We start from the raw sequence: 143785 nt of genomic DNA, 5'->3' as shown, positions 1-143785 counted from the left end.
AGCGCTCTCTGTGGTTTCCTAGGAAATGAGCAGCAGGAAGCGAGGGGCTTATTCCACAAACACAAAGGCTGCACCGTCAGCCCCATTCATCCCCACTGTGACCTCAAGTCCTCAAGGAAACAACAACCTGCTCTCTTTCAAAGGGCACATCTCTTGATGCTGTTGCAGGAAAATGGGGTGCAAGAGGATGACCAGGTCCCAGGTGTTGGATGAGTCCTGGGATGGGCCATCAAGTGAGGGTCCTTGATGAATTTAAGAGGGAGCCAATGTAAAAGAAAAGCAAGTTGATTTAGACAGAAACACACTCCATAGGCAGAGTCTGGGCAGTCTGAGAAGCCCCAAGGTGTGGAGATGGTTAGTTTTTACGGGCTGGTTAATTTCATACTCTAATGGGAGGATTATTCCAACTTTTAACATTTTGGGGAAGGAGTGGGATTTCCAGGATTTGAGCCACTGTGCACTTTTTGGTCTTTTGTGGCTGGCCTAGGAACTGTCTTGGCACCGGTGTGTATGTATTTAGCTTATGCTAATGTATTACAATGAGTGTATAATGAAGCTCAAGGTTTACTGGAAGGTGAATCTTCCACCATCTCGGTCTTAACCAGTTCTAACCAGTTTATGTTGTATTCTGTTCTTAATGATTGTGTCATCCTTTTAATGGTTGTGCCCTGCTCCCTTCCTTCTGGTACCAATGCTGTCCACAGGTTTGTGGGACTAGAAGGATGATACAATCTTACCTTCCTCCAGCCAGAGGTCAAAGAGTTCATCCAAAGACCCAGACCAACCAACCAATTGTGTGTCAGAGTGGGTAGAGGGGGCCTGAGGGAAGGAGACCCAGACGGTGGAAGGAAATGACCTCAAAGGAGACTGCAAGTTTGAGGCTGAGGGAGCAAGGAGACTGGGGAGGTAGAGAAAGCTGAGGAGACAGAGGTGCATAGGTTGCTGGGAAAAGAGAAAGGCAGGGAGCAGTGTCGAGCTGGAAGGGAGGGGTCCTGAAGGTAGATCCAAAAACAAGAACCAAAAGTACTCTTTCAGCTGCCCACTGTTGCAAACCTGCAAGTCTCTTCAGCAAATGAATGTAAACCAGAAGCCTCACTAAGTCTCACATTAACAGCTCCTCAGTTCAGTTCAGTCGCTTAGTTGTGTCCTACTCTTTGCAACCCCATGGACTGCGGCTCGCCAGGCTTCCCTGTCCATCACCAACCCCAGAACTTGCTCAAGCTCCCGTCCATCAAGTCGGTGATGCCATCCAACCATTTCATTCTCTGTCATCCCCTTCTCCTCCTGCCTTCAATCTTCCCCAGCATCCGGGTCTTTTCCAGTGAGTCAGTTCTTTGCATCAGGTGGCCAAAGTATTGGAGTTTCAGCTTCAGCATCAGTCCTTCCAATGAACACCCAGGACTGATTTCCTTTAGGATTGACTGGTTTGATCTCCTTGCAGTCCAAGGGACTCTCAAGAGTCTTCTCCAACACCACAGTTCAAAAGCATCAGTTCAGCACTCAACTTTCTTTGTGGTCCAACTCTCACATCCATACATGACTACTGGAAAAAACATAGCTTTGACTAGATGGACCTTTGCTGGCAAAGTAATGTCTCTGCTTTTTAATATGCTGTCTAGGTTGCTCATAGCTTTTCTTCCAAGGAGCAAGTATCTTTTAATTTCATGGCTGCAGTCACCATCTGCAGTGATTTTGAGCTCAAGAAAAGAAAGTCTCTCACTGTTTCCATTGTTTCCCCATCTATTTGCCATGAAGTGATGGGACCAGATGCCATGATCTTAGTTTTCTGAATGTTGAGTTTTAAGCCAGCTTTTTCACTCTACTCTTTCACTTTCATCAAGAGGCACTTTAGTTCCTCTTCACTTTCTGGTATCATCTGCATATCTGAGGTTATTGATATTTCTCCCAGCAATCTTGATTCCAGCTTGTGCTTCATCCAGCCCAGCATTTTTCATGATGTACTCTGCATATAAAGTAAATAAGCAGGGTGACAATATACAGCCTTGATGTACTCCTTTCCCAATTTGGAACCAGTCTGTTGTTCCATGTCCGGTTCTAACTGTTGCTTCCTGACCTGCATACAGATTTCTCAGGAGGCAGGTCTAGTATTCCCATCTCTTTAAGAATTTTCCACAGTTTGTTGTGATCTACACTGTCAAAGGCTTTGGCATAATCAATAAGCAGAAGTAGATGGGTTTTTTTGGAATTTTCTTGCTTTTTTGATGATCCAGAGGATGTTGGCAATTTGATCTCTGGTTCCTCTGCCTTTTCTAAACCCAGCTTGGACATCTGGAAGTTCACGGTTCACATACTGTTAAAGCCTGGCTTGGAGAATTTTGAGCATTACTTTGCTAGAGTGTGAGATGAGTGCAATTGTGCAGTAGTTTGAACATTCTTTGGCATTGCCCTTCTTTGGGATTGGGATGAAAACTGACCTTTTCCAGTCCTATAGACACTGCTGAGTTTTCCAAATCTGCTGGCATATTGAGTATAGCACTTTCACAGCATCATCTTTGAGGATTTGAAATAGCTCAACTGGAATCCCATCACCTCCACTAGCTTTGTTCATAGTGACATTTTCTAAGCTCCTACTTTCTCTAATTCAATCTACTTTCCAAGTACAAATAGAATAATGATTTCACACTTAGTTTCCTTATATTGCAAATAAATAACTGTCATTGTCAGTGGTGTCATTCTATGTAGTCTTTATAACTTCCTATATAAATATATAAACACAATTTTAAAACCCTGCTGTGTATATATGCATGCATGCTAAGTTGCTTCAGTTGGGTCTGACTCTTTGTGACCCTATGGACTATAGCCCACCAGGTTCCTCTGTCTATGGGATTCTCCAGGCAAGAATATTAGAGTGGGTTGCCATGTCATCCTCCAGGGGATCTTCCTGACCCAGGGATCTCACCCTTGTCTCTTACATCTCCTGCACTGGCAGGTGGGTTCTTTACCACTAGTGCCACCTGGGAAGCCTGAGCGTGTGTGTGTGTGTGTGTGTGTGTGTGTTCTATCAAACTCCAATCCAAGGGGATCTGTCAAATCTCTTCCTGCTAGATGTGAGGTCACTTAATGATATCTTCGCCACATTCCAAGGTTTTCTTGTCATTTTTGTCTGTAGAAGAATCTAAAAGTGAGTTGTTTTGACAGGTGATCATCAATTTTAGGGCCTGAAATTTTCAAGTCTAAAATTCACAGGCAGGGACTTCCCTGCTGGTCCAGTGATTAAGACTGCATGCTTCCGATGCAGGAGGTGCAGGTTTGATCCCTGGTCAGAAAACTAAGAGCCCATATGCCACATGGCATGGCCAGAAAATAAAACTTTAAAAAATTGAAATTCACAGGCAAGAGATTTGGCTACTTAGGGAGATATTTAAACTGACCAGCAGTTCACCTGTGAGGCAGAATTCTACAAAATAATCATTTTGTAAATCCCCCTTATATGACTCTGAAAATTGTCAAATAAGTTTTGAACTGTGCTATTTATTCTAGACATAAATAAGTCAACTTAAAGTCCTCGAAAAACTTGTCCAAAGCTTAAGGTGGATGAGGTTTCCAACTCTTTGCTTAAATTGCACATCTGCTCATTAAAACTAATTAGTATTTTCTGTCATTAATGCTAGAACACCAAGCTTCCTACTGCTGAATTTCAATCCCATCTGGAACATATATCACCCAGGCCAGGGATTCAGAAGCAGTTGCCCTGTATCATTATGTCACATTACATGTTATCTCATGACAATTTTATAAATTATATGTATAATAAAAGCTGGACTGATGATCTGACATTGCCCTAACAAGTTCTAGGAATCGGTATCTCTAGTATTCTCCTAAAATAAATCTGCTAGCCAACTACTAATACTGAAATTCAAGCAATGTCAACACACTCTGAAGACCTGTCAGAGTTCTCTCAGAGTCTTCAGATAAGCAGAGTTAGACAAGAAAAAAAAATCTTTCGCCCAGTATTCAAAAATAAGAAAGGCTTCAGAGAGTCATAAGAAATTTATTTTAAAAAATTATAAAATTTGATTCAGGATACTGATTTAGAGCTATTGTATTTTTATGCAAGGGATGTGTTCCTAAAGATTTTATATAATTTAAAACATTAATTTAAGACAGAGTCTGACAAAGTGTAGCCTTTATTTCTGCTTATATGATAAAGAAGAAATGCCATGTAGCAATGCTTAAATTAAGTTTACAATTTACTAACTCCACTGAAACAGGGGAGAAGGGGGGCAGGCAAACCCTTAAAGAATGACATAGCTCTTGAGGATACAGCATATACTGGTTAGAAACAACTAAGCCCAGGGTGGTAGAAGATTCAGCTTCCAGTAGATCTTGAGCCTCATTATATGCTCATTGTAAAAATTAGCATATGCTAAATACACACCTACAGGTACCAAGACAGTTCTGAGGCCAACCATAAAAGGCCAAAAAGTGGGCAGTTGCTCAAATCCTACAGATCCAGCCGGTTCCCCAAAATAGTTGGAATAATCCTCCTACTTGTTAGCCTATGAAATTACCCATCCCATAAAACTAAGCAATCCATATTTTGGGGCATCTCTCGCCTTTTGAGTGGGACAGCATTCTGTCCTTCTCAAATTTAATGATTCCCTGTTCTTTCAAAACATAGTAACAGTTGCAGTTTGCGCCAGCAGTAGGGCTCTTCACTTGATTTTTTTCTCACATTTTGGGTAACATCTTCACTCTTATCAGTAAGTGTCCTCCCTAGCCCCTTTCCTTTCCCCACCATCACAACCTAATTCCAAGTCTTGCTCCCTGTCTACCTTGCCCCTCCAGGCCTTCCAGAGGCAACAATCCTGGCCCTGACCACCACCCTCACCTGGCTTTCATCTCACTTCTCCCTGGGGCCCACCTGTTGCTACTGCCGGGTGCCAAGCGGTCCAGCCCCCTGGCTGGGCCCCCACAGCCTCCTTCTGGTGGGCTCTGGCTCCCAGCCTTCCCAGGCAGATGTAATGTTCAGGACCACATTTCTCAATCCTCTATAATTCAACCAAATGGATGAATTCTGCTCAATCCAGGTGTGTGAATGACGGTGACTCGAAGGTGGGCAGGTGGGGCCTCCATTAAAAGAGTGCACGGTCTACTGGGGAAAACAGTCTGGAAGAGGCAGTGACTCTCCTGCCTGGGGTGTGAGGGTGTCAGGAAGGCAGAAGAGGTGACATTCCACCTGGGCCTCGAAGGATGTTTCTGGCTCCCCAGTTAGAAATGGGGAGAAGGGTGACACGTGGAGACATTCCAGGCAGAACTCTGCCTGGGTCGGCGGCACGGAGGACATGGAAGGCTTTGGTCTCTTCAGAATGCCAAGCACACCAGTGCTGCTGGAGACTGAGTTCTCACTAAATGTCTCCAATTATGAAATGGTTTCCCCATTCTAGGTAAGGGAAGAAAAGATTTTACAGGACAGAACTTGAGTGTGTGCTCATGTAGATCCTTACCAAAGGTAAACCTTATCCTTCAAAGTACTGAACATATCCTTTTTGTAAATATCTCAAAGTCAATTTCAATCAGAGGACAATCCACTCACTCATGTGGGTTATCAAACTGGCTCGTGCTCTAGGGAATAAGTAAAAATAGATGACCCAGTGAGTCTCTTTCATGCTCTATGGAGTAAAAGAGTAATGAAACTGATCTTCTTGGCCTCATAAAGAGACCCAGAAGGCAATTTTAAAAGCTAGTGACCAAACTGGAAATAAAGCAATTATCCTAGACCACTCCTTCAGCCCCTACCTTCACCTGAAATTACTAACCAAGATCTGTAATCATTTGCCTAACCACTGAATGTTTCCATTGTCCTGGCCACCTTCTCCCTTTCCTTCTCAGCCCCTACTACCTCAGGTTAATTCTTACCTGATGGACCAAAGGTGCACCATGACTAACAGGTTATTTGACTGGGCAGTGATGGGGAAACCAGGTTGTCATTTTCTATCTTGATGAGGAACGTTCAATTGTTATGTTCCCGTAGAGCATGTGGAACCGTGGGCTACATTTCAACATGTACACGTACAGTTCATGTACTGGACAGTTATCACATTGCTGAGAGTTATAAGTGTGTACAGGATACACACTACTATATATAAAGTAGATCAATAATGTGGTCCTACTGTATAGTACAGGGAACTATATTCAATACCTTGTAATAACTTATAATGGAAAAGAATCACATATATAATTACATATATATATATTTATGAACTGAATTACTATATTATACACCTGAAACTAACACAACATTGTAAATCAAGTGTACTTCAATTAAAAAAAGAAAAAAGTGCCTCTAGTACCTCTAGGAATTCAGGGAGGAGGGTGCATATTCCCTTGAGCACCTTCCCCTCACTATCCAGTTTGTGCAGAAAGTATATTAGCCTCACACCTCATCTTCCTATTTAGTCCCTGAAGCCAGTCCTTCCTCACTACTGCCAGAATCAACTTTCCAAGAACCTTTCCACAACTTTCTTCGCCTCAGCACGGTGGGCGAGGCTCCTCATGCTTCTGCCCTGCTGTCTCCTCCCCACCCCCTGGCCCACAGAGCTATCCCTGCTCTCTGTGGCACTCTCTTCTCACTCCCTCCCTCCATACAAGCATTTTTACTCCCTCTGCCAGGAAGCATCTGAGCACTCACTCCTGCTCCTGCTGGCAAACTCCAGCTCACGGTTCAGTGAGCAGCTCCACGGCTTCCTCCTGCGGCGCCCTCACTGCCTCCTGCGGACCCGCGGCAGCCCTCGCTCCCCACACAAGGCGCCAGCACCGCACTCGCCACCAGAGCACCTGCTGCCTGCGCGGTCCCCGCTGTCCCACCAATCATGAGCTCCTGGAGGACGGCCCTCGGTGTCTTCACCTTTATGTGCCCAGCAGTGTTTGGGACAAAACAGACTCTCAACCAACGTTGGAGAAGGAATAAACAGAAGGATGAAGAGCTCTGAAAATATTTTAGCAACAACAGCATCAGAAAAACAAGCATACACGTGCGCGCGCACACACACACACAGACAGAGAGTGAAATAAGCACACAATTTCCCAAACTCAGTGCTATTAAGAATAAAATTATTTTAAAAGATAACAGCATGGCATACTTATATTGGATACTGCAGGCAGAAAGTCATGCTTTGACTTTTTTTAATATAAAAGTTTCAGTGATATCATCTCCTAATTTTAAAGATATTTAAAATGTGTTATACTTAAATAACTAATGTGCTCAGTTGTGCATGCTCAGTAGCTCAGTCGTGTCCGACACTTTGCAACCCCATGGACTGTAGCCCACAAGGCTCCTCTGTCTATAGGATTTCCCAGCAAGAATACTGGAGTGGGTGGCCATTTCTTTCCCAGGGGATCTTCCCAACCCAGGGATCGAACCTGCATCTCTTGCATCTCCTGCATTGACAGGAAGATTCGTTACCTGGGAAGCCCCCAAATACCTAATAGTCATGACTGATTAAGCCAGAAATGATCACTTTCTTCTCCTTGTTCCAGCCTGAAGTAAAGATATGAATCAGAAGATACAAAAATTTGATGACTAGCAAATGCAAAAATCTGATGTACTGGTATCATTCTAAGTACAAAGCATTTTTTGCCTTCTCTGCCAGCTTTTTCGCCTCCTTCTCAGGTCAGCCCAGCTAACAGTTCATGCAGTGAACTTCATCAATGTGCTGTGCAGGCACTGAGCTAGGTGATCCCTACCCCCACCCCTCCCCAAGTCTGAGGAACACTAGGTCTAGTTTGAGAGACTTCCCTGAACATAACTACTGCCCAGATGAAGGGCCCTTCCCATCCCAACCAAGAGCATCTTGCCATTTTCCTGGGCATGATTTGCTCATTCCCAACTTAGAGCCTCCATAAATGCTGTCCTCTGGAAAGCTTCTCTCCCAAGAAAGCCAATATGTCCTCCTCCTGTTAGTCAGTGGCTCCCACTCAGGGGTGATCTTGCCCTCCAAGGAATATTTGGCAATATCTGGAGACATTTTTGGTTGTTAAAAGGGTTGCTCCTGGTATCTAGTGGGTAGAGGCCAGAGATGCTGCAAAATATCCTACAATGCACAGGACACCCACATATACAAAGAATTATCTGGCCCCAAAATGTCAATAGTACCCAGACTAAGAATCTCTGCTCTAAGTTGAGCTTTAAATTCATCTGTTTGAATTAGGAAATATTCCCAAATTAACCACACCCAACTCTGACCATGCGCTTGTTTTGCATAACCATCGAATGTACTTAGTGATCTACAGTAACTTGGATGTGAGGTTAAGAATCAGAGAGTCTCTGGATAGAATAGGACTTCAAAAGTCATACAGTCTAACCACTTCCTTGTCAACACTGCTTTGTAAACTCCATTTCAGTTGCTGTCTTTCTTCAAAAAATGATAAGCAACTGCATTAAAAATTTCACGCCCGTGCACTCTGCACGTCTTGAGCATCTACTATGAACCAAGCACTATCCTAGGCACTGAGGACACAGTGATAATTAGACATTACCTATGCTCTTGTGGATGTTAACTTTAGCAGGATAGATATATTTTTTAATTCTATAACTTCCATAGTGATAACTGCTCCAATGGGAAGAACATGGTTTACCTGATAACAGGAGCTCCTTAAACTGATCTGTGACACCTGACAAGGCTTCCCTGAGGATGACACATTTAAGCACCTGGTAGGCATTCAGTCAGTATTTGCTGGAAAAATAGAGGTGAAGCATGAAAGATGAATAGAAGTTATCCAGATAAAGTGTGCAGAGTTGGGAGGGAAGAGAAGGGGAGCTGAGCAGCCACAATGGGTTTAAGATGCCAACGAAACATCAAGATAGAGAAAGCAGAGCCCAGATGGGAGGGGAGTCTGGGGGAGAATGGATGCATGTACATGGACGGCTGAGTCCCTTTGTTGTTCAGCTGAAACTATCACAACCTTGTTAATCAGCTAAACCCCAACACAAAATAAAAAGTTCAAAAAGGAGAGAGAGAAAAACTGCTTGGTCTATTGAATGTAATTGTCTAGAGCCCAGAAAAAAAGGCTGGGACCACAGCCAGGGGACCTCCGATCCAACATGTAGGTCAGGAAGAGGAGGAAAAATCAATGAAAGACTAGTAATAAGAGGCCAGAGACACAGACAGAAAACCAGGAAAGGCCGTGTCATAGAAGGAAACTTCTCAAGAAGCCAGTCAGCTTCCAAGATGGACCAGGAGACCCATCCTCTTGCCATCCACATCATCTCAATGCTGGGTACTGAGCAGTCTGTCCTGACTATAACAAGCATCCTATAGGATGAACTAACAACCACTGTTTTTTATTTTGAATTAGCATAAAATCTTTCTTCCTAATGAATGTTCTACTTCAAGTTTAACCATGTTGATCTGAGTAGCAATCAGAGTTCAATTTTGTGGGTGTTTTCATTTATGACACTCAAATTTTAAAAGATAAACTCTACCTAATCTAAGATTCCTTTTAGACCTTAGGGTTACAATGCTCTCCCAGCTAGAGTATCAGAGGGAAATAGTTTGGAGCCAGGATTTCAGTGGCTTAATAAACAAAAGATGTATCTAGCAACACACAATTGGACCTTGATTATCTGTGTCAGTGAGAGGTAGGAATATGTGAATAAAATTAATGGAATCTAAAATCCCAAGTTCAACCTTTTTTGCAACTAAGTACTTATTCTTTAAGTTACTAAATAGCAGAAAATTTTAGAGTAATTACACTGTCAGTTTCCTTTTACCCTGATCTAGAAGAGATGAAACCATTGAAAAGCCATCTTGATGAGGGTAAATTAATAACATGCCAGATAAACCTAGAAATTGAAGAATCAACTCCTCAATAATGTTATCTCTCATTGTTTCAGGTTGGATCTCCAAAGAGTGCTTCTGTTTCTAATTTTTTAATAAGCTTTCATTGAATATTTACCTAATACAGTACACATGCTAGAATTATGAAATAAAAAAAGATATTGTCTTGCCCTGAGGGGTCTTAGATTCCACCAGTGAGACAACAAGCTGCAAGGCTGAACGTACTAAGTCTAACAGAAAATGGCAGAGCAGAGGGGTAGGGAATGACTTATAGTCCAACGTGAGTAGCGCCTGGGGAAGGATGTGGATCAGGGAGGCCTTCGTGGAACGTGATAAGTAAGGGTAGAACACTCAGCGTGAAAGAAGAGCAGGGACAGGACTCTGTGGGCCGGAGGTAAAACTCATGATCAAGTTGGCTGAAAGGTGCAGATGCATTAGGAAATGGTGGAAGAGTGGCTAGGAAGATCTGTTATGGCCAAAACAGGAGGATCTTGAGGATGGACTGTATTTTTTCTTGAAAAATAGGAAAGCTCTCTGAGAACTGAAATGCCAAGATGGGCTTTGTAAGTTAGAAAAGTGTGGCAACAATATAAATCACAGATTTAGGATAAAAGAGAATGGGGACAGGGGAAATCCCTTGGGCGGTTATTGAATGACCCAGTTCAGGGTTGCTCAACATGCTCCAAGGAACACTGGTATTCTTAAAAGAAAGGTGGGGGAGGACAGTCTTCCTGGGGAGGACAGTCTTCTTGGCGAGTTATAATGCACAGTAGCTGTTCTTAGAAGTCCTGCTGCTGCTGCTAAGTTGCTTCAGTCGTGTCCGACTCTGTGTGACCCCATAGATGGCAGCCCACCAGGCTCTGCCGTCCCTCGGATTCTACAGGCAAGAACACTGGAGTGGGTTGCCATTTCCTCCTCCAATGCATGAAAGTGAAAAGAGAAAGTGAAGTCACTCAGTCGTGTCCGACTCTTCACGACCCCATGGACTGCAGCCTACCAGGCTCCTCCATCCATGGGATTTTCCAGGCAAGAGTACTGGAGTGGGTTACCACTGCCTTCTCCTAGAAGTCCTGCAGTAAAAATCTAACTTTACACAACCCAATGTGTCTCTAACTCATTTGACCAAAGCATCTCTGTTGTGATAGATGTGTTGGTGGCTATAGAACATTTATTAATACTCGGCAAGATGCTAGGGTTAAATAGAATATAACTTGTGAAATGCAGTTCAGGTAGTAGGTGACATTCTGAACTAGGATATAGCAGTATAAGATATAGTAAATTACTACTATATTCCCAGGTAGCTCAGTAGCAAAGAATCCACCTAACAACACAGGAGACACGGCTTGATCCTTGGGTCGGGAAGATCCCTCCGGGGGAAATGGCAACCCACTCCAGCATTCTTGCCTGGAAAATCCATGGACAGAGGGGCCTGGTGGGTTACAATGCATGGGGTCACAAAGTCAGACACAGCTGAGTAACTAAGAATGCACGTACACACCTATATTCTCTGTTTAAAATCTTGAAGTAGTTTCAATATGATGATATATGCTGTACATAAAAATGAAAGAAACTGTAAGAAAGTGTTAGTTGCTCAGTCGTGTCTGACTCTTTGTGACCCCATGGATTGTACCTCACCAGGCTCCTCTGTCCATGGAATTTTCCAGGCAGGAATACTAGAGTGGGTAACCGTTCCCTTCTCCAGGGGATCTTCCCAACCCAGGGATCAAACCCAGGTCTCTCACATTGCCCCCAGATTCCTTACTGTTTAGCCACCAGGGAAGTCCCATATCCTGTATATAGGAAAAGCCAAAGTTGAGAATTTGGGGCCATGTCAGGATCCTGACTTCTGCTGGAGGGCAGAGGGAGTGAGATGAGAGGCTGGGGACAAGAGAATTGGTTAAAAGGCTGCTTAAGAAGCTGTTTGGGACCAGGTCTCATCACCACCCTGGAAAGCCAAGTGACTTTACCTTTCTCCCAACCCTGCAGGAAAGAGGAAGTAAAGGCAAAATTTAACTTCAGGAAAAACAAAATGTAGAAGAACTACAACCATCTTACACTGCTTACTTCAGCCATACTAATGTAATCATTTAATACTGACATTAAAAAGAAAGCCTGCATTACGTTCATACTGAGAGGTGGCAGGGTATGAGAGTTCTAGGTCCTTGCTGGCCAGAGAGAAAGTAAACAACATGATCTAAGGTTGATGAGTCAAGAATCCATGGCATAACCATATTATGTAGATAGAAGTGAATACCAGAAAAAAACAGTTATATTAGAAAGAGATGTCTTTGGGTAGCAGCAGCATGGCTGGGGGCAGGGAACACAGTTTTTGCTGCATTTTAACACCATTTTATTCTTAAAATTAAAAAATGCTAACATTTGCTGTGATAAAGAGCAAAAGCTTTATGCATTACCTAAAGATTAAGTTCATTCTTTTATTCAAGGCACATTGGCAAAATGCACTTCTATGCTAGGCCAGACCATCTGTGAAGAGCTCTCTTGAGATCCCCAGATAAAAGTTACTGAAGGTACAAGCTATATTTTGTCAGTGATTCTCCCTATGAATTATTTATCATATTTTTATATAGTGGAAAACTACCTTGGCAACTGGTATATCATGATTACACTGTGGATACAGACAGTTAATAAGCAGGGACTGCTATATTTGATTCAACAAAATAGTTCTCAACCAGAAGCAGAAGTTACTTTAGAAAGCAGCTTACCACAATAAAAAAGAGAAAGGAAATCACTACGGCCTGGGTACCTAGACCTTGTAAAAGCTGCCCATTCCATGTGTGCACAGGAATCCCAGGTCAAGAGCCAGGCAATTGAAAACCCAAGAGAAAGTGATTTAACTTGAAAGCCTTTAAAGAGACTCAAATTAGCTACTCCTATGACAGCACGGATGGATCACATACCAATGAAGTTAGTTTAGGAAGCTAAGAGTTCATTTAAACATGAGACTGCTCCCTTTAAACTCTGTGAGTTGAAGAATCCATGACTGTTGCGTACCTGTTAGCATTTTTTTTATATATAAGGATCTTCCGGAAAAACATCAACTCAACAGCCTGTGCCTGGAGGGAACTTTGGTACCACACCTAAAGAAGGTGTTTTTTACACACCTTGTTTGTAAAAGTGGGGCCAGAGATTCTGCAAGAAGTTCAGAACATGACTTAAGGCTTTGTGGAAGTCAGCTGATTTTTACATATATGCAAATGACTCCCCTGCCATTCTTCACTAATCACTTTTACAGTCCTAGGGACTCTAGGGACACACTGCTCAGGTGACAGGTAGTGCTTGCTACCTCCACCTTGGCTGTGGCAGAGTGGCAGAGCAGTAAAAACTTAGGGGTGAGCAACCCTGATGACTCATCTGTGAGTTCACTCAGCATTGTGAGCCAGAACTGGGAGGACAAAGGGAATCTTTGAAACCCAGCACTCAAGATGCTCACAGCCCAGATTCATAAAGATGATTATACACCATTCTATTATAGAGGTACGCAGCTGATGCCAGGAGCAAGGAGGCCCACCAACCACCGGCTTCACAGAGGAGCGCCCCTCTTCATCAGACCCCTTTCTGCCTTTTGTCTATAATAAAGACCCTGCTTTATTATAATGTAAGCACTGAAAAAGTCAAAATTTGGTAGGACTGAGAATACCTGAAACCTGTCTTGCCATTACCCAGGCTAGGATAACAGACACTGTCAGGGAATGTTTGACGGGAGGATTCCTACGTGCTGTCTCTCATGAGTCCTTTGTCCCTCTTCAAGCGGAACAGCACGCTGCTCCCAGGGACTGAGGTCATTGTGTGAGGCAGGCTTGGGTCTCCTTTAGTAAACATTCTCTTTAGGACAAAACTGCTTAGTCTTGTTCCCCTTTCTTGAGATATGGATTGTCTCCTGACCTTGTGACTAACATTACCACCTTGTTCCCTTGGTAACAGTTGCTGTACGTTTGGTTTTCTGATCTCTATCATTCCCGAAAGAAGTTTCTTGTACCACAGCCCATATATACTCAGAAAAATCATAAAAGCACCTTTGCTCCATCCGAGCTTAGGTCCCCGGGTCTTTTTTTTGTCTCTCTCTCTCTCTTTTACTTTCTTATCGTCGACTCCGTACCACCAGGTTCCGGTCCATTAAAGGACCCCAACAAGACACAGTCAAAGGCAGCTGCAAAATAACAAAAGCATCTCTCCCCATGATACATTACAGTTGTAGAGTATCAGATAACCCCCATCTTTGCATGACTCCTGCTTTCTTACTCACTGGAAGCTTTTGTTCTCTAAAATTATTAATCAGCAGAAATTTTGCTATTTGAAATTAACTCTGTAAAAATGAAACATTCCATTATTGATTGAGCATCCAAATCACTCTGACACAGAGAAGCAGCCTTTATTTACAACCCTGGTGTAAAGCTTCAGGAAAGGAGTTGTAGAGATAGTATTCCACACCTAAACTTTTCGTTTCCAAGGAAACATCACTCCTGAGCTCATTCTAACACTTTAACCTGACACTGACCATGGGAGCCCTCTTTTGCTATCAGCCTGTCAAAATACTGTTTCATTCACATTTTGTCTCCACGCTTCCCTCAAATCCTGTATTAACTCTATACTTTATCTGGTCCTCTAGTATATAGCCTCCCTTAGTGTAATGGGTTAATAAACCTGTTTGTCAGATTACCGGTCTGTGGATGGGCTAAGACGGCATCATAATCGACCAGAGACTTGTGGATTTCCAGAATCCTATCATAACAATCTAGATAGTATGAGGGATACGACTATACAACTGTGGCAAGGGGTTGTTCAGTCACTAAGTTGTGCCCAACTCTTTGCGACTCCATGGACTGCAGCATACCAGGCTTCCCTGTCCTTCACCAACTCCCAGAGTTTGCTTAAACTCATGGCCATTGAGTCACTGATATTATCTAACCATCTCATCCTCTGGGGGAAAGATTAACAAATTTATACTTGAAATTTGGGCTTTCTAGGTGACTCAGTGAGTAAAGAAACTGCCTGCAATGCAGGAGACACAGGTTTGAACCCTGGGTAGGAAGATCTCCTGGAGGAGGGCAGGGCAACCCATTTCAGTGTTCCTGCCTGGAGAATCCCATAGACAGAGGAGCCTGGCAGCCTACAGTCCATGGGGTCACAAGGAGTCAGATATGACTGAAGATGAGCACACATGCACAAACCTGAAGTTTAGTTTCTTACTAAATCTAGCCATTTGTTAGCTTGAAATTTGATTCCATGCTGAATTAAAATGACTGAAATGTGAAAATAGCCCTTAAAGAAACTTAAAGTCTCATACAAAAAAAATAAGATACATGGCAAGCATTTAGAGAGAAAAACTTCCCTAAATAAGTGTTTGATCTAACAGAGTTAGCAACCCCAGAGGGCTAAATCCCTGGCCAATTCATACAATTCTGTAAGACCCAGCTCGAGCCTTACCTCCTCTCCAGAGCTGTCCCGAGTCCTTCCTTTTCCATACTCTGGTGTTACATCTGTGCCATGGCACACACCACACAATACTGTGATTGCTTGGTTACCTGTTTTCCCTGTTCATCTCAACTCGTTGAGAGCAGGTCCTTGTTCGTAAATTCCTAGCACCTGACACAATCCCAGGCAGAGAGGAGCTCAGTTAATGTTGATGAGCCAACAAATGAAGAGGAGACTGGGAGCAAGAAAACCGGTTGGCAAGTGGTAGTAATGGTTCAAAAGGGATAGAAATGACCTGAAGCGTGACTAGAAGGAAATGATAGATAAATGTGGGACATTTGAAAGGAAGATTAAAAAAAAAAAAGATTTGTTAGTTAAGTGGAAGTGGAAAACAAAGAAAAATTTTAAATCTCAAAACTACACAGGAAGTGGATATCACAACCGGAATAAAGGAATCCTAGACTATTTTGCTGAGCTTTTTTGGTTTTGATTTTTTTTCTTTTTTTGTCCTGTGCAGTATGTGGGATCTTAGTCTCCTAAGGATGGAACCCGTGCCCCCTGCAGTGGAAGCTCAGAGTCTTACCAGCTGGACCTCCAGGGAAGTCCCTATTCAGCTTTAGAAAAGCACATTTCTCAAGGTCCTAGGACAGTCCAGGGTGCTTTCAGACATTCAGAATTAGAGTCAAGGCTCAGAATACACTGGGAACCATTAACATTGAGGCAAACTCTAAAAAGTGGATGAACTCTCCCCTGAGGAAGAGACTATGCACTGACTGGTTGAAGGACTGAAACTTGGAGAATGAAGTGTTCTAGAGGAAAAGAAGCAAAAAAGACAACAGAAGGAACACATTCACAGTATGCTGGACACCAGTGGAGACGGGCTGCCTGCGGGTAACAGGAAGACGACCCAAGAAAGTCACCTGAAAAACCGTAACAACTTGAAGTTCAGCACGATAGTGAGTTATAAAATACAACAGTTGCTTACATCACTGGCTTTCCTCCAGCTGTTACCTGTGAGAAAATATAATGGACAAAAGATCCAATTTTCAATGGCAAAAACCAAACAAAAATACCTGGCAGTAAACTTTGAAAATGTGTGGTAATTTTTACTAATTTACAAAGACCAAGAGATTTTAATAATGAAGAGATGCGGTAGATGGGAAACATGATAAAATGAAATGTTAGTGTCCTCCAAATGGACACATTAAATAACAATTTAAAGCCAGAATAAATTGCAAGTGGACCAATGAGGTATTTGAAAAATAAAGAAAAAACAGATAAAAGCAGCATAAATAGGGAGAAATGGAGAACATTTTCTAGGCATAATCCCAAAAAGGACTTAAAAAGAAAGGATTGACAGTTAAGACTATGAACAAACCTGATCCTAGAGTCCAAGCCACACAGCTCAGGCCTTTAAAATGTCCTTTTCAGTCCTTGGATCTGTGATCATTACAATCCCCCCTTCCCCACCCACCACAAACACGCACCACACCAACCCCACTGCCAACCCTGGCCTGAGCAGATGAATCATCTGTAAGGACTCACCAAGGATCTTCACAGTCCCATTCTAGATAGATCAACACTGCAGATTTTCAACTTCCAAAACCACTCTCAAAGCCTTGTGATACAGCTAGCCCTCAGCTCTGGCTGAGAAATAGGATCAAGAGAAAAAAACAACCAGGCCACAGCTGCTGCTGCTAAGCCAAAAGCCAAGATTTGACACCACTAGTGTTTGGGCTGAGGCTGTTTTGGCCCTAGAAGTAACAGCAACACACCCCACCTGACCAAAAGTAGAGACCAAAAGCAGGAGAAAGACAGTAGCAAGTACAAAACCTATTAGGGTTTATGTTCAAATGTTCTCTGGCTTGTTTTTTCCTTGGCCATTAAAAAAAAAAAAAAGTCTATCATAGTGGTTCTCAACTTTCAGAGTGCATCAGAATCACCTGGAAGGCTTTTGTAAAAAGATAGCTGGGTACCACCCCCACCCCCACCCCCACCCCCACACACCCCCGCCAAGTTTCTGACTTAGTTGGTTTGGAGTAGAACCTGAAGGTTTGCATGTCTACAGGTGAATTAAATCAAATTCTAAAACATGTCAAACCAGTGACTTCCTTAATGGTCTAGTAGCTAAGACTCCATGCTCTCATTGCAGGAGGCCAGGGTTCAATTCCTGGTCAGGGAACTAGAGCCCACATGCCAAAACTAAAAAAGATCCAGAATGCTAAAACTAAGAGCTGGCACAGCCAAACAAATAAATACTAAAAAAAGAAAAAAAAGACAGACATGGAGGAAAGCTATGTGCACATGTGTCTGTATGTTTAAATAATCACTTTATATTAAATCAATTATACCAGAAGTGTTTTTCAGGTACTTAGCCCTATGGTAGGTAATATCTTTTCCAGGTAGATCTAAATTTATTATGACTAAATAGAGGAATTCCTTGGTGGCCCAGTGGTTAGGACTCTGCTTTCACTGCCGAGGGCCTGGGTTCAATCCGTGGTTGGGAAACTAAGATCACAAAAGCCCCACAGGGTGGTCAAAATGAAGAAATAAATAGAGTTACAAATATTTCATATAAATGTGTGAATTTTAATTGTCTAGTTATGACTATCGGAGAAGGCAATGGCAGCCCACTCCAGTATTCTTGCCTGGAAAATCCCATGGATGGAGGAGCCTGGTAGACCGCATACAGTCCATGGGGTCGCAAAGAGTCAGACACAACTGAGCGACTTCACTTTCACTTTTCACTTTCATGCACTGGAGAAGGAAATGGCAACCCACTCCAGTGTTCTTGCCTGGAGAACCCCAGGGATGGGGGAACCTGGTGGGCTGCTGTCTATGGGGTCACACAGAGTCGGACACGACTGAAGTGACTTAGCAGCAGCAGCAGCAGCAGTTACAACTATAATGTGTATCATAGAGATATCACTTACATATGTCTCAAATCTTACTAACCAATAAAAATTAATAATACTGGGACTTCCCTGGCAGGCCAGTGGTTAAGACTCCACATTTCCACCACAGGGGGCATGAGTTCGATCCCTGGTCAGAGAACATGGCCACATGCCATGTGCCATGGCCAAAATCCAAAATAATAATACCTACCTTAGTTTACTATGCTTTATAAAACCATAGATGTTAACACAAAAAAAGCAATTCAGAATTATGATTAAAGGGGGCATTTGCCTTTTTATTAAAAAAGCAATTGCTCCTTCAATAGCTGAATGACTAAAACTGTAATACATCCAGAAAATGAAATGTAAAAGGAATGACCTACTGACACATGCAATGATTTGGATGGATCTCAGGGCATTTATATTGAGTGAAAAAAAAAATTCTCAAAAGACTATGTATTGTATGAGTCCATTTAGATAAATTCCTCAAAATGGTAAAATTACAGATATGGAGAATAGATTATTAACTACCAGGGTCTAAAAATAATACTCGAATGCCAGGTAGATAGATCCATAAGCAGGCAGCATGAGGGAGAGCTTTGTGGTAATGGAATAGGTCTGTTTCTTGATAGCACTGATGGTTACAGGAATCTATACACTTGATAAAATGACACAGAACTATACATGTATGTTGCACCAATGTCCATTTCTTGGCTTTGATACTGTACTATATCCATATAAGATAGAAGCATTGGGAAACTGGGTAAAGAATACATGGAACTCTCTATACTATTTTTGCAACTTCCTATGAATCTACAATTGTATAAAAATTAAAGTTAAGAAAAAAAAAGGGAAGTCGGGAATTCCCTGACAGTCCCATGGTTAGGACTTGGTGCTTTAACTGCCATGGTCCAGGGTTCAATCCTTGGTAGGGAACTAAGATCCTGCAAGCCACATGGTAGAGTGAAAAAACAAAAAAAAGAAAGAAAAAAGTTAAAAAGCAGCTGCATATCTATATAACAAATTTAGAAAGCAATTTTTTTTAAAGAGACAATTTAGGGGCTTCCCTGGTGGCTCAGTGGTGAAGAATCACCTGCCAATGCAGGAGACACGGGTTTGATCCCTGGTCCAGGAGAATCCCACATGCACTGAAGCAACTAAGTCTGTGCGCCACAACTATTGAGCCTATGCTCTAGAGCCCAGGAACTGCAACTACTGAACCCATGTACCCCAGAGCCCAGGCCCGCAAGAGAATCCACCACACTGCAACAGAGTAGCCCCTGCTCACTACAAGTAGACAAAAGCCAGCACAACAAGGAAGACCCAGCACAGCCAAAAATAGACCATTTAAATAATAAAAATCATTAGTTACCTAGGAATTGTTCAGTCACTAAACCATGTCTGACTCTTGCAACCCCATGGACTCCCTGTCCTCCCAGTTTGGTCAGATTCATGTCTATTGAATCAGTGACGCTATCTAACCATCTCATCCTCTGCTGCCCCCTTCTCCTTTACCTTCAATCTTTCCCAGCATCCGGGTCTTTTCCAAAGAGTACCTGGAGCTGACTGTGGCTCAGATCATGAGCTCCTTATAACCTACAAAATAAGTCTTTTTAAAAGGTATTCAAGAGTGGCATGTAAAAAATTATAAAACTTCATTGAAACATAAGTGGAGCAATATCATGTTCATTGATAGGAAGATTCAATATTGTAAAGATGTCAATTTCTTTAACATGACCTAAAGATTAAATGAATTTCCAATTAAGATCTCAAACAGGTTTACAGAACTTTTACTAGTTGCTTCTAAAATGTAATAGCATGACTTACCATAAAGCCACAGAAATGAACATGGTACACTGCATTGGTACAAAACCACCAACCAATAAAACCAAATGGAGAGCCCAGAAGTAGATCCATGCACACTTGGAAATTTGATAAGACAGAGATGCCATTTAGGTCACTGGAGAAAGAATGGACTTTTCCATAAAGAGTGCTAAGTATCCACAAGGAAAAAAGGAATCAGTGATAGATAAAATAATTAGATATGAGTAGATATTTTGGAAACATTTCAAAGAAAATAGAGAATATCTGTGACCTCAGGGTTAAGAGAAAGCTATTAAACAAGACATAAAAAGTGTTAACCATAAAATGACAAATTCGACCATCTTAAAAGACCCTTTTTTTCATTAAAAGAAACTATGAGGAAGGTGAAATGAGAGCCACAAAATGAGAGAAAGTATTTGCAATATATCACTCACAAAAGTCTGCTACCCACAATGTATTTTTAAATTTATTTTTAAAAGTAAAATAAAAAACAGATAATAATCAGGAAAATAAAATTAAAATTGCAATGGAGAATTGGTAAAAATAAATATTTAGATTGGTAAAAATTAAATTTGTGAAGTACTGACAAGAATGAAGATTCTTATGGGAAGTTTGGGAGATTCTCAAATGGAATTTCTCTCTTTTTTTTAACGAATCCTGGCTCTGAGTCTTTTTTTTTGTTTGTTTGTTTGTGTCGGGTCTTCATTGCTGCACAGGCTTTTGTCTGTTTGGTGAGCAGCGGAGCTACTCTTCAGTTGCAGGCTTCTCATTGCAGTGGCTTCTCTTGTTTTTGTTTTTTTTTTATTTAATTACAGTTTTATTTTTCAAAATGTACAGTTGGTGGGACCTGTTCATGCATCTTCACCAGCAGCTAGGGCATTTCCACCCTTGGTGTGTCTGCTGTAAATCACTTGAGCTCTGTGCTTTGAAACCAGTTTAATAAGTCCTTTACTAAGGAGTTCCCGAAGGGCTGCCCTGGCCAGGGAACCACGAATCTGCAGTCTCTCAGAGACGGCAGCTGGAGTTACAAGCTTAGAGTTGGCAACTTCTTTACAGAGTTTGTCACATGTTGCTTTGTAAAACAAGACTAGGTTATTGAGCTTGTCCCGAACTTTGCCTTTGGACCACTTCTTTTTGGCCTTGCCCCCAGATTTGTTCACTGGATCTTTGTCTTTCTTGGTCGACTTTCCGGCATCTCTCTTCTTCTTGTCCTTGGGCGGCATAGCGAAGCCCAGAGAGCAGCTGCGACAACTGCCGCCTCGCTAAGATGTCGGACAGAAAGGCTGCGGCAGCTTCTCTCGTTGCAGAGCACAGGCTCGGGGCACGCGGGCTCGGTAGTTGATGCTCCCAGTCTCTAGAGCACAGACAGGCTCAACAGTTGTGGCACATGGGCTTAGTCGCTCCTCGCCAGGTGGGATCTTTCCAGATCAGGGATTGAACCCATGTCTCCTGCACTGGCAGGCAGATTCTTCACCACTGAGCCACCAGGGAAGCCTATTAAATGGAATTTCTTTTGTTTCCCTCGTGGATGTAAATTGGTATAACTATTGTGGAAAATGATTTGGCACCAGCCTGAAAACTAAACATTCACATACAGTATAACATACAACTAACACTCCTAGATTTAACCTTAAAATTCTTGGAAATATCCATCAAGAAATGTGTATAAGAATGTTCAAAGCGTCAATGTTTTTAACAGCAAAATAGGAAGAAAAACAAACCAAATATCCATCTGCAGTAAAGTAACTCTTCTTCTCAATGGGGAGGTTTCAGCTCAAATACCACTTAATTAGGCCTTCTCCAAGCTCTATTTAAATTTAACACACACACTCTCTTATAGTAGCTACCCCCTTAGTTTCACATCAAATCACAACTCCCAGTTACCATCTAAAGTCAGTGCATTTTTTTTTAAAGGTCGTCTTCTCACGGTGGACAGTAAACTTCATGAAAAGAACATGTGTCCTTTCTTACTCTGTATGTCTAGGCCTTAGCACAGAGTAACACTGAAAATAAAAAGGAAGGTGAAAGAGAAATCAAAAAAAGAGGGGGGATAGTGAGGTGGAAAAAGAAGAGTTCATTGAAAACTCACCTACCAAAACAGAAACAGACTCACAGACATAGAGAACTGACTTGCAGTGTTAAGGAGAAGGGGAAAGGGGGAAGGATGGGTTGGGAGGCTGGAGTTAGCAAAGGCAACTATTATATATAGAATAAACAAGGTCCTACTGCACAACACAGGGAACTATATCCAAAATTCTATAAGAAACCATAATGGATTAGAATACCTATCTATGTATCTGAATCACATTTCTATAGAGCAGAGTACAATATTGTACATCAACTCTACTTCCATAAAATTAGGTGTTGTTTTTTTTAAAAACAGTTCATTGAGATCTCAGACAAAAAGGGAAAGGGAAGCCAAGTTATAGAATCTTCCACATGAAATGGAGCAACTCTGTATCTGGAAAGTATGCTCATCATTTGAAGAAGGACAGAAGAAAGACAAGACTTCGTAAAACAGGAAGAAAAAATCAAAATTGTGGGAGGAGGATCTGGAGGGTACAGAGTAATTCAAAATTGTTTCCGCTTTTGAGCTTAAGGTCTTACTCTTGCTATCTGAGGGGTGGGAGGGCAGCATATTCCCATTGGAAGACAGTAGGAAAAAAGATTTACCTTAATTGAAGTGTGATTTATCATCAAGTTTGCTATTGCATAAAATAAAGGATGACAATTGTTATGGGCTTAATTGTATCTTCTCAAAATGCGTATGTTGAAATCCGAACCCCTGGCGCATCATAACGTGACTGTGCTTGTAGACAGGATCTGTACTGAGGTAATTACCATAAAATGAGGTCACATAGGTAGGCCCTAATCCATTATAGCTGCTTTCCTTACTAAGAAGAGATGAGGACAGACCTGCATACACACAGAGAAAAGTCACGTGAAAACACAGTAAGAAGGTGGCCTTCTGCTAGTCAGGGAAAGAAGACTCAAAACAAAAACAAAAAACCAAACCTGCTGACCTTGATCTTGAGCTTTCCACCTCCTAAACTGTCAGAAAATACATTTGTTGTTTAAGCCACCCAGTTTGTGGTATTTTGTTGTGGCAGCCCTGGCAATACATCACTCTGAATAAATACTACTCTGCCTAGAACTGCTTTAATGCAAAAGAAATTTTCCTGTGCTTCCCTAGGTCCCATTAGCCAACACCTATTAAAAGATAATAAAAATCTGTCATGCTATTAAGAATTATTGAAATTGCTTAATTACCTGAGTATGGGATGTTGATAAACTACTGCCAACTTTCTGTTCCCTTACTGATCTATAGGAAGACTCAATCAAATCCAATTTATCCATTTCATACTGCAGGCAGGAAGCCCAGGGCCTGCAAGCTTTTCCAGAAATGAAAACATACAAGAAAATGCCTGAGATCTAGGCATGAAAAGGGCAGACACCAATTTAAGAAAATTAAACTACAAAATTAAAAAATGTTCCATTAAATTCATATATAAACTTAATTTTTCATTTTAAAACATATAAATTTCCTTATATTTGAAAATAATTAGTACGTCAGATTTTTACATTTCTCAAGAATTCTCACATATACATGACTGCTTAAACCGCGTATCAAATCATTAATGAGTCAACACAATCAATTAATTTCCAAAACAAGGGTAATCCATGCAGAAAGTTTTTTGAGAAAAGATATTCAACATTGGATATGCGTACATCTTAATATTTGATGACACGGGGTAGGGTCTCCCTTTTCTCCTTCCATTCCCTAACTGCCTGCCTCCTTCATTTCCAAATTACATAACAGTTCAGAGGAGGGTGGCAGTGACCCCTGCAAGGGAGGGCTAGGGGACTGTGAGGACGAGACATCTACGGGTAAGGAGGATACGGGGCTCAGAAAAGAAGCAATCACAGGAACTTCCCTGGTGATCCAGTGGTTAAGAAACTGCAATGCTTCCACTGCAGGGGACAAAGGGTTCATGAATGATACACGTGGAAACACAAAACAGAAGCATAGATACATCCTGGCAGGAGGCTTCTAGAGAGCAGCACCTGGCCTACATCCAGCAAGAAAACAGCAACCTCAGTCCCACAACCTCACAACTTGCAGTAGCTTGGAAGCGCAGCAGTTAGTGAAATCTTCCCTGGGCAAGTCTTCAGATGAGAATACAACCTGGCCAACAACTGAATTACAACCTTCTTGGACCCTCAGTAGAAGATACTACTAAGCATGCCCAGACTCCTGACACAATGATAGTAGGACAGAAAGAGATCTTACAAAGCTACAGTAAGACAAATACAAGGTTAAAATAAGTAGACTAGTAGTGTTATTCTCTAATGTATTATCTGGCAATATGTTGAAACATTTAAAAGTATATACACTGAAACACTTAAAAGCATATATATTGAAACATTTAAAAGTATACTTATTGCTTTCAACTGGATTTTTGTTGCTCAGTCATGTCCATTCCTTGCAACCTCACAGACTGCAATAGGCCAGGCTTCCCTGTCCTTCACTATCTCCTGGAGTTTGCTCAAACTCATGTCCACTGAGTCGATGATGCCATCCAACCATTTCATCCTCTGTCACCGCTTCTCCTCCTGCCCTCAATCTTTCCCAGCATCAGGGTCTTTTCAAATGAGTCAGCTCTTTGCATCAGGTGGTCAAAGTATTGGAGTTTCAGCTTCAACATCAGTCCTTCCAATGAATAGTGAGGGTTGATGTCCTTTAGGGTTGACTGATTTGATCTCTGTGCAGTCCAAGGGACTCTCAAGAGTCCTCCAGCACCACAATTCAACTGGATAGATATCAGCATATCACAAAAATGATCAACTATGATATTAAGACACCAGAAATTTCCTAGAAGCAAATTCTTTATCATTCTTCTGCCTCCATCCAATTCCTACAAACACCACACTATCACTGGTTCCAGTTCGCCTTATGTGTAGCCTTTTAGAAAGTGCAAAAGGCAGGGAGGTGGAAAGGATGTTTTCCCTCCTGGAGACATATCGTTCTCTGAGGAAGAAAGCAGAAGTCCCCCTCAAGCTCTGTTGAGCCCTGACCTCTGTGGAAAAATCACTGCTCTTCTCTAATCTTATCCTGATTTTTTTTCACTCTATCACATCTCTATTAAAATAACAAGAGGACCCTGAGCTTCCTAATGTTGTTTTTGGAAAGAGTCCAATCATATTTTTTTTAAAAAGCTAAAATGTACAGATGCCTACACTGCAATTTCCTCCAAGCTGCCACTAGTGGTTTTTCTATTATTAAAAGCAAAAACAAAACATATCATGGTTGCTTGCAACAGTAATTCTGAAATAAATGGTAGCACAAGAGACAGCAACAGAATTTTTAAGTCTAAAGCTAGAGGGTGAGTATGCTCTTCCTTACCACAAATTTCTATTTTACTATGTTAATTCATTAAGTTTAGAATACTCGTAAGTACCATCCTTCTAACGAAAGACCTATGTTAATTACCCAAGGCACCCCCATACTAACTCTACCTAATTTTAACAGTTACTAAATATTGTTCACTCTATCCTATGGGATAGAAGAGAAATAAACATACTTCTAAGCAAAAAAATATAGACAGAAGTGAGGAAACAGTTTCCAGTTTAAGTACACCAAGGGTATATCCAAAATAGAAAATAAAAGTAGCACTCTGAAACAAAAGTTACCTGTAACTCTAGAACATTTTAATTCTATAGAACTTTAATAAATAAAAGGTCCCAGTTTCCAAGTATCTATCAAAAAAAGGAATGAATAATGAATCCCATCGGAACTGGGGAAATTTTCTTTTTCTTTAAAGGAAGTGGAGGGATGAAAGCAGATAACCATTTTCTTTCAAAAAGATAGACAAAACACTGCTTCCTCAAATAACCACTCAGAATGTCACTTGAGATGAGTATGCAGGAAGAATACAACTGTATTTTGCTTTGTATACAGTATTGGGCAATTAAATGCCAACTTAGCTATTTAGGAATGGCTTGCTAAAACGTTGAAAAAATGGAAGACTTCATCCTTGTCATAGACTGCCACTTCAGTGGAACATTCGGTGCACATGACTGGGTGATAGATTTCTTCCACATCTGTCTCTGCCTCCTCCGCAGCACCTTCTTGGTTAGACTTCATCTTCTTATGGCCTCGCCTTTTCTTCCTGTTCTCTGGGGGTTTGTATCTCAGAATCTCTTCCTTGTTGACAGAACAATTCATTACAAACATTGCTCTATATTGAGTTTTATATGATTCATGCCTAAGAGGAAAATGAAACGGAGAATTTGGATTTATGTTCTATTTTAATAGTTACACATTTAGATAAAAATTTAAGACTATCAAAAACTTACTGAAATACCAACCAAAGTTAAAACATGAGAACAAAACAAGAAATTAAAAAACTATTAAGAGTTATTTTAAGAATAAGAAGGGACCTGTTACAAAAATAGATAATAAAGAATGAATATATTCTATTGCTCTAAAGCTAACTTTTACCTCAGTAAAAAAAGTTTTTGATTTGCTCTTCCAACACAGAAAGAGAAGAAAAGTTGTTGGAAACTTGAGAGGTAATGTTTAAAAAATCTTTGACTGCATCTTTTCCTGTTGTGGCCTGAGACTCTGCCCTCCTCTCATTACAGGTGGTGCCATTCTGGTCACTATTTTAGTAAAAGCTACAGTTTTAAAAGCTTAAAGAGCATCTGACTTTATAATGTCCATTCTTGGCTTCACTCCAATAGTCTAAAGAATAAATAATGCTTTCTTTGTTCTCCTCAAATAACTTAATGTTTTCCTACTTTCCTTGACTTAGCAAGTTACTTTCCTTTTCTCCCCCTTAAACCTCATACAACAGAAATATCTATTCGGCTAAAAACAGGAGTCAAGTTATGCCTCCACTGGTTCTAAACGCTGATCTTATCCTCTTCCACCAACCACCAGGCTGGTGCTTCTTTAGGTGAGACCATAAAAATTACATTTATACTCCACCATATTGGAATTCTGTATTCATAGGGAACACAATTTTTACCAAGACCAATTTCTACTGTTAGATCATGAAGCAACTTCTTTTGGGTATAGGAATCCTGTAACATAGCAGCATGGTTTAATTTAAAAGAGAAGCAACAAGTACAAAGGTACTTTACTTTTTCTTTACTTCCTATTCTAGGTGTCAATTTATATACAAAAAGCTTAAGAGTTCAAAGGGAGAGTACAAAAATTCATTGTTGCAGATGATCAGAAACCTCAAATTAGCTAGTCAGAGTAAAACTACATCTGGCTACTCAGTGACTAGAACAAATCTACCACCTGCATCATCATTTAGTTTGATGTTCTAAATCATTAACCTGATTTAGAACATGGACTAAGACATTTATAAGGCTACTGGAAAAAAAAGGAGAGGAAAAGGGCAAGAGTATATATGGATTAATAGAATGAAGGGGTTAAAAAAAATACATGATCTTCTCAATTGATGCATCAAAAGCATTTGAAAAATTCAACACTTTCATAATAAAAACACCCAAAAACTAATAGAAGGAAACCTCCTCAATATAATAAAGGCCATATATGAAAAATTCATAGCTAACATCATACTCAATGATGAAAGACAAAACTTTTCCTCTAAGACAAGGAACAAGACAAAAAATACCTGATTTCATCACTTCTATCCAACTTGAAAGTTACAATAAGTGCAATTAGGTAAGAAAAAGAAATAAAAGGCATCCAAACTGGAAAGGAAGAAGTAAAATCTTCTCTGTTCACAGATGACATGATATTATATGTTTAAAGTTCTATAAAGATTACACAAAAAACTATCAGAGCTAATAAATAAATGCAGCAAAGTTGCAGAGTGCAAAATGAAGACATAAAAATCTGCTGTTTCTATACACTAGCAAAGAACAATCCAAAAGGAAAGTAGAATAGAGATTACCAGAGGCTGGGATAGGTAGGGATGGAGAATGGTGACTTACTATCTAATGGGGAAACAGTTTCTGTCTGGAGTGATGAAAAAATTCAGGAAATGGAGAGTCATAATGGCTGTACAACTGTAACTGTAGTTCATGTCACTGAATTGCACACTGGAAGTCAGGTACACACTGCTATATTTAACACGGATAACCAACAAGGACCTATTGTATATAGCACAGGGAACTCTGCTCAACCTTATGTGCAAGCCTGGATGGGAAGGGGTTTGGGGAAGATTGGATGAATATATGTATATGGCTGAGTCCCTTCGCTATTCATCTGAAACTACCACAATATCGTCAATCAGCTTTACCCCAAAACAAAATAAAAAGTTTAAAGTTAAAAAAAAAAAAAGGTTAAAACAGGCAACAAGATAAGAGTGTCCATTCTCACCACTCCTATTCAATATATTTCTAGAAATCTTAGTCCAAGCAATCAGGTTTAAAAAAGAAAAGGTAACCAAACAGAAAAGAAAGAAGTAAAATTGTCCCCGTTTCCAGATGACATGATCTTATGTACACAAAACTCTAAAGATTCCAACAAGAAAATGTTAGAACTAATAAATTTAGTAAAGATTCAGGATACAAAAGCAAACAACAAAAATCTGTTGCATTTTCACTAACAACAAACTGAGAAATTAAGAAAACAATGTTATTCACAATAAAAATAATAAAATACTTAGGAATAAATTTAACCAAGGAGGTGAAGGATCTATACACTGAAAACTATGACAGTGATGAAAGAAAGTGAAGAAAACACAAATAAATGTAAAGATATCCCATGCTCATATTCTGGAAGAATTAATACTGCTACAATGTCTATGCTACCCAAAGCCATTTTATAGATTCAATGCAAACCCTATCAAAATTCCAATGGCATTTTTCATAAAGACATAAAAAAATCTAAAATTTGTACAGAACCATAAAAGACCTCAAATAGCCAAAACAATCTTGAGAAAGAAGAACAAAGCTAGAGGCATCACACTTCCTGATTTCTAACTATGCTACAAAGCTATAGCAATCAAAACAGTATGGGACTGGCATTAAAAAAAAACAGACTCATTGATCAACAGAACAGAACCAAGAGCCCAGAAATAAACCCATGGATATACCATAAACTAATATGTGGCAAGGGAGTGAAGAATATTCAATGGGGAAAAGACAATCTCTTCAATAAATGGTATTGGGAAAACTGGATATTCATAGGCAAAAAAATGAAATTGGATCCTTAACTTACACCACACACAAAAATTAATTTGAAATAAAGACTAAAATTTGAAATTGAAAAACTCCTAAAAGAAAACATAAAAAATAGCTCCTTAACACTGGTCTTGGCAATGTTTTGGAGCTGACACCTAAGGCACAAGCCACAAAAGCAAAAATAAGCAAACGGAACTACATCAACCTAAAAAACTTCTGCACAGCAAAGAAACAATCAACAAAATAAAAAGGCAACCTATGGAATGGGAAAAAATATTAGGAAATCATGTATCTGATAAGGGGTTAATTTCCAAAATATACAAGGAGCTCAATATGAAAAATCCAATTAATAAGTGGGCAAAGAACTTGAATAGACATTTTTCCAAAAAAGACATACAAATGGCTAATGGGTACACAAAAAGGTACTCACTATCACAAACCATCAGGGAACTACGTATCAAAACTACTGTAAGATTATCACCTCAAAACTACAGTAAGATATCACCTCATAGAATAGATATCATCAAAAAGACAAGAGAACAAAAGTGAACCCTTGTGTACTATTGGTAGGAATGTAAATTGATACAGCCACCATGAGAAACAGTACAGAGGCGCTTCAAAAAGTTAAAAGTAGAACTGTCATATGATCTAGCAATTCCACTGTTGGGAATGTACACAAAGGAATGAAAACACTGTCTCAAAGAGATACCTGAGCCCTCGCCTCAGCCAGGTGATCAAGGTCAGCATTAACAGCCACACATCATGTTGATAGCCTGTTGCCTATGATGTAGTGTGATGAAAATGGCACTTTACTTCAGTGCTCTTCCTCCCAAAAACCCATCACAGCATTATTTACAACAGCCAAGATGTGGAAACAACATACATGTCCATCAATCGATGAATGAATAAAGAAAAAAAGGTATATACACACAATAGAATATTAATCAGCCATGAAAAAGAAAAAAATCCTGCCATTTGTAACAACATGGATGAAGCCTGAAGGAATTATACCAAGTGAAATAAGGCAGAAAGAGAAAGACAAATAGTGTATGATCTCACTTACATGTGGAAACTGAAAAAAACAAACAAACAACTGAACTCATAAAGTTGGTGGGGGAGGATAGGTAGATGAAGGTGGTCAAAAGATACAAACTTCCAGTTAAAATGATTACACTCTGGAAATGCATGCACAGCATGATGACTATAGTTAACAACGTGCTGCGCTTAGTTGTGTGTGTGTGTGCGTGCATGTGTGTGTGTGTGCGTGTGTGCACGTGCGCGCTTAGTTGCTCAGTCATGTCTGACTCTTTGCAATCGCATGGACTGTAACCCACCAGGCTCCTTTGTCCATAGGGATTCTCCAGGTAAGAACAGAGTGGGTTACCATGACCTCCTCCTGGGGATCTTCCTAACCCAGGGATCGAACTCAAGTATTACATACTTAAAAAATGCTGAGAGTAGATCTTAAAAGTTTTCACCACCAAAAAAAGGGAACTATGTGAGGTGATGGCTGTTAACTAAGCTTATTGTGGTAATCACCCTGCAATATATTTGAATATCTAATCATTACACTGTATACTGTATATCTAAAGCTTATATAATGGTATATGTCAATTACATCTCAATAAAGCTGGGAAAACATTTTTTTTTAATTCTTAAATGGTCTAGCTGACAATAAATTGAATATTCAAATGAAATACTCTTACAGCAACATTTTTAAATGCTTAAAAATAGTAAATTTTATATTATCACAACAGAAAAAAAATGAGTCTATTTGAGAGATTTCATCATCCTACAACATATATGCAGTTTTACTGAATCCTTATCAGCACTGGCAAGTACTTTATTAAAAAAGCTAGTCAAAAAAAAAAAAAAAAAAAGCTAATCAGACTACATATAACCAAAATTATTTGTATAAAGATTAGTCAAGCAGCACAAGGGACATATGAGGACAGAACTTTATCAGAATTCCTAAGTACCTCAAAAGTCTGTTTCAGATTTAAACGAGGACCACCAAGGTTGTATCTCCACGTGTGTGTGTTTGTGTGTATGTGTGTGTATGTGTGTGTGTATGCATGTGTGTGTGTATGTGTGTGTGTGTGTGTGTGCGTGCGCGCATGTGTGTGTGTGTGTTTGTGCGCGCGCGCGCGTGTGTGTGTGTGTGTCGTCACCCTTTATCAGTTACCTCTGGCAATCAAGACACAGTGTAGTCATGCAGGCAGGGCAATTCAAGACAGCGTCGCTGTTCGGAACAGGCTGCTGCTGTTGACGTGGTCGGTGCATTCCAAAACCATGGTACCTAGAACAGAAAAAGAGAGACGAAGGGTGAAGCACATTAAACCCAGATCTTCCTTTCTAATGGCACTTTCCAATAAAAGAAACCAGAACCCTTTAGAGAAATGGTTAATTCTAGGAATGAGGCACGTAAGGTAGACCTGGAACATTCTGTAGTGCCAGAAAGTAAGGCAGTGCCCCAAAAGAAAAAACAAAACCAAAAATCCACGAGACAAGTATGTTAAAGGGGCACAGGAGCCAACTCAAAGAGCCCCTGATGACTGAAATCAAAACAATTAGAGCACTGAAATAAAATAGTGTTAAATTATAAGCAAAGTATAAATAAATACCCATGACTCCATGCTGACATAAATGACTTAATATGTAAATAAATGGGGGAGAACAGACACATCTCCCATATGTAAGAACTACAAATAATTTATGAAGATACTCTCCCCTCAAGGAGGTGGAACATAACTCCAGACTCCTTAAGTCTAGACTAAATATAATGACATCCTTCCAAACAGAAGGTACAGAAAGGTGTGGAAAGAGTAACTTTACAGCTAAGGAACTAAATCATGTTTGATAGTATGTACCCTCGATACGAAGTGATGAAAATGGCACTTTACCTCTGTGGTCTTTCTCCCGAAAATCTCTAGTTCCAGTCTGGTCATGAGAAAAGCATTAGATAAATTCCAATAGGGGAGCCTCCCACAATATTCCTGATCCATGCTCCTCAAAACTGTTAGTCATCAAAACCAAGGAAAGTCTGAGAAACTCATAGCCAAGAAAAGCCTCAGTAGACATAACAACTAAATGTAACATGGTATGCCAGATGGGCTCTTGGAAGAGAAAATGGATATTAGAATAAAAACTAAGGAAATCTGAGAATTCCCTGACAGTCCAGTGGTCAGGACTCCAGTAGTCAGGTCATCTTGCTATTGGTGGGGGGGAGTAATAAGGAAATTCTCTGTATTACCAGCTGCATTTTTCTGTAAATCTAGAATTATTCTAAAAAAGTTTACTAATTAAACACACACACATCAATAAAGCTACTTTTAAAAAGCGAGTACTGTAAGCTCTAAGTGCCTAAGAATCTTCCTCTGTTTTGTCCCCTTCTGTATTTCAAGAGTCTGAAACAGTGTCTGGGATATAGTAAGTGCTCAACAAATATGTGCTGATTGAAAAAATAAAGTATGAATCTACTCACGAAGACACTAAAGTATAAAAGGATATATTCTTAAAAGGGGCTTATGGAAAGAAAAAAAAGGGGGGGCTTATGGGAAACTTCAAAAAACTGAACTGCAAAACACAAAATCACTTGGCATTACTTTCTAAACTCTTTTATGTGGGGAAAAATACTGAGAACATGTGGTATATATTTCATAATTGTTGTTAAATACCTCCAAATGCTTGAAAATTTTCAAACCCCAAGAAAATAACTAAATTATTCATTCAACAGATAGTGAGTATCCATATGACAATGTGCAAGATGCTTGGGATACAGCACTGAACAAGACAGGTATGATCACTGTCCCTGTGGTGCTTAAAATGTACTGAATTCACTACCTGAAGAGGGTTTCTGTGGTCCTAAAAGGCAACTACTGCTTGACATAGGAATGTGAGTAAGATACTAAAATGTTACTTCTCAAGATTATGTAACAATGAAAATACATTCCATCTTAAGTCACTGACAACGTATGTTACCAGAATCAGGAGGTAGATCATAAGCCCCTTAATTATTTCAACAGCACTTGTAGCACTTAAAATGTTCATTTCACACTGTAGGTGTGAAAACTACTCTTCACATAAATGCAAGAGGCAGCTTTAAGTGGTGCATGGGTGAAACTGGGAGAGGAAAAAAAGACAAAGTAGGAGAGTGGAAGCTAAAAGGTGGTGCACAAAGACCCACACAGCATCACATTCCCTCTGGACTGGACAACATCCTGGGCCCCACCCTCGATGAATCAAAACCTCCTAGAGCAGGACTCAAGGGTTTGCATTTCACTCTCACCAGGAGATTCTGAAGCTCAGGCAGGCTAGGGTAACATTAGGTAATAGTGATAAGCTTTCAGCTTTCATTTTTATGATAAATCGATCTTTATGAAATCAAATTTGAAAGAGAGTATGGTTTTCTCTTGGAATGATGGAAATGGTTTGAAATAAACATAGGCAGTGGTTGCACACCTAATGTTCACACACTGTGAACACACTAAATGCCACTGAACTGTTAACTTCAAAATGGTTAACATTATGTCATGTGTTTTACCTCAACTTTAAAAAGTCAAATTTGTAAACATGATTCAAGTATTCAAATAGAAAACATAACATCCACTCTTAATCCACATAAACTCTTTTACTTTTGGCCATGCTGAGGCATGCAGGATCTCAGTTCTCCAACCAGGAATCGAACCTCAGCACCCTGCAGTGGAAACATGGAGTCCTGACCACCGGACCCCCAGGGAATTTCCTACATGAACTTTTAATCTCTAAGTAATTTTATATTGCTTATTTGAAAAAAGTCAGGTTTGTTTCTTGAAGGCAGAGACTTGATTAGCTACAGCAGTTTGAATTCAACAACAGTTTTTACAAAATAAATGGTCTAAAGAATGTATACATGTATATAACTGAGTCACTTTCCTGCAGCAGAGATTGGCATAACATTGTAAATCAACTATATTGTTGCTGTTCAGTCGCTGAGTCGTGTTCAGCTCTTTGTGACCCCATGGACTGCAGCACGCCAGGCTTCCCTGTCTTTCACTATCACCCAGAGTTTGCTCAGATTCAAGTCCATTGAGTCCATGATGCTATATTTCAAATAAAAATAAATAACCAATGGCCTGACTGAAATTTGCTTTTCATTTTCAAAATATTCAGTAGTTTTTCTCTCAAACTTTCTTTATGCAAGTCTGCATATCGAACCCGGGTCTCCTGCATTCCAGGCAGATCCTTTACCATCTTAGCCACCAGCAAAGCCTCTATGAACATACACACATACACTCAAAATGTGTACAGTGAAAATCATCTTTTAATCATTTTCCCTAAAGATTTGAAATATTAAATTTCTTACCCTCGTCTCTGTGCATCAACCCAGGCCTGATCTCTGTTATCTTTTTCAGGATCATATAGTAATTCATCATTTGTTGGAATTCTGTGTTGTTTCTTCTTTTTTTTCTTGGTCTCTTGTGCTAATTTTGAAAATGTTAAGAATATGGCTAAGTAGCATGTCTTAAAATTCACACCTCTTTTACACAAAATGAAGAATCCTTTTTCCTAAGGTATACATTTTTTCCATTTTCCTAAAAAAAATTTTTTTAAACTACTCCTCCAAATAAAGTTCAGAACCGAGTTCAAATAATGAGAAGTCAAGAGTCTCAAAAAAGCCACTCAAATCAAGTCAAGAATAGACACTAATTTTTTTTTTTTTGGCTGCACTGCTTGGCTTACAGAATCTTAGCTCCCAGACCAGGGATCAAACCCAGACTTCTAGAAGTGGAAGCATGGAATCTCAACCACTGGACCACCAGGGAATTCCTTAGAAACTATTTTTGATGTCTTAAATTTTCCATAAGTTCTCATATATAAAATGCTACTGAAATCACAACAAAAATGAGGTGGTGGGGGGGAACCACTAAGATCATCTACATACACTAGACCTACCTGAGCAGGTCAGTATTTATGCAACAATATATAAAAATATAAAATCATTTCTTTACCTTATAAATATGTATGTATTCCATCATAACTACTGATATAATTTAGTTTTATATTGTCATTATATTAAACTTTACTCAAAATTTACACAAAATCAGGGGCTTCCCTGGTGGTCCAGTGGTTAAGAATCTGCCTTGCAACGCAAGAGACACCACTTCCATCCCTCATCTGGGAAGATCCCACATGCCACAGAGCAACTAAAGCCTCAGCCCGCTGCCTAGAGCCTATGCTCCACAACAAGAGAAGCCACTGCAATAAGAAGCCCACTACCACAACCAAGAGTAGCCCCTGCTTGCCGCAACTAGAGAAAGCCTGCATGCAGCAACGAAGACACACTACAGCCCCCAAAAAATAAATTTTAATTTATATAAAATCAATTTCAAAGAACAGAGAGGTTTATTTTTTTTAAAAAGCAACAACTTAGGGAAAATTCTACAAGAGAGTAAAATCTAGAAACTATCTGCAGTTGTGAAAGCAAATGCTACTGTGCTAAAGGACCCTGAAGGAAAAGGAGGCCGAGAGCCTTCAGGAGAGAGATACTGAGTCAGGACTCTCTGCCTCTCCCCAGATGTGCCTCTGCACGCCGCCCTAGTCCCAGGTCCTCAAGTGTGTGTTTCCACCTGTTCTATGTACAATCCTGCTTTTGTTTTCACATCAACTGCCTGCAATTTCTTAAAAGATAAAACTCAAAGGGAAAACCTAATATCAAATTGCTAGGTAAAACGTCTTTCATAAAATATAACTGCTAAACCTGGTAAACGTGTTCCTTACCTGCTTTGTCTTCATCTTCAGAATCAGAATCAAAATATATATTGTCATAGTACTTCGTCGGAGCTGTTCCAACTATCCCATCTCCTGAAGACCCTAGTCAAACCATAAAAGAAATTTAAAGACTGAAACATGCAGAATTGACAAGATAGAAAACTCCATACATTCTTCCATCACTTCAAACTGCTATCGGCTCATTCCCAATTTCATTTCAGTGGAAAAATACTTTCATGTCAATGACTTACTGGAGTCAGTGACTTACTGGATTTCTGTGCCCTATGCAATTACAGAGAACTTCTCATCCTTGAATAAGTGTTCCAAATCATGAGAAAATTATTCTCCTTCCCTTGCCATAAAGAGACTGAAAGCACATGTGATAATGATAAAAGCACATCTAATTAAACAAAACAGCCATATTTTCAAGTTACCAGTATAGATATCTCTACCTTTCAGCCATGCAGTCTACTGTAGAGAACAGGAAATAAACATCTTGTTTGAAGGGACTTTAGAAAAAAGCAGATAAGCGCTCTACAAAGAGTCAGGAGGAATGAGCCAAGGACATGTCCCTCCTCTCCTCAGTCATGCCCAGTGCCATGACATTACCTACACTTACGTCATCATACGCCTGCACCCCTAATTCTTCCTCTTAATTAATATCTGCCTTTGCTTTTATCATTATCATATATGCTTTCAATTCTTAACAGTTAATATACAGAATAACAACATGGAAACCAATGCAGAGGAGTCCTACTTTCACAAACAGTTTTCAAGTCAGGTACATTTTACATAACAGACTATGCATCAAAATCAAGTGTATTTCATTACTTACTAAAATAAGACAGGAATTTGTGGTGACACATTACTCAATCTGCTCTATCAGTGCTATATAACCTAAAAAGTACTCCTATAAGTTAATGTGTCTTTCTTTCTTTATCCTAGGGTAAAAAGTACAACAGGAAATCATATAAGTAAACAACGCTTAACAGTCTCTTTCCAGCACCACAGGAAAATTCTGCACTAGCAATGAAAGAAAACTACACTCAGGTTGCCAAGTGCATGTATCCATTCACTCAAGATGTGTTTACTGGGCTCTGACTGAAAGTGCTGGGGACACAACAGAACGCAAAAAGGCTCTCAGCCATGATGGAGCTTAGAAAAACATCTATGTGAAAAGCTAACTCAAAGTTTACCTGCTTCTAGAGAAGATAACTTGTCCTCCATTGTTTTTATGGTAGAATTTAACTCAGCTTCCATTTCTTTTTCAAATTCATCTTCACTAGAGGATTCACTTTCCCCAGTAAGGCATTCTCTGATAAGTTTTCGTTTTTGGTCAGGAGTTCCATGTAAAAGCACATCCACCTCATCTTCAGAACTAGAACACATTTAAATCACAAAGAACATGAATATTAAAGTATTAAAATAACTTAAAACACCTATCATTCCACTGCCCAACAATTTTAAGTTTTATAAGGTTGCATTGGATTCAGCTGTCATTACATCCAGCTCTTCTCACTTCAACCATTTCTGCATATTTCCAAACATAGTTTTTAATATCTGCATACCGTTTCCTCTTACAGATGCGGTATAGTTATTTGTCCTTGCTATTAAACACATACAATGAATAGCTCTGTATATATAATTTTGCTTCTGTTGATTTCCTTAGGTTAAATGTCTAAAATTAGACACAAACATATTTCTGACTTCTGGAATTATCACATTACTTTCCAAGTGTATTGCACCAATTCATAATTCCATCAGCAATGAAAATTTTACTGGGCATTTGTTTTAAACTCTGGACACTTAAATAAAACTTAATATATATAACAGACAGCTAATATATCCACACAAAATGTTAACAGACAGTAAGCAAATATCACAGTTTAAAAGGCACAGTGCTACAGAGAACTATAAAAAGAGAGAGAGAGACCTAAATTATATTCCAAATTCTCCTGAGCAATTTATGCCAATTTGGCCTTTTGTGCCTGGGTCTCCCCATCAATAGCAGTATGGAATTAAACCAGGTATCAGAAGAAATGAAATGTTATCAAGATGAAATGCCTAAGACATTTCTAATACAGTCAATAGTACATATATAATGTTCAATTATTCATGGTGTGATGAACAGTTACAGACTATTCATGGGTTTTGCTTCACTATTTTTCTCATCTATTAACACACCAGAAGGAGGTAAGTAAGAATAATACAACTCATGCCAATCAATTTTGCTAATGACAGAGGCCTTATTCAGATTTAATCCCAAGAAAATTCCCCATACTGACTAGCATGCTCCCTTTCTCCATCACCTCTATATTCACTCATGTTCTCTGCCTGGACCACCATGGCCTAAGGATCTCCAGGTCTCAAAACTCTTCTGCTTCCTTCCACCCTGAACCCTGAGGCCAGCATGTTATTCCTAAAGAACTCTTATCACATCACTCAGTCAGTCAGTTCAGTCGCTCAGTCGTGTCCGACTCTTTGCGACCCCGTGAATCGCAGCACGCCAGGCCTCCCTGTCCATCACAAACTCCCGGAGTTTACTCAAGCTCATGTCCATCGAGTCGGTGATGCCATCCAGCCATCTCACCCTCTGTCGTCCCCTTCTCCTCCTGCCCCCAATCCCTCCCAGCATCAGGGTCTTTTCCAGTGAGTCAACTCTTTGCATGAGGTGGCCAAAGTATTGGAGTTTCAGCTTCAGCATCAGTCCTTCCAATGAACACCCAGGACTGATCTCCTTTAGGATGGACTGGATGGATCTCCTTGCAGTCCAAGGGACTCTCAAGAGTCTTCTCCAACACCACAGTTCAAAAGCATCAATTTTTTGGCGCTCAGCTTTCTTCACAGTCCAACTCTCACATCCATACATGACCACTGGAAAAAGCATAGCCTTGACTAAACGGACCTTTGTTGGCAAAGTAATGTCTCTGCTTTTTAATATGCTATCTAGGTTGGTCATAACTTTCCTTCCAAGGAGTATGCGTCTTTTAATTTCATGGCTGCAGTCACCATCTGCAATGATTTTGGAGCCCAAAGAAATAAAGTCTGACACTGTTTCCACTGTCTCCCCATCTAATTTCCCATGAGGTGATGGGACCAGATGCCATGATCTTAGTTTTCTGAATGTTGAGCTTTAAGCCAACTTTTTCACTCTCCTCTTTCACTTTCATCAAGAGGCTTTTTAGTTCTTCTTCACTTTCTGCCATAAGGGTAGTGTCATCTGCATATCTGAGGTTATTGATATTTCTCCCAGCAATCTTGATTCCAGCTTGTGCTTCTTCCAGCCCAGCGTTTCTCATGATGTACTACTCTGCATATAAGTTAAATAAGCAGGGTGACAATATGCAGCCTTGACGTACTCCTTTTCCTATTTGGAATCAGTCTGTTGTTCCATGTCCAGTTCTAACTGTTGCTTCCTGACCTGCATACAGGTTTCTCAAGAGGCAGGTCAGGTGGTCTGGTATTCCCATCTCTTTCAGAATTTTCCACAGTTTATCGTGATCCGCACAGTCGAAGGCTTTGACGTAGTCAATAAAGCAGAAATAGATGTTTTTCTGGAACTCTCTTGGTTTTTTGATGATCCAGCATATGTTGGCAATTTGATCTCTGGTTCCTCTGCCTTTTCTAAAACCAGCTTGAACATCTGGAAGTTCTCGGTTCACGTATTGCTAAAGCCTGGCTTGGATAATTTTGAGCATTACTTTACTAGCATGTGAGATGAGTGCAATTGTGCGGTAGTTTGAGTATTCTTTGGGATTGCCTTTCTTAGGGATTGGAATGAAAACTGACCTTTTCCAGTCCTGTGGCCACTGCTGAGTTTTCCAAATTTGCTGGCATATTGAGTGCAGCACTTTCACAGCATCATCTTTCAGGATTTGAAAGAGCTCAACTGTGCGGGGAGCGGCCTGAACCAAAAGGCTGACTCTGGGAGCTGCCTTGATCCTCAAGGGTCTGTTCGCAGACATAGCTCTCTGTCCCGCCACCCCTCTCTGGAATTTATTATCTAAGTTAAATCTTAACAGAACATTAGCAAGCCTTGAATGCACACATGATGCAGATGGATAAGCCTTTCTCGACCACCCTTAAGATAAACGGGATGCCCTTCTTAACCCTTGATGTTATCAGAGAGTTCTGGTGATTGTTATCTCAAAGTGATGTATATGGAAAAATATTTTCTCTTCTTAAGATTCTCTTCTTGGTTTAGTATAAATGTAACCCTGAGAAATAAAGAATCATCGCTGACTGCAGCGATCCTCTCGACCCCATCTGTTCTTTGTCTTTATTTCTCAGCCTAAAGGAATGCGTAGTGTTGCTCGCTGAAATCTTCCGGCTGGCCCGGCACAACTGGAATTCCATCACATCCACTAACTTTGTTCGTAGTGATGCTTTCTAAGGCCCACTTGACTTCACATTCCAGGATGTCTGGCTCTAGGTCAGTGATCACACCAAAAGTAGGAAGTCAAGAAACACCTGGAGTAACAGGCAAATTTGGCCTTGGAGTATGGAATGAAGCAGGACAAAGGCTAATAAGAGTTTTGCCAAAAGAACACACTGGTCATAGCAAACACTCTCTTCCAACGATACAAGAGATAACTCTACACATGGACATATAATCAGATTGATTATATTCTCTGCAGCCAAAGATGGAGAAGCTCTATACAGTCAGCAAAAACAAGACTGTGGCTCAGATCATGAACTCCTTATTGCCAAATTCAGACTGAACAAAGTAGGGAAAACCACTAGACCATTCATGTATGACCTAAATCAAATCCCTTATGACTATACAGTGGAAGTGAGAAATAGATTTAAGGGACTAGATCTGATAGACAGATCTGAGAGCCTGATGAACTAAGGACGGAGGTTCGTGACATTGTACAGGAGACAGGGATCAAGACAATCCCCATGGAAAAGAAATGCAAAAAGGCAAAATGGTTGTCTGAGGAGGCCTTACAAATAGCTGTGAAAAGAAGAGAAGCGAAAAGCAAAGGAGAAAAGGAAAGATATCCCCATTTGAATGCAGAGTTCCAAAGAATAGCCAGGAGAGATAAGAAAGCCTTCCTCAGTGATCACATCACTACCCAAATCCAAAAGAAAATCATCCATGACCAAAACTTTGAGTACAGCATTCAAAAGAATCTTCCACAATCTGGTTTCAACTTATCTTTTCAGCCTTATCTTTCACTATTACCCCTGAACTACCACAGTACTCTTCAACTGGGGGCAATTTTGCCTCCTGGGGAACATCTGACATAGCTAGAGATGTTTTTGATGGTCACAACCAGGACGTGGGAGGAGGGGTTACCGGCATCTAGTGACACATTTACTGCCTGCTGTAAAAGGTGCATTCTCCAGGCCCAAGTGGTCCTCGGCTATGACACCAACCCGCTGAACATGCAGCAGCCATCTGGGCCTCTCCAGGTAACTCCTATTGACAGGAGTTGCAAGCAAGAGCAACCAACACAAACATGCTGCTCAGACTGCTTGCTCTACTATGAGGTGCCTCTTACTCGGGAGACTCATGTGTCCTGCCAGCGTCCATGAAACAGTAACAGGCGATAAAGGATTCACTTTTAGATAGAGTAAAATCAAATCCTGACAGACATCTCTTAAACACCTAACACAATCTCCCTTTCGAAAACAAGCACTGTTTTCGCCTAATAACATTGTTTTGTTTTCAAAGTATTTATATTTACAGTTACCTTATCAGTTGCAACTATCACAGGAATATAAAGTCTCCTTATAAATATTTAACTGCATGGGAATTCCCTGGTGATCCAGTGGCTAGGACTCTGTGCTTCCACGGCTGGGGGCCCAGGTTCAATCCCCGGTTAGGGAACTAAGATCCCACAAACTGTGAGCCAAAGAAAAAGAAGGCATTTAACTACAAAAATGTAAATTGACTTAAAGAAAAATATTAAATAAGTAATAACAAGGGTGAATATGGGAATGATAATGGAAGAATAACTCAAGTTCAGGAAACACTGAAACCAATCAAACTGAATTACTAATTGAGGCCTACTTTCACAGACTGGGCCCATAAGTGAAACTCTTCATAAGGGAATCCTGGAATCCATCCTCACTTCCCACAACAGAAATCTTCACAGCAGTCTGATCTCCCATGCCTATAAACCCTCCCCAGGATAGTATGAGGAAGCACTGTGATTAAAAGAAAAACAGCTTCACAGAAAACTAGTCGGACAGAATATTTTAAAGTTTATGAACAGGATCTGCTGACAGCTTTAAAAATGGCTAAACTTGCCTGGAAATCTCTAGTCAACATAACTGCAAGTTTCCCTCAGGTAGGATTAATCGCTCCCTTCTGGAAATTCCCGTGGAACTTCATCTGTAACTATCCCAGATCATCTTTTTCTACAGCGCTCTTCTGCAATACACGTTTATTTCCCAGACATATGTCTCACAAGATACGTATCTATCTTATGTCACCTTACTTTACCATTAAACCTGTCGAAGACAATAATTTTATGTCTGATCTCTGTAGCCCACAGCAAGCATTCAATAGATGCTCAACAAAAAAAGAAAGAAAAAAAAAAGGTTAATTATCCCCTAATTTCTGTCTATGGCAGTTTAACCTTCATGATGTTCAATTCACAGTAAGTGAATTGAATCCCAAGTGCCTCACAACTAACTCGCGATATGCTTGTTATACTTCCTTTTTATAAACGAGAAACCGACGATAAGGGACTCGCCCTCAGTCACAGTGCTGGTAAGCTGCATAAGCAGGATTCGACTTCACGGCTTTTGAATCTTATGCGTAATTCCAGAATACAGACTATAGCCCTTCCCTGCGCCAATTTCGATCCTGCCCCCCTCCCCACCCCCGTGACTGCAAGACCTCACCAGAACCCCCGGCGGAGTCCCACAGACGACAGCGGGGTGCAACAGGGTCCCGAACAACTGGACGGAGTATCCGCACGGGCCCGACAAGCGCAGCGAGTCGGGAGGCTGAGGTCTGACCTTGGTCCGAAGCCTCGGGGGCCGGGGAGAGGCAGGGGGACGCGGCGGGACAGGGGCCCACCTGCTCAAAGCCGGCTCCTCGTCGCTAGGCTCCTCAACTGCGTACGGGTCATAGTCGTCTTGGAGGCGGTTCATGGTGGCGGGCCCCTCCGAAACCATCCACAAGCGTCTGCACAGTAACTGTTTACTCCGCAGGTCCCTTCCCTAAAGTGCTCCGACACAACTTCCGCCCCAACTTCCGCCGGCACTTCCGAGTCCTTTATGCGCGCCTGCGCGGATATTCCCAGCGAAGGGCTGGTACGGCTGGCGGGTTCCGAAGTCCTGCTGCTGCCTTCGCAACAGGAATATGTTCCTATTTGGAACATAGGAAACCGCTGCCTTATTACTGGAAGTTGCAGTTAGCACCCTCATAAGTGGCAGTATGTGAGATGAACACTCTACATGCCGTGTTTCACGTAGTGACGTGAAAAAGCTGAAATCTATATGCTGAGGGACTTGTATCCTTAGATCAGGACCAGTAGATCTCCAGACACTAGCATTCGGCGTCCCTCGAATCTCGTCGCCTGAAACCCTTCTGCCTTTTTTTTTTTTTCCTTCTGCCTTTTTTTCACATGCAACTGCCTTGCTTTCACTGTTCTCCCTTCTCAGTCTGAAATTCCGCCCTCGTCTGTCTTCCAAAAAGTTGCTAAGCTGTCATTACTTACTTCCTAATTTGCCTTTCTTGACCTCTTCTTAGTCCCGACCTTTTCTCAGCCCTTACCTTACACATCCGCTGGATGTGTGAGATCAGACAGATGACAGCGTCTTGACTGGGAGACCGTTTCTTCTGTTTCTCTACCAGCCTACACTCAAGTTTCTGCCCCCTTAAAGACAAGTGTCCCCTCTTAATGATCCAATTCAGATGACTACTCTGTCTTATTTAATCATTGCCCTTTCCTCTGATACTTCGTCGGATTTCCACTTGTTTGGCTAGATACCTCCGCTTGCTGCAATTCAATCAATGTAGCCCCAAACTGGCGCAGCATCATTCACCCCATTCCTATGCCTCAGCCAATAGCTACTTTTGACTCAATTGCTGCTTTTGCCACTTCCTGACGTCCTTAGAGTTGCCACAGACTGAAAGTCTTGGAATCGATTGGACTCCTTTGTCCCTCCTTTCCCGACAAAGGTCTGTCTAGTCAAAGCTGTGGTTTTTCCAGTGGTCATGTATGAATGTGAGAGTTGAACCCTAGAGAAAGCTGAGCGCCGAAGAAATGATGCTTCTGAACTGTGGTGTTGGAAAAAAACTCTTGAGAGAGTCCCTTAGACTGCGAGGAGATCAAACGAGTCCACCCTAAAGAAAATCAACCCCGAATGCTCATTGGAAAGACTGATGCTGAGGCTGAAGCTTCAATCCTTTGGCCACCTGATACAAAGAGCTGACCCGTTGGAAAAGACCCTGATGCTGGGAAAGATTGAAGGCAGGAGGAAAAGCGGTGACAGAGGATGGTGAGATAGTTGGATGGCATCACCGACTCAATGGACATGAGTTTGAGCAACACTGGGAGACGGTGAGGGACAGGTAAGCCTGGCGTGCTGCAGTCCATGCGGTCGCAGAGTCGAGCACGACTGAAACAGTAAGTGATTTTATAGATATTTGTCTTCCCCTGATCTGCTTTGTATAACCTCTAACACCTATTCAGTTCAGTTCAGTTCAGTCGTGTCTGACTCTTTGGGACCCCATGGACTGCAGCACCCCAGATATCCCCGTCCGACTCTGGAGGTTTACTCAAACTCCATGTCCATTGAGTCGGTGATGCCATCCAACCATCTCATCCTCTGTCGCCCCCTTCTCCTCCCGCCTTCAGTCTTTCCCAGCATCAGGGTCTTTTCCAATGAGTCAGTTTTTCCCATCAGGTGGCCAAAGTATTGCAGTTTCAGCTTCAGCAGCAGTCCTTCCGACGAAAGTTCAGGACTGATCTTCCTTAGGGTGAAGTCCAAGGGACTCTCAAGAGTCTCCTCCAACACCACAGTTCAATTCTTCGGCGCTCAGCTTTCTTTATGGTCCAACTCTCACATCCATACATGACTACCGGAAAAACCATGGCTTTGACTAGAGGGACCTTTGTTGGCAAAGTAATGTCTCTGCTTTTTAATGTGCTGTCTGGTTGGTCATAACTTTTCTTCCAAGGAGCAAGCATCATTCAATTTCTTGGCTGCAGTCACCATCTGCAGTGCCGGTCACTGTTCCCATTGTTTCCCCATCTATTTGCCATGAAGTGACAGGACCAGACGCCACGATCTTAGTTTTCTGAATGTTGAGTTTTAAGCCAACTTTTTCTGTCTTCTTTCACTTTCATCAAGAGGCTCTTTAGTTCTTCTTCGCTTTCTGCCATAAGGGTGGTGTCATCTGCATATCTGAGGTTATTGATATTTCTCTATTCCTTTCCCGATTTGGAACCAGTCTGTTGTTCCATGTCCAGTTCTAACTGTTGCTTCCTGACCTGCATACGGATTTCTCAAGAGGCAGGTCAGGTGGTCTGGTATTCCCCTCTCTCTCAGGATTTTCCAGAGTTCCTTGTGACCCACACAGTCAAAGGCTTTGGCATAGTCAATAAAGCAGAAGTAGATTGTTTTTCCTGGAACTCTTGCTTTTTCCGATGATCCAACCAACGGATGTTGGCAATCTGATCTCTGGCTCCTCTGCCTTTTCTAAGTCCAGCTTGCACAGCTGGAAGTTCAGGGTTCACTACTGCTGAAGCCTGGTTTGGAGAATTTTGAGCATTATTTTACTAGCCTGTGAGATGAGTGCCCTTGTGCGGTAGTTTGTGCATTCTTTGGCATTGCCTTTCTTTGGGATTGGAATGAAGACTGACCTTTATCCCGTCTTGCGGCCACTAGCTGAGTTTTCCGAATTTGCTATGCCAGCACGTTCACAGCATCATCTTTTAGGATTTGAAATAGCCCAACTGGAATTCCATCACCTCCACTAACTTTGTTCCTAGTGAAGGTTCCTGAGGCCCGCCGGACTTCCCATTCCCGGATGTCTGGGTCTAGATGAGTGATCACACCATCATGATTATTTGGGTCGGGAAGATCTTTTTTTTTTTACTGTAAACGCCTACTCAAACTGCTGCAAACTCCACAGAGACACTTTTCCCACTTGCCCGGGTAATGCTGACCAAAAAACCCACACTAGTCTGGAAAATGATAAAGTTTTCTAAGCAAATTGGTCTCCCCTGGTGGCTCAGAGGTTAAAGCGTCTACCTGCAACGCGGGTTGAAACCTGGGTTCCGTCCCGGGGCGGGGGGGGGGGGGGGGGGGGTCGGGACGACCTCCAGGAGAAAGAGATGCCACCCCACTACAGTATTCTTGCCTGGAGAATCCCATGGACGGAGATGACGGGTGGACTACAGTCCATGGGGTCGCAGAGTCAGACGCTGCCGAGGGACTTAACTTGCGAGGAAAACTAAGTACAACTGGAAACCCCGACCCAAAAGACCCCAACAAAGCCACAAAGAAGCGCAGCAGTCATAAAAGTCACTTAGACCGGCCATAGAGCTTGCTGATGATACAGCTGTTCTTGTTTGGTCTGCTCTTCCATAAACCACGTTAATCAGGGGAAAGCGCGAACGCAGTCCCCCACTACCACAAATTATGCAGTCGAGTTTCCCACATTTGGGGAAATCGCAGGGGTCAGCACATCCGGAGTGCAATGGATAAGCCTCGCCCTGGGAAAACCACCTTCGTGATCATGGTATCTCCCCTGCCAGGTAAGTATGAGTTGCCTTCCACCCACCGCCCAGCACCCTCGAGCTCGTCTCACTTTAAACGCACGGTCACTTCCCTCGCACCACCTCCGCACCCTCCGCCCCCGCGCGGCCCTCGGCCCGGCCTCGCCCACCCGGGGAACAACCTCAGGAACCTCCGCGTGGCCACACGCGGGACACCGAGGCCCGGGGGGAGCGGGCCCAGCAGGCTCTGCGCGCCGCTCATCTGCATACGCCACGCCCCCACGCCGGCTGTGTGACCAACCAATCCCCAAACTAGACAACTTCCCTTGAGGTTTCTGCGCCCCCGGGTCTGGGCGCGCCGCGAGAAGGCGCGACCTGCAGGCGCAGCCCGGGAAAACAGGAGTTCTGAGCGGCCGGAACCCCGCATTTGAGAGAGGGGCTGTGAGTCGCGGCTCCGTTCTAGTCTCACCTTCCGATTTTGTTTTCACAGCCAGACCGAACTCATCCCCACTGGGCATGGTTTTTATGAGGACCTTTCCCACCCCCGACCCCCATTAAATATTTAAGTAAGAAGATTTCCGCAGTCAATTTAAAAGCGATCGCTTTATTCGTAGTGTCTTCCTGAGGTGGCATCTCCATCAACTACTTCGACATATATCTGCTTCAAGATACACAACTAAACCAAGTGAAACTTAAAGGGAAAAAAAGTCAAGATTCTAACCTTGAAGAAAATAAACCACGGCAAGGTACAAACTTCTTCCACTTTGCAAGCAGTACAGTGCTTGAGTCAAGTATATAATACTGGCAAATACAAAGTTTTCCATTTTATTTTGCTGTTGCCCTGCGATTTGCAGGATCTAGGTTTCCCCACCAGCGACTGGGCCTCTGCTCCCTGAAGTGCATGCACAGAGTCCTAACAACTGGACTGTCTGGGAATTCCAAACAATTTTTTAGAGAGTAAATGAGACATTTTATATCCCAGCTACTTTGCCTCCTGAGAATCTATCCCTCCCCTGGAATCTTAGCAACTAGGTTGATCAATAGAATGAGGCCCAGGTGACTTTCAGGGATTCTGAGGTTAGGTCAGCAGAAGCCTTGCATCTTCCTTCTGTGTTGAGAACTTTGTGTGGCAGACTTGAGCTGTGAGTAAGAAGGCTGACAACTCTGGGGCTGCCATGTTGTGAGGAAGCTGCTGCTTTAGAACCTGACTCTTCTCCCTCCCTAAGGAGAGAGTAAAGATAGAGGTAGGCCACTCTAAATTGGTAGATGGCCGGTCTAAGAAGCAAGGGAACTTACTAAGATTGTCTTGGGTGGCTGAAAGAGGAGTAGATCTCTACCCCTGCCTGCCAAGTCTTAAAAGTGTATACAAAGGCCTTAACTGGGTTGTCAGGTATGCCGTTCAGATGGTCTCAACAACACCTTACTTCCTCAAGGTTTTTTTCCTTGGGAGAGCTCCCACTGTGGGAGTAGTAGGCAGAGGGTACATTCCAAGGACAGGGGAATGGTTGCCTGAATCTAGCTCAAAGACCAGTGGTCACAGCCTACCGATCCTCTCCTTCAACAGAAGACCAAAGTTTTGTCTCCAATCTGTTCCTGGTTGGAGAAGTAAGATCCCACAAGCCAAGAGCCATGCATGGAAAAGGGACACAGGTTTCAGTCCCAAACTGTGACCCCAGACATTGGGGAAGAGAGAAATCCCTTCCCAAAGCGCAGATTTGGATGAAAATAGATGAGTGTTTTTGTTTCAAAACTCTTAACTTTGGGGGTGATTTTTTTTGGGGGGGTGATATTTTTGTGCAGCAATATAGTAATGGAAGAGGGAGACGGAAGTAAGCAAACAAGTAACATGAAGTAGAAGGGGGAAAGTGGATTAAGGGATAGAGAAGACACGATGGAGAGAAGGGTTGGGGTTGAGGGCTTCCAGTGTTTGACAAGGGGGTCAGGGAAAGTCTCTTTGTTTCAGTTTGCTACATACTCCTGCTTCCCTTTGTTTATCATTAGCGCATTAGCGCATGTAACCACCAAAAACTGACAGGCTCAGCCCCTGAGTTTACTTGTTCTGTTACCAGGCCTAGACTCAAAACCAACTCTTTAGCATTTCTAATTCTTAGTTTTAAGTTTATGGGAGTAAATAAGTAATAACTTTGTGGATCAGAATGAATATGGATATAATTGTGGCCCTGAGGAGGGCCACAATTCTCAGAAAAAGAAAAATGGGTTTCCTAACAGGTGTCTCTTTCATGTCATTGTGACTCACGGGAGAGTATTGTACCTCCCAAGAGAGTTGGGTGGAACAATAGTTGAAAACCAGGGAAGGGAGTTCCCTGGCAGTCCAGTGGTTAGGACTCCTCCCTTTCAGGGCAGTGGGTCTGGGTTCAGTCCCTGGTCGGAAAACTAAGATCTCACAAGTCAAGAGGCACAGTCCAAAAACTAATAAAACCAGAGAAATATATAGCATGTGAGTAGTACCTTATCCTACAAGATTTCAAAGCACAGAGCGCGCAAGCAGAGGGAGAATCTGGAAGATATCACAGCAATCGCACAGTTGGAGTTACCATTAAGTGCAGCATCTCATGGCTGAAAGGAATCCTAAAGGATCTTTCTATCTAGTTACTGACCCACCCATTGCTTGCAAATGGATTTTGACAGACAGGTAGAGTTTCGATGGTGCTTGCACTTCAGGGAGCAGAGGCCCAGTCGCTGGTGGGGAAACCTAGATCCTGCAAATCGCAGGGCAACAGCAAAATAAAATGGAAAACTTTGTATTTGCCAGTATTATATACTTGACTCAAGCACTGTACTGCTTGCAAAGTGGAAGAAGTTTGTACCTTGCCGTGGTTTATTTTCTTCAAGGTTAGAATCTTGACTTTTTTTCCCTTTAAGTTTCACTTGGTTTAGTTGTGTATCTTGAAGCAGATATATGTCGAAGTAGTTGATGGAGATGCCACCTCAGGAAGACACTACGAATAAAGCGATCGCTTTTAAATTGACTGCGGAAATCTTCTTACTTAAATATTTAATGGGGGTCGGGGGTGGGAAAGGTCCTCATAAAAACCATGCCCAGTGGGGATGAGTTCGGTCTGGCTGTGAAAACAAAATCGGAAGGTGAGACTAGAACGGAGCCGCGACTCACAGCCCCTCTCTCAAATGCGGGGTTCCGGCCGCTCAGAACTCCTGTTTTCCCGGGCTGCGCCTGCAGGTCGCGCCTTCTCGCGGCGCGCCCAGACCCGGGGGCGCAGAAACCTCAAGGGAAGTTGTCTAGTTTGGGGATTGGTTGGTCACACAGCCGGCGTGGGGGCGTGGCGTATGCAGATGAGCGGCGCGCAGAGCCTGCTGGGCCCGCTCCCCCCGGGCCTCGGTGTCCCGCGTGTGGCCACGCGGAGGTTCCTGAGGTTGTTCCCCGGGTGGGCGAGGCCGGGCCGAGGGCCGCGCGGGGGCGGAGGGTGCGGAGGTGGTGCGAGGGAAGTGACCGTGCGTTTAAAGTGAGACGAGCTCGAGGGTGCTGGGCGGTGGGTGGAAGGCAACTCATACTTACCTGGCAGGGGAGATACCATGATCACGAAGGTGGTTTTCCCAGGGCGAGGCTTATCCATTGCACTCCGGATGTGCTGACCCCTGCGATTTCCCCAAATGTGGGAAACTCGACTGCATAATTTGTGGTAGTGGGGGACTGCGTTCGCGCTTTCCCCTGATTAACGTGGTTTATGGAAGAGCAGACCAAACAAGAACAGCTGTATCATCAGCAAGCTCTATGGCCGGTCTAAGTGACTTTTATGACTGCTGCGCTTCTTTGTGGCTTTGTTGGGGTCTTTTGGGTCGGGGTTTCCAGTTGTACTTAGTTTTCCTCGCAAGTTAAGTCCCTCGGCAGCGTCTGACTCTGCGACCCCATGGACTGTAGTCCACCCGTCATCTCCGTCCATGGGATTCTCCAGGCAAGAATACTGTAGTGGGGTGGCATCTCTTTCTCCTGGAGGTCGTCCCGGCCCCCCCCCCCCCGCCCCGGGACGGAACCCAGGTTTCAACCCGCGTTGCAGGTAGACGCTTTAACCTCTGAGCCACCAGGGGAGACCAATTTGCTTAGAAAACTTTATCATTTTCCAGACTAGTGTGGGTTTTTTGGTCAGCATTACCCGGGCAAGTGGGAAAAGTGTCTCTGTGGAGTTTGCAGCAGTTTGAGTAGGCGTTTACAGTAAAAAAAAAAAGATCTTCCCGACCCAAATAATCATGATGGTGTGATCACTCATCTAGACCCAGACATCCGGGAATGGGAAGTCCGGCGGGCCTCAGGAACCTTCACTAGGAACAAAGTTAGTGGAGGTGATGGAATTCCAGTTGGGCTATTTCAAATCCTAAAAGATGATGCTGTGAACGTGCTGGCATAGCAAATTCGGAAAACTCAGCTAGTGGCCGCAAGACGGGATAAAGGTCAGTCTTCATTCCAATCCCAAAGAAAGGCAATGCCAAAGAATGCACAAACTACCGCACAAGGGCACTCATCTCACAGGCTAGTAAAATAATGCTCAAAATTCTCCAAACCAGGCTTCAGCAGTAGTGAACCCTGAACTTCCAGCTGTGCAAGCTGGACTTAGAAAAGGCAGAGGAGCCAGAGATCAGATTGCCAACATCCGTTGGTTGGATCATCGGAAAAAGCAAGAGTTCCAGGAAAAACAATCTACTTCTGCTTTATTGACTATGCCAAAGCCTTTGACTGTGTGGGTCACAAGGAACTCTGGAAAATCCTGAGAGAGAGGGGAATACCAGACCACCTGACCTGCCTCTTGAGAAATCCGTATGCAGGTCAGGAAGCAACAGTTAGAACTGGACATGGAACAACAGACTGGTTCCAAATCGGGAAAGGAATAGAGAAATATCAATAACCTCAGATATGCAGATGACACCACCCTTATGGCAGAAAGCGAAGAAGAACTAAAGAGCCTCTTGATGAAAGTGAAAGAAGACAGAAAAAGTTGGCTTAAAACTCAACATTCAGAAAACTAAGATCGTGGCGTCTGGTCCTGTCACTTCATGGCAAATAGATGGGGAAACAATGGGAACAGTGACCGGCACTGCAGATGGTGACTGCAGCCAAGAAATTGAATGATGCTTGCTCCTTGGAAGAAAAGTTATGACCAACCAGACAGCACATTAAAAAGCAGAGACATTACTTTGCCAACAAAGGTCCCTCTAGTCAAAGCCATGGTTTTTCCGGTAGTCATGTATGGATGTGAGAGTTGGACCATAAAGAAAGCTGAGCGCCGAAGAATTGAACTGTGGTGTTGGAGGAGACTCTTGAGAGTCCCTTGGACTTCACCCTAAGGAAGATCAGTCCTGAACTTTCGTCGGAAGGACTGCTGCTGAAGCTGAAACTGCAATACTTTGGCCACCTGATGGGAAAAACTGACTCATTGGAAAAGACCCTGATGCTGGGAAAGACTGAAGGCGGGAGGAGAAGGGGGCGACAGAGGATGAGATGGTTGGATGGCATCACCGACTCAATGGACATGGAGTTTGAGTAAACCTCCAGAGTCGGACGGGGATATCTGGGGTGCTGCAGTCCATGGGGTCCCAAAGAGTCAGACACGACTGAACTGAACTGAACTGAATAGGTGTTAGAGGTTATACAAAGCAGATCAGGGGAAGACAAATATCTATAAAATCACTTACTGTTTCAGTCGTGCTCGACTCTGCGACCGCATGGACTGCAGCACGCCAGGCTTACCTGTCCCTCACCGTCTCCCAGTGTTGCTCAAACTCATGTCCATTGAGTCGGTGATGCCATCCAACTATCTCACCATCCTCTGTCACCGCTTTTCCTCCTGCCTTCAATCTTTCCCAGCATCAGGGTCTTTTCCAACGGGTCAGCTCTTTGTATCAGGTGGCCAAAGGATTGAAGCTTCAGCCTCAGCATCAGTCTTTCCAATGAGCATTCGGGGTTGATTTTCTTTAGGGTGGACTCGTTTGATCTCCTCGCAGTCTAAGGGACTCTCTCAAAAGAGTTTTTTTATGTCACTTATATGTGGAATCTAAAAAAAGGAAGTCAACTTATTCATAAAACAGAAACAATCACAAACAGAAAACAATGCTGGGCATCGAGGGGGAGTAGGGAGAAGAAGGGAAGGCAAAAGACAGGGGTAAGCTAGTAGTATGAGATTAATAGTTATAGAACACCAGAAAAAATAAATAAAAGCTTACTACATGGCACATTGAACTATATTCAATATCATGTAATAACTTATAATGGCAAGGAATCTCAACTGTAAACCTGAAATTAACACAAGGTTGTAAATCAACTAGTTTAATACATAAAAAATTTTTAAAAGAATGTGGAGGGAATTTCCTGGCAGTGCAGTGTTTAGGACTCCAGGCTTTCACTGATGGGGCAAGACATCAATCCCTGGTCAAAGAACTAAGGTACCGAAAGCTGTGCAGCCTGAAAACAAAAAGAGCAGATTTTTTACATGTACAAGAGAACCCCCAAAGGAAGATGAATACCCCTAAAGTGGCTAAGTGGTTCTTTTTATTGGTCCTGGTTCCTTTTGCTGAAGAATGATATTTAGAGACCAAAATCTGGTTCCTCTTGATGAATACTGGTGTGTCACTGCTATTAAGTCCTGTACCTATTTTACTCAAGGATTATATTCCATTATTATCATTACCTTGATTTGGCAGTGGGACTCCTTTGAAACTGGCTCCTGTGCAGATGATGTGCCCCGAAATCAGTCATCATGCATTTCTTCATTTTTCCAGGCTTGCATTTTCCCCTACTAAGAGCCTCACCTCCGGTGGAAGCTGATGTGCCTCTCCGCCCTCCTGCCCACCATGACTTCATGTGGTAGCAAGGCTTCCTGCAGAGTGATGGAGGAGGCTATCAGGCTAAGAGCAATGAGCACATCCAGGCTTAACCAGGCCTGTAGATATCCAGCCTTGGCTGCCCTCCTTCGCCCACCAACCCCGATTCCTGGGCATAAGTGGTTGCTTCCTTGGCAGAGGTCAAGCTTCTGTGGACTTCCTGGAGAGGGGGCTGGAATCCAGAGGGAGGGGCAGAGGGCACGGATGTCCAGGTTGGACTCTGCAAACATTTCAGATCCCACTGGGTGTGTGCCCACCACCCAAGACTGCTAGCCCACCCAGCAGAAGTCCTCCAGAGGCACAGCAAGCCACAGTGAAGTGGCCTTCCCTCAGCCCGGTGTTGCCACTCCCTGACCAGGCAGCGGGCACCTCTGCCCCTTTGAGGTTGGGGGGACAGTGCCTCAGAGTGCCCCTGCCAGTCTCTGTGCCACCCAGACCAGAAGGGTTGGCCATGCTGGTCACCAAAACCCACGCCCCTTCCCACTTCTCCAAACCCAGGTCACCAAGGGTTGCACACCTCCACATCATTCAGGAATAAATCCAACAAAGGCCTAAGGTTCTTTCTTTTGGCCCCATCTGCTGGTCTTTACATATGGTATCATTTGAGGCTGGGGTCTCCGCAGCCGCAGAGCAACGCCCCCTCCCCCACCCCCCCCTTTCTGGAAGGGCACCGTTCAGACTGCAGCGGCACAGCGCCCTAGGCCCAGGGAGACTCCAAAGACTCCAGGTCGGCACATGTCAGTTAGCAGTGGGACGATGAAAAGGGCTGAAACTAACAGGGGGGTGACCACAGGAGTTTGCCAGGAGAGGACAACAAAGCAGAAGCACAGTCTCCAGTCTGATAGGCAGTTCAGTTCTGTTCAGGCGCTCAGTCGTGACGGACTCTTTGCGACCCCACGGACTGCAGCACACCAGGCTTCCCTATCAGCAACTTCGGAGCTTACTCAAACTCATGTCCATTGAGCCCGTGATGCCATCCAATCATCTCATTCTCTGTCTTCCCCTTCTCCTCCCCCCTTCAATCAGAATCAGAACCAAAAAAGGGCTTGTGGCCTCAGGGGTCGGGGACAGCAGCCCCAGGCCCCTGAGGTTTCAGAGAGCCACACTGCCATCGGCGTTCTGCTGAGAGTCCTCTGAGATGGACTCGAAGTGTAAGCAGAGTCTCCTGCGTTTCCCTCCCACAGGAAGGGAGGGAGAAAGTACCACTCCCTGCTGTTCTCTGTACCCACACCCAAACCAGTCTGTCCCCAAAGTGAAGCTGCTCCTTCTTGATGACAGTCCAGCCCATTTCCTTCTGGGTGCTCTCTCCACTTTCTCTTCTTTCTCCCAGTTTAGCCTTAAGGACCCAGCACTAAAGTTAGCCACCCGCTCAGAACCAGGTGGTCCGTGCAAGGAGGTGGATTTATGTGCCCCTCATGCTGGTATCTCCCCACCTGCCCCCATCCCACCCTCCACCCTTCTCCCTGCCATCAGCCCCCCTTGCTCCCGACTCCGGGCTCTCTGAGCTCCTGTCTGTGCTTTTGCTGTCATCTCTCCTCCATCAGATGTAGCAGAATGGTGGAGGCGCTTTTCCCACCCTTCTACACAGTGGGAGCAATCCTTGTTATTTCCACAGGAACTTGAACCTTCCAGCGGCTACAGGGATAGGTGCAAAGGCCTATGAAAGCTGAGGCTTCCCCGGGGGCCACCCGTGTCCTCAGACGGACAGGACACCTGAAGCAGCCGCCAAATTTCTCATCAGCACAGTCAGGCCCACTGAGAGCCCTGCTGACTTTTGCTCCTGCGGGCGTCTACTTCTACGTAGGAGCAGGGTTGGCAGTGGTTCGAAAGATCTCGGGGTGGCAGCTCTGCCCCACAAATAGATTAAGATGGTTGGGAAGGTTTCCTGTCTCCCCAAGTCTGCACCTGCAGAGACCATATGAAAGACAGGCACGGAGAGACAGAGGCTGGGAGGCTGGAAGACTGTGAGCTTCCTTGGGGGGCAGAGCCGGGGACTGAGCCGGCATTGAGGGGGTTTCAGGAAGGGTGCCCTGCTGTCCCTGACCCTGTGACGGCCTGGGTGCTTGTCGGCCTCGCTCCAGGGCTTTTGGTGCGCAGCAGCTGTTTGGAGGGCCTGGGCGGGAGTGGGGCCGGGGCGGGAGTGGGAAAGCGAAGAAAAGTGCAGAGGGCGTGGCCCGCGGCGGAAGCCACCGCGCTGCGGGCTTGTGTGCGGCCTGCGGGCAGGAGTCCCCAGGCCACGGCCAACGCGGGGCTCTGAGGGTCCCCCAAAGGCTTTCCCGCCTCTGGCCATGGAGGAAGGACGCTGCGCTGCCGCAGGGTGTCGGGCGGGGTAGAGGCGCCGGGGGCGGGGTGCCTTTCACTGGGGAGCAAAAGTAACCAGCACCTCCTTCGAGCCGGAATCGAACCAGCGACCTAAGGATGACCACACGTGTCGGATCTACAGTCCTCCGCTCTACCAGCTGAGCTATCGAAGGGTGCGCGCCACCAAGCGGCCGAGGACCTTCCTTTTTCCGGAAATGCCGCAACACGACACTGGGATGCTGGTAGGAAGCCCCTTTGAAGAGAGCCATGCGCGCGCCGCCAGGGCGCCGGGTGCGGGTGCGAGGACCCGTCAATCCTGCGGGGTGGCTGCGGCCCGGCCGTGCTGGTGGCTGGCATCCGGGCGGCGAGTTTCAAGACGCCTCGTGTTCTCTTCGCCGTCCCTCTTTCTGCAAGTGGGGACCACGGCCTGAAAGCTGGGAAGAGGTCTAGGGGAGAGGCGGCGAAATGGATGCGCTCGCGGGGTGCGGAAGGCCGAGCCGAGGAGACGGGCACAGCGGAACCGGCTGCCAACCGCCTAGGCAGCCACCTGGGGCTCTTTAAGTGCCGTTAGTTAAAAATACTCCTTTGCTTAAAATTATATTTTTTTACTGTGGCACGTTGTGCCACCCTTCAAAGCCAGCATCATCTTGCCTGCATTCTACAGGTCTCCTATGAATCTCCCTGCTTTCGCTCTGCCACCTTTGCGGCCAGAGTGATTTTCTCTCCTTTCCTAGGAGTGTGGGGAAGAGGGGTGGGGGTGGGGTGTGGAGGATTTAGATGAAGCTGCTTCTCTTCTGGAAACTTCTGGTTCACTCAGACTTGAACCCTTACAAAGGTCTAGAAGACCCTCAGTTCTTGTCCCCATGCAGTCACCTCTCTCAGTTTCGGTACCACTCATAAATTTTGTTCTGTACTCACGACCTTCTTACTTTCTCCAGACACTGCTCTAACTGACCTTTTGCTAGGGATGCTCTTCCCAGACAGCCCCATGACCAGTCCCCTCCTCCCTCCAGGCTGCTCACATTGTTACCTTCTCCAGGGAGCCTCCCCTGACCATCGAAATCAACACAGCAACCTGCCTGCTTACAGCAATTCCCCATCTCCTTTCCTTCCTCGTTTTTTCCCCCCTTTTTCATAGCTCTTAACACCCAACATACTAATTAATTTGCCTACTGTGACTATTGTCAGTTTTCTCCCACCTCCACACCCCTTTCTCTAACTATGATATCTAAAACATTCTGCCTAAACAACTATGCTTCAATTAAAAAATAAATTATGAAAAAAAATCCTCTCTGAGAAAGTCCAACACCTGACGCAGGCCCCTGTCATCCTTTTTCTGTCTTCCCTTTTTTGTCCGAGCTATGCTGCATTTTAGTTCCCTGGCCAGGGTAACCCGTACCCCCCCCCCTCCCCCGCCTTGGGCGCTCAGTATTAACCACTGAACCGCCAGGAAGGTCGCTTGACGCCCTTTGTTACAGCATTCACTTAAAAGGGCTTGCGATTGTGAAGATGGTTCTCTTACAGCCCAGAGGGTCTCTCTCCAAGACTCGGAGCCATTCCTTTGAAATGTAAGCAAGAACGGTAGGGCCTGTGTCTCCCACTTTCTGTGCGAGGACCCATCCTAACTTCAGTAACTGCCCGCTGACAAACTCGGCCGGCCTGCCTCTCTGCTGACCAACTCTGTGGTTTTTCACTGCTGCCTCTTCTGAGTCCCCTCGCTCTCGTTCTCCCTTTAAAACGCTCCGATCCCCTCGCCCATTTCGGAATGGAGCTCGGTCAGCTCTTTCCCCTGCTGTCAGTATTCACTGAAGCAAGTCCGCTTTCACCACGTTCTCTGCGGTCTGCTGTGTTTCTCTTTGACCGAGTCAGATCGGAAAGGGCCAGAGGACACCTGGGGGGCCGCCCAGTGTGCACGCTGGGGCAGGGCACGGGGGTCGGGGGCGAGGCCCAAGGCTCCCGCGCTCCGGGAGCCCCCGCCTGATGCGGTGGAGTCGACCCCTCGCGCTATCACCTGGTTTTCTCTCTGCAACAGGACCCCGGGCTTTCCTTCCGGCATCACTAGGATAGGCTACATATCCCGAAGCACTTTCGTCCCTTTTACTTAAAAAGACACCGTGAAGAAACATTACCACGCTTTCCTATTAAGGCGGCTTTAGCGCTTAACGTCAACCGGCAAATAGGTCTTTCCTGAGCTTTCCATGACTAGAAGATGAGTTCAGACAGGCGAGGGCAAAAATGGGCTGACATTTTTTGCTGAAAGGAAGGTGAGACCAGACCCGAGCCCCGACCCACCCCCTCAACTGCGGCGCACCGCGAGCTCGCGTCTTCCCAGGTCCCCCCCGACTGGCCGCCACTCGCCCTCGCGCTCCCCTCACGAGCCACCGGCGAGTCTCGGGTGGGGTTAGTAGGTCCCGCGCCCCCACGTGGAAGAACAGGACATCCGGGACATCCCGGCAGGGGGCGTGGCGTATGCAGATGAGCGGCGCGCAGAGCCTGCTGGGCCCGCTCCCCCCGGGCCTCGGTGTCCCGCGTGTGGCCACGCGGAGGTTCCTGAGGTTGTTCCCCGGGTGGGCGAGGCCGGGCCGAGGGCCGCGCGGGGGCGGAGGGTGCGGAGGTGGTGCGAGGGAAGTGACCGTGCGTTTAGAGTGGGGCGAGCTCGAGGGTGCTGGGCGGTGGGTGGAAGGCAACTCATACTTACCTGGCAGGGGAGATACCATGATCACGAAGGTGGTTTTCCCAGGGCGAGGCTTATCCATTGCACTCCGGATGTGCTGACCCCTGCGATTTCCCCAAATGTGGGAAACTCGACTGCATAATTTGTGGTAGTGGGGGACTGCGTTCGCGCTTTCCCCTGATATTTACTGTTATAAAAGGTAGATGTAATTCTTTAGGTGTTGTTATGGCTTTCCTGTTTTGTTTTTTTTTTTTAGGTTCACATACATCTTTATTAATCAAAATGGGAACCATAACAATCAATACATTTTTGCCAGTGAAAAATAAGTTTTTTTATTGCTGTAGCATAAAAATTCGTGCTTTGGGATTTGACTGACTCCTGGAAAGCATTTTCTCTGCAAAAAAGGCTTTCCTGTTAAGTGTTTCTTCTTAAGTTCTGCTGAAAAAACATATTCTAATGCAATCTAACCTTGCAGTTTTTGAGCTACTTGAGATTTCATATAGTCGTGGTTTTTTTATTAGGGTTCTATGGACTACGTGTAGTAATGTTCCTTGGCAGGTTTTGCTCAAATTTCTTTTTGTTTATTGAATGGCTATCAGGTTATTTCCTGATGAGTCCGCTGTTTACATCAGGTGGACAAAGTATTGGAGCTTCAACATCAGCCTTTGCAATGAATATTTCGAATTGACATTTTTGGGGGTTGACTAGTCTGATCTCCTTGAGGTCCAAGAGATTCTCAAGAATTTTCTCTATCAACACAGTTAGAAAGCATCAGTTCTTTGGCGCTTGATCTTTCTTATGGTTTAATTCCCACATCTATAGATGACTAGGGGGAAAAAACATAGCTTTGACTATCCAGGCCTCTGTCAACAAAGTGATGTCTCAGCTTCTAAATACGCTGTCTAGGTTTGTCATTTGCTCTTTCCTTCCAAGGAGCAAACGTTTTAATTTTGTGGCTTCAGTCACCATCTCCAGCGATTTTGGAGCCCAAGAAAATAAAATCTGTCACTGTTTCCACTTTTCCCCCATCTATTTGCCCTGAAGTGATGGGACTGGGTGCCATGATCTTAGTTTTTTGAATGTTGGGTTTTATTTAAGTCAGCTTTTAGAGTTAACGTCTTATATTTAAGTCAAGTACTTATATTGACTGAAGCAAGTATATATTTTAAAATGTATATAGAACAGTCATTTTGCTGTACAGTAGACTGACACAACATTGTACTCCAATTAAAATTGTTTTGTGTCAAATTTAGCGCTTGAGTACATGGATTCAAGTTAGATTTACTTTGATATTATAAAAAGTAATGGAAGTGGTCTTGGTTTTGCCCTGCCAATCATCACCAATGACAGTTGTTCGACTTAAATACAAACCATGTCTGAGAGTGCAAAGTGGCATTGACTGGAAACATGTAACTGAAGGAAAGAATCATTACCTTTTCAGTACAGCTCAGTTCCAATGTCAGTTATTCCAGAAAATTTAAGTGTCAATTTTTTTCTCCCTTTCTTCTGACAACAGAGATGTAACTTCTCAGAAGATTGGCATTCTTCCCCATCTGTGTCAAAGGGTATGGTGGCTTGCTGCTTGATTTGTATATGCTTAACCTGAACTATCGGAGAAGGCAATGACACCCCACTCCAGTACTCTTGCCTGGAAAATCCCATGGACGGAGGAGCCTGGTGGGCTGCAGTCCACTGGGTCTCGAAGAGTCAGACACCACTGAAGTGACTTAGCAGTAGCAGCAGGAGCAACCTGAACTATGAATCTTTGGTGAACTTTATGTAAAATGTCAGTAAGTTATTTTGATGTGTGATCCTTTGTTCTGAAAAATATATGTGACTGTGCCTTCAACTTCTTTCTCAGAGCTTATCCTGGGTTATAGTCCTCAGTTTGACTACAATAAAATTCTTTTTTCTTTTTTTTTCTCTTTTTTCTTCTTAATTTGATTGTCAAGTTTTGTTAATTGTTCTCTATCTCAAACTAAAAATGTGTCATTATTTGCTAAGGCTTAGCTCCATACATGGATTTGTCTCTGTGTGGAGGGCTTTTCCAGGGCAATATGAGATAGTCACTCTTTTTTTTTTTTTCTCTTTAGATAGTCACTCTTGGCCATCTTCTTTCAGGAGGTACATAGTTACCAAATTAGGGGCCTTTTTCTCCAAGGAGCTCCACCAACATGGCATCTATAGCACAGGGCATGATAGCCTTTAATATGCACAGTAGGTCTCCCCAGTAGGTTAAAAGGAGAAAATAAGAATACATGTTTCTCAAGCTTGTTCTATATGAGAACCATGGAGGAAAAGGAACAAGTAGAAAGGTCGCCCAAAAAACCAACAGTTTCTACTACACTATCACCAGATGGAAAGTAGAACATTTCCAAGAAATTGAAAAGTAGAACCAGTATCTATGAGAAAAGACAGGGCTATATTAGGCCAAAGAAAAGTTCTTGACACAATATGGTTTGGAGTCTGGATGGTCCATCCGTAAGAGAGCTGAAACCAAAGGTTAGACATAACAGCAAATCTGATCTGCGCCTGGATCTATACCAACACCTGCTGAGACATTTCAATCATCAAACTGCTGATGGAAATCCGTGGGGATACAGCTCTTCTGGGTACAGTGCTGTAATTTCTCCCAGCTTACCTTTGGCAGGAAAGGCTTCAGGAATACCCACTGACACGGTCTGGATGGTTCTTTAAAGATCTTAGTTCTGCCGCAGTCATGAGGGCTGACTTCCCTTGGTCAAGAGTACCCTGTGTGGCGGGTCACTGGGCCCCTAGTGTTCCTCCATCAAAGCCGCTGTCTTCTGGTTCCCTGCTGCAGCCAGCGCACACCCCCACAAGCAGGGCTGGTAACTGAGAGCACGCTGTGGAATACTTCTGCAAATTTGCGTGGGTCTTTCCTAGGGCACAGAAAAAGAAGCCTGTAAATGGTGAATATCAGCTGGTGAGAAGGGCATGTGGATTCCTATTGTTTTGCAGGGGGATAAGGAGAGTTGAGGGCTGGGTAGCTTTGCTGGCAATCTGATTAGGAAGGGCTGGTTTAACTCCCATCAAGAAAAGGAAAAAAAAAAGATATGACACATCAGTTTCTTTCCCCATGCTGGATTTATCAGCCTAACCTTTTTTGCTTGCCTTTTTCTAAGTAACTGATATGACTGCTCTCCATCCTGTGCCCTTCAGAGGGGACACAGTGTTTTATCTGAGTTCTCGGTTATTCCTGGATCATACATCTGAGTCATGTCTGCTGTCCTAACTACATGGTGTGTGTATGATAAGGGACTCTTGGAGGTGGAATTTGGACTGACATGAAGTGGACTCTAGGCTGGGCTGGAGAAACACAAATCCATGTTCTTGAACACAGCAGCTAAAGAAGTTGTGTCTTTGTCCACTTTCCCTCTTCTCTGGAGTTGATTTAAGGCTGGGAGGGATAAAGGGATGCTGGAGGCCCAGAGACAGCAGAGAAAAGAGGAAGAGGGTAAGAGAGTCCTGGGAAACAGAAACCATCATTCTCACATCCGTCTCCCATTGTTCTCAATCTTTCCTTCTACCCTAAAAAATTATTTAGTATTCCTCTTAGAATGATATTAATTCTTTCAGGACCATAATCCACTTGCTTGGGATGAGGCCCTTCTTAGAACCTGTACAAACACAAAAGAACCAAATTAAAGGAACCATCCACAGGCCACTGTAACACTGGATTCTCCTATGCATACCCATTCCAAACTAGAGAGAGACAGATGGAGAAATCAGACTTTAAAAAGCAAGACATGACCTGCAACAGATCTGGTTTCATATATATATACACACACCCGGGGGCTTCCCGGGTAGCTCAAACAGTAAAGAACCTGTCTGCAATGCAGGAGACTTGGGTTTGATTCCTGGAATGGGAAGATCCCTGGGAGAAGGAAATGGAAACCCACTTCAGTATTCTTGCCTGGAAAATCCCATGGACAGAGGAGCCTGGCAGGCTACAGTCCATAGGGTCACAAAGAGTTAGACACAACTGAATGACTATATGTGTGTGTGTGTGTATACACACAGACATATTTCTTTTACCTTCAATGCTAATAGTGATCCTGAGAATTGTAGAACCTATATTATCCATGCTTACTTAATATGTTGATATTGAAGCGGGTGGTTCCTCTAGCTAGAATTTGAAAAGAGCAGAGGGCTAAAAAAGGGCTTTTTTTTTTTTTGCCACACCACATGGCATGCATAACTTTCCCTAACAGGGGTCGATCAAACCCATGCCCCCTGCACTGGAAGCATGGAGTCTTAACCACTTGACCACCAGGGAAGTCCTAAAAGGGAGACTTTTAAAAATAACTCAGGGTCTTTTCTTACCTGACTGTTGTGAGACCACAAGATGTTTACCTGATTCAGTCAAGTCAAGAACCACCAAACCAACCCTTGTCCTCGATGCCAGACCACTGAGAATACCATCTCCTGTCAAATCAGGGAATCCTCTCCACAAAGGTAGAAAGAAAGAAAACATTTTTACTGAAAAACTACTAAACCACATTGTAATGTGCATCACAAGATATGCACCAAATAGACTGCGAAGACAGGATATCACTCAGTTTGGGCTGCCATAATAAAACACCATGGACTGCCAGAGAGGTTTGAATAATAGGAACATTTCCCAGTTCGAGGAGCTGTAAATCCAAGACCAAGATATCGGGCAGCTTTGCTTTCTCATGAGGCCTCTCCTTGGCGTGCAGCTGTCCCTCACATCTCCAATTAAGGACACCAGTCATATTGAATTAGAGATCCACCTTTATGACCTCATTTTAATCTTAATTTACCTCCTTAAAGGCCCTGTCTCCAAATACAGTCACATGAGGGTTAGGGCCTCAACATTTGAATCTTGGGGCGGGGGGGGGGGGGGGGGCGGGCGGGGGGGGAGGGGGGAATGATACAATTCACCCCATAACAATAAGAATGTTGCCTGTTACACAAGCAGGCAGATACAACTCATTACATATATGTCTTCAAGAACTTGTCCTCAATAGGAGGACTTGACAGCACCATTTGCTACACAGTGCATCCTAAATTCAACTGGTAAGTGGAGTGGCCATCCATGTGCCTTTATCCAAAAGGAAATAAGACTCGTATCTCCGTGTCAAGCATGTCCTTACAACATGGAGCCAGCCACTATTTAGCTAAACCCCCTGAGGTAGAGGGAGATGGGACACTAACTACCTTCTTTAACGTTCACATTTCAAAAAGATGGCTTCAAAGGCCCAAGACAAACATTCTTAGGTTGCAACACCGACAAACGATTTCTTTAGCTGTTAAAAACACTATGTATCTATATATCTCAAAAGGACAACAGGTATTTGCAAATTTTTTAAGAAATGGGGAGGACTTCCCTATTGGTCCAGGGGCTAAGATTCCACACTCCCAATTCAGGGGGTCTGGGTTCCATCCTACTCAGGGAACTAGACCCCACACACTGCAACAAGGATCCTGCCAGCCAAAAAACTAAGACTGGCACAGACAAAAACAAAAGAGTAAACAGTTTGAGAAAGAAGTAAATATCTTTCCCTTTCTTGCATAGGGGAATTTTTTTTTTTCTAATTTAGTATTCATCTTCCATTACACATGTCACATGTCCCAGTGCCTATGATGGCAGAGAGCCTGGGCCATAACCGACTTGGATGGTGAAGTGAGTGAAAGTCACTCAGTCGTGTCGGACTCTTTGTGACCCCGTGGACTATGCAGTCCATGGAAGTCTCCTGGCCAGAATACTGGAGTGGATAGCCTTTCCTTTCTCCAGGGGATCTTCCCAAGCCAGGGATCGAACCTAGGTCTCCCACATTGCAGGCAGATTCTTTACCAACTGAGCTATCAGGGAAGCCAGGATGGGAAAGGGCAACATTATCACTAGAGGAAAGGTCCATATCAGGATGGTGATTCCCTCTTACAATGGCAGTCTCCTGTTTCTTCCTGGGCAGTCAGGAGACTATACAGCATTTACGAAAAACCTTAGCAAATGGCCAGGGTCTTGCCTGGTCTTCTGAGTTCATCAGAAGCACAAGTCCCCTGTTTTGGAAGGGCCTCATAAACAGGCCTTTGCTGTCATCACATGCTTACATCTTGAGAGTGGGGATAATGCTGTCCCAGCCCCTTCCAAAAGTCTAGAATTTGTCCAGGACTGTGTATTCGATACTCTCTACCCGCCAACCCTCCAGGACAAGCAAATGACTGGCAACTTACAGAACCCGGTCCTATCCAATGAGTCCTTCCAAACCTCACAACCAAGTTATTAATCACCTGCAGCACCAGATTAGAACCTGTTCACCATCCACTCCTCTCCAGAGAAGCCAAGCCCACTGCTACAGAAGCTCATCATCTTCACTCACTGCTAAACCTTCTTTGCATAGACATGGAACTTGCGTTTTTCACCTCAAAAAAAATCTCAAAAGTACAAGTCAGTCTTTTGCCCCGACGTTCTCTCTCCTGTTGAGGAAAACACAATTGAGGAAAACACAAACTCGGGGGGCGTGGGCGGGTGAGGGGGTATCAAGCGATAGAAAACAACTTGATGGCAAACAAATTAGAAAGCTTAAAAGAAAACCCTTACAAGAGAACAAATCAAAAAAAAAAAAAAAATCAACACGGTTTAAAAGGAGACGATCACAACCTATTCAAAATATGGGACAAAGAGAAAAATGTCAGACATACAAAAATACACGTGTACAGTTCAGTTGCCCAACCGTAATTCTTCACGATCCCATGATGCATACCAGGGTCAAAGCACCGTAACTCCTTAAAGAACTCGCGGAGGTCAAGTCAAATCCATATGTAGTTACTCCGTGAGACCATTTAACTCCCCAACCCTCTATCAGCTCTTTAATATCTTTCCCAGCACCCAGAGACTTTATGTGTTCCTGTGCTTTGTAAAGTTCACATAAACACAACAAAATCTTCAGCAAAATTGGAAGAATACTGAAGAAAATCAAAAAACAACAATAAACGACATCTGTCGAGTCGTGTTCTTAGAACCAAAAAAAGACCCAGGGGAAAGCGCGAACGCAGTCCCCCACTACCACAAATTATGCAGTCGAGTTTCCCACATTTGGGGAAATCGCAGGGGTCAGCACATCCGGAGTGCAATGGATAAGCCTCGCCCTGGGAAAACCACCTTCGTGATCATGGTATCTCCCCTGCCAGGTAAGTATGAGTTGCCTTCCACCCACCGCCCAGCACCCTCGAGCTCGCCCCACTCTAAACGCACGGTCACTTCCCTCGCACCACCTCCGCGCCCTCCGCCCCCGCGCGGCCCTCGGCCCGGCCTCGCCCACCCGGGGAACAACCTCAGGAACCTCCGCGTGGCCACACGCGGGACACCGAGGCCCGGGGGGAGCGGGCCCAGCAGGCTCTGCGCGCCGCTCATCTGCATACGCCACGCCCCCTGCCGGGATGTCCCGGATGTCCTGTTCTTCCACGTGGGGGCGCGGGACCTACTAACCCCACCCGAGACTCGCCGGTGGCTCGTGAGGGGAGCGCGTGGGCGAGTGGCGGCCAGTCGGGGGGGACCTGGGAAGACGCGAGCTCGCGGTGCGCCGCAGTTGAGGGGGTGGGTCGGGGCTCGGGTCTGGTCTCACCTTCCTTTCAGCAAAAAATGTCAGCCCATTTTTGCCCTCGCCTGTCTGAACTCATCTTCTAGTCATGGAAAGCTCAGGAAAGACCTATTTGCCGGTTGACGTTAAGCGCTAAAGCCGCCTTAATAGGAAAGCGTGGTAATGTTTCTTCACGGTGTCTTTTTAAGTAAAAGGGACGAAAGTGCTTCGGGATATGTAGCCTATCCTAGTGATGCCGGAAGGAAAGCCCGGGGTCCTGTTGCAGAGAGAAAACCAGGTGATAGCGCGAGGGGTCGACTCCACCGCATCAGGCGGGGGCTCCCGGAGCGCGGGAGCCTTGGGCCTCGCCCCCGACCCCCGTGCCCTGCCCCAGCGTGCACACTGGGCGGCCCCCCAGGTGTCCTCTGGCCCTTTCCGATCTGACTCGGTCAAAGAGAAACACAGCAGACCGCAGAGAACGTGGTGAAAGCGGACTTGCTTCAGTGAATACTGACAGCAGGGGAAAGAGCTGACCGAGCTCCATTCCGAAATGGGCGAGGGGATCGGAGCGTTTTAAAGGGAGAACGAGAGCGAGGGGACTCAGAAGAGGCAGCAGTGAAAAATCAGAGTTGGTCAGTAGAGAGGCAGGCCGGCCGAGATTGTCAGCGGGCAGTTACTGAGGTTAGGATGGGTCCTCGCACAGAAAGTGGGAGACACAGGCCCTACCGTTCTTGCTTACATTTCAAAGGAATGGCTCCGAGTCTTGGAGAGAGACCCTCTGGGCTGTAAGAGAACCATCTTCACAATTGCAAGCCCTTTTAAATGAATGCTGTAACAAAGGGCATTCAAGCGACCTTCCTGGCGGTTCAGTGGTTAAGACTCCGAGCGCCCAAGGCGGGGGGTACGGGTTACCCTGGCCGGGGAACTAAAATGCAGCATAGCGCGGCCAAAAAGGGAAGACAGAAAAAGGATGACAGGGGCCTGCGTCAGGTATTGGACTTTCTCAGAGAGGATTTTTTTTCATAATTTATTTTTTAATTGAAGCATAGTTGTTTACAACGTTGTGTTAGTTTCAGATGTACGTCAGATGTTTTAGATATCATATTTTAGAGAAAGGAGTATGGAGGTGGGAGAAAACTGACAATAGTCACAGTAGGCAAATTAATTAGTATGTTGGGTGTTAAGAGCTATGAAAAAGGGGGGAAAAAAACGAGGAAGGAAAGGAGATGGGGAATTGCTGTAAGCAGGCAGGTTGCTGTGTTGATTTCGATGGTCAGGGGAGGCTCCCTGGAGAAGGTAACAATGTGAGCAGCCTGGAGGGAGGAGGGGACTGGTCATGGGGCTGTCTGGGAAGAGCATCCCTAGCAAAAGGTCAGTTAGAGCAGTGTCTGGAGAAAGTAAGAAGGTCGTGAGTACAGAACAAAATTTATGAGTGGTACCGAAACTGAGAGAGGTGACTGCATGGGGACAAGAACTGAGGGTCTTCTAGACCTTTGTAAGGGTTCAAGTCTGAGTGAACCAGAAGTTTCCAGAAGAGAAGCAGCTTCATCTAAATCCTCCACACCCCACCCCCACCCCTCTTCCCCACACTCCTAGGAAAGGAGAGAAAATCACTCTGGCCGCAAAGGTGGCAGAGAGAAAGCAGGGAGATCCACGGGAGACCTGCGGAATGCAGGCAAGATGATGCTGGCTTTGAAGGGTGGCACAACGTGCCACAGTAAAAAATATAATTTTAAGCAAAGGAGTATTTTTAACTAACGGCACTTAAAGAGCCCCAGGTGGCTGCCTAGACGGTTGGCAGCCGGCTCCGCTGTGCCCGTCTCCTCGGCTCGGCCTTCCGCACCCCGCGAGCGCATCCATTTCGCCGCCTCTCCCCTAGACCTCTTCCCAGCTTTCAGGCCGTGGTCCCCACTTGCAGAAAGAGGGACGGCGGAGAGGACACGAGGCATCTTGAAACTCGCCGCCCGGATGCCAGCCACCAGCACGGCCGGGCCGCAGCCACTCCGCAGGATTGCCGGGTCCTCGCACCCGCACCCGGCGCCCTGGCGGCGAACGCACCGGTCTTTTCAACAGGGCTTCCGACCAGCCCGGACGGCCTCATCTCGGGCGCCCCAGTGTCGTGTTGCGGCATTTCCGGAAAAAGGAAGGTCCTCGACCGCTTGGTGGCGCGCACCCTTCGATAGCTCAGCTGGTAGAGCGGAGGACTGTAGAGCGATACGTGTGGTCATCCTTAGGTCGCTGGTTCGATTCCGGCTCGAAGGAGGTGCTGGTCGCTTTTGCTCCCCAGTGAAAAGCAGGGGAGGTTCTAAGCAGGTGGCTAACTTTAGTGCTGGGTCCTTAAGGCTAAATTGGGAGAAAGAAGAGGATGAAGTGGAGAGAACACCCAGAAGGAAATGGGCTGGACTGTCATCAAGAAGGAGCAGCTTCACTTTGGGGACAGACTGGTTTGGGTGTGGGTACAGAGAACAGCAGGGAGTGGTACTTTCTCCCTCCCTTCCTGTGGGAGGGAAACGCAGGAGACTCTGCTTACAGTTGGAGTCCATCTCAGAGGATCTCGGCAGAACGCCGATGGCAGTGTGGCTCTCTGAAACCTCAGGGGCCTGGGGCTGCTGTTCCCGACCCCTGAGCCCACAAGCCCTTTTTTGGTTCTGGTTCTGGTTGAAGGCGGGAGGAGAAGGGGAAGACAGAGAATGAGATGATTGGATGGCATCACGGGCTCAATGGACAAGAGTTTGAGTAAGCTCCAGGGGTTGGTAACGGACAGGGAACCTGGTGTGCTGCAGTCCACAGGGTCGCAAAGAGTCCATCACGACTGAGCGCCTGAACTGAGCTGAACTGCCTCTCAGACTGGAGACTGTGCTTCTGCTTTGTCGTCCTCTCCTGGCAAACCCCTGTTGGTCTCAGCCCTTTTCATCGTCCCACTGCTAACTAATATGCGCCAACCTGAAGTCTTTGGAGTCTCCCTGGGCCTAGGGCGCTGTGCCGCTGCAGTCTGAACGGTGCGCTTCCAGAAGGGGTGGGGCGAGGGGCGTTGCTCTGCGGCTGCGGAGACCCCAGCCTCGAATGATACCATCTGTAAAGACCAGCAGATGGGGCCAAAAGAAAGAACCTTAGGCCTTTGTTGGATCTATTCCTGAAGGATGTGGAGGTGTGCAACCCTTGGTGACCTTGGTTTGGAGAAGTGGGAAGGGGCGTGGGTTTTGGTGACCAGCATGGCCAACCCTTCTGGTCTGGGTGGCACAGAGACTGGCAGGGGCACTCTGAGGCACTGTCCCCCCAACCTCAAAGGGGCAGAGGTGCCCGCTGCCTGGTCAGGGAGTGGCAACACCGGGCTGAGGGAAGGCCACTTCACTGTGGCTTGCTGTGCCTCTGGAGGACTTCTGCTGGGTGGGCTAGCAGTCTTGGGTGGTGGGCACACACCCAGTGGGATCTGAAATGTTTGCAGAGTCCAACCTGGACATCCGTGCCCTCTGCCCCTCCCTCTGGATTCCAGCCCCCTCTCCAGGAAGTCCACAGAAGCTTGACCTCTGCCAAGGAAGCAACCACTTATGCCCAGGAATCGGGGTTGGTGGGCGAAGGAGGGCAGCCAAGGCTGGATATCTACAGGCCTGGTTAAGCCTGGATGTGCTCATTGCTCTTAGCCTGATAGCCTTCTCCATCACTCCACAGGAAGCCTCACTGCGACCCGAAGTCATGGTGGGCAGGAGGGCAGAGGGGCACATCAGCTTCCACCGGAGGTAAGGCTGTTAGTAGGGGAAAATGCAAGCCTGGAAAAGTGCCGCTGTGGGGGAAAGTGAAGAAATGTAGTGAAATGAAGTGATTGATTTGGGGGCATATCAAGCACACAGGAGCCAGTTTCAAAGGCGTCCCACTGCCAAATCAAGGTAATGATAATAATGGAATATAATCCATTGAGTAAAATAGGTACAGGACTTAATAGCAGTGACACACCAGTATTCATCAACAAGAGGAACCAGATTTTGGTCTCTAAATATCATTCTCCAGCAAAAGGAACCAGGGCCAACAGAAAGAACCACTTAGCCACTTTGGGGGGTATTCATCTTCCTTTGGGGGTTCTCTTGTACATGTAAAAAATCTGCCTTTTGGGTGAGGGGCTGCACAGCTTTTTGGATTTTAGTTCTTTTACCAGGGATCGATGTCCCGCCCCATCAGTGAAAGCCTGGAGTCCTAAACACTGGATCCCCAGGGAATTCCCTCTGGGTTCTTTAAAAAATTTTTATGTATTAAACTAGTTGATTTACAGTCCTGTGGTAATTTCAGGTGTACAGTTGAGATTCTTTTCCATTATGTTATTATAAGATATTGAATATAGTTCAATTGCTATATAGCATTATCTTGTTTTTTTTATATCGTGTTCTACCGATTAATCCCACACTCCTAGTTTATTCCCACTCCCCCAGTTTTGTGATTGTTTTCGTTTTATAAATAAATTGACTTTTTTTTTTAAGATTCCACATGTAAGTGATATAAAAGACTCTTGAGAGTTCCTTAGACTGCGAGATCAAACGAGTCAATCCTAAATGAAAGCAACCCTGAATATTCGTTGGAAAGACTGATGCTGAAGCTTCAATACTTTGGCCTCCTGATGCGAAGAGCTGATTCATTTGAAAAGACCCTGATGCTGGGAAAGATTGAAGGCAGGAGGAAAGCGGGTGATATAGGATGATGATAAGATGGTTGGATGGCATCCCAACTGAATGGACGCTTTACCATATGAACCACCAGGTAAGTATAGATACTAGATGTGTCTTTTTCTGGCCTTTACATACTCTTGTTGCTGTAAACGGCAAACCTTCTTTTGAAACGTTTTAATTCAAACGGGAACCCTTTCCCCACCTACCCAGGTAACACTGAAAGAAAAACTAGAAGAGTTTGAAAAATGATAGGTGCTTGCTAAAAAATGAGAGAACTTAAAATATGACTTAAAATGACAAGTTGTTTCACTAAGACATTACTGCGTCCTAAAATACAGTAACTGAAAAAGAAAAATCCAGCTAACTGCGTAACAGCAGCATAACAAAACACAATAGGAAAACGAAAACTTACGAAACACAAAGCCAATTGACACACCGCATAAGCCAACATATATGATTAGTTGATCTCATCTATCATTGAAAAACCAGTTTATCAGGGGAAAGCGCGAACGCAGTCCCCCACTACCACAAATTATGCAGTCGAGTTTCCCACATTTGGGGAAATCGCAGGGGTCAGCACATCCGGAGTGCAATGGATAAGCCTCGCCCTGGGAAAACCACCTTCGTGATCATGGTATCTCCCCTGCCAGGTAAGTATGAGTTGCCTTCCACCCACCGCCCAGCACCCTCGAGCTCGCCCCACTCTAAACGCACGGTCACTTCCCTCGCACCACCTCCGCGCCCTCCGCCCCCGCGCGGCCCTCGGCCCGGCCTCGCCCACCCGGGGAACAACCTCAGGAACCTGCGCGTGGCCACACGCGGGACACCGAGGCCCGGGGGGAGCGGGCCCAGCAGGCTCTGCGCGCCGCTCATCTGCATACGCCACGCCCCCTGCCGGGATGTCCCCGATGTCACGTTCTTCCACGTGGGGGCGCGGGACCTACTAACCCCACCCGAGACTCGCCGGTGGCTCGTGAGGGGAGCGCGTGGGCGAGTGGCGGCCAGTCGGGGGGGACCTGGGAAGACGCGAGCTCGCGGTGCGCCGCAGTTGAGGGGGTGGGTCGGGGCTCGGGTCTGGTCTCACCTTCCTTTCAGCAAAAAATGTCAGCCCATTTTTGCCCTCGCCTGTCTGAACTCATTTTCCAGTCATGGAAAGCTCAGGAAAGACCTATTTGCCGGTTGACGTTAAGCGCTAAAGCCGCCTTAATAGGAAAACGTGGCTATGTTTATTTACGGTGTCTCTCTAAATAAAAGTGACAAAAGTGCTTCGGATGTGTAGCCTAACCTAGTGATGCTGGAAGTAAACTCGGGATTCTGTGGCAGAGAGAAACCAGGTGAGAGCGAGTGGTCACCTCCACCGCATCAGGCGGGTGTTCCCGGAGCGCGGTGCTCCAGGGCAGGAGCCCTGGGCTTTGGGCCGCGCCCCCGCCTGCTGCCTCAACGCGCAGACCCTGGGCGGCCCCCCAGGTGTCCTTTGGTCCTTTCCGATCTGACTCGGTCAAAGAGAAACACAGAGGACCGCAGAGAACGTGGTGAAAGCAGACTTTATTCATGAGTACTAACAGCAGGGGAAAGAGCTGGCCGAGCTCCATTCCGAAATGGGCGAGGGGGTCGGAGTGTTTTAAAGGGAGGATGAGCAGGAGGCTCAGAAGAGGCAGCAGTGAAAAACCACAGAGTTGGTCAGCAGAGAGGCAGGCCGGCCGAGTTTGTCAGCGGGCAGTTACTGAAGTTAGGATGGGTCTTCGCACAGAAAGTGGGAGACACAGGCCCTATCGTTCTTTCTTACACTCCAAAGGAATGACTCCCAGCCCAAAGAGAGACCCTTTGGGCTGTAAGAGAACCATCTTTACAATTTGCAAACCCTGTTAAAAGATGCTCTAACAAAGGGCAGTTAGGCGACCTTCCTGTCGGTTTAGTGGTTAAGACTCTGAGCTCCCAATACATAGGGGCAGGGGTTACCCTGGCCAGGGAGCTAAAATGCAGCATACAGAAGCCGAAGAAGAAAGGAAAGAAAAACCGGAGATCAGGGGCCTGTGTCGGGTGTTAGATTTTTTGAGACAGGATTATATATATTATATATACTGTAGACTCTAGTCGCATGTTATTACAAAATATTGAGTATAGTCCTGTGTGCTATATACAGTAGGTCCTCTTTGTCTCTTTTATATATAGTAGTGTGGATATGTTAATCTCCAATTCTGTCTTCTCTGCACCTTTCCCCTTTAGTAACCCTAAGTTTGTTTTCTATGTCTGGGATCAGACAGACATTTTAATGGGGGTGGAGGTCAAGCCAGGGACAGGACCTTATGCTGCTGAAAGCCAGGCTTGAGTCTGGCCAAGTCTCTTAGTGCAGGAAATGGTTTGGAGGGGTTGCTACCTGCTGAGAGTTCTGTAGTTCTCAACTTACATGCTCTATTTTGTGATCAAAGAACATAATTCTGCGCATCCCCCTGGGCAAACCCTGGCTCCTGGCCCCTTCTTTTATATCCTGATCTCCTCTTTGACAGTACTGGGCACTTTTCCACTCAACAACTATTTATTGAATACCCCATGCCAGACACTGTTCAGGAATTTGTCAACAAAAAGGCCTCTTGATATTCATATTTTACTTAGAGAAAGGGGTGTGGGGTGGGAGAAAATTGACAAGAGACACAGTAGGTAAATTAACTGGGATGTTAAGAGCTATGAAAAAGGAAAAAAAAAACAAACAAACAAGGAGGAAAAGAGGATGGGAGTTGCTATAAGGAGGCAGGTTGCTGTGTTGATTTCGGTGGTCAGGGAAGGCTCCCTGGAGAAGGTGACAATGTGAGCAGACTAGAGGGAGGAGGGGACTAATCATGGGGCTGTCTGGGAAGAGCATCCCTACCCAAAGTTCAGCTAGAGCAGCGTCCAGGTGGGACTGTGTCTGGAGAATAGCAAGGCGGTCCTGAGTACAGAACAAAATTTATGAGTGGTACCGAAACTGAGAGAGGTGACTACGTGGGGACAAGAACTGAGGGTCTTGTAGACCTTTGTGAGGATATAAGTCTGAGTGAACCAGAAGTTTCCAGAAGAGAAGCGGCTTCATCTAAACCCTCCACACCCCACCACAACCCATTCCCCACTCCCCTAGAAAAGGAGAGAAAATCACTCTGGCTATAAAGGTGGCAGAGCGAAAGCAGGGAGATCCTGCGGAATGCAGGCAAGATGATGCTGGCTTTGAAGGGTGGCGCAACGTGCCGCACAAAAAATACCATTTTATTCAAAGGAGTATTTTGAACTAACGGCACTTAAAGAGCACTTAAACGGCACTTGAACGCTCTCTTCAAAAGGGCTTCCCACCAGCCCGGACGGTCTCATCTCGGGCGTCCCAGTGTCGTGTTGCGGCATTTCCAGAAAAAGTGAGGTCCCCGGCCGCTTGGTGGCGCGCACCCTTCGATAGCTCAGCTGGTAGAGCGGAGGACTGTAGATCCGACACGTGTGGTCATCCTTAGGTCGCTGGTTCGATTCCGGCTCGAAGGAGGTGCTGGTTACTTTTGCTCCCCAGTGAAAGGCACCCCGCCCCCGGCGCCTCTGCCCCGCCCGACACCCTGCGGCAGCGCAGCGTCCTTCTTCCACGGCCAGAGGCGGGAAAGCCTTTGGGGGACCCGCACAGCCCCGCGTTGGCCGTAGCCTGGGGACTCCTGCCCGCAGGCCGCACACAAGCCCGCAGCGCGATGGCTTCCGCCGCGGGCCACGCCCTCTGCACTTTTCTTCGCTTTCCCACTCCCGCCCCGGCCCCACTCCCGCCCAGGCCCTCCAAACAGCTGCTGCGCACCAAAAGCCCTGGAGCGAGGCCGACAAGCACCCAGGCCGTCACAGGGTCAGGGACAGCAGGGCACCCTTCCTGAAACCCCCTCAATGCCGGCTCAGTCCCCGGCTCTGCCCCCCAAGGAAGCTCACAGTCTTCCAGCCTCCCAGCCTGTCTCTCCGTGCCTGTCTTTCATATGGTCTCTGAGGTGCAGACTTGGGGAGACAGGAAACCTTCCCAACCATCTTAATCTATTTGTGGGGCAGAGCTGCCACCCGGAGATCTTCGGAACCACTGCCAATGGAACATTAGTAAATGCGATGGAAAGAGAAGACTTAAAAGCAGTTGCTCATCAGGACTTGCTCTTATTTGCTGTCCTGAGACCACATGAGAAGAAGACTGACTTATCCTATTGGAGGATGAAATATGGGAGTGATGATGAAATATGTCTGCTGAGGCCCTTAGACCAACCTGCCCCAACTGTCCCATAAGCTGATTGAAGCTGCATAAGTGAGCCTACATCACTGCCACAGAACTGCCCAGCTGAACCCAACTGCAGCTGATAACCCGAAGGATGGTGGGCAAATAACATGGATGCTATTTTTTAAATTAACTAATCACTTTATTGATTTGCCTGAGTCAGGTCTTAGTCACCATTGCCTAGGCTTAGTTTCTCTGCAATTCTTAACCAGGGGACCAGGGAAGTCATCCACATGGTCACTATTTTAAATTGCTAAGTTTTAGGGTAATTTGTTACACAGCAGTAGATGACTGATACACCACCTTAACCAAATAATGAATGTTAGCGCCATCAATAACTGAATAAACTGGCATCACATGCTTCCAATGTGATGCCCATGGGAGGACACTGGATTAACTTGATACGGCTATCATAATAAAGTACTACTATCTGGATGGTTTGAAACAACAGAAATTTATTCTTTCACAGTTATGGAAGTTAGAAGTTCAAAATCAAGGTGTCAGCAGGACCATGCTCCCTCTGAGATTCTGGGTAGAGTCTGTCCTTGCTTCTTCCTAGCTTCTAGTGGTGACAGTCAATCCATGACTTGCATGACAAGTCACTGCAAGACCACCACTACAAGACCACTGCATCTGTCCTTTGTCATTACATGGCATTATCCTCATATTATCTCTGTCCTTATACAGCATTTTCCTCTTATAAGAGAAATATTCTTACTCGATTAGGACCCACTTTACTGACCTTTTACTGAAAGAAAGCTGAGTGCCGAAGAATTGATGCTTTTGAACTGTGGTGTTGGAGAAGGCTCTTGAGAGTCCCTTGGACTGCGATGAGATCAAACTAGTCAATCCTAAAGGAAATCAGTCCTGAATATTCATTGGAAGGACTGATGCTCAAGCTGGAACTCCAATACTTTGGCCACCTGATTCAAAGAACTGTATCATTAGAAAAGACCTTGATGCTGGGCAAGATTGAAGGCAGGAGGAGAAGGGGACGACAGAGGCTGAGATGGTTGGATGGCATCATGGATTCCACGGACATGAGTTTGAGCAGGCTCTGGGAGTTGGTGATGGACAAGGAAGTCTGGCCTGCTGCAGTCCATTGGGTCACAAAGAGTCGGACACAACTGAGTGACTGGACTGACTTACTGACCTTACCTTAACTTGATTATATCTACAAAGATTCTATTTCCAAATAAGATCGTGTTCATAGGCAGGAGGGATTAGGATATCAACATGTGTTGTTGTTTTTTTCCTGGGTGGGGGGGGAGGACACAGACATAATTCAACCTGTAAACGGATACAGTATCATTTATGTTGTCTACCTGTCAAAAAATACATACTTGAATGTAATTATGAGGACATACAGGACAATTTAAAACCCAAAGGATATTCTACACAATAATAACTGGCCTGTAATTTTCAAAAATGCCTGCATAATGAAATAAAAAAGGGCTGAGAGTTATATCAGATTAAAGAAGGTTAAAAAGTCAGGATACATAATGTAACACATGATTCTGAATTTTCCTTTGCTATAAAGGATTACTGGGAGAATTGAGCAAATGAATAATGTCTATAGAATAAATAACGTATTAATGTTAATTTCTTGATTTTTATAATTACACTGGGGTTAGGTAAGAAAATCCTCTATTTTTAGGAAATATACACTAAGAAAGAAAACTTCCGGAGACAACCAATAATCAAAAAGGGTGCTTGGGACTTCCCGGGTGGTCCAGTGGTTAAGACTCTGTACTTCCACTGCAGGGCGCGGGGGGGGTTGGGGTGGGGAGCGGGGCGGCCGCGCGATTCCATCCCTGTTGGGGGAATTAGCATTGCCCCCACCAGACATCTCGGCAAAAAAGAAAAAAGGGTGCTATAACACGTGTTCTAGGATCTTTGAGCAGTCAGGGCCTCAGGAAGCCTTCCGTAATCTTAAAATCTCCAGTCATGCCTCTCGCCTCGCTTTGCTACCTAGCCCGGACCACCCAGGAGCGCACAACAGTTCGTTCAGTCGTTTTGCTCATGGTTGGGGAGGAGCCACTTGATTCCGAGAAATAATCTCGGAAGAGGAAAAGACAAATCTGGCGGTTGAAAAGGGCAGCCTAGTCCTTCAAGAGGAAAACGTGATATTTGCGTGCATTTGATTTTCAGGGACCATTCAACACCCCACCCAGCCCATACACATCTACCCCTTGCAGGGACGGGTTTGCCCTGATAGTCTGTTTTTCTTTCGCTGTTGCAAGATTAGAGTACTACATAATCTGAAAGAAAGATCATGGACGAGGATTAAATTTCATGCTAAATTTAAGACGAAACTCTGCTCTTACTATTTAACATCCGATTGACATCCTGTTGCGTGTCAATTTCAGTAAAAAGAAGGTGAAACCAGACCCAAGCCCGGATCCACCCACCCACCCACCCCCTCAACTGCCGGGCGCCGAACGCCGCGAGCTCGTCTTCCCTGGTCCCCTCTGCAGGTCCCGACTTGTCGCCACGCGTCAGGCACCCCCTCCCCCCATCGAAGATATCCGCGCGTCTCGGGTGGGGTCAGTAGGCTCCGCGGTCCCCAAGGTGAAGCAAAGGACGCCGGAGACACCCACGCAGGGGCGTGGCGTATGTAGATGAGCAGGCGCGCAGAGGTTGCTGGTCCCGCTTCAGCTGGGCCTGCGCGTCCTGCGTGTGGCCACGCGGAGGCTCCTGGGGTTGTCTACGGCTGAGCGAGGCCGCGGCGACGGGCGTGCAGAGGCGGAGGGCCCGGAGTGTGCGGAGTCGGCTGAGAAAGTGACCGTGCCTGGAGGATGGAGCGAGCGCGAGAGTGCTGGGCGGTGCGTGGGCGAAAACTCATACTTACCTGGCAGGGGAGATACCATGATCACGAAGGTGGTTTTCCCAGGGCGAGGCTTATCCATTGCACTCTGGGTGTGCTGACCCCTGCGACTTCCCCAAATGTGGGAAGTTCGACTGCATAATTTGGGGTAGTAGGGGGCTGCGTTCGCTCTTTCCCCTGGTAATTGTGAATACAGATAAAAAGGGACTTATTTGGTGTCTGGAGTATGTGTGTTTCAGTGTTTTATACCCAAAGGCATTTGTAGCGGTGCTCTTTTGTGTCATTTAAGTTTTCGTTTTCTGCTATAAACTTGCTTTCCGTTAGTTATCGTTGTTGTCCAGTGCCTCAGTCCTGCTGATTCTTTGCCACCCCATGAACTGCACCATGCCATCTATCGAAGTGTCCTCAAACTCACGTCCATTAAGTCGAAATGATGCCATCCAACCATCTCATCTTCTGTCGCCCCCTTCTCTTGCTCTCAGTCTTTCCCAGCATCAGGGTCTTTCCCAGTGGTAGCCAAAGTATTGGAGCTTCAACTTTAGCATCAGTCTTTCCAATGAACATTCAGGGTTGATTTCCTGCAGGATTGACTGGTTTGATTTCGTTGCTGTCCAAGGGACTCTCAAGAGTTTTCTCCAGCACCATAGTTCCAAAGCATCCATTCTTTGGCTCTCAGCCTTCTTGATGGTCCAATTCTCACATCTGTATGTGACTGGAAAAGCCATAGCTTTCTATATGGACGTTTGTAAGCAAAGTGATGTCTCTGCTTTTTTAATATGCTGTCTAGATTTGTCATAGCTTTTCTTTAAGGAGCAAGCGTCTTTTAACTTCATGACTGCAGTCACCAACCACAGTTTTGGAGTCCGAGAAAATAGTCTGTCACTGTTTTTGTTTTTTCCCCCATCTATTTGCCATGAAGGGATAGGACCAGATGTCATGATCTTTTGTTTTTTGAATATTGAGTTTTAAGCGAGCGTTTTCACTCTCTTCATCAAGAGGCTCTTTAGTTCTTCACTTTCTGCCATATGGGTGGTGTCATCTGCATACCTCAGGTTATTGATATTTCTCCTCCACCGGATAAGCAGTGAAAAATCAATTTCTTGACAGCTTTCCTTTTACACCCCTATGTGCCCACTGGGGAAAAAAAACTCTCATCCATTTGGAGCCTCACTGGCCTCAGGCAGGCTTGACCCACCTTTTTTCTTCAATGATTTCCTCTGTCACCCTCCTTGCTCACCACATAAACTCCTAATCCCTCACACCCTTGGTTCCCACCACAACCAGCAGTGACTCCCCAAGCCACTTCCACAGACCAGGTTGCTCCTCTTCCTCTCGAACCATAAAGCGTCTCCTGAGGGAAGCCATTTTGTCCACTGCTGTCCTGTCTCTGCCACTAGATGTCTTCCTCTGGCACCTTTGCGATGGTAGGTTTTATGAATGCAACAACTCAATCACTAGCAGTGAATCCAGGGTGGGCTATTTTTAAGAGAGACTAGCACTGAGCTATGGAATAAATGTTTCAATTATTCTGGAGGTACAAAGTAAATTTTTTCCACATGACTTCAAAGCAGTAACACACATTCTTTCCCAAGACCCTTGGATAGTAATTAACTCATTTATACATGTATTTATTAAGCACGCCTCACCTCCCCACACTCATAATTGTTGCCTCCAGTTTACCTCCATCCCGTCAAGCATTCTAAAATGTAAACCAAAAGGTCAGGGGATGTACTTTCCACTGTACTCCCTTCCTAGAAAAAGGCTACCTTGGTAGAAACAGATTAGTTGATGGCTGTATAGAAAATTGTGAACTTCCTATTTTTTAGCATTGACACAGCATCTTCACATTTCCAAAGCACTGTACCAACATTTATTAATCCTCACAACACCCCTGTGAGGTAGGTCAGTATATCCTTCATGGTGGAGAAACAGGCAAAGAGGTCAAATGAACCTTGTGGTCTGAGGCCACAAAGGCAGCTGGTGAAGGGACAGCCCCTGAATCCAGAGGCTGGGGCCCTCCACCCCACGTTCACCCAATGGTGGGCATCACAGGGGCATATTCTCACCAGTGAAGGGGACACGGAGGACAAAACACAATCTCTCAGCCAACACAAACATGGACAATTCAAACGCGCTAAGGAACAACAGTAACACAGAGGAACATTGAGCAGCACACCAGTGAGGCCAGAGACAAGCAGCCGAGGAAGTCTGGAACCACAGTAACGAGCCCTGAGACCCAGGCAGGCGGTCTTCAGAATGGTTTGCAAAAACAATTAGGAACACACTGGAGGGGTGACCAACCCAAATGCCTGTGGTTTCTACATGGGAGACAACTTAGAGTGGAAAAATCCAACCACTCAAGCTAATTTTAAACTGGGAATAACATAATGGTCATTCACATTAGAAAGGTCAATAATATTTGTAAAGTAGCTACTGACATTACCTTAACTTTGTACCCTAACTTTTATTCCAAATATTCCAACTTTTCCCCACGGACAAGTGCTATTCCCTATAGCAGGCCTCTTTCTCTCTACATACCGATCTATACTCTGGCATATGTCTCATGGTTAATTGGCTGAGCTAGAGGTGGAATCCTGGGAATCGTAACAGACCAGAGTCTCTGTTCCAGTTTTAGAGACAGCGGTCTCTAACCTGTCTCTGTCCAATTCCATCTTACAAGAAGTGCTCAAAGCACCCAGAGAAGCAGTTCATTCTTCTGTAAAGTGGTGAACTTGGTTCCATATGCCATTTTAAAAGAAATAAAGAAAAGCTAAAACCTGCACTGTAAAAGCATAGTATAGGAGTAGATTATAACTACTCCAAATTTTAGAGTGATACAATGACCACAGAGTTAAAAACTATCACTGTTATCACTGTTTATTTGACAATAGTTGGTTTAGTCTACAAGTTTAAGGCAAACATACTAATGCATTTGCTTTTCTTCAGAAATCATACTTATAAAGAGTACATAAAGCCTGTCCCAAAACTTCTAAGCAACGTTCATTAATTAAAATAAGTCTGATTAAGATGCTTTACCAGGATACAAGAATGAACTATGGTGGTGTATAATGTTTTTTTTTTTTTTTAACAAAAATTTTAAAAAAAGGTAACGGCAATCCTTATCTTCGTTTAAACCATGTATTTTGGAAAGGGTTAAACTTCAGAAATTATTTAAAGGTAAATAAGATTGGCAGCCAAAAGGAATACTATTCATAAAATAAACACAGTTATAGAGGCTACTTAAAAAAGACAGAACTCTGGACTTCTGAAGAGGAGGAGGGCGTGATGATGGGAAACTGTCCAAGGCGCAGGTGCCACCACGCAGCCCGCAGACCCGTGGGTGGCACTGATCCATTATTTTTCAGAAAAAGGGAGAGGAGATGCACTCTGTCAGCTGTTTCTTTCATTTCCAGTGAGCAGTAAATGCCTAACATCATTAAGAAAAAATAAAATCTGAAGGAAGGCAGCCCTTTTTAACTGGAAGGCAAGAGTGTGGCTTATGTGTCTCCATTGAGCACTGCCAGGCAGTTCTGCAGCAACTGTAGATTACCCTGAAAAGGAAGGGAACAGAAACAGTGAGGTTCAAATAGTGTGAAAGTGTCTTACTGAAAACACATGGCATTAGAAATCACATTAAGATACCAGAATTGTGAGAGCAATCATTATGTAGAAATAAAGGTTTAAAGACATAAAATTATAGAATCTGTTCCATGCACAATAATATTTTCCACATACTAGATGCTTCAGTAAGTTTCTATCTAAACCAATATTAATATTTGGCATGCTCTAGTGAGGGTTATAAAATATGCCCTTTGTATACAGATTAAACTACTGAGCATGTTCTGATTGTAAGGCAGGTTCTTATTCTTTAGCTATGAAAATATGTTAGCTTAGACTTATAGCAGTTTTATAAAAATAGTAAGATCACACAGAAGTATTCTACAAAAGTCTTACCTAAATGCCCATTTATAAAACATGTGAACTGGCATCCAAATTTAGGAACATACAAAAGTAAATTTAAGTATATTTATGTTACAGTAATATATTAACAGGAGTGAAGGAAATCTCCTTAGAAAGTCAACTAAAATGTATAAAGATGGAATTACAAAATGACCATTTGGCAGTCATCACAAATTAACTGACTCAGGCAAAAAACATGAATGGATCCTATTATGAGACTTAAAATGCCAATACTGTAGCAATTAGCTATGTACAGCTGCATAATTAAAATTTCTGTTAATTAAAATTAAATAAAGCCTCAGTCCCTCAGGGGCATTATCCACATTTCAAGTGGTCAACAGCCACACGTGACTGACGCCAACCACACCGGGCAGTGCCAAAGAGAGTACTTCCACCTCGGCATGACGTTCTGCTGGCCGGTGCCGGCTGAGTGCCGGGGTATTTAACAGTCTCAAGTACCTCCCCACAGAATACCTCTTAATTCTAAAGTATAAAACAGCAACTCAGCCACTGTGAAGCCTGCCGACATCACTTTAAGCAAATGATCAATGTTGTACATTGCCAATAAGGCAGCTAAACAACAGCATGTATCTCCTCACGTGCGAGGCAATGAGACCATCTGAACATTACTCCTGTGTGGGACACCTTCCCAGAGTGCAGAACACAAACCCAGGCATCAGACACACCCGAACTGAGGGACATTCTAAGGGGCCTGTATCCAACACTACGAAGCACAAAGTCAGCAACTTCTCCAGACACCAGAAGTCTAAGACGACAGGTGCACTGAATACACACAATCTCTTCAGTCTCCTTTTGCCATTAAGGACATTATTGCCACAACTAGGGAAATGTGAATACAGGTCTCTGGGTTAGATAACAGAATTATGTCGATACTAATTTCCTCACCTTTATAACTATTTTAAGAAAATTACTTGGGTTTAGGAAATTCACAATGAAATGTGTAAAAGGAAGAAGCACAGTATCTGCAACTTATTCATATGGTTTAAGACAAAAATAAGTGTGTACAGGGGTGTGTGTGTGTAAAGAGAAACAGGGAAGAAGAGGGAGAAAAGGACAAAATCGATGTGATAACATGCACATTTGGGGAGTCTGGGTGAAGAGTATTCAGGAATTCTTTGTACTTTCCTTGCAACATTTCTGAAAGTCTAAAATTAAGTGAAAATAAACAATTTTAGATGTTTAAGTAACTGTCAATTTTTGGCCAGTATAACAACAGAACTGTGACAAATGATTCTAAGCCTGCCTATTGTTATGAAATTACCTTTTTACAGCTGCATCCCTCAACGGGAACCACTAAGTCACAAGATGTATGTGCTGCAGGCTGGCACCTGCTGAAATGCCCCACAAAGGGGCACCTTTCTCTGCACCTACAATAGGCTATGTGGGGACTCATGTCACACCCTCACAGTTGGCTCATCATTTTCTTTTGTTACTGCCCCTATCACACATTTTTTATTTCCTTAATAAAGAATCTGAGTCTATTTTCAAGGACACAAAAGTGACCTAACTATCGACTTTTCTGTTATAACTAGACTTCAATTATGTGGTAAAGTCATATATGTCAGTTATAATAAAATCCAAAGTAGTTTCAAACATCTTGCTGTAAATTTAACCATTATCTACTCTTTCTGGAATGGTTTACTTGGATTCTGGGACCAAAATGAGATTTTGTTCAGACTTACAAAATCAGTAAGAAATCTGAGACAACAGAGTTCTCCCAGCTCAGCACTCCTGACGCTGGGGCTGTGTGATCCCCTCCTGTGGGGGCTCTCTGGGGCATCGGAGGATGTTGAGTAGCAACCTTGGCCTCTGGCCTCTACATAACCTACCCATCCCGATTGGTGACAACCAGAAATGTCTTCAGAAATTATTAAATGTCTTCTGGGAGGCAAAATCACCACTAGTTCAGAACAACTGGACTAGAACAGCTGTGAGAAACTGGCACCCAAAGAACACACCTCAGAAAGGATTTGAAAAAGTACAAAATCTGGAAACCAGAGGCTAACACCAATCTATAGCATGGGTCAGCAAACTTTTTTTGTGAAGTGCTAAACAGTAAACATTTTAAACTTTCAGAGACAATTTGATCTGTTTCAACTACTCAACGTTGCTGCAGTAGTTTGAAAGCAATCCTAGACAAAGCGTAAGTGAATAAGCTTGGCTGTGTTTCAATAAAACTTTATAGGTTAAATTTGAGTTTCATGTAATTATCATGTCAAGAAATATTATTCTTTTGATCTTTTTATAATCATTTAAAAACATGAATGTTATTTCTGACTCACAGGCTGTACAAAAACAGGTTATAGTTTGTCAACTCATCCTTAATCTATAACAAAATCCGTGATAGTTTATAACCTCCATTAAAAAGAACATAAACAGTGAACATCAGAAAACCAAAACAGGCTCAATCCTAATGTCCTTCACAGATAAAATGGAGAAATAATGGTGGACAATAGTATAAGTGAATTCATAACTATTCAAATAAATATAACCAAATAAATATTAATTAATAAGTTAATTTCAATTAGTATAGAAAGAACAGAAGGGAACTAAAAGTTTTTTGGTGCCACTTACTTTTATAAATTAGATTAACAAACACTGATTCATTTAATCCTGATCAACCTTTTAAATCAAAACTTAGATGAAGACATAAAAAGGAAGTTCATGCAAATTGCAAATATCAAACAACTGACAGGAAAAACTAGTGTAATAGCCAAATACTACATGATCAAAGCCAAGTTTCCAAAAGATATCAATGAGCTGGGCTACGATTAGCAAGCTAAAATTTAACAGACACACATGTGGCCTGCAATTACATTTTTAAAATAAATGCTCAATAAATGAAAAAGTTCTAGAGATCCAGTGTACAACAACGTGAATATACTTAACACTACTCAAACTTTACATTTAAAAATGGTTAATTTTATGTTATTTATCACAAAAATATGAATTTGAGAGTAACATATACACACTTTTTTTTTTTGAAAGTTGCTCAGAAAAAAAAAAGTTGCTCAGTTGTGTCCAACTCTTTGCGACCCCATGGACTGGTCCATGGAATTCTCCAGGCCAGAATACTGGAGTGGGTAGCCTTTCCCTTTTCTAGGGGATCTTCCCAATCCAGGGATCAAACCCAAATCTCTCCCATTGCAGGCGGATTCTTTACAAGCTGAGCCACAAGGGAACATATACACGCTACTATATATAAAATAAACAACAAGGACCTACTGTATAGCACAGGGAACTATACTCAATATTCTGTAATAACCTATAATGGCAAAGAATCTGAAAAAGAATATATACATATATGTATATAACTGAATCACTTTTCTGTACACCTGATCTCAACATAACATTCTAAATCAACTATATACTTCAATTAAAAAAACGTGCTGCAACAAGAAATGTGTACAATAATCATTTCACACACGCAAAAGTGTTTCCATTTTCGGGTATAGTATTTTAAATAAGCAATGACAGTAGGGTAAAGAAAATTTATTTTTTTAACTAGTCAAAAAATGATACTGTTTCTCCATATTATGTACTAGAGTCTTGCAGAGCTGACCATTAGAGACACTGCAGATACTATTCTTGCTGAAATTAGATAAATCTTTAAAATCCCTCTCAAGTCTAAGATTTCCTATTTTTAAAATTAGTATAAAGTATCAGAACAGACTCATTTCTAAATTTTAAGTCACTTAAATTGTTAAATCTTTAGTATGACACTACCTTTGCATGCTTCAGTTCTAACTCTGCCAGTTCCACTAAATTTTTTCTGAACGCAGCAACTCTTCTTGTCTTAAAATCTATAAGTTCTGTGAATAAAACAAATTAGGATTAACTACTTGTATAACAGTGTAAAACATACCTGATGATTAAAGGTTAATATAAGAGTACCTTGTTTTGCAGATTCAGATATTTTTTCAAATTTCTGACAACATAACTGTTGGGATGTTTCAGCCTGCAGAACATCTTTATTTTTCGCTCTTGCTTTATCCAGTGCTTTATTGGCATTTTCATAATCCACTAATGACCTAGATCTTCGATAGAGGAGATCCTATAAAACAGAATGCTTCATGATAACATATGCTGCTGTGTCTAGTAGCTGCTGCCAACCTCCCTCGCCCACCCCAACAACCATCATCGGAGCTAACACTTACACCCTGAATGCCACAGGTCAGTTACTCTTCTAAGTTTTTTTGGTAACAGCTTTACTGAGGTATAACTCATATCACCATATAATTCACCCATTTAAAGAGCACAATTCAACGGTTAGTATGCACACGGAGTTGTGTACCCATCACTACACTCAATTTTAGAACATCTGTCACCCGAAAATAAATCTCACATCCATTGGCAGTCACTCTCCATTTCCTCCCACAGCCCCCACCCCCAGTCGTGGACAACTATTCATCTGCTGTCTCTACAGATTTGCCTATTTTGGACATTTCATTAAAAAAGGAATCCTGGGCTTCCCTGGTGGCTCACGGGTAAAAAATGTGCCTGCCAATGTAAGAGATACGGTTTCCCTCCCTGATCGGGGAAGATCCCACATGTCGTAAGACAACCAACCCCATGTGCCACAACTACTGAGTGTGTGCCCTCGAGCCCGGGAGCCACCACTCCTGAAGCACGTCCGCTGGAGAGCCCGTGCTCTGCAAAGGAGAAACCACCACAAGGAGAAGTCCGTGCACCCCAAGGAGAGAGGAGCCCCAACTCGCCACAACTAGGGAACAGCCCAAGACCCAGCACAGCCAAATAAACAGATTTCTTAAAGGAATCACTTCATACGTGGCCTTCTGTGCCTGGCTTTTATTCATTTTTTTCCTTCTTTGGCTGCTTGCCTTGTGGGATCTTAGCTTTCTGACCAGGGACTGAACCTGGGCCCTCAGCAGTGAAAGAGCAGAGCCCTAACCACTGGACTGTCAGGGAACTCCCGTCTGGCTTTTTCACTTAGCATAAAGTTTCAAGTTCATCTATTTGTAGCATGAATCAGTATTTTCATACCTTTTACTGCTAAATATTTCACTGTATGAATACACCACATTGATTTATCCATTCATCAGTCAAAAGATTCAGTTTGTTTCAACTTTTTGGCTATTTCATAAAAATGCTGTTACGAACTTGTGTGTTGAAGCTTTTCTGTGGATGTGTTTTCATGTTTCACTTCTCTTTCACAGCTCATTATTTAGAAGTAGAATTGCAGGGTCACCTCGTAACTCTATGTTGAACCTCTTGAGAAAATGCCAGACTACTTTCAAAGTGACTGCACCATTTACATTTTTCCACCAAAACTATATGAGGGGTCTCATATCTCCACATTCCTGTCAACACTGTCGTCTTTTTGACTAGAGCTACCTAGTGGGTGTGAAGTGGTAGAACACCATGGTTTGGATGTGTACTTGGTGGCTCAAATGATAAAGAATCTGCCTGGCATGCAGGCAACGCGGGTTCAATTCCTGGATTGGGAAGATCCCCTGAAGAAGGGAATGGCTACTCCCTCCAGTATTCTTGCCTGGAGAATCTCCATGGACAGAGGAGCCTGACAGGCTACAGTCCATGAGGTCACAAAAAGTCAGACACGACTGAGAGACTAACACTTTTCTTTCCCTGACAGTTCAAAATACACAAATAACTCTTTTTTTTAAACAGGTAGCGCATCAAAGACACAGAGATGGCAAATAAGCTTGTGAAAAGATGCTTCACATCCATCAAATGTTATCTGGGAAATGCAGATTAGAACAAGGTTATCACTACATGCCTTGTTAGAATGGCCAAAATCTACAATACTGATAATACTAATTGCTGGTGAGGATGTTAAGCAACAGGAATTCTCATTCATTCTGGTGGGAATGCAATGATATAGCCACTTTGGAAGACAGTTTGACAGAGCAAACTCTTTTATCATATGGTCTAGCAATTACCCTCCTTGCTGTTTATTACTTGAAGGAGTTGAAAACTTATGTTCACACAAAAACCTGCACATGGGTGTTTACAGCAGCTGTGCTCATAACTGCCAAAACTCAGAAGCAACCGTTCAGTTAAGGGTACTGGATAAACAAACTTGATGGACAGAGGCTATTAACTGCTAAAGAGATAAGAGCCATCAAGTCCTGAAAAGCAGAGAGGAAACTTAAACGCACGTTACCAAGTGAAGAAACCAATATGAAAAGACCCAACAATATGTTATTTTGGAAAACGGAAAAACTACGGAGGCAATTAAAGTATCAAAAAGTGTTAGGACGAAGGCGAATGAACAGATGGAACACAGGATTTTTGGGTAGGAAAACTATTCTGTATACTTATGGCACTACACACTTGTCCAAATCCACGGAATGTACAACACCAAGAGTGAACACTAATGTAAACTGCAGTCTTTACTGTTGGGCTTCTTTCACTCAGCAAATTATTTTGAGAGTGACCTATCTTGTTGTATATATGCATAGCTTATTCCTTTTTATTGGTTGAGCAGCCTTCCCTTTTATGAATATATTACAAACAATTACATATTATAATAATAAGTCTTCAAAAGTGAACAATTTATTTTAACCCTGCCCAACCAATGTTAAGTAGTTCATAATACACAATCTGACTGATTTAAAACAAATTCGATATGGACAGTATATCTCTAAGTACTTAAGTCCTCAAAGTTAAAAGGGTTATTTATAATTTGATGAGAAATAAAAGAAGGGTATTCAAAGCACCAGTGACCAGATGGGAATTTTCTGTACATCTCAATTCATAAATTAACACTGAATTGGAGTATCTGAGTCACTAAGATTTCAGTGCTTTAGAAGTTTTTGTTAAACATTTTCTTGATTAGTAAGAGTTTTAGTTTTACACATGGACAGATTTCCAAAAGGAAATTTGAGATGCCTTAAAATAAAACATATCCTTGTTTTATGACTCTCACCCTCAACAGAGGGCTTCCCTGGTGGTTCAGTGGTAAAGAATCTGCCCGCGATGCAGGAAATACAGGAGACGTGGGTTCGATCCCTGGGTCGGGAAGGTCCCCTGGAGGAGGACATGGCAACCCACTCCACTGTTCTTGTTGGGAAAATCCCAAGGACAGAGGAGCCTGGCGGGCTACAGTCCATGCAGTCATGAAGAGTTGGACACATTGAGCAGACACCCGCAACAGAGGACTTAGACAGGCCAAACTAGGAATTCTCTAGCTGTACAACTGTTATTTGGGCGTTTTCATTTTGTCTTTGCAGGTATTGCACCTGGCTAAATATACCAAATTCAAAGAAAAGTTCCAGACAAACTGTATCAGAAATTAATAGAGGAGACTTTAATGTGGGGTTCTGTAACCTACAAGCTATAAAAGGAGGGAAAAAAAAAATCACACTTGAAAATATAATTTAAAATCAAGAGATTAAGTCATCTTAAACCATCTTAAGTCAAACAACTTCTAAGGAGATGATGGGTTTCTGTAAAGCAGTCCATTTTAAAAAACAATGAATAAAATTACCTTAGCAGCTTGGGATTCTCTTAAGTAATATTTTAAAAGGTCAGAAAGCTTGAGGTCCTCATCAGCTGACACTCGTGCTTCTATTTTCTAAAATAGGAAAAAAAAAATTAAGTATTTGATCAGTTCTTACATTCTACACTCAGTACTTTCTTTCTTAATTATTATAAAAAAATTAAAGATATACCATACACAAAAATAAACTCAAAATGGATTAACAATCTAAATATAAGACCAGAAACTATAAAACTCTTAGAGGAAAATATAGGCAGAACACTCTCTGACATAAATCACAGCAAGATCCTCTATGACCCACCTCCCAGAGTAATGGAAATAAAAACAAAAATAAACAAATGGGGCCTAACTAAATTTAAAAGCTTTTGCACAACAAAGAGAACTATAAGCAAGGTGAAAAGGCAGCCTTCAGAATGGGAGGAAATAATAGCAAACGAAACAACTGACAAAGAATTAATCTCCAAAATATACAAGCAGCTCATGTAGCTCAATATCAGAAAAATAAATGACCCAATCAAAAAGTAGGCCAATAGACCTAAACAGACATTTCTTCAAAGAAGACATAGAGATGGTTAACAAACATGTGAAAAGATGCTCAACATCACTCATTATCAGAGAAATGCAAGTCAAAACCACAATGAGGTACCATTTCATGCCGGTCAGAAAGGCTGCCATCAGTCTAGGAAAATAAACGCTGGAGAGGGTGTGGAGAAAGGGAAACCCCTCTTACAGTGTTGGTGGGAATGAAAACTATAGTATAGTCACAATGGAGAACAGTGTGGAGATTCCTTAAAAAACTGTAAATGTAACTGCTATTCGACCCAGCAATCCTACTGCTGGGCATACACATCGAGAAAGCCAGAACTGAAAGAGACATGTGAACTCCAACGTTCATCGCAGCACTGTTTACAATAGCCAGGACATGGAAGCAACCTAGATGTCCGTCGGCAGACAAATGGGTAAGGAAGTAGTGGCACATATACACAATGGATTACTCAGCTATAAAAAAGATTGCATTTGAGTCAGTTCTAATGAGGTAGAGGAAACTGGAGCCTATTATACAGAGTGAAGTAGAAACACCAATACAGTATATTAACACATATATATGGATTTAGAAAGACGGTTGACGATGACCCTATATGCAAGACAGCAAAAGAGACAGATGTAAAGAACAGACTTTTGGACTCTGCGGGAGAAGATGAGGGTGGACTGACTTGAGCTATTAGCACTGAAACATATATATTACCATATGTAAAACAGATGACCAGTGCGAGTTCAAAGCAAGAAGCAGGGCACCCAAAGCTGGTGTTCTGGGACAACCGAGGGATGGGGTGGGAAGGGAGGTGGGAGGGGGTTCAGGACGGGGGGACACGTGGACACCCATGGCTGATTCATGTCCATGTATGGCAAAAACCACAATATTGTAAAGTAATTAGCCTCCAATTAAAAAAAATAAATAAATTTTAAAAAAGAAAAACAAATGAATTAAAAAATTAAAGTTATAAGTAACTACAGTATCAATTCCTATTTAAGCTAAGTTTCCTTTCATTCTATCTATGAGCCTGTTAGTTGTCTTTGTATGTAACTGACAAAAAAAAAAATTAACAGAAAAATGATGAGATCAAATGAGATTAGTGAATTTATGGAAGGACTCTATATTTGACTCAAGTTCTTGGCTGCTAACTAGTTTCAATATCATCTTTTAGGTTCACCTGTACTTTTCTATTCATTTTAATAGCAACTGATATATACACATGACTATAAAGTAATAAGAGGCTGGCAGTAGTAATGGACTAGGTAATTCAAACCAATCCCCCTGCTGCAGACAGCCACAAAACAACATTAAAACATTAACAAAATGTGCCTGAAGATGCCAAAGAGTAAAAGTAAAAAAAAAAAAACTAAAGCAGTGTGGTTAGTCTGAGGTGAGGTAAAGTGGGAAGCAGCCATGTCAGACTAAAAAGATGAGAACTCTTCGTTCACTCTCAAGAGACAGAGGATAAAGAATGTATTATGTCAACCAAATCTAATATGGGAACCTCATTTGGATCCTGACTCAAAGCAAGTCCACTGCAAAAAGCCACTTATAAGATAACTGGGAACATTTGTAAAACAGATATTGATGACACTAAGGAGAATCACTGATAATCATCCTGCTACATTAAAATTGATTCTTAGGTGCTCGCTTCGGCAGCACATACACTAAAACTGGAATAATACAGAGATTAGCATGGCCCCTGCGCAAGGATGACACACAAATTTGTAAAGCGTTCCATATTTTTAATGGAATATCACTCAGCCATTAAAAGAATACATTTGAATCAGTTCTAATGAGATGGATGAAACTGGAGCCCATTATACAGAGTGAAGTAAGCCAGAAAGATAAACACCAATACAGTATACTAACACATATATATGGAATTTAGAAAGATGGTAACGATAACCCTATATGCAAGACAGAAAAAGAGACACAGATGTATAGAACAGACTTTTGGACTCTATGGGAGAAGGCGAGGGTGGGATGATCTGAGAGAACAGCATCAAAACATGTATACTATCAAGGGTGAAAACAGATCACCAGCCCAGGTTGGATGCATGAGACAAGTGCTCAGGGCTGGTGCACTGGGAAGACCCAGAGGGATGGGATGGGGAGGGAGGTGGGAGGGGGGCTCAGGATGGGGAACACATGTAAACCCATGGCCGATTCATGTCAATGTATGGCAAAAACCACTACAATACTGTAAAGTAATTAGCCTCCAACTAATAAAAATAAATGGAAAAAAAAATTGATTCTTAGGAAACAACAAGTTCTGTAAAGCAATCATCCTTAAATTTAAAAATACATTTTAAAAACTGATTCTTATCTTTAAAAGAGACAGAAATGTACACAAAGGGCAAAAAACAATAAATATGGACTTTTTGGAATAAAATAACTTTAATGCAGAAAATGTTAACATTAAGAAAATCTGTATGCAGGACAAGCAGCAACAATCAGAACTGGACAGGGAACAGTGGACAAGTTCAAACTGGAAAAGGAGCACGTCAAGGCTGGATACTGTCACCTGCTTATTTAACTTCCATGCACAGTACATCATGCAAAATGCTGGGCTGGATGAGTCACAAGCTGGAATCAAGACTGCTGGGAGAAAGAGCAACCACCTCAGATATGCAGATGATATCACTTTAATGGCAGAAAGTGAAGAGGAACTAAAGAGCCTCTTGATGAGGGTGAAAGAGGAGCATGAAAAAGCTGGCTTAAAACTCAACATTCAAAAAACAAAGATCATGGCATCTGGCCCCATCACTTCATGGCAAATAGATGGAGAAAAAGTGGAAACAGTGTCAGATTTAGTTTTCTTGGGCTCCAAAATCACCACAGACAGTGAATGCAGCCACAAAATTAAAAGACGCTTGCTCCTTAGAAGAATAGCTATGACAAACCGAGACAGTGTATTAAAAAGCAGACATCGCTTTGCCAACAAAGGTCCGTTTAGTCAAAGCTATGATTATTCCAGTAGTCATGTATGGATGCGAGAGTTGGACTATAAAGAAGGCTGAGCGCTAAAGAATTGATGCTTTGGAACTATGGTGCTGGAAAAGACTCTTGAGAGTCCCTTGAAGTGCAAGATCAAACCAGTTAATCCTAAAGAAATCAACCCAGAATATTTATTGGAAGGACTGGTGCTGCAGCTAAAGCTCCAATACTTTGGCCACCTGATTCGAAGAGCTGACTCACTGGAAAAGACCCTGATGCTGGGAAAGACTGATGGCAAGAGAAGGGGGCGACAGAGGATGAGATGGTTGGATGGCATCACCAACTCAATGGACAGGAGTTTGAGCAAACTCCAGGAGATGGTGATGGATAGGGAAGCCTGGCTTGCTGCAGGTTCATGGGGTCGCAGAGTTGGACAAGACTTAGCGACTGAATAATAACAAAAGGAAAGGAAATCTGGGTGACACATGTACAGGAATTCTTTGTACTATTCTTGCAATGTAAGTCAGGAATTGTTGTTTAAAAAAAAAAAAGTTCTATACACCCACCAGAACAGCTAAAGTAAAAAAAGATACCAAATTTTTCTTTTTTTTTTTTAAAAGATACCAAATATTACAACCCTGTGCAGCAGCCCAGTGCTCACATTCATTCTGGTGGGAATGTAAGCTGGCACAATCACTTTGGGAAACAGTTCACCTACAAAAGTTTTTCACATGGGTATCCTATGAACCATCACTTCTCCAAGTTACATACATTCAACAGAAATGTATACTTATGTTCAGCTGAAGATAAATAAAAAATGGTCTTAACAGTACTCTGTGTAAAGTACCTCAAACTGGCAACTATCCAAATGCCCACCAGTAAAACAAATAATAAGGTGAGGTGTATTCTTGCAATGGAAAACAATACAGCAATAAGAATGCAGGAACTATACCTACATGCAACACCAATGAATCTCATGTATATAACAATAATTAAAAGAAACCAGACAAAGAAGAATATATATTGCATATGTATTTATATAAGATATGAAAATAAAACTAATTTTTGCTGTTAGAAGCTAGGACAGTGGTTAGTCTTGCAGGAGGTGGTGACTCAGAAGGCAGGTGAAGGGGGACTCGGGCACCTGAATTGCTGTAATGCTCCATTTCTTGATCTGGGTATTCATTACATGGGTGTGTGAAATAATAACCTTTCACTGAGCTGTACGTTTCTGTTATGTGTTTTTTTCTACATGTATAGTATACTTTAATAAAAAGTTAGAAAAAACTTTCTGGAGAAACAAACAACTTCCTGATATGTTAGTTAATATTGGGTGCTTTTAAATGGGGCTCCTCTCCTGCCATTAAGAAGTAGGGTGTGTGTCCTCTTTCTTTGAATCTGGGTTCTAAGACTGCTTGGCCAATACAGGAATGATGCCACCCCAGTTTCCAGGCCCCAGCTTCCTCTTCCCATCATTTGGGATGCTCACTTTTGGAACCTCTTTACCATGCTGTGAAGAAGCCTGAGCAGCTCCATGGAAAAGCCACATGTAGGTGTTATAGCCAACAGCCCTAGCAGAAGTTCCAGCTGCTAGCCAGTATCAACCCTCGGACACAGGAATGATAGAGCCTTCAGATGATTCCAGGCCCTGGCCTTCATAACCTTCCTGTGGAGGTACATCATGGAGCAGAGGCAACCATCTCTGCTGCACCCTTTCTGATTTCCTGAACCAGAGTTCACTGGCTTAACCAAATGGTTGCTGTTTAAAGCTATTGATTTTAGGATGATGTGTAACACAGCCATAGTAACCAGAACACCATGCACATGCTAACGGAAATAAGAATTTGGGGGTTATCAAAATGTGCCACCGGGACCTCGGTCAAGAGAAATGCTTGCTGCAAGGAGCATAGCTGGCTGGCTAATAGCCCCAACTGCAGTATCTCTGGATCTGGAATCATGTTCATACCAAAGTTATGTTCGACCCTTCCCACTCAGCCCATTTTTGCCTGACACAGAACTCCTCTAACGGGCAGCTCTGGCTTAGGGACTCACCTGTGACCTGGATGCAGCTTTCTTAGAACTATGCTGAAGTCTGAAACCCTGCCTAGACAGTCCTCTCTCCTCTCCCTCTCCTTTCACGGTGCAGACCGGCACTGTCATCTGAAGGCTCCTCCTGTCTACTCCTGCTCCTTCCTTTTTGCTTTTCACAATAAATCTCTTGTGCATCTAATCCCATCTTCACATCTGCTTTTGAAAGAACTGGCACATAAGGCTATTTTGTGATAGATCCCTATTCTTTTGATGTAAATGCATAGATTCAAGAAAACTACTATATCTTCCCAGAAAATGCTCACTGGTACAAATATCAAAGGCAGAATAATGGGCTATATGGACCCCAGTATAACATTTATGTATTTAAGAACTTGTTCCTTTGGCAGAGAATATTATTTCTTTCTACTTGTCTTCACTACACATAGCTCAATTGACAAGATCATGATGAAAGCAGACTTCTACAATGGACTAGCCACCACCAATCTTAATTAGCTGCTGCTGCTGCTGCTAAGTCAAGTCAGTTGTGTCTGACTCTGTGCGACCCCATAGACGGCAGCCCACCAGGCTCCTCTGTCCCTCGGATTCTCTGGGCAAGAATACTGGAGTGGGCTGCCATTTCTTTCTCCAAAGCATGAAAGTGAAAAGTGAAAGTAAAGTCGCTCAGTCGTGTCCGACTCTTCACAACCCCGTGGACTGTAGCCTACCAGGCTCCTCTGTCCATGGGATTTCTCAGGTAAGAGTATTGGAGTGGGGTGCCATTGCCTTCTCTGCTTAATTAGCTAAGTACCATCAAACATTTAGTAAACATTTTCACTATTCTATCAATTTATAAAACGTTAAATGTTATTTAATGATCATAATGATTATAAATAAACACAACCCCTGAAAACCAAGACTGTATCAGTATTAAATTATTATTACAATGAATGAAAACTTCATGTAGTTATATATTTGCTTTATACTGATACAACTCACTTTTAACTCAGTATGTCATGGGGGATCAACAATAATCTTGGTAAAGTTATAGTGAACCCAAGGTTTTCTTCTAGCTTACAAAACCCCCAAGAAAAAATGATTTTTTCATAAAAATAAACCCAGTTTCCTACTGAACACATTTTCTGATCAAGAATTTGAACTTTTACACCACAACAAAAAATGAATTTCCTGAAAACCTCATTATTTTCAAATCTGAATCTGCCTCTTCATTCTTCTAAAGTATAATTCATTTTCCTCAATAAAGCTAAAAACAGTCCAACAAGTTAAACACTATTGTAGACATTTAAACTCCCAAAGGTTAATTAATAGTACTTACTCTTGTCTTATCAAACAGTTCTGAAACTTTAAGAAAAAACCTGAAAGGGAAAAATATTTCATCATAAGCTATCTTTGAAATAATTTTCTATTGCAAATGTTCAAAGAACATACCCCAAACCATATTAATAATGAACATTCTTACCTCATTACAATAATATTTAATGATTTTTTTCACTGCAGACTTCATCTAGTTCAACAAAAATCTTTCTTTGTACAAGCACCCATATAACAATTCCCCTTGATGTACTGTTATAGAAAATCCTCCCATTTCAAGGTAACAGTCTAAGCCATACATTAAAAACTTTGTCTCGGGAATTCCCTGGTGGTCCAGTGGTTAAGACTTCATGCTTCCAATGCAAGGGCCTAGGTTCAATCCCTGATCAGGGAACTAGAACCCACATGACACAACTAAGACCCAGTGCAGCCAAATAAATATATTAAATAAATGTTTAAAAAAAGAAAACCTTTGTCTTAATATCCTTTAGTAATATGCCGCATAATATTAAATAAGGTATATACCTTTAAATTACTACAGAAGTACAGAACAATCACATCCAAAGAACTACATTTTAAATATTTTCAAATAGAGCGGCTTTGTTTTGGAAAACAACAGAATAGCCAATTTCTATTTCAGAACTCACTTTCACTTTTTTGGGGGGTGGGTAGGGGGGCTACACTTGCAGCTTGCAGGATGTTCCTGACCAAGGACTGAACCGGGGCCACCTCAGTGAAAGCCCGGACCCTAACTGCCAGGTCACCAAGAAGTCCCCACTGTTGCTTTTAACTAGAAAGTCCATCTTTCAAATGCTGATGCCAACTAAAAAAATATCCCAATGCCAAACTATTAAAGGGCATTCTGTAAAATATGACAGACAATGTTATATTTGGATTAGGGCATATACTATTGAGAGCTGAATTTTATGAACTTCACTTTACTAAAAAGAACTTGCTTTGACAGATTTATGTAAGATAACATATGGTAAGGTGCCTTTTTTTCCTTATCAAAGACTTAAGAACTAACTCTTTGGGAAGGTAGCATGTTATTAGTTAATTAGTAGGCTATGGTATCCTGCTTTGCTGAAAAATTTGATCTGACATGTCTACTGAGACAGGACATACAAGAGAAAAGTTCAAGAACGTGGTTTAGAGAAGGGCACGGATTATGAACACAGTTTTTCCTCTTATAATTTTAAAAGTATGTCTGAGCTATTTTCAATGGAGAGTTAAGTTTAAACAACATTACACCAGCAACTAAGATTTATGGCTAGATTAAAACTTCAGTTCAGTTCAGTTGCTTAGTCGTGTCTGACTCTTTGTGACCTCATGGACCGCAGCACACCAGGCTTCCCTGTTCACAACCAACTCCTGGAGCTTGCTCAAACTCATGTCCAGTGAGTTGATGACGCCATCCAACCATCTCATCCTCTGTCGTCTCCTTCTCTTCCTGCCTTCAATCCTTCCCAGTATCAGGGTCTTTTCCAGTGAGTCAGTTCTTTGCATCAGGTAGCCAAAGATTAAAACTTGGCCTCCAACACAATATATGTTAATATATATATTCTAATTCTAAAATAGCATTTCTTATTTAAAATAAACTTTATCAAAATCTAAGTACATTTTAATATAAATTCTGTTTCTCTCTCACACACACAAATTGGCAAATTTTCATCAACTAAAACATTGTAAATGTTAAAAATTATATATACTAACGTTGATTTTTATTTCTTGGATTTAAAAAAGTAAGAGAGAAAAGGAAGAGAAAAATAACACCAACCTAAGTTTATAAAGAAGCTCTATACCATCAATGTGTTTTGACAAAAATATTCCAAAATGCCTGCTGGGTCAGCAGAAGTGTGTGTGCCTGAGCTGCCAACAAAAATTTTGTTTTATTTAATGTTTTAAATCAGAATCCTTACTTGCATATATCTGTAGAATCCTGAGTTCCTAAAGCATATAATGAAGAACCAATTCTATTGTAATCATCTGCAGCACCTATGGAAAAAGTTTTAAGGATTTAATATATTTATTCATGGATTAAAAAATAGTTACTGAATACATACCTGCCAAAAAACGTGTATGTAATATGAGATACCGAAGTCTAGAGAAAGAAACGACACAAACTATAATACATTATGATGAATATGGAACGGGAAGTAGCCATAAACTACTTAAGGAGCAGGGGAAACACATATTCCACCTGAGGACGTTAGGGAAGGCTTTACAGACACTACAGCAGCAGTTGAAATTGCAGGGTGAGGAAATCTTTCCTAGGCAAAGTGGAGGAAAGAGCATTCTAGATAAAGAGAAGGGCCTGGAAAAAGACCAGGGAGACATTCAAGAGCAAAGAATATTCAGAAAGACTTCTGGGTCTATAGCACTGTACAGTACAGAGGGTTATTTTTTTTAAAGTAAAACAAAAAAAATTAAGTATTTACTTTTTTTTTGTTCTTAAGGAAACCACTCAGACAGCATTCTCTCCCAAAGGAGGAGGAGAATAATCATCAACAGCAAACAGCAACTGCAAAAGCCAACGCCACGAGCTGGCTTCATGCTGAGGAGAGAATGCTGTGTGAAGTGTGTCTCCTCGTGGTTTCCGGTGCTCTGCATGTTCAGAGAAACTTCTAGAGTAACAAACAATAGAAACGATCCCTGAAAGTACAGTGTTAATATTTACTATTTTAAAATAACAGTATTAAAACCATTATGTGTTAACATAATATTTAAATGAAAAATATTTAAAATCAATTAGCATGTGACACTTGGATTTTTGCAAATCTCTTTTGTGGGTCTGCATTAATAGTCAATAGCTCCATTCTCTTATCTGCTTCTGCATTCACTGTACTGTGACACAAGATTTTTGCTCAAGTATGTGGGGGGAAAAAAATCCAGCTTCAAACAGGTATGTCATTGGAAAAGCAGGAGGCATTTTACTAATATTTTCAGATAACTGTGGATACTCTACTCAACAAGCAGTAGTTTCTTTAAGGGTGAGTCACACTGGGGAACCTAAAGTCCTATCAATGAAGTCTGTGTACTCCATCACATTAAATCCCAATGATATGTGATATTTATCCCAAGAATATAAGATTGGTTTAGTAACTGAAAATCAATCAACATGATTAATCATATTAACAGACTAAAAAAAAAAAACTGTATGGTTATCTTAATTGCTGCAAAAAGAGTATCTGACAAAATCCAACATTCATTCCTGACTCAAACCTGCTAAAAGACATCTAGGAAAAACCTATATCTAACATCACAATTAAGATGGATGCTTTCCCCACAAGATAAGGAATAAGGTCAAACTGCTTGCCCTCACCACTTTTACCAACATGGTACTAGAGGGTAAAGCTATAGTATAATGGTCAAGGAAAAGAGATAAACATCATTCCAACTGGAACGGAAGAAGTGTAACTGTTTTTATTCGCAGAAGATCATTTATATAGAAAATGCTAAGGAATCTACAAAATAGGTAATGAACTAATAAGTGAGTCAATTTAGAAAGGCTGCAAGATATAAGCTCAATGCTGAAAATACAATGTATTTCTATCTATTGGCAAAAAAAACTAGAAAGTGAAATGTAAAAAATACATCATTTAGAATCACATCAAAAAAGAGATCTAACTAAAGATGTGTAAGAGCTTTACAAAGGAAGCTAGAAAAAATTGCTGAGAGAAGACCAAAGTAAACAGAGATATACCCTGTTCATGTATCAGAAGAACCAATACTTTTGAGATCTTAATCCTCCCCAAATTGATCTATATTCTACACAATTCCAATAAAAAATCCCAGCGGGCATTTTTGTAGAAAATGATGAGCTAATTCTAAAATCCATCTGAAAAAATAAAAAACCTAGAGATGCCAAAGCAACTTTGATAAAGAAGAATAAAGTTGAAAGACTTACACAAGAAAAGAAGTTCAATATCATCAATCACTGAAATTAAAACCACACTGGCCTAGCAGAATGGATAAAATTTAAGAATGCCTTTGTTGGTGAGGATATGAAGCAGCTGGAATTCTCGTGCACAGCGGGTAGGAATGCAGAATGATACAATCATTTCGGAAAAATGTTTGGCAAATTTTTTTTAAAAAGTTAATTATACACTTACATTTGACCCAGTCATTCTACTTCTAGGTACTACCCAAGAGAAATGAAAGCATATGTTCATACAAAGACTTACATATGTCAGCTTTATTTTGAACGGGTGAAAGCTAGCAACAATCCAATTGCCCACCAACTGCTGAATAGACAACTGTGGTATATCTATACAATGGAATACCACTCAGCAATAAAACAGAATCAACTACTGATGCATACAACAACATGGATGAAACTCAAACTAATTTTGTTGAATTTCAAAGCCAGACCATAAAAAGTACATATTGTAGGATTTCATTTATATACAACTCTAGAAAATGCAAATTAATCTACAGAGACAGAAAGCATTATCAGCAGTGGCCTGGGGACAGGGACAGGATGGAGGGATTACGAAGGGCCACAAGGGGACTGTGTGTGGTGATGGACATGTTCATTATGCTGTCTCTAGTGATGATATCATACACGTGTCAAAACTTATCCAATTGTAAACTGTGAACATTGCAGCTTATTGATAGCAATTACACTTCAATACAGTTGTTACAAAAAACCATTAGTCTATGGTGTACTTAACATGACTTTGATCACTTAGAAAATACTGGTTCAATGAATCACACAGTTCTTCCAAATGCAGATGCACTTCAGTATTTATATACTTTTTATATACTTTTTATAAAGTATCACACTCAGTAATATCACCATCAATCTACTCAGACAAGTCTTTAATTACTGAAAAGCAAACTCATGGTGACTGATACAAGTTTTCCAAGATTCTAATAATTGCTGGAAAGCTTGATTTTTATCATTGTCAACAAACACTGCCAGTAGTTTTCCATGAAGTGTGAGGCTCATTTAATTAATTTTTGATAAAATGTCTACCAAAACACAAGTCTGCAAAAGAGGAGCTTGTCTGTCAGTTGTTCTTTCAAGTAAAAATGGTATTGAAAAAAAGCAGACAGTTCAGTTGCAACTCAGTTGCTTTTCTAGAAAGAACCATCATACATCCATAGGCAAAGTGCTTTATGCATACCTCCCAATCCATCATTCAGAATATTAAAAAAGTATACTCAAGGGAGGAGACTTTCAACAAGTAATAAATTTCACTGCTTCATCAAGGACATTCTTAATTGAATTTTTAAAATTTTGAATGCACTGTGGGAAAGAGTACAAAGACTATTAGTATTAGTACAGTTTGGTGCCACTGCTTTGATTTATCCTAGAGAAAGTGAAAGTTGTCCTAAGACACCAGCAATTTATCCACCACGGCTTTTGCATCGTTCGTGTAAATGTCAACATGGTGAAAAGGACAAAAAAAATCATCCTAGTATTATTATGAAAATAGTTTTGATCTCACAGACTTGCTTAAAAGAGCCTTGAGATCAAAGCTTCATAGACCATAGTTTGAAAATCACTGCCCTATATCAAGACTTTTACAAACTGTAAATAACATAACAACTTGATAATTATTCCATTAAACAATGTAAACTTGAGCCACAGAGAAAAACCTTACTTTTGTGGGATCTTGTCATCCTATCAGATTTAGCAGATGCATCCTTAACTCGGTTATGATATTCTAAAAGGAATGTTCGTTCATGCTCAAAGAAATCATCTACATCCTATGGGATCAAAAGAAAATATGAGCTTTTTTCACTTATTTGCTTTAATCTAACATATAAATCACTTTGCTACCCTTATAATCATAAAAGATCATCATTTAACAGCATAGCCATCTGCTAATAATCAGACATTACACTGATTTCACCAACAAGTTCAAAACAAGTTCAAACTTCAAAAACATCTATCAGGTAAGAAGTCTTCTACAGCAGAAGGCTTATGGTCCCATATGGTCCAAGCTCCCATGTTGTACTCGAACCTATTCCAGCTTGTACTCTCCACTACAATCCTGCTTCTCCAACACATTTATTTCCTGCAGTGGGAGTAATCAATTGCTTTTGAGAAAAAAAAAAGGAAAAAAAAGCCTGGCAGACAAGTAGAAATCTGCTTTTCTTGGTCTGTTACGCATTTTATGGACCATTCCTGAATGCTGCCAAGCCTCAGCCATTGGCCCTCTCTGATTGCTTTCGGGAAGCTGGCCAAATTAGCTATCTGGGAGCAATTTTCGTATTAAACACTGTTTTCAATCTTTTTTGGAACAAAGCTAGAAATCCATTAAAACTAAAAACAATTAACTACTTTTTCCCTTCTAAAATAGCAATTGTTTACTGAAAAAGCACCAGCTGAAATGATGTAACTTAAGACCCATATTAACAGAACATAGTAGCGAAAGTTAGTGTGACAAACTAACTTAAATGTGACTTAAAATCTGTTAATTCATGTGTACTAGTTTTCTTAACTAGTACACGCGAGGTCTATTGGAAAAACAGAGATAAAACTAACTTGCAGAGTTGTAGTGAAGATTAATGAAATGTGGGCTACCAAACACCACACTGCAAATGTTCAAAAAAATGTCAGCTATTACTTTAATAAAATCATCAAACTCATAATCAATATAGTGGTTTATACTTAATGTTAATCAAAAAGTTCAACATAAGCAGCATCAAAATGGAAATAATCTGAAAACAAAACAAAACAAAACAGCCTGAATCATTTTTTGGTCTCACTGCATGGTTTGTGGGATCTTAGTTTCTTTTTTTTTTTTTTGGATCTTAGTTTCTTAACCAGGGGTTGAACCCACTGCCCTTGGCAGTGAAAGCGCCGAGTCCTAACCACTAGACTGCCAGGGAATTCCCATGTCAACTCTTTATTAAAGTAGCCACAGGACATGCACTGTCAACATATCAACTGCCCTGTCTCCACAAAATCAAAGTATAAATCAAACAGTACTTTACACACAAGTTTTAGTAGATATATTTATAAAAACAGGCAATGATGATAAAGCATTATTTATTGCTTTATTATTTGCTTAATAATATTATTATTGGAGTACAATATACCATCATATGATTCTATATAAACCTTGAAAATACATTTTGCAATAAACATTTTTTTCAATATTTTAATGGTAACAGTTGTCAGAAAAATCAATTCTTGTATCATTTTCAGGCCATCATTAAGAAAAATCTAAGTGTTATCTAGGTAATTGTAAGTACATGCATACCTATCATCTCATTGTTTCTAAATCTAACTCAGTCTTTCTAACAATCCTGTAGCTAGGTAGCATTACTAACCACATTTTCAAAATGGGAAACCTGAGATTTAGAGAAAGAAAAGTGACTTTTCTCAAGGTCAAGTAGCTATTATGAGAAAAAACCAAAACTTCAACTGAGCTCTTCTAACTTCAAATCTGAACCCAAGTCGGCCCCTAACATTTGTAAAGCCAAGGCTAAGTGTACAAACAGGCAGCCCCTCGGCGCCCCACCCTGTGACTCTGTAAGGCACCCAGAGGGACCTCACGTGCATGTGGCCGGACAGCCACTCCACCCTGCACACCGCTCTTCTTCCCCTGCTGGCCCTCTTCTCCTTGACTACCTGTGGAGGACAGACCACCAGAGGCACTGTCTACTCACCAGCAGATGAATTCAAGGATAAGTCCAGGCAGGACTTGAAGGCAGGCTCGGAATTTGGGCAAGAAAATGTGAGGTTCTAGGTAAGGAGAATGGTCTGGTTTGGAGGACAGGGGTGTAGGCTCTGGGTTGGCAAATCCCCTTGGAGCTGCAGACCTATCACCCCTTAGAGAAAGGAGCTCTCTGAAGAGGGGAACTCAGGGCAAGCGGCCCAGTTTCCCAGGCCTAAGAAGTCTACTATTCAAACTTCTCTTTCATTCCAATATAACTGCCTACACATCGGAAAATCTCAAAGTATCTCCCTCGTAAAAGAAGTAAATTCTCAAAGCAGTACCTCTGTTAACCAAATAGTGTCTTACCTTTACTCCAGAAACAATTACTCCATCTGCTGATTTAACCATGTTTTTAAAGAAATCTTCAAGTTTCTCTTTTTTATTTTTTCCTCGCACACTCAACTGAAACAAAGGTAAATTTAAGTTAGTATTTCTTTTAAGATCGTAAATGAGAAGTTAATACCTCCTTTATTCTCTGTCGTCAAAACATCAATCCCAAAAGGACTCCAGTTTTTAACTTAATAAAATGGCAATTTCATTATGTATGATCAGTAATTTTCAAATTCTGGGAACTTAAAGGAGTTTGGCTTTACCCACAAAGATTCAGGTTCAGCTGATCAAGGCTCAAAAGTGAAAGTGTTAGTCACTCAGTTGTGTCTGATACTTTATGACCCCATGGACTATAGCCTGCCAGGCTCCTCTGTTCATGGAATTGTCCAGGCAAGGATACTGGAGTGAATTGCCATTCCCTTCTCCAGGAGATCTTCCCAATCCAGGAATCAAACCCGGGTCTCCCACATTGCAGGCAGTCTTTACCGCTGAGCCACCAGGGAAGCCCCCCAAATTGTATAAGTACAGTTGATAATTCTGCTCTAAGGAGCCCTTTCATCATACTTTGTCAAACACTACTACATCATATAAAGTCAACTAAAAATTCAATCAGGAGTTTCTCTGAACATGTAAAATTTATTGGAGTACAATATACCATCATATGATTCTATAGAAACTCTGAAAATGTATTTTGCAAATTTTTCACTCTGAACTCCATATCTCATCTCCTGACCTATTTTGGGGTGAGCAACTCACGAGACAAAGGACACAAAAGATGACTCTGAATGGCATGAACAGTGTATATCTAAAGGCAAAACTGAGAAGCAGTCAACTCTGACTTTACCACTTATTGCATCAGGGCCCCATGAAGGAAGATCTCATCTAATGTCCTTTTCTGCTGCTGGCTTCAATACTCACACTTAAGTAAGTGACTCACAGATCTCTATCACTATGCCTCGGCTCTTTTCGAATCTTAGATTCTATTTCCAATTGCCTCCATCATATTCTTTACATATATATTCTGCTAACCACACATTAGAATATTTTTAACAGTATCTATTACAATCTGATCTCCAAGTTTTCCCTCTTCTTGGTTTCCTATTCATGGTTTTCCCATCTATACAGTCTCTCAAATTCTCATCTGTTCCCTAAAACCCCATCAGTTCAGTAGCTCAGTCATGTCCAACTCTTTTCAACTCCATGGACTGCAGCATGCTAAGCTTACCTGTCCCTCACCAACTCCCAGAGCTTGTTCAAACTCAAGTCCAACGAGTCGGTGATGCCATCCAACCATTTCAGCCTCTGTCCTTTTCTCCTCCTGCCTTCAATCTTTCCCAGCATCAGGGTCTTTTCAAATGAGTCAGTTCTAGGCGTCAGGTGGCCAAAGTACTGGAGTTTCAGCTTCAGCATCAGTCATTCCAATGAATATTCAGGACTGATTAGCTTCAGGATGGACTGGTTGGATCTCTTTGCAGTCCAAGGGACTCTCAAGAGTCTTCTCCAACACCACAGTTCAAAAGCATCAATTCTTTGGTGCTCAGCGTTCTTTATAGTGCAACTCTCATATCCATATGTGACTACTGGAAAAACCATAGCTTTGACTATACAGACCTTTGTTGGGAAAGTAGTGTCTCTGCTTTTTAATGTGCTATCTAAGTTTATCATAGCTTCTCTTCCAAGGAGCAAGCATCTTTTAATTTCATGGCTGCAATCATCAACGGCAGTGATTTTGATGCCCAAGAAAATAGTCTCTCACTGTTTCCATTGTTTCCCCATCTATTTGCAATGAAGTGATGGGACCAGATGCCATGATCTTCGTTTTCTGAATGTTGAGTTTTAAGCCAGCTTTTTCCCTTTCCTCTTTCACTTTCATCAAGAGGCTCTTTAGTTCTTTGCTTTCTGCATATAAGTTAAATAAGCAGGGTGACAATATACAGCCTTGACGTACTCCTTTCTCATGTTGGAACCAGTCCATTGTTCCATGTCTGACTTTAACTGTTGCTTCTTGACCTACATACAGATTTCTCAGGAAGCAGGTCAGGTGGTCTGGTATTCCCATCTCTTTAAGAATTTTCCAGTTTGTTGTGATCCACACAGTCAAAGGCTTTGGCATAGTCAATGAAGCAGAAGTAGATGCTTTTCTGGAACTCTCCTGCTTTTTGATCATCCAACGGATGTTGGCAATTTGATCTCTGGTTCCTCTGCCTTTTCTAAATCCATCTTGAACATCTGGAAGTTCACAGTTCACATACTGTTGAAGCCTGGCTTGGATAATTTTGATCATTACTTTGCTAGTGTGTGAGGTGAGTGCAATTGTGTGGTAGTTTAAAAATTCTCTGGCATTGCCTTTCTTTGGGATTGGAATGAAAACTGACCTTTTCCAGTCCTGTGGCCACTGCTGAGTTTTCCAAACTTGCTGGCATATTGAGTGCAGCACTTTCACAGAATCATCTTTTAGGATGTGAAACAGCTTAACTGGAATTCCATCACCTCCACTAGCTTTGTTCGTAATGATGTTTCTTAAGGCCCACTTGACTGGACTCCAGGATGTCTGGCTCTAGGTGAGTGATCACACCATCGTGGTTATCTGGGTCATGAACATCTTTTTTGTATAGTTCTTCTGTGTATTCTTGCCACCTCTTCTTAATATCTTCTGCTTCTGTTAGGTCCATAGCATTTCTGTCCTTTGTTGTGCCCATCTTTGCATGAAATATTCCCTTGGTATCTCTGATTTTCTTGGAGATATCTAGTCTTTCCCATTCTATTGTTTTCCTTTATTTCCTTGCACTGATCACTGAGGAAGGCTTTCTTATCTCTCCTTGCTATTCGTTGGAACTCTGCATTCAAATGGGTATATCTTTCCTTTTCTCCTTTGCCTTTCGCTTCTCTTCTTTTCTCGGCAATTTTAAGGCCTCCTGAGACAACCATTTTGCCTTTTTGCATTTCTTTTTCTTGGGGATGGTCTTGATCATTGCCTCCTGTACAATGTCATGAACCTCCAGCAACAGTTCTTCAGGCACTCTATCAGATCTAATTCCTTGAATCCATTTGTCACTTCCACTGTATAATTGTTAAGGGGTTTGATTTAGGTCATACCTGAATGATCTAGTGGTATTCCCTACTTCAATTTAAGTCTGAATTTGGCAATAAGGAGTTCATGATAGAGCCACAGTCAGCTCCTGGTCTTGTTTTTGCGGACTGTACAGGGCTTCTTCATCTTCAGCTGCAAAGAACATTATCAATCTGATTTCAGTATTGACCATCTGGTGATATCCGTGTGTAGAGTTATCTCTAGTATTGTTGGAAGAGGGTGTTTGCTATGACCAGTGCGTTCTCTTGGCAAAATTCTGTTAGCCTTTGCCTTGCTTCATTTTGTACTCCAAGGCCAAACTTGCCTCTTACTCCAGGTTATCTCTTGACTTCCTACTTTTGCATTCCAGTCCCCTATGACGAAAAGAACATCTTTCTTGGGTGTTCTAGAAGATCTTGTAGGTCTTCATAGAACTGTTTAACTTCAGCTTCTCTGGCATTAGTGGTTGGGGCAAAGACTTGGGATTACTGTGATACTGAATGGTTTGTCTTGGAAACGAACAGAGATCATTCTGTCATTTTTGAGATTGCACCCAAGTACTGCATTTCAGACTCTTTTGTTAACTATGATGGCTACTCCAGTTCTTCCAAAGGATTCTTGCCCACAGTAGTAGATGTAACAGTCATCTGAGTTAAATTTGCCCATTCCAGTCCATTTTAGTTCACTGATTCCTAAAATGTCAATGTTCACTCTTGCCATCTCTTGTTTGACCACTTCCAATTGATTCATGGATCTAACATTCCAGGTTCCTATGCAATACCGTTCTTTTATTGTTCTTTACAGCATTGAACTTTACTTCCATCACCAGTTACATCCACAACTGGGCACTGTTTTCACTTTGGCTCCGTCTCTTCGTTCTTTCTGGTTATTTCTCCACTCTTCTCCAGTAGCATATTGGGCATGTACTGACCTGGGGAGTTCATCTTTCAGTGTCATATCTTTCTGCCTTATCATATTGTTCATGGGGTTCTCAAGGCAAGAATATTGAAGTAGTCTGCATTTCCTTCTCCAGTGGGCCACATTTTGTCAGAACTCTCCACTATGACCCGTCCATCTTGGGTGGGCCTACACGGCATGCCTCATAGTTTCACTGAGTTAAACAAGGCTGTGGTCCATGTGATCAGTTTGATTAGTTTTCTGTGATTATGGCTTTCATTCCGTCTGCCCTCTGATGGATAAGGATAAGAGACTTATGGAAGCTTCCTGATGGGAGAGACTGACTGTGAAGGTATGAAAGTATGAAAACCCCATACCTTTCACTAAAAATCTTGACACAATCTACAACTTCTTTCTTTTTCCTTCCAAAATCACACTTAGAGCATCTCTTCCATACTTAAATAAGTTCACAGAGTTTCATAATGCTCAGAGACTGAACGCCAATCCCCTTAGCAAGGTACTCAACACTTTGAAAAAACGTGGTTCAGGTTACCTTTCCACCTCCCCCCAACCCCCAAAGAGCCTTATGCTCCACACTGTTGTCAAAAGAGGCTCTGAACTCTTAGGTTCCTCTGTATTTGAAATGGTATCTCCTCTCCCACCAAAAACTCTATTCAGACTTTAACATTCAAAATAAAAGGCATCTCTTCATGAAACCCTTTCAAATTCCCAGTTAGAATTCACTGCTCTATCTTAGGCCTCTCAAAGCTCTCCAGCTTTTTTTTAACCTTATTTTTTATATTAATTATTTCACTAATTCACTCGTTTAATAACAAACCATAATGAATGTATATTATAACCACGCACTGTGCTGGGTGTTACAAATATTAAGATGATTAAGAGGTGGTCCCTACTCTTAAAGTAACTTATGGTACAGAGGAGGTCAGAGAGAAGCAAACATATAATTACACACAGTATGAGAAGTATAGTGTTAGAGCTACTGATGGGGTATTAGCGAAGCATCCAAGGAACTCAATACGACTGAGGGGTTGAGAAAGTTAAGACTGGAGGCTGACTGACCAGTCAGGGTCAATAACCCAATAACCCAGGCGAAGGTTATGAAAGTCTGGACTAGTCTTTTGGTCTAGTGATGGAAGGAAGTATGCACATTAAAATGAGACAGAGAATCTGGTGACTCCTGATAGGAATAGACAAAAGGAGTCCTGAGTAATTTTCATGGTGGAAGGGACTGGGAGTTATTGATGCCTTCTTTGAGATAAGACAGAGAGTACAAAAGGAGGCATGGATTTAAAAGAAGGGTTCAGCTGAGGGTAAAAGGCCAAGGGATACCTAAACGGAGGTTTTTCAGGAGGCTATTTAATGAATAGTGCTGGGACTCGGGAGTGATACAGTTGGGGCGAGGGGAGCGGCCAAGCGGTGCTGTCCCATGCAGCTTCTGGGATCTTAGTTCCATGACCAAGGATCAAACCCGTGCTCCCAGCAGTGGAAGCACAGAGTCCTAACCACTGGACCACCAAGGAATTCCCATAGATTTCTAAGTTAATAGCATATCAGAATCGATGGAGCCACAGAAGCAGGTATTAAAGAGAATTTACAGAATTAGAAATCTTATATAGACTTGTAGAGAACTCAGTGAGGAACCGTGGAAGAATCAGATTTAAATGAATGGATATATAGAGGGAAAAGCCCATGAAGCAGACTGGGAAGCAGCCATAGAGTTAAGAGGTGAACACATCAAGACGGATTCCCATAGATCCACAAGAACATGGGAGTCAGCATAGCTAGAAAGGTATCTCAGTCAAAATGGAAAAGCATTGATGTATTTCACCACATTAACAGAATAAAAAACATGATCATCTCAACAGATGTACTTTTTCATGATAAAAACACTCAATAAACTAGGAACAGAACTTCTTTAAGCTGACAAAGGGTATCTAGGTTAAAAACCCACACTTAACATCACACTTGATAGTGAAGGAATAAGTGCTTTTTCCCTAAAGATCAGGGACAGAACACGGATGTCTGCTCTTATCATTTCCATTTAACACCGTACTGGAGGTTCCAGCCAGGGCAGTGAGGCAAGCAAAATTTAAAAAGGCATCCAAATTGGAAAGGAGGAAGTAAAAAAGAAAAAAGAAAAGAAAGCTATTAAAGGAGTGTGGCTGCCAAGGTGGTTGAAGGCTATGGGGGGATACAAGAGGTTCGGGCATTTGCTTTCTGACTGGGTCCACTCCCAGTGAACAAGGTCATTATTTGATCACGAAGAATTATTGAAATTAGCTTTAATGGAAAATGACAGAGATCTGTCTAAAGTCATAACACTGCTAGTAGTGATAGAACAGGCATTCTAGGCAAGGTAAGAAAGAAAGAAAAACAAAAGGGCTATTGACAGGGTCAAAGTGCAGGAGAAGTCAAGGGTCTGGGTGCAGCAGTGAGTCAAAGAACTCCAGTGGGAACAGGGAAAAAGGAAGTTGTGAGGACAAGGCTATGTTTGGAGTCCATCATATCAGGGTTTAAGAACTCGGGGGTGAGATGAGGTCCTCAGTGTGGTCACTGATGCCATAGGAAGAAATGAATGAAGGTTAGGAAACATCTGTCTTCTGCTAAAAGTATGAGTTAATCTTGGCATCCAAATAGAGACTCCAAGATCTGTATCATCCACCCACTAAAAAGATTTTTTCCAGGACCACGAATGAAGAAACCTCTTGAGGCAGGGAGGGAGGAAAATCAGCAGCAACCAGCACTGAAGGAGGCAGGTTAAACAGATCAAGAGTCAATGATCAACCCAAAAGTAACTGGGAATTCTTTACCTCAAGAACTTCTCTGGAATTCTGCATAAGGCTTCAGAAGCCTCCAAACTCAAATTTAAGAAACATTAACCGATTTAATAACACTATTTCTTAAGAAGTTCACAATTCAGGATCAAAATCAATATCCCATGCAGTAACATAGTTTAGCATCATTTAAAAAATTAATCTACTCAGGTTCTACTGAAATACTGGATCATCATTAAAAAAGAGTCATATTAAACTGCCTTGAAAAATCAGAACATTTTATAAAACGTATTTATAAGGCCTTAAGCCTTTTCTAACAATTCCCTTTTCCTTCCAATGACTCTTTAAAAATAAACCTTGATCACTGCTTTGATCAATTCAATACTCACATCTTGATTATATTCCAGGAAAACATGGAAATTTAAATCTTTCCTCAAAATGGGATGTGCAGCCACACGACACAGAAACACTTCATGCATTGCAACCGTCTTCTTGAATATTGCCAAATACTCACTAGAAATAATACACAAAATTAAAGGTAAAACACTGCAGAAAAACACCCGCAAGTTTTTTAAGCAAATACTAGGAATTATTCTAAATGCAAAACTAGAGGCACAAAGATATATTCCATGTAAACAAAGGTTTTTAGTTGAACTGTTAACGAAATATATAAAACCCAGCTCTGAAAAGATTTCATGCTAGTTAATAGTATTTATTATATATAAATGTTAATATTTTTAGGTTTTATGAACCTTTCTTCCTATGCAAGTTGATGTTAAAGGTAACTATAGGGCTTTTTGTTTTCAGCTTCAGAGAAAGTATACTACAAATTATAGCATACAATTTTAATGATTCAATTTCTAGATAATTACTGCTTTTAAACACCTTCATACAAGTAAATAAATAACACAAACCTCAGTAAGCATATTTTCAACTTAAATAACTATTTTCATCTAAAGACCCAAGCACACAAGAAAGAAACACACCATGGAGAGACTAGTGTTTTCCATTACATTGAAGAACTGTGTTTAAAACATTTTAATATCATCAGTGAATCACAGCGATCATATAGTAATACATGTCAGTTTGGAAAAAAAAAGACACTCAAGGAAAAGGCCCAATATTCTTGCTTCAATTACGTGCAAGGAGGTTAAGTTTTACATACCAGCAAACCAGCAGGACCAATGTTGGGAGAAGTTTGATCTCTGTGAGGGTAGTCATTCAGTGAAGACAAAAAAGAAGGATGCAGAGGATGGAGGTAGCAGTAGAATAAACCCAAGGTTCTCTGTTATCCAACCCCTAACCAGACCACAAAAGAATCATGATCAGGGCCACTGGAAAACCACAGGTTCAATATTAATGTGCGCTGCCCATTTCCAGCTTTCAGGCTTATAAACTCTAGAAGTTGTACCTGTCCACTATCAGGCTACTGCTTGCACTCAGTATTGACAGAATTCTTAAAATATCTGTCACCTTACCCTTTAACATGGAAGACCTACTTTGTTAACTTCTCTTGTCAAGAGTTTAACATTCTGAAGAAGAGTCTAGTAGCAGCATGAATATATGCTTAAAAACTGAAATTCAGTGGAAGAGGAGAGAAGGAAATGCACAAACAGGAGAAATGATCAGAAAAAGTGATGGAGGTGATGGTAATGCAAGGAAAGTGATTTCCTTGTTTAACTCTCAAAATACAGAAAAACAATATGCAGCAATCCAAAATTATTTCAAATGTTTAAGGGGAAAAACTGTATTTTCAGCGAATATACTAAAAATGAAATAGAATTTTTTCAAGAATTCAATGTATGTCTAGTATGTCAATGTATGTCTAATACGTATGTCAATGTATGTCTAATAATCATTTAATAAAAAACACTAAAAAACTATATTCTCTCATTGCTTTGCTCCTATTCTTTTCCCTTCAGGCAGAAGCCATAGGCAGACAAATGAGGGGGAAAATTACACACACATTCGCACACACACACATACACACACACACTTTTTGAAAAAGAAAGAAGAAAATATCCAGAGTTGCTTAGTGCATACTTATATGAGAAACAGAAATCCTGGTAGAATGCACTTGTCCAAACAAGAGAACCAGGTGGGTAATGACTGAGGCCTTGTAAATAAAAATAAAAGGATCTACATGTGTGTTTTAAAAAATCATTATTTCCCTTTCTACTATCTTTTATGAACTTGTGGATCTTTTGTTTTCAATCTTCAGAGTTTATTGAAAATAGCAATTTAAAGAATTTTACAATGCAGACAATTCTATAATTTTCCTGTAGGCTCTGATCATGATAGTTAACACTGGTTGTATGGCTTCCTGCATCTTCCAGAAAGGGTCACTGTGATGAAATGATTGAAAGGATGGGATATCAGAGAGCAGAGAAACAAAAACAAAAACCAAACAAACAAAAAAAGGGCATAAAAACAAGCACAAATAACAACAAAAGTCACATACGCTTCCAATTCCTGTTTCATCTTCGTGAATTCCTCCTTTGTCATAGATCCTTCTCCTTCTCCAAGTTTCTGCAGTTTCTCCCTTGAGGCATCAAAATCAGGTCTTGGTGGTGCTGGAGGGATCTGTCACAGAATAAAATCACTAGTTTTGTTCTGACTGTGCCATGCAGCAGGAGGATCTTAGTTCCCAAAAAGGGATATATCCCACGCCTCCTGCAGTGAAAGCACAGTCTTAACCACTGGACCGTCAGGGAAGTCCCCTAAACCACTAGTTTTAAAGATTTTTATTTCTCTCAGTATTTGCACTATCGCCACCACAAAAAGTTCTCCCTTGAGCTGGCCCGCTGTTCTAACAGCGTCTCCCACTCTAATAAACTTTACTTCCCTCTCAAAAAAAAAAGACTCCTGTCCGATAGAGCTAAAGACATCCTGAATGAATGAGGAATATCCTAATTAAGGTTAGAGAAGTTGATTAAGTCTAGAAATTAAGATTCGTGAAGTCCTTAACACCAAGGAAGAAACAGAGCGCAGCACTATCTTCTGGTATCAGATCAGCAGCACCCAAACTTTAGGAAGAGGATACGTCAAGGCTGTATACTGTCACCCTGCTTATTTAACTTATATGCAGAGTACATCATGAGAAACACTGGGCTGGAAGAAGCACAAGCTGGAATCAAGATTGCTGGGAGAAATATCAATAACCTCAGATATGTAGATGAGACCTTATGGCAGAAAGTGAAGAACTAATGAGCCTCTTGATGAAAGTGAAAGAAGAGAGTGAAAAAGCTGGCCTAAAGCTCAACATTCAGAAAACTAAGATCATGGAATCCAGTCCAATCACTTCACGGCAAATAGAGGGGGAAACAGTGTAAACAGTGGCTGACTTTATTTTTCCGGGTTCCAAAATCACTGCAGATGGTGATTGCAGCCATGAAATTAAAAGATGCTTACTCCTTGGAAGGAAAGTTATGACCAACCTAGACAGCATATTAAAAAGCAGAGACATTACTTTGTCAACAAAGGTCTGTCTAGTCAAGGCTATGGTTTTTTTCCAGTGGTCATGTATGGATGTGAGAGTTGGACTATAAAGAAAGCTGAACGCTGAAGAATTGATTCTTTTGAACTGTGGTGTTGGAGAAGACTCTTGAGAGTTCCTTGGACAGCAAGAAGGAGATCCAACCAGTCCATCCTAAAATAAATCAGTCCTGGGTGTTTACTGAAGGACTGATGTTGAAGCTGAAACTCCAATACTTTGGCCACCTCATGTGAAGAGTTGACTCATTGGAAAAGACCCTGGTGCTGGGAAAGATTGAAGGCGGGAGGAGGAGACGACAGAGGATGAAATGGTTGGATGGCATCACTGACTCAATGGACATGAGTTTGGGTAAACTCCGGAAGTTGGTGATGGACAGGGAGGCCTGGCGTGCTGCGGTTCATGGGGTCGCAAAGAGTCGGACATGACTGAGCAACTGAACTGAACTGAACCCACTCTTTAGTCTGTAGACTCCTATGTGACAACCTAGAGCTCTCAAATGTATATGCACATAAGCTCTAAGTACACACTAATTAAATGTGTTGCAAATATGCATGCTATTTTTCCAAAGTATGTACATGGTATGATTGGAGTGTACCAGAGGCAGAAAGCACTGACTCAACTACAAGAGAATAAGGCACAGACGAATGACTAACCTCCCCCTAGTCTCCCACAGTGAGGGGGAAAGTAAGCACTTACCCTAAATAAAAATACAAGGTCTGAAAGAGATGTATCACTCAAGGGAATGATATAAGAAAAAAAAAATCGATCTTAGAGGAAGAGCCTGCAAGTAAGAACTGTGAAGGGGAAATGATGGAAAGCAAAGATAGCAAGTTAGCAGAAGGAAAGGTGAGTAGGGGGAAGTTAAAACAGCAACGACCAGAAGAAAAGGACTATATCAAGGAAAGCAACAGAGAAGGGAGCACCCGGTACAGACTGGCACATGTTCATTGCTGCCCACACACGACATCTACTGTGTGCCAGGCGTGATGCTGGGCGACCAGCACATAAATAAGGCATGGTCTTGATCTTTGAGGACGGTTTAATCTATGAGAAAAAAGTAGTAAGAAAATAACACCATACAAGAAGGTGAGGGGGAAAAGGGTGGAAACAGGAGAGCTTCCAGGCTAGTAAACACACTGACATGCTGGGAAAATGGAAGGTGGTACATCCTGGCAAGGGCATGAGGGTTCTGTGCCAACCCTTCACCCCAATATCTCATCCTATGCATCTCTTCCACTGGGCTGTTCCTCAGTTGTTTTCTTTATAAAAACTGGCAATTAACAACAACAAAAGCACTGCCTCTTGTGCACCAAACTGGAGTTGTAGAAAGAAAAAAAAAAAATGCAAATGACTGAGAGTAAGGGCCACAAGGATAAAGATGGAATCAGGTCAGGATGATTTCAAGGAAATCAAATGAAACAGTTCCAGAAATCTGAGTGTGGTCAACAGCTGAGGCACACCAGGTGCATATTCACATTAGATATTCTCTCAGGAGCCCTTCAACTCTAAACATCTGTCTACCTAGTGGTTCAAAACCAATATGGTCTGTAACACCTCCTTAGTTATTACCCCCCAGGACAACAAGCTCATTTCAATTCTAATAAACAGTAAGAATTTAAGTTTATATGAGGGAGCGTTACATATCGATATTGCCACACTCCCAAACAAGACAACTTGGGATAAAAGGTGGCAGTCAATTATGTTTCAGTCAATTTTTTAAAAAATTACATCAGTTCACTTGAAGTGTTGAATAAGATTTCCACACATAATGAAGTATCCAAAAAGCTCCTAGAAAATAGGATTAAAATGGAACCTCAATACTTACAATGTAACCTGCATAGTCTTCATTTTCAATGAAGGAATCGTGAAGCCAGATAAATTCTTCATGTTGTCGAACAACAGAAAACTCGTTCTGTTTAAAATTTGGCAATGAGCTCTGCAAACACAGAGATTCTCTCAAATGAAAATTAAGATTAGACTATATAAGCTTCTACGAACATTTTATACCTTATTTTCTAAACTTAGTCTTTAATGAAAAATAAGCAGCAGTGAATTATATATAAACTAAAATACAATTTCTAATTATGCTAAAAACCAAAATTCTAGTCATATTACATATGTAACAGCACAATAATTAAAATAAGTAAAAAGTAAGTAAGTAAGTAAAAAAATCCCGTTTACCTTTGTGTGAACAGTGAATTTTACTTTGTCTCTCTCACTCAGAGCATCAGAAATGTCCACCTGCAGAGCAGCATCACTCTGAAGATCTACATTTATTGCTTTAAGCTAGAAAAAAATAATACCTCAGTGAAAACACTATAGGTTTTTATGCAAATTCATTCTTCTCCTAGACAATAAGAAGTGCAAAAACAAAAAACTAAAATAGCGAATCTTAGATCTAACAAGTATGCAAGTTCATTTAATCTATCTTTTTTTGGGGGGCGGTGCTTTGGGTATCAATTTTCATTCTACACCTTTCAACTATCTTTTGTATGAGTCAATGTGCTAACTATGATTTACTATAGTTTCACCCAAAAAGTAAACTATTTTCCAAAAAGATGGTCTTTTACAAGTTCAAGTGTCCTAAAATTAAGAAACGTATCTACCTTTAAGAATAAGAAAGATAATAAAAAGAATAACGGCCAATCATTTAAATTTTATTGCTTATTTTAATTCAGGAATATATAATAAAATTAATGCAGTTAAACATATTATATATATGCAAAGTGCTAAGAAAAATGCTAACAAATAATAATTAACTCCTGTGATATGTATTAAATTTTACTCTATAGCTTCAGTACATTAAAAGAATTGGGTATATTCCCTATTTAGTGCTTCTATTTACTCATCTACGAGAAGACTTCACTCATAATTCTAACCGCAATTTTACTCATTCTTAAATATCACTCATTTTTCTTCCCTTTTAAACAGATTAACATTCTAATATCTTAGGGTAATTTGGAGATTTACAAAAGAAGCAAATACACTAAAAGATAAAATCAAGTCTTAGCCAGATGCAAAGATACGAAATATTAAAAATCTAACTAATTAGCCTGCTTCCAACACTCTAGCTGTACAAGCAGGACTGCCTTTGGAATCTTCCCGAATCATTAGGGCTTCAAATTTCAATCATGATGCAAATGGAAAAAATGCTAGAAGCAAAACTGTTCACTCTATGATCTCAATTATATTTTTTAAAAATGCACACATAAAATTATTATGTATAGGAAATACAACAAAATGTGAGTTGCAGTGGATTTTCTTCTATGTTCTTTTATTCTCCCAACTTTCCACAATATGCATGAATTACTTTTATAAAATTGGAAAAAAGCCTCTAAGAAATTTTGTGACTTATTAAAAAGATGATTTTTGTGAAGTTTCTCATTAAATAGAGTTGTTTATTAGTAATGAAAGTAAAATGCTATTTCACTTTTGCACTACTGGTTCTATATTGAGTAGACGTATTTTTAAAAAATAAATAACATTACAATCTAACTTAACAATCACAGAAGAAATGAATCATTATTTAAAATGCATGATACTATCTATGATGGCCTTTAACAAAAACTTTATTGGTAACTTTAATAAGTTTATACTGAATTTAAATTTCAACCAGCAATCATATTTTTAAGTTAACACTATAAACTTACATAAAAATGTTTTAAAAATCACTATTGTACTCTGCTACATGTAGCCATTGTCTGATAAAAGAAATTAAAGGCTGTCCTGGATTACAAAGAAATTTTCTTTTTCATTTTCCAATTACCTTCATTGCTTCCACAATACTGGAAACATTAGAGTCTCTGTTCTTTGGTTTTCTTGCTTTTATTTAGTCTTATCAGGTCTTCAAACTGTTTCCTACCTCTTCTCTAACCTCTTACCTTAATTCTAATTTAAGAAATCTGTTTCCTTATTTCTTTTTATTCATATTGAGGCCACTCTTAAGATGTTTATTGTGGTCGGCTGAATTAGAGCTCTCCCAAAGACATCCACGTCCAAATCCCTGTGGATGTGACCTCATATGGTAAAAACAACAACAAAAAAGATGTGGAGTTTATCCTGGATTACCCAGGTGGGCCCTAAATACAATTACATGTATCTTTATAAGAGGGAGATTGGACACAGACAAAAGGAGAGAAAGCAACTTAACTAAGGAGGCAGAGATTAGAGTGGTAAAGCCACAAGCCAAGGAGTGCAGGCGGCCGCGAGAGAGCTGGAAGAGACAAGTAACTAACTCTTCGCTAGAGCCTCAGGGAGCGTGGCCCTGCCAACACCTTGATTTCAGCTCAGTGATACTGATTTCAGACTTCTGGCCTGCAGAATTGTGAGAGAATAAAACTCTGTTGTATTAACCCATCACGTTTGTGGTAACTTGTTACAGCAGCCCCAGGAAACTAATAAATTTGTCTTATGGATTTTGGAATAGCAATCTTGGCAGTCCTTCATTAATGTCTCCCTGCCTGGTCTAGCATTTCTCAGACACAACTGGCAAGATCAGCTTGGATGCTTATTAAAAAACACAGAATCCTATGTGCTATCACAGACGTATCAAAACAATTTTCAGAATAAGCCTTAAAAACCACATGAGGGAACGCTAGTCTAGATTTTCCAGACTGTCTTTACATTCTGTCAAAACTTTGTCTCAGTTGCTAATATTTTCTTTTTAATGATTACATAAAAACATTTTGCCAGACTTCATATCTCTAAGTACATTTTAATTTTCAGGTTTATTTTTTTAACCACTGCACTATTAATCTGGAAACACACCTTTCAGGATTTCTACATATGAACAGCTGTTATTTATTCTTCCAATTAAAGATTATTTCAAATTATTAACATATTTCTCTGTCTTCTATTTCAGTATCCTTTTATACCACAACCACTATTTCCCTTTTTTTGCTTTGTTTTGTCTGACAGTAAACACTTGGCTTTTTAAAATTGCAACTCATCAATAAAAGTATTTCTATATACAAAAAAGTATACCTCTATTACACATTCCTATATTCCTATATATCACTTTTGGTCTTGTACTCTATTTTTTTAGGTACAGTTTACATATAATGAAATGCAGATTTTAAGGATATAACTTGAAAAGTTTTAACAAATAAGTAGATCATACCCTTGTAATCATCACCATAATCAGGATATGGTACATTTCCATCAGTCCCAGAAGTTCCCTCTACTTCTTTCTAACCTTTCTATAAATTCTCTTCTTGTATGCTTTACTAAAGCACCCCATATAATAGCCTTAATAGCTATTAATTCAACCTGCCATTTGCTTCTTTCATTCTTTTAACAGCTGAGTTCTAGAACTGATCTCAGGAAAATGTACATGAATTACAAATGTGGTCACAGCAAAATGCTGATGGTAAGATTCTGATTCTTCCTCTTTACATCTCATAAGTTCAGCTAAGTATCAGCAGAAGCATTCATTTTGATAGTGGATGTTCCTATGGTCAGTTCCCATATACACGTCAGACTACAATTTTTTTCCATTTCCTGGGCCTATGGAGAAGGATTATTTTGTCTGAACACAAGATTTGTTTCACACACATAAGGGTTTGCCAGCCAATAAAATCATCTCCCACATCAATACAAAACTCTCTGAAAGATAATCTGGATGGATAAACAAGGTCCCACTGTATAGCACAGGGAACTGTATTCAATATCCTAGGATAAGCCACAATGGAAAAGAATTAAAAAAAAAAAAGAATGTTTGTATGTGTAAGGGCTTCCCTGATAGCTCAGTTGGTAAAGAATCCACCTGCCCCAGTTCGATTCCTGGGTCAGGAAGATCTGCTGGAGAAGGGATAGGCTATCCACTCCAGTATTCTGGCCTGGAGAATCCCATGGACTGTATAGTCCATAGGGTCCCAAAGAATGGGACACAGCTGAGCTATTTTCACTACTATATATGTATAACCGAGTCACTTTGCTGTATTGCAGGGGTGGACACAACACTGTTAATCAACTATACTTCAATTTAAAAAAATTTAAAAAGAAAGATAATCTGATACCATATTTCATCAATTGCAGATGCATATTTTCCACATTTTAATGTATCTGAAATAAGGATGCCCTGTAATTGATGACAAATTAATAGTTTAGTTGGCTGTATTTTTTTCTTAGTGGTACATGTAAGAAAATATATCTTCCAATCAACTGCACCTTAGATTTAATAAAATATCGTATTGTAAATTTAGTGGGGTTTTTTTTCTTTCTTTCTTTTCTTGGCCCTGTTGTGCAGTTTGCAGGATCTTAGTTCCTCAACTAGAGATGGAACCCCACCCCATGCAGTGGAATCACAGAGTCCTAACCCTGGACTGCAGGGAACTTCTGTAAATTTAGTGCTAATTAGACACAATGTACACAGATTTTTGCCTGGAGAAGGAAATGGCAACCCACTCCAGTATCCTTGCCTGGAAAATCCCATGGACAGAGGAGCCTGGCAGGCTACATTCCATGGGGTCACAAAGAGCTGGACACGACTGAGTGACCTCACACATACACACACGCACAGATTTTGCAAGCAGACTATCTTCTTGGTTTAGAGAAAAATAAGTAATTTTAGGTAGCTTTTATTAAGGGGAGGAGTGAAGCAAACAACTGTGATTTATTAACATTTAACTGTGTGCAACTAGTCAGGTCAGTTTGAGGATATTCTAATTAGACTACACTCATCAGTTTAATCCTAATCTGGGTCAATAAACTTTGTACTTTCTTTTGTCAAACACTTACTAGGTTAAACACTTGTGTCATGGTCAAGAGAAAGCCCAGGCAGAGGAAATGGATTAAGCAACATAAATACACTATCCTTAGAAATATAAAGACACTGCCCTACAGCTAATAGATTAATTCTTCATGTATAATTAGTAAAGGCAACATTCACTACTAGTTTAGTACATTGATGTGTTTACACATTAAAGTATCTACTTTATGACACTCCTAAAAAACTATCTTTTTTCAGAAAAGTAAATACATGTACAGAGATAGATTGATGGGAGGAGGAGGAAGAAGGGAGCAAAGTAACTGACTTTTGTATTGCCACAGCTTCCCAACCAGTCTCTTGCTTCTGTCCTCTTTCCTCTTCAATCTACATTCCATACAGGGCCACTGGAACGATACCACTAAACTAGAACTCATTCCCCTGCTCAAAACCTAAGGGGTTCTCCCTTGGAGAAAAGCCTAGTCCTTACAATGAGCCCCCAGGCCCTATTCTTCTGGCTCAATGCAGCCCTGAAAGAAAGGTGCAAACCATAATAGTGCTAAGAAACTATTTCTAGAGAATTATAGTATAATCAGTGAAAAACCCCATGAGATAGACAGAAATTCTGGTTCTGGCCAAAATTTAAATCTATTTTACTCCTAGTCCAGTTAGGATTTAAAAAAAAAAAAATTATTATTATTTTTTTTTTAACTTGAAGTACTGTTGATTTACAACCAGTTATAATTTTGGAGATGGTGAGGGATAGGTAGGCCTGGTGTGCTGCAGTCCATGGGGTCGCAAAGAGTTGGACACGATTTAGTGACTGAACAACAACAAGTAATTCTGGAAGTCCTGTAATGAATTATTTCCATTATTATACCCAGTATACTCAGCAGTCAAATCAATGGTTGATATACATACACCTTCTGGAAACTAGATTTCATCTACCATACCAGAAATAAGTCACTTGATGTCACTCCAATACCTTTCTCACCGGTCTTGTCAACTCTCACTGCTCTTTGCCATACCTGACTTGCAAACTCCCACCTGGAAGATCAATTCAATCAACATTTTTTGCTTTCTGAGCTGAGTGTGGCTAGAGAAAAGTCACAACTGTTTGTTGCACTTGTCCACTACAAATTACTGGTCTCAAAACTGCATTAGATCCTTAAAATCACTCACAGTCCTAGGCCGATCTGCTCAGCTCCCCTTCTGACTCCCTGAGCAACTACTCCAAACCTTTCCTGTCTCAAGCCTCAGCCACATTTCCACCCCTATGCTCAATAAGGGACACTGCCTCCCACATCTCCAAAAAATAAACACCAGCAGCTGTTACCCCTTCAGACCCATCAATAAATCTTTCTACAAATAGATTTGGACTCAATGCCTCTGCTTTCTCAGAAGACATGGTGTCCTACAGAGAGCTGAGCTTTCTGGCCACCTGAGCACATAACCTTCCTGTCTGCTCTAGCACTGCTCTTCTAGTCAAATTAAGCCTGGTCTCACAAAACCTCCACACAGTGAGGACCTAATTTCCAAATCCAATACTTTGCAGTCTTCTTGACCTCTCTTCGGTCTTTTGCCTTGATGATCATTCTGACCCTTTCCCTTAAAACTCTCAGCTTCTGGGAATGCTTCTCATTCTCTTCCTGCCCATCTCAGCCCCGTCAATTAGTCCATTTTCTCCCCCTGGCATGTGAATCTTGTTTCCTCTGGGTATCTAGCCTTCATAACCTCAGCCATTCTTGACTAATAACTCCTGAATTTATACCTTCAACTTACATCTCTTATTCTAAGTTCCCAATCATAATTTCAAGTTACCAACTAGATACATCCATCTGGATGTATCTATTGTTTAGGGTTTATGTATTTATTGCTTAATACTTATTAAACCACCGAGCGCCTTCAGTATGCCAACCGCTGCCGGAGGTGCTAGGGTGAAAAGACACAATCTTTGTCCTTTCAGATCTTAGTTTGTGGTTTTGGGGGAAAGAGTTTAGGCACTTCAAATCTAGCATATCTGAAAACCAAACCTATTATCCACCTTCTAACTCTCCTCTCCTCTCCTATATTCCTCATCTCCTTCTCCTCTGCCCAGCCCATGTATTTCTTAAGCCACTATGCCCTGTCCATTCTGTCTCCTAGACATCTCTTTGCTATGTCCTCTCCTTCATCCCTTTTCCCACTGCATGGCCTTAGTTCTACCTTTAACATTTCTCATCTGGACTGCCACAATGGCCTGGTAACTGCTTTCTGCAAGAAAAGCATCTTCCACACTGGAGTCATCTACAATGCTATATGTCCTTCCCAGCTAAGAACCCTCAGGACTTTCCACTGGCTGGATTTTTTATCATTATGCACTTTATCTGTACTACCAGTATTTACTCCTGCCTCCAATGAGAACCAGTGCTGCAGGTGGAACCAAATGACTTATCTACACATGTTATCTTCTCTGCTGACTAGCCCTCCCCTTCCCTAACAGCCTACACAATTTCTGATCAACATTTAAGGTTTAGCTCCTTTAGGAGACAGCACCACAGTTAACGGGATTCCCTGGTGGCTCAGCGGTGAAGAATAGACCTGCAATGCAAGAAATGCAGGTTTGATCCCTGGGTCAGAAAGATCCCCTGGAGAAGGAATTGGCAAACCACACCGGTATTCCTGCCTGGAGAATCCCATGCACAGAGGAATCTGGTGGGCTACAGTCCATGGGGTCACAAAACAGTTGGATGTGACAGCCCAGGACCCATAGTTAGATTCCCTCTGAGTTTGAATCTATTTCCTACTGGCTGTAGGAATCTGGGCAAGTTACTGTCTAAACCTGACTTTTCCTTTCCAAAGTAGGAATAACAGAAGCAGTTACTTCACAAGGATTTGAGAAGTGAGTTAATATATGGAAAGTCCCTGGCATGCAGCAGATGCTTCAGCAGTGCGTAGCTATCGTTACGTCATCACCCTCCTTGGGACTCCCTCAGCACTTCACCCTAAGTCCCATACTACACTGCCATGGTCCCAGCTTTCTCTTCTTCCTCTGCCAACATTCAACTTATCCTTTGCTAACAAAATCTATGTGACATTTTTATCTGAAATAACTATCAATAAATGTGAAATGTACTCAAGCTAAATGCTGAGAAGGTACAAAAGAAAATGTAGACATCTGGGCCAAGTCTTAAAAGATAAGCCAAATTTCATGTGGAAAAAAAGAGGTGAAGGGAAAAAACCACTCCATAACATTGACAAGCATGCATAAAACAGACATTAGAAAGGGCAGACGTGCTTGACAAATAGTCTAGAATATGCCTACAGTGTGTGTGTTGGGGAGGGGGTGTCTGCCGGGCCATCTTGAGAATGAAGTCGGCCAGAAAGGATGATGAACGGTATTCAACGCTAGCATAAGGAGTTTAGACCTTACTGCAAAAAGAACTGGGTCCAAGTAAGTGCTTGTGACTACTGGTGCCATACGATTCAATCACTTCAGTTAGATAAACTAGCAGTCATGTGAAGTCTGGACTGGAAAACAGAGACACCAGAGACAGAGACCAATAACAGATACTGCTACAAGCCAGGCAAGAGATGGCAGGGACCTCAACTGAGGTAAACAAAAGATGGGCTAAACAATATTTCTGAGGTGAAATTATCTGGCCTTGATGATTGTTCTGGTATGGGGATGAAGGATATGATTCAGAGGCTTCTTGGCCTGCAGGAATGGAAATGATATTAATGAAGATAAGAAATACAGAGGGAGGAGCAAGGCGAGGAGTCCAGGACAGGTGTAGTTCCTCCACCTGAAGTAATTCTGAAAACAATAAACATATTATTTAGAATTCAAATCAAATGCTAACAGAACTATGCCATCATGCTGGCACCTACTGCTCTATTTAACAAGGACGTCAGAGCAAAATGTGTCCAGTTCAAAGGGCTCATTTGTTTACTAAATAATATGTTACTGTCCTGCCTTTGGGAAAGAAAAAAATACCCTATTATGTAGAGGTGTAACCAAAGAGATTAAACGTGACCAATATTTTCAATGCTGTGTATTCTTAAAGTCTGCTTTTTATGTTTCTCATGAAACAGTATTTTCTTAAAGCTCTAAGATTCTCTTCTGCTCCAAATATCATAATGAAAATTCAAGGCTGCTTATAAATGTATTTAAAAATACTGTCTTTAATTTTGCTTGCTTACTGCTTTGAATGAAGTGCTTACATTATTATTTTTGAATCTGTGATGTTCCCCTCTGCAATTTGTATCAAACAGGTATTTCATGCTTTCTCTTTATCAAGACTTTCTTAAAAGGCTGAACAAGACAATCTGAACTAAAAGTGCAATGCCTAAAAGTTCTACTAATCTATTTCTATGAAGACAAACACAATATAAGGAAATTTAAACAGGCCTGCAATTTCTCTTCCTGAAATGAGGAAATAGCAGGATAACTTTGTGCAGCCATAATCAAACTTCATGTACAACAGAATCTTCTTGTTAACAAAGTAATTTTCTTCCCTCCCCATCTCAAGAGACTGATTTACTAGACAGAGGGCCCAGAACCTTTGACTTTAGTTTTTCAAACACCCCAGGTGATTCTGATGCAAGTGTTTCAAGGAGACTGAGAAATATGTGCACTGGCTTTGATGTCAGCTACATGGTTTAAAGTCCACCTCTCCGACTCACTGACTATGTGACTTCAGACCATTTACTTAGTTTCCCTGAGGTTCAGATTTCTCCTCTGTAAAAGGGGATACTAAAAGCTTCACAAGAATGATGAGAAGATACAAGGAAACAGTGCTTACACACTGCTAACACACTCTCCAGCTGCGGCTATTACTAGGATACACCTAGTTCCACAGGACAAAAATAGGGAAGAACTGGACATTTAGACATATTCATCATGACATTCTAAATGCTTTCAAATTCATGGTAATGTTTGTTGGGTTTTTTTTTTTTTTTTCCATTTCACATTAAAATTTTCATCTGCAAAATTCTGTAAGAATCTCCTGGTCACCCATGCCTTTCATCTCACTCTGCCTTTAATCTGCAATACATGAAAAGTTTCTGGACACATTACTTAAGAGGTTCCAGTTTGATAAGCAAATCTCATCAAAGCCATAAGGCTTGGAACACAAATATTCACCAGAAAATACTCTATTTTTCACATCAACATAAATACTCAAAAAATTAATACTTTTACTGGACATTAGGTTTTACAAGCTAGCAAATCCTGTTTGCTTTTCCTGTTTTGTGTAAACAGAGAAATGTATTAACTCCTCATCTATAAAAGTATACTGCACCCTTTGCATCTTTCTTACCATGTTAAAGCTTTATAAAGGTCATCAGTTAATACTATCTTATCTTTAATTTTTAAAAAAGGGAATAAAATCTTAGAAGAGTATTTTATCTTCTGCCAAAACTCGACTAACAGACGTGTCTCTCACATTATCAAAGATAAACAAGTAAAAGCAAAACAGCAAAGTAAAGCTCAGGCTGTTAAATGTGAAGGAACCATGGAACGCTGCTGAGTTGCAATCATGTATCAGTATCTTTCAAGTGCTCGCTTGTACAAGGCACTATACAGATTACCACCCTTCAGCCAAGGTAAATGGGGGCAGAGTGGAAGGGAGGAATCACAGTTCTGAAGGCCGTTTCTGAAGGGAACTGCAGTTTGCCTCAAATCACCACCAAGGGGTCTCCGCAAAAGATGTGTCTTTTGGACATTAGGAAAAGTAAAGGTTCTGTGGGCTACCAGCACTTTGCAAAATCTCGTAGGATACTGATAAGACCCGGCGACTGTAAAATCCCTTGCAAAAGGATAATTTACAACAAGCCAGCACTACAACATTTTAGAGAGAGAGGAGGGTGGGCGGAGACGGGTTCGAGAGGTCCCCAAGGGGAAATTCAGGGTGCGGGCAGGAAGGTCGGACAATGGGTCTCATAGCCCCCGACTTGGGGCGGGGGGCGGGGACTGTCCAGCTCCGGCTTCCCCCTCCACTTCCCCACCTGCACCCGGAGCGGGCGGGGAAGGCGGTCCCCCGCAGGGTCGGAGCCGGGGCGGAGGGCCGAGAGCGGCCGCGGGTCCCCGGGAAATCAGAACCGCACGGCCCAAGGGAAGAAGGGCGGCAGGAGGGCGGGGCGCAGTGCGGCGAGGAAACCGAAAGGAGGCCGGCGAGGAGCGGGTGCCGCGCGGCGGGGGACCCCCCTCCGGTAACCCACCCCAGGGCCAAGGCGAAGGAGGGGGTCCCGCGAGCCAGAAGAAGGCAGAACTTACTCCGCGGTCCTCCTCCGAGAGGAAGTCGGGGCCGTCGTCCAGGCCTTCCTGCGGGGTCGGCGGGGCCCGGCGCGCCGGGGAGAGAGGATGGAGCGGGGGAGACACAAAGGGAGACGTTAGTGCCCGGCCGGCGCGGCCCCCGCGCCCGCCCCGCGCCCGCCGCCCCCACCGCGCGCCCTGGGCTCGGCGCCGCGAACACCCACCATCATGGCTGCTCCGAGACGAGGGCCAGCGCAGGCGCGCACCGCACCGCGGGCCGGAGGGAGCCGGCGGCGGCGGCGGCTGCAGGCGGGCGGGGCGGGGCCGGCGGCGGGGCCTCGGAGCAGCTCCGCCCCGCCCCGCCCCTCCCGCCCCGACGCGGGGGGCCGGGGTCTGAGAGCGCGGAAGAAGGAGTCAGTGCCCTCCGCCCAAGGTCGTAGCATCCTAGGCCGAGAGCGCCCAGGCCCAGGCGCACGTGTCTGGAGACCGCTCGCGGCTGGCCGGTTCAGACCCGGGAAGGGCCGAAGGGCCACCCGGGGAGCTGTCCAGTTCCCTTTCCCTGAGGGCTGTAGCGAAAACCAAGCAAGTGCCCTCCGGGAGCCCCAAGAAACCTCTAGTTTTTGTATGGTGCCACACGATAATTAATCACAATTAATATTTTGCCCGTGGATGTTGTGGGAACCAAGGCTCTTTACACAGTCATTGGTCAGGGGCTGTAATAAAGCTTTTATTGCTGGCAAGGTAATAACTACCTCAGGGTGTGGGGCACTAATAGTTGAGCACTATATAAATGAGCTGTACACTCTACTAGAGTATTCCTTTTCTTTATACCAAGAACTGTCCCAAAGCCCACTCTACCTGTCCAGTTCTATAGCACCAGGTGTCCACAGGCACTTGAAACAAGACAAAATCATTCCTTACCCCCTGCTCCACTTCTTGTGTTACACAGAAGTGCACACACGTGTACAGACAAAAAAAGCAATCCTGCGCTTCCATTCAGTTTATGGCATCAGCATGTTCAGATGTTCAGGCCAGAAACCTCAAAGTCCCATTCAAGTCCTTCCTTCCTCTCCCTCAGTCCTCACACCATTTAGTAACCAAAGCCCATTACATCTATAGTTGATTATCTGCCATTACCTCTTACATTGGTCTCCTTCCTCCTTCCAACTCCCTTCCACAACAGTTACCCTCAGCATCTCTTGTCTGGCCTGTTTTTTAAAAACCATTTTTAAAAATTGAAGTAGAGCCCCTAGTGTATAGCATGGGCTTCCCTGGTAGCTCAGCTGGTAAAGAATCTGCCTGCCAATGCAGGAGACATGGGTTCCTTCCCTGGGTTGGGAAGATCCCCTGGAGGAGGAAATGGCAACCTACTCCAGTATTCTTGCCTGGGAAATCCCATAGCAGAGGAAACTGGCGGGCTACAGTTCAGTTCAGTTCAGTTCAGTGGCTCAGTCATGTCCAACTCTTTGTGACCCCATGGACTGCAGCACGCCAGGCCTCCCTGTCCATCACCAACTCCCAGAGCTTACTCAAACTCATGTCCATAGAGTCGGTGATGCCATCCAACCATTTCATCCTCTGTTGTCCCCTTCTCCTCCCACCTTCAATCTTTCCCAGCATCAGGGTCTTTTCAAGTGAGTCAGCTCTTCGCATCAGGTGGCCAAAGTATTGGGGCTTCAGCTTCAACATCAGTCCTTCCAATGAATATTCAGGACTGATTTCCTTTAGAATGGACTGGTTGGGTCTTCTTGCAGAAGAGTCTTCTCCAACATCACAGTTGAAGAGCATCAATTCTTTGGCGCTCAGCGTTCTTTATAGTCCAACTCTCACATCCAAACCTGACCACTGGCTACAGTTCATGGGGTGACAGAGTAGCACACAGTTGAGCAACTGATCATGAGCGCATACTGCACAAGAGGTCCTTGTGTTTATCTGCTTTATACATAGCAGTGCGTATATGTTAATCCCAAACTCCATATTTCTCTCTCCCCACCCTTGTCCGGCCCTTTGCAATACTCTCATAACTTCTCTTGCCATTCTATATATACCGCTGCCAGTTTTCCTCCTAAGACACAGATATTGATGATTATGTTACTACCCTGTTCAGTAATCTTCCCAGGTCTCCGTTATGTGAAGGTCCAGCTCTTCAGCCTGTGAGTCCCTATTTTGCCAGGCCCTCCCATCCTATCTTATTAAATTGAAGCTCTCAAAACAGTAATGGGTGTTTTTTGGGTTTGTTTTTTTTTTTTGGTCAGGTTCCACGACTTGCAGGATCTTAGTTACCCAACCAGGGATTGAACCTGTACCCTCTGCAGTGAAAGCACACAGTCCTAGCCACTGGACTGCCAGGGAATTTCTACAAAACAATAATGTTAAACTTTCAGACATTTTCATGAGAAATTGTAGGTTTCATTTTATGTGTAAGGAGAATTGAGGCATAGAAAGATTTAAGTTACTGCCCCAACAAGGGTTATTCTCCAACATGGGGTGGGGGGGGGGAATGACTTTATTTTTTGTTTGTTTCTTGTTTCCCAGTGCAATGTAATAACTACTAGGGTGGTGTTTTTCACTGGGAGTCATGAGGCATCATGTGGTGTCAGTGTAGTGTGATGAAATGTCAGAAGGAATGTCCCAGTAACTTGTTGCTGATAAAATGTGTCAGTATTTCCCAATAATTTGTTTTTGGTTTTAAGATAATGCCTATAAGGTTACACTTCTTATGTGGAGACAGAAGCAAGGAGCTACAATTAATGAGCTCAGGATTTGTACACAACTGGTAGGAGGGTGAGGTGTGTTCTTGTGGACAAAGATCAAGAAGTGCCACATAAGATGATTCCAAATGCCTCTGTATTAACCAAGGGTTTTAAATTTCAATAATTAAGCCAAGTCCAGGAACACTATACAGAAACACTGAAATTCTCAAATGCCAAAACTTTAAGATCACTAGTTCTGAAAAAAAACAAAAAGGCAGGATTTAAGTTATGAGTAACTGGGACTTTCCTGGTGGTCCAGTGGCTAGGAATCTGAGCTCCCAGTGCAGGGGGCCAGTGTTCGATTCCTGGTCAGGGAACTAGATTCCATATGCTGCAAACTAAGAGTTCATATGCCACAACTGGGATTTGGTGCAGCCAAATGAAAATAAAATTTTAAAACAAGATATAAGTAACCAACTAAAATGATCAACAAAGGCATATAGTAATTACTGTAGCTAAAATCAATAGCTGAAAACTCGCATGAATAGAGAACTCAATCTTGAAACAATAAAGTTGTTCATTAACATTTGAGCCTTCCTTTCTGAGCAAAGGTCTCAAGATATATTTTGTAAATGATAAAAAAAAAAGGAGTTATAAGTAACTGATACTAACAACTATCAAAAAGACAGATATAGAAGTTCAGGAATATGAAAAGAAATTAAGGTAGAAGTTTACATAACAGATTTTTTAACTACCTGTAAAATAAATCAAGAAGATATTAAAGCTAAACCCCTTTCTTAATACTTTTAACCAAATAATCAATCTTCATCTTGTTTTGATAGATTTCTATGAAATTACCTACTTTATATAAATTTCATGAGCAAATTATGTTGAATCACAATTTGATTACGTCACAGATTCAACAGGAAAGTAAAATGTTATAATTATGAACAATTTCCCAGTGGTGTGCTTAAGCAAAAGGCATGCATTGGGAGACTTCCCTGGTGGTATAGTGGCTAAGACTCAATGCAGGGGTTGTGGGTTGGATTCCTGGTCAGGAAACCAAGATCAAACATGCTTCATGATGTGGCCAAAAAAAGAGACATGCATTGGAAGATTTTAAAGGAGAGTAAGATTTCAGAGAATAATGAATGAGTTACCTTAAAATTCTGGAAATAAACAGTTGTATTGGTGTTGAACATTTTTTGTCAAACAAAAGTTTTGTTTTGTTTTGTTTTTCTAGAAGAAAAACTTTAAACATATGAAATAGTAATTGTTTAAGTTAGATGAAGAAGGGGCTTCCCTGGTGGCTCAGTAGTAAAGAATTTGCCTGCCAATTCAGGGGATCTGGGTTCAATCCCTGGTCAGGGAACTAGATCCCACATGCCACAACTAAGATCCAGCACAACCAAAAAATAAGTAAATAAAAGAATAAATTTAAGAAAAAAAAGCTTACTATCTGTTTCCTTCTAGGAGTTTTATGGTCTCAGGTCTTATATTTAAGTGTTTAATCCATTTTGAGTTAATTTTTTATATAGTGTAAGATAGCGGTCCACTTTCTTTCTTTTGCATGTGGCTATTTGGTTTTCCCAACACCATTTATTGAAGTGCCAGATATTAATTGATGTGTTTTTTAAGGAGAAAGTTTAGAAAATAAATTGAAGATTGTCTTTTCACACACATATATCTCGAAAAGTAGATTGTGATTGCCAAGGACTGAGGGATGGGGAAATAGGGAATGACTGATAAAGGGTATGTGGTTACATTTTTAGGGTGATGACAATGTTCTAAAATTAGTGGTTTTGGTTACACAAGGTGGATATACTAAAAACCATGGAATCATACACTTTAAAAGGGTGAATTTTATGGTATGTGAATTATTTCTCAATTTAAAGAAGAAAGAAAGAAGTGATTTGGGGAATTTCTTTTTTAGGATCCTACAAATGGTTTTTTTTTTTTAAGAATGATATTCCAAAAAGTCATAGAATTCTTTTGTGAAAAGATAGCTGCATCTTTGCATAAAGGGAAGATGAGTAATGTTTACAAATCCCAGGCCTTGCTTGGAAAACCTGTTGCTTCCCTACTGCTTTCATCTTTTGTTGTTGTTGTTTAGTTGCTAAGTTATGTCTGACTCTTTGCATTCATCTTTTTAGGAGTAGCTTATCCCTTTGCTTAAGATCTAAGAGTACCTGGGCAAGAACCATTTTTCCAGCAAAGACTAATGGGGTTAAACCCCAGGAATCCTGTGAACTGGCCTCAGCCCATGGCTATATCATGGGAGTCTCAAGAATGGAAACTTTCAGGAATCAGAAAACTCTCCAAGCTTCCCAAGCAAAAGGCCTAGAAATCCCTCCAAATGGCTGAGCCTGAGGCCCTGCTCCTCCTTCTGTCTGTCTCTTCAGAAGTGTTGCTTGGCCTCAGCTGGCACAAGAGTATCCAGACACATGAAGTTCTCCACTTTAGGAGTCAGTTTAGACACTGCACTCAGCAGGAATAAAATGACAGGTCCAGGAACCCTTCGCTTAGTGGTGCTGAACTTTCCCTCTCATTGTAGGAAATAGAATCAGACTGTGTCTGGCCCAGAAAGGGGAGCTGCCTAGATTTTAGTCTGTGCAGGTAATGCAAGACCGCCCCTGTTCTCACTGCCTGAAGTTACTTCCCTCTTCATCTGTGCCTCCCCAACCTTCCCATCCTTCATGATGGGCCCAGAAGTCGCCTCCACCACCGCCCCTTCTTTACCTGGAATAGTTAGGAAAGAACATGGGCTTTGGGGACAGTCTCCTGTCCAAATCTTGGCCCTGTATCGTGTAACTGTGGGTGAAGAAAGTTGTCTTTCTGAGCCTGTTTCCTTGCTTCGTAATATGGCAATGCTCACGTAGACTCTGGAGTTAGATGGGCTGAGTGTAAATCTCACCTTTGCCATTTGATTATCATGGAGCCTCAAACACTTTTATAAGCTATTTTTGTTCTTTGGTTTCTACATTAAAATGGGAATAATAGCACATACCCACATACCTATCTCAAAGTGGTTGAAGAGGTTTAAAATCTTAGAAAGCACACAGAAGAGTGCCTGGCTTACAGCAAAAGCTCAGATATTTGTTTCAATGCTATTGTCATCATTTGCTTAGAACTATCTGTCCACTCGAGAGATAGTGAGCCTCCAAAACCATGTTTAAGTCATGGACAGTAAATCCCTGGTCACAGACGACTGGGCCAGAGAAGGACATCTGACTAAAGCTGGCTGGGCCAATCAGATTCTTCTGCGTAAGGGTCTTAGAGACATGCGGCAACAGAGTTGGAAGCCCAGTCATGTTAATGGCAGGGCCTGTCAAAAGAGGCAGGCACCCCAGAATACTACTGAGGTTCCTAGAGTTGCTCTGACCCCAGTCCATTAAGATGCCTGATGGTTTACCTTACTTTTGTATCCAGTGAGATATTCCAGCTCTCTTCCAGTAACATCTTCTTTGGTTAAGCTTTTGCTTACTTGTAAGGAAAAGAAGTCTCAATGAATACAAATATATGTACTTTTGTACTGTTAGTTAATACAAGTGCATACATAAATAAAATTTAAAGTTTAAGAGCCATATTATTTGAGATTATGCCAACTGCTTTAATCGATAAACCTAAAACTTCAATGATGTAACCCTATATGATTTACTTCTAACTTAAGCAAAATGTATTTGGCAGTGGTGGGGGTTTGGGGGGGCTATTTTGAGAGTCTCAGCTACACGAAGATTGGTATTCAGGAACTCAGGCCTCCAATCCTGGGGTTCTACATCCCTTTTAAGACAGTCATGGTGGCCACAGAATTCAGAAAATCTGTAGACTTGAATGGGAAAAAATTTACATCTCTATTTTCTCCAGCCTTTACTGTAGGCAAAAAATCTCAGTACCCATGACTGCCGTGGAGACAACTCACAGATATTTTCATGTTATACTACAGTTGTTACAGAATCTCAAAATAATGTTTATGTTCACTACTATTTCAAAGTCAAGGTAGCTACTAGATCTAGTTATGTAATGTGTTAAAAAAAGAAAAAGCACATAAATTATTATATCACAGTTTTTAAAACAAACTCCAATACCTATATTTCAATGTGATTTGTTTTCTTTATAATCCTGTTTTATGCATGTAAAACATTATTCTGGAATTCCACAAAATTCCTGACCAGTTCTCCTCAAAAGTACCTGTCAAAGTCATGAAAACCAGGGAAGACCAAGACATTGTCACAGACTGAAGGAAGCTGAGGAGACATAACCACTAGAGAGACAATGTGGTATCCTGAATTAGATCTCAGAACAAAAAAGGGATATTAATGGAAAAACTGGTGAAATTGGAATAAATTCTGGAGTTTACTTAATAATACTGTAGCAATGCTGGCTTTGGCAAATGTACTGCAGTAATGTAAGATGATGACGTCAGAGGAAACTAGAACTGAGTGGACAGCATGTGGGAATTCTGCTATTGCAATGGACTGAATGTTCATATCCCCCAGATCCATATCCCGAGCCCCACGGTGATGGTATTCAGAGGTGGGTTCTTTGGGAGATGATCAGTGTCCCCATGAATGGGATTAGCACCCTCATAAACAAGGCCCTAGAGAGACCCCACACCCCTTCTCCCATGTGAGGTTACAGTAGGAAGATGACCATCTTCCTATAGTAGGAAGCAGGCCCTCATCAGACACCAAATCTGCTGGTGCCTTGATCTTGGACTTCCCAGCCTCCAAAACTGGGAGAAATAAATTTCTGTTGTTTATAAGCCACTGGGTCTATATTTTGTAATAGCAGCCCAAATGGACTAAGATACTATCTTGGCCACTTCTCTGTAAATCTAAAATTATTCCAAAGTATAAAGTTTATGAAAAAAGAAAAAGGTTCTGAGAAGGAATGCAGGCATCCATGGTACAAAATAAATAGGAACGCCTGCCCAGGAGGTTCAGATGTTATTAAACAAGGGCAGAGAAAGCATCAGGATCAAATAGGAAGCTTTGGTGGCCCAGGCCTGGTAACAGGAACATCTCCTCTGCCCACATTCAGTCACATGGCCCCCTCCTGATGCAAGGGGTCTAGGAAAGGAGAGTAACCTCTGGGCTGAGCGGCAAGAACTCTGTGCTTCGGAAGGGCGTGTGACTCAGCTAGCCATCTGCCACTGGAGTTCAAGCAGCAGAGTCACAGACTTCCTGTCTACCAGTCAAGATTCTAACAGGAAACAGATGTCACACTCCTTAAGAGATTCAGAAAGGGTTCATTTACAAAGTGAAAAAGTTCAAGGTTGAGGGTGGGGATAAGGCAGAACTAGGGCCAGCAGAACCCACGCCAGCAGAAGTCCCCAAAGGACTTAAATCTTGAGGACAGGAATAAGTCCACCATAGCACAGGACAGTAAGGAGTCCTTAATAGATCCTCAACAAATATTATTAACTAAATTGCAATAAACTGGAATTTAAAAGCTGGGAAATATATATGGAATGGTCTCCAAGATAGATTGAAGGAATTTTTAACTGAGAGCTGCATATGGTATGAAATTAAAAGATAAAGAAGGGGAAAAAAGCTGGGAAATAACATTATAGAGTAAGGCTGATGATGAGCAAAAAAAAAAAAAAAAGGTTAAAGGATGACTCCTTCAAGTGCAAAGAACTGAGTCAGACAGAACTGTACTTGAGTACTTACTCTGTCATTTCTTGGTGAAATAGGACTTGTTTTTATAAATATTAAAACACTGAATATAAATACATCCCTAAATTGTGTTTCCATCTCTGACCTGAGTCTAGAGGGTGACTGCCCCGGGGCAAGAAAGAGTGGGCCCTTGCTTTCGTTTGCAGGACACTCAGCTGGAGGAAGTAGTTATAACATACAGTGCCCACAACAGCTGAAACCAGATATATACATATTTTAATTTTATGGCTGCACAGCGGGTGAGATCTTAGTTCCATGCCCAGAGATCGAACTCCTGCTCCCTGCAGTGGAAACTCAGAGTCTTAACCACTGGACCACCAGGGAATTCCCTGACAATATGCTTGCCTGTTCTAAGACTTTGCCATGGGGCTGGAATGGAGAGGGAGAGAGTATCACCAGTTCCTTTTAGCCTTGATGGAGAGAAAAGGAGTCGAGAGGAGAAGAGGGCATGGACAGTCACAGGGGGTCTTGATTTCCTCTCTTCTGACTTTAGGTCTGGAAAGAATGGGGCATCAGATGCATGGGGCATACGCTAATGTAGGGAGATGTTCTTGCTCAGTTTTAGGGCTGAGAGGGCTGCCCCCTTGTTAATCTAGCAGTTCAGCCCCACCAGGCAGAGAGAAGTCATGAGTTTTTTTTCTTTGGGGATATGATTGAGGCCCAGAGTTTCCCCACCCCTCAGCCCTTCCTCAAAGTCAGAAGACAGCTGAGTTGGGTGCCGGCAAGTCTTCCATGGGCAAGGCACCTAGCAGATGTTGGCATTGCGTATGTCAGCTATGAGGATTCAGACAATACCTTGAGAAGTTCTATACAACCTTCTCCGTGCTTAAAGATCCTGGAGCAGAACACACGATACCTTTCTGTCTCCACCTGCAATCTTTCTGGCACGACTTCTATCTGGGCCTCCTCGGAAGCAGAGAGTTGGGCCAAACGACCTCTTGAGTTTTCTTTCTGCTCGCTGACTCAGAAAAGGTACTGAGTTATTGACTCTTGTATGTTCTACAACCACATTTTTAGTCACTTCTCTGACCTTGCTATTTACACAATTTCCTTTGCCTTGCTGGCAGTTTCTAAAAAGGAAAGTCAGAACATGTTTATCATCATTTTAAAGGCATCTTGGAAACACACACTAATTTCTGAATCATTAAAGGTATTTCTTTTGCCCTCTTGTATTTAACTGAATGGAGATGTATAAACTTGGTATGGGAGGCTCCCAGAAATTCAGGAGAAAACCACCATCACCCCTGATAGGATTCACTGCGAGACTGAGGCTGCAGTCACTGTAATGGTCTGATGTGAGGCAGAAATGTGGTACTCTTTAGGCACTAAAAGATATTCAGTTTGACTGGCTGGTTCCATGGTTTGGAAGCTTTCATGAAAGGCTGTGGAAGAGACTGGCCAGATATTCACCAAACCCTCTTTTTTTCCCAGCCATTCGAGGAGGTTACATTCTGGGGACCCCATCAACATAGGAGTGACTGTGTGACTAAGTTGAATGAGCTGTGAGTGAAAATGCTGTGCATATGTCCGCCCCTGAAAAACCTCTTATGCAATTATATCATTTTTCTATTACTTCTGCAACAAGTTACCACAAACTAAGTCACTTGACACAATAAAAATTTATTCTCATTTCTAGAGGCCATTCCTCCCAAATCAGTTTTACTAGCTAAAGTCAGGGTGTTAGCAGGACTCGTTTATTCTGGAGGTTCTAGTGGGGAATCCATCTCCTTGCCTTTTTAGCTCCTGGAGGCCACCCACTGCATTCCTTGACTCTTTTTTTTTTTTTCATTCCTTGACTCTTGATCTCTTCCTTATATCACTCTGAAATCTCTGATCTTTACATCTACTTACTTCTTTCTCCTTTGACCTTCTTGCCTCCCTCTAAAATGAGGACCCTGCTGCTGCTGCTGCTGAGTGGTTACACTTAGGGTGCACCCAGATAATCCAGTGGGAGAAGGAAATGGCCACCCACTCCAGTGTTCTTGCCTAGAGAATCCCGTGGACAGAGGAGCCTGGCAGGCTGCTGTCCATAGGGTCCCAGAGTCGGACACAATGAAGCAACTTGGCATGCATGCATGCATTGGAGAAGGAAATGGCAACCCACTCCACTATTCTTGCCTGGAGAATCCCAGGGACAGAGGAGCCTGGTGGGCTGCCGTCTATGGGGTCGCACAGAGTCGGACACAACTGAAGTGACTTAGTAGCAGCAGCCGCAGCAGATAATCCAGGATAATTTCCCCAATTTAAAAGCTTTACTGTATCTGTAAAGTCTCTTTTGCAGTGTAAGATAACATTCACAGATACTAGAGAAGAGAATGTGGACATCCTTGAGGGCCATTACTCAGCCTACCACAGTGATCCTACACCCTTTGTCTCTCTTTCCATGTCTTTGAGCTAAGAGGAGAGAATGATAAAGCCCAAAGAGATGAACGAACCACACAACAGGAGGCTGGGTTGCTGGATGACTGGATAGTAAGAGTTTCCCCGCCTACCACACAAGATAGACTGTGAAATAAGGGAGAAAACTCTCAGTTCAGTTCAGTCACTCAGTCGTGTCCAACTCTTTGCGACCCCATGGACTGCAGCATGCCAGGCCTCCCTGTCCAACTCCCAGAGTTTACTCAAACTCGTGCCCATCGAGTCGGTGATGCCATCCAACCATCTCATCCCCTGTCGTCTACTTCTCCTGCCTTCAGTCTTTCCCAGCATCAGGGTCTTTTCCAATGCATCAGTTCTTTGCATCAGGTGGCCCAAGTATTGGAGTTTCAGCTTCAACATCAGTCCTTGCAATGAATATTCAGCATTGATTTCCTTTAGAATTGACTGGCTTGATCTTGCAGTCCAAGGGACTCTCAAGAGTCTTCTCCAACACCACAGTTCAAAAGCATCAATTCTTCAGCACTCAGCTTTCTTTATAGTCCAACTCTCACATTCATACACGACTACAGGAAAAACCATAGCTTTGACTAGACAGGTCTTTGTCGGCAATGTAATACCTCTGCTTTTTACTCTGCTGTCCTCCCACAGGTCCACACTTTTACTGTGGTTCTTTGAACTTCCTGGCCCCCTGACCATGGGACTTGGTTTGGTCCATAACATGTGAGTGGGAGTGACTGACTGTGTGCCTAGGCCTTACTAAGACATTGCTTGTGCTTCCACTTGCACTCATATGTCTCTGCCACTCTCATGAGCTTGCACTGGCCTGAGCTTGTCCAGATCAGCCAAACCCCAGCTGACCCACAAATCTGTGTTTATAATGAGAAACTGTCGTTTTAAGGCAAAAGATTTTGGAGTGGTTTACTAGATAACAATGACTAACTAACGTATGTTTTCCTCTAGGAGTTTTATGGGTTTGCATTTTATATTTAACTTACGATCCATTTTGAGGGTTTTTTTTATGTTTGAAGGGTATAAGTTCTGTGTCTAATTTTTTTTTTTGCATGTGGATGTCTAGTTGTTCAAGCACCGTTTGTTGAAAACTCAAATGCTTTTAAATTATATTTACATCTGTGTAATATAAATGTCAGCTCCATGGATGTTCCCAAGCCCTTTGTAATTCAAATGAGGTTTGGTTCAAATTCCCATCCCCCGTGTCTCTGAGGATACTCTGGGGCTTAGCCTTCTCTCGGTGTCCTTTGGTTCAGTCTTCCTTCCAGCAACACTACAGCCCTTCTACTCAGGGTTTCTTCTCCTTTTCCCCCATCTTGTCCCCCAATTTCTTCACCCTGAAACATCACTCATCCATGCTATATGTAAGCACGCATTATCAAAGGAAGAGAACCATGGAGGAGATGATGTTCCAGGGCAGAATGACCTAAAGAGGATTTTAACGTTTCTGAACTTAAAAATCCCTGGTCCATTTTTTCTTATGGCAAGTTCATCCCATGCCTGTTCCATCCAAGTTGTGCTGGGTCCCTCTTGGGGTCACTGTTGACCCATACGACACTTTAGCAAACATTTTTTTAAAAAGGCAGCCCTTCTTCAGCAGCCTTGGCAATATTCAGTACAACAACAGAAAGTGGGCCAAATTTCAGCATTGGTTTCCCTTCATCTTGCTTTAGTCCCCATCTTTCCCTTACTTACTGGTCCTCAATCCCTCAAATTCTCATTCCTTTCTTACAGAGCAGGTTAGCTCTTTCTTTACAGGCTCCAGGCCATCCAAGTTATTCCCAAAGGTTTCATCTTCATAATTAATTTTAAAATGTGCTCAATTTTAACAATTAGAACTCCAAAAGGAACCCTGGGGTGTTGACTTTTTTCTGTCACTACCTGTACATCATGATGATGGTGATAATGACAATAGCCCTTAAGTAAATACAAGTTATCACATGAGGAGAAAAATGGTCTTTTCCAGGAAAATCAATAGTGCTTTCTTTGACATATAAGAGGTTGTATATTATACCCCTGTATACCACAGAATAGAAACCAGAGTCTCTAAAGCGCTTTAAGCTCTCAAAATTAAAAATGCTGATCTCTGCAGATGCATTCTGTAAATGTATAAGTCTGGCAGAAAGCCAGCAAGTTCCTGGAAGACAAGAGGATGTCAGCCCAGCTTTATGAAGCATATGTATTGTCATCACATTCTTTAACAGACCAAGAAGAAGCAGAGGCACAGGCCATGTCATTGACATAGTGTATTTCTGCAATTTTAAGGTGCACCAAGAGCATTGGGAGAAAGAAAAAAGGCAGTGCATTAGATGTTCACACCAGCATTAGGTTACATCCATCCTGATTTCAGAACTTTAAAATGAGAACAATAAAACTGTATCTTAGAAGTAAGGATACTCCTTTCTGTGTAGGTCTTGCATAGCACATTCCTCTATATCCTGAAGAAAAAGTTATTTCAATAATAGTATTGCTCAATACATGCAAAGTAAGCTTTCAGATAGAAATGAAACAATCAGTACATTCAAAACGAGGCATAATGTTAATCGAATAGTCTTTTTCTTGACTCAAACTACAGAATATAAAGAATTTGGTGAGGCTATGAATAACAGAGAACAACTTCTCTAAATCTAGTTTTCTCATCTGCAGAACAGCTAAAATAAAGTACCACCATCCTGATAGGTGTGAAGACTGAATGAAATAACACATGTAAAGTGCTCAGCATAGAGCCTGGAATACAATACTGTCTCCTGCTCTGCAGAAATTCAGAAGGAACTGCAAAGAGAAGGCTGGGGTGTTACTTATTCCTGGTACTATTCAACCTAATCCAACAAATACTTCATGACTATCCACTTCATGCTAAGAATTGGGCTGGGAGGTGCTATAGGAGAAAATAAAGAAGAGTTCTGTGCCTGTCTCATCTTAGGAAGAGAGAGCAGATGAGAAATATTGGGCACATTTAATTTTATTAACTGAACTTTGTATTTAAACATTGACTCTGCTATACTTCAGTTATCAAATATATTAAACTTTAGGTATTAAGTAGGTAGGGGCTTCCCTCTTGGCTCAGATGGTAAAGAATCTGTCTGCAATGCAGAAGACCTGGGTTCGATCCCTGGCCCTGGAGAAGGGAATGGCAACTCACTCCAGTATTCTTGCCTAGAGAATTAATTCCATGGATAGAGGAGCCTTGTGGGCTATAGTCCATAGGGTCATAAAGAGTCAACCATGACTGAAAGACTAACAGCACATTAAGTATGTTATGTTGCTTTAAATATACATACCTAATGTATACTGTTTTATATACATGATTTTGAGATAATTCTGTATTGGCCAGTACATAAATAAATAACAAAAGAATATTTTTTTAAAGTGGTATTCACCCTTGCTTCCTCAAGAATATTAAAATAAGTGAGCCAATTGAAGTAGAACCCTCATCCCTACTTACTGGCCTTAGGAGTAAATGCAGGGACTGCAGCCACGGAATTAAAAGACACTTGCTCCTTGGACGAAAACTAGTCAACCCTAAAGGAAATCAACCCTGAACATTCATTGGAAGGACTGATGCTGAAGCTCCAATACTCTGGCCACCTGACACAGAGAGCTGACTCAACCAACTTTAAAAGACCCTGATGCTGGGAAAAATGGAGAAGGGGGAGATAGAGGATGAGATGGCTGGATGGCATCACTGACTCAGTGGACATGAATTTGAACAAACTCCAAGAGATAGTGAAGGACAGGGAAGCCTGGTATGCCACAGTCCATGGGGTCACAAAGAGTTGGACATGACATAGCGATTGAACAACAAGAAGGAGTAAATGAATGAAAAACTACCCCTTATCTCTTTTTTCCCTCAGTTTTAAAGCATTTATTGAATTCGTTACATTATTCTGTTTTATGTTTTGGCTTTTTTGGTGGCAAGGCCTGTAGGATCTTAGCCCCCTGACTAGGGATTGAACCTGCACCCTCCGCACTGGAGGGCAGTCTTAACCACTGGAGCGCCAGGGAAGTCCCTACCCACTACTTCTGAAATAGCAAACTTGAAGATGTACTAGGACATGAAAGTGAAAGTGTTAGTCACTCAGTCGTGTCCAACTCTTTGCGACTGTATATGGACTATAGTCTGCCAGGCTCCTCTGTCCCTGGAATTCTCCAGGCAAGAATACTGGAGTGGGTAACCATTCCTTCCTCTAGGTGTCCTGACCCAGGGATCGAACCCAGGTCTCCTGCACTGCAGGCAGATTCATTACTGTCTGAGCCACAGGGCAGGTTCTTGTTCCTGATGATAAAGAGTAAATGGCCTTGAAGGACACTTTAAGATTAGAGGTTATCCTAGGTATCTGTATTAGCCAGTTTCCAAGAGGGCTCCTAGAGATCCTTGCCGCTGATAACAGCAGCCTCAGGCAAAATCTGATTGTATCCTCATGAAAGATTCCAAGCAAGAATTTCCTAGTCAAGCCCTTCCCAAATTCCCGACCCATATATGATTACTGTTGTTTGAAGCCACTACATTTTAGGATAACTCATTACAGATACAGAATGTATTGATGTGAGGTTAAGTCATTGAAGGTTACTAAGTGGAGCAGTAAATGGTCAGACATGCATCTAGAAATAATTCTGCCTTCGAGGTAGAAGTTGGATGAAGGGGGTGGACACTGAGAAACTAAAGGTCAGACACTGCTGAGGAAGGGATCATACCGTCCAGGGGTGAGGAAGTAGGGACTGAGACCATGTGGTGAGCAAGCAGGAGGTTAGAGAAAACTTCAGAAGCAGAGACTTGATTGAAATAAAAAGTGCTTATATGGGGTTTGTGAGGACTGCTGCTGGGGAGACACAGGTTCTAGAAGAACTTGAATTGTGTTCCACCATACTACAACATGGGGGAGGCTTATAAAGGCAAAAACTGTAAGGTTAGAGTCAGTTAAATCAGCTCTTTATCAAGAATTGTAATTAGAACTGCCAAGAAGTCAGGGTGCTTATTAAGTAAGGACTAGTTGGGGTCTGAAATGGTCACACAGTTGCAAAGGGAGACTCTGAGACCATAAGGTTGCAGCTGGCAGGTGGTGTCCTTGGGTCTGGTATAGTTCAGTAAAATTCAGGTTCTCACTGATGCAGAGACTGCTAGAGACTAGATCCTAAATGGCTCCCTGACTCCATTTTTGTATGCCTGAACTGTGATGACTCCATTATGATTTCTATTTGTCATCAGGATCAAGAAGTGTTTATAAAAGATAGAACTGCCTCCAGGTTAAGAGACTGATGGGCTATGATAGGAAAGATAGAGACTAAAATGATTTCTGAGTTTTTTTTTTCCTTCTAGAATCTTGCCAAATGTATAGATTCCCCAGCTTTGACTATTTGCTGAAGAAAGAGTCAGTCCCATGCTATTTCTCCATCTCAGCTCAGAAATCTCCTTTTGAAGGTCTCACTCTTATCTAAGATAAATGTATTAACCTAGTTGCACTTTGTGGATTTATAGTAAGTACTAGACAGAAATATCTTCCCATAACTTGGGGGTGGGTATGTGAGTATTTTCCTTAAACTAAGTGTTCTTTAACATATTTTGTTCTTCAAGGTTTTTCTTACATCAGCATTTTTCTATTTAAGAAACACTAAAAATGTAGTCTTCATTTCAAATGTTCTTTTAAGTTACTAAATATTTTTAAGACATCAATGATGTAATCTAGTTTAAATAGTAAATTGACTTACTTTAAATTCAAACTTACACATATGCCCATTAAGAAATTAGCCAAGGCCTCCTTCCATGTTCTCTTGTTAATGATGGGCGGCCGCTGAGTGCCGCCAGTGCCCAAGCTCGCCAGCATGGCCGTGGTGCCTCCCAATCGCTCAC

The 143785-nt window shown here is 42.3% G+C and overlaps 4 protein-coding genes and 12 non-coding genes across 17 annotated transcripts in view; 8 read left to right on the top strand and 8 right to left on the bottom strand.

Moving 5' to 3' along the window:
- Nucleotides 1-20283: 20283 nt before the first annotated feature.
- On the bottom strand, nt 20284-21851 carry LOC122455237 (40S ribosomal protein S25-like). The gene has a single exon (XM_043490215.1). It carries the CDS (start codon nt 21172-21174, stop codon nt 20803-20805), a length of 372 nt encoding a protein of 123 aa, XP_043346150.1. The 5' UTR covers nt 21175-21851; the 3' UTR covers nt 20284-20802.
- Nucleotides 21852-25866: 4015 nt separating this feature from the next.
- LOC122455236 (E2F associated phosphoprotein) lies at nt 25867-43065 on the bottom strand. Of its 2 annotated transcripts, XM_043490213.1 has the most exons (6): nt 42903-43060; nt 37063-37244; nt 35876-35968; nt 34461-34578; nt 31302-31415; nt 25867-26217 (listed from the first exon to the last, which is right to left on the bottom strand). In XM_043490213.1, the coding sequence occupies exons 1-6, from the start codon at nt 42998-43000 to the stop codon at nt 25941-25943; spliced, it is 882 nt and encodes a 293-aa protein (XP_043346148.1). In that variant the 5' UTR covers nt 43001-43060; the 3' UTR covers nt 25867-25940. The 2 variants fall into 2 exon arrangements, with proteins under 2 accessions (XP_043346148.1, XP_043346149.1); XM_043490214.1 differs by lacking the exon at nt 34461-34578 and having other exon boundaries at nt 26183-26217; nt 42903-43065.
- A 3372-nt stretch (nt 43066-46437) lies between these two features.
- Nucleotides 46438-46601, bottom strand: LOC122419925. Its single transcript, XR_006263130.1, has one exon. It is a non-coding gene; the product is annotated as a U1 spliceosomal RNA (small nuclear RNA).
- A 3480-nt stretch (nt 46602-50081) lies between these two features.
- LOC122419914 lies at nt 50082-50245 on the top strand. The gene has a single exon (XR_006263120.1). It is a non-coding gene; the product is annotated as a U1 spliceosomal RNA (small nuclear RNA).
- Nucleotides 50246-55787: 5542 nt separating this feature from the next.
- TRNAY-GUA lies at nt 55788-55877 on the bottom strand. Its single transcript is given in 2 exon segments — nt 55788-55823; nt 55841-55877. It is a non-coding gene; the product is annotated as a tRNA-Tyr (tRNA).
- A 2517-nt stretch (nt 55878-58394) lies between these two features.
- LOC122419902 lies at nt 58395-58558 on the top strand. The gene has a single exon (XR_006263109.1). It is a non-coding gene; the product is annotated as a U1 spliceosomal RNA (small nuclear RNA).
- A 6840-nt stretch (nt 58559-65398) lies between these two features.
- LOC122419890 lies at nt 65399-65562 on the bottom strand. Its single transcript, XR_006263099.1, has one exon. It is a non-coding gene; the product is annotated as a U1 spliceosomal RNA (small nuclear RNA).
- A 2554-nt stretch (nt 65563-68116) lies between these two features.
- TRNAY-GUA lies at nt 68117-68205 on the top strand. The gene is given in 2 exon segments: nt 68117-68153; nt 68170-68205. It is a non-coding gene; the product is annotated as a tRNA-Tyr (tRNA).
- A 2887-nt stretch (nt 68206-71092) lies between these two features.
- LOC122419879 lies at nt 71093-71256 on the bottom strand. Its single transcript, XR_006263090.1, has one exon. It is a non-coding gene; the product is annotated as a U1 spliceosomal RNA (small nuclear RNA).
- Nucleotides 71257-74009: 2753 nt separating this feature from the next.
- Nucleotides 74010-74099, top strand: TRNAY-GUA. The gene is given in 2 exon segments: nt 74010-74046; nt 74064-74099. It is a non-coding gene; the product is annotated as a tRNA-Tyr (tRNA).
- A 3591-nt stretch (nt 74100-77690) lies between these two features.
- LOC122419927 lies at nt 77691-77854 on the top strand. Its single transcript, XR_006263132.1, has one exon. It is a non-coding gene; the product is annotated as a U1 spliceosomal RNA (small nuclear RNA).
- A 1667-nt stretch (nt 77855-79521) lies between these two features.
- On the bottom strand, nt 79522-127636 carry SNX6 (sorting nexin 6). The gene is made up of 14 exons (XM_043489887.1): nt 127403-127636; nt 127200-127247; nt 116419-116523; nt 116063-116173; nt 113203-113324; nt 111131-111254; nt 103956-104051; nt 101583-101688; nt 97893-97968; nt 95978-96017; nt 89127-89213; nt 85550-85709; nt 85382-85467; nt 79522-81225 (listed from the first exon to the last, which is right to left on the bottom strand). Exons 1-14 carry the CDS (start codon nt 127619-127621, stop codon nt 81172-81174), a joined length of 1434 nt encoding a protein of 477 aa, XP_043345822.1. The 5' UTR covers nt 127622-127636; the 3' UTR covers nt 79522-81171.
- Nucleotides 91317-91420, top strand: LOC122419826. The gene has a single exon (XR_006263046.1). It is a non-coding gene; the product is annotated as a U6 spliceosomal RNA (small nuclear RNA).
- TRNAW-CCA lies at nt 96296-96367 on the top strand. The gene has a single exon. It is a non-coding gene; the product is annotated as a tRNA-Trp (tRNA).
- Nucleotides 98433-98641, bottom strand: LOC122419933. The gene has a single exon (XR_006263136.1). It is a non-coding gene; the product is annotated as a small nucleolar RNA U3 (small nucleolar RNA).
- Nucleotides 127637-143643: 16007 nt separating the features above from the next.
- Nucleotides 143644-143785, top strand: part of LOC122455178 (cleavage and polyadenylation specificity factor subunit 5-like) — a 971-nt gene continuing 829 nt past the window's right edge. The window contains exon 1 of the mRNA XM_043490133.1: nt 143644-143785. This exon is cut by the window's right edge and continues 829 nt beyond it. Within this exon, the coding sequence (XP_043346068.1) occupies nt 143758-143785 (28 nt within the window). The 5' untranslated portion in view covers nt 143644-143757.

This window comes from Cervus canadensis, chromosome 17 (genome assembly GCF_019320065.1).
Source record: "Cervus canadensis isolate Bull #8, Minnesota chromosome 17, ASM1932006v1, whole genome shotgun sequence".
Classification (NCBI taxonomy): Eukaryota; Metazoa; Chordata; class Mammalia; order Artiodactyla; family Cervidae; genus Cervus; species Cervus canadensis.
This window is presented reverse-complemented; position numbering and strand designations above follow the sequence as displayed.

What these genes read in the sequence shown, in the direction of transcription:
- SNX6 (XM_043489887.1), bottom strand. Translation starts at nt 127,621, where the DNA reads ATGCTACGACCTTGGGCGGAGGGCACTGACTCCTTCTTCCGCGCTCTC. An exon ending in GATGACAAGATCCCACAAAA is followed by an intron (nt 97,969 to 101,582) that starts GTAAGGTTTTTC and finishes CTTTTTCCATAG; the next exon opens with GTGCTGCAGATGATTACAAT. An exon ending in TAGAACTGAAGCATGCAAAG is followed by an intron (nt 81,226 to 85,381) that starts GTAGTGTCATAC and finishes CTTCCTTTTCAG; the next exon opens with GGTAATCTACAGTTGCTGCA.
- LOC122455237 (XM_043490215.1), bottom strand. Translation starts at nt 21,174, where the DNA reads ATGCCGCCCAAGGACAAGAAGAAGAGAGATGCCGGAAAGTCGACCAAG.
- LOC122455236 (XM_043490213.1), bottom strand. Translation starts at nt 43,000, where the DNA reads ATGGTTTCGGAGGGGCCCGCCACCATGAACCGCCTCCAAGACGACTAT. An exon ending in GTTATCTTCTCTAGAAGCAG is followed by an intron (nt 35,969 to 37,062) that starts GTAAACTTTGAG and finishes TGGTTTGACTAG; the next exon opens with GGTCTTCAGGAGATGGGATA. An exon ending in GTTGATGCACAGAGACGAGG is followed by an intron (nt 31,416 to 34,460) that starts GTAAGAAATTTA and finishes TTTCTGTTCTAG; the next exon opens with GTACCATGGTTTTGGAATGC.